The following is a 130,146-nucleotide window of genomic DNA, read 5'->3' on the forward strand; positions in this document are numbered from 1 at the left end:
CCAATTGCGGTAACACGCATAAAGAAGGTGTAAGTTGACACAAATTTCCAGTGGACAAATCAGCCCATTTCCAACAGAGCTTGAGCGCCATCTTGTGCATTTTCTGGGCACTACATTGCAGTAAAGACGGCTCGAATTGATGCAGAAGAACTTCTTTAATCGATTGCAAACATTTATGCTTTCCTCTTCAGAACTATTTGAATCATATTCATAAGTGGATGAGTAACAAGAAAGCCTCTTCTCCAAATCAGAATTCTCTGAAGCCATTGTTTGGATTCTGGAGAAAGGCAGTTTGTGAAATGCTGGCATCACGTCACGAACAAGAGGGCGGGACTTTCTGAATCTACCCAGTTCCGAACTCATTTTGTGGCAGTTTTGGGACACTTTTAAGTCATTATTGGTGTTTTGCATTTGACTAAAAATAGACTGCGTGTTTTGGGTATTTAAGATGCTATAAAACGTTTTTCTGATGTCAGTTAGGCAACAAAACAATGCTGTCGGTTGTCCTTTAACTTGACCCGAATGTGGGGGAGGGGCATGACCTCCTATGGCAGGGGTCGGGAACCTATGGCTCATGAGCCATATATGGCTTTTTTGATGATTGCATATGGCTCGCCGATAAAACTAAATACAGTAAAGTCTCGTTATATCGATATTGAAGGGAGTCCGAAAAAATATCGATATAACCGGGACTATCGATATATCCGATATCGATATAACGAGACTTTACTGTACATATTCTCGTTTTTTCGCCGTTCATTTCCTGTTGGGGCTGCAGTTGGCGGAAAGCGCAATTTTGATTGGATGACACTGATCTCGGCTGGCGGAGAGCGCAATTTTTATTGGATGATACTGGCCGCCATGTTGAAACAGGTAAACGCCCCTTTAAATGAGCCCGACGAGCACACTTCAGCTTGAATGCACCGGAGCATTAGCCTTTGAGGAAATAAAAGTTCTGATTCTAATTTGCAATGAAACAATGGCATCGATGAAACAGTCGAATGTCAGTGGCACTTTGACAAGCCCCATGCTAACGTTAGCATCAATATACTTCTGAGCGAGGCAACATAAAGCAAGTGTGGAAGCTAATGAGCCGTGTGCAGGCTAGCCAGCAGTAACTTTGCCGATGGACCCGATCGTTTGCCTGGATATTTACCAATCACGAGGAAGGGAATACCATTCATCTTAACGCTGAGTACTATCACAAAGTTATTTTAAATAATACATTCTGACATTTTGTGTGTGTGTGTGTGCGCGTGCGCCTGCGCCTGCGTGTGCTCACTGAAAAACATTTCAAAATATTTTACTTTTATGACTCGCTTAGTCAAAAAGGTTCCCGACCCCTGTCCTATGGGCTGCTTGGACCTTGTACTCGACGCACAGTCCCGTCATGTGATTATGTGTGTGATCATGTGATGCGAGACAAAGGCAAACAGGATCACGAGCGCTCTGGGACAACATGCACACACACATTTTACACACAGAGAACACGCACACTTAGCAGCGGCGTGAAAGCTGAATGACGTTGGGGAAATTAACATTAAGATGGAAGGAGGTTGCGGGGAAGTGTGCATGGGTTTGTCAAAAGATCTTCCTCCTTGTCATCCTCCTCGTCTTCTGCGCCTTCCATTTTGTTGACAGTGGCCGGCCACTCCTGGCGTTTGATTGGGCCGACCATCAAACGGCGACCTTCCAGCGGACGCTCGCCGTAGTCTGGCTTTCTCGTTGCAGTGCCCAAGACGCGTCGGGGAGGAGGCGACCCGTCGGAACGCCCCGATGAGACTTTGGCTAATAAATGGTGGCCGCATAATAACATGCCGCCGCATAAATCCTGCACCGACGCCAGACCTGAGCAGGAATAAATTGGCCACGCCGCTGTTGGGCGAAACCCTTTGCGTGCTGGGGCTGTTTTGAACTTTTGAGCTGACGAGGAAGCTGCGGGCGGATCTTGACGACCACCACCAACGTCCACGTTGGACAACGACTAATCGTCAGTGAAGGGCGCAGCCCGGATTCTGACCCGGAATTGTGGAATGGTGACGCAGACTTAGAAACCACCTGCCGAGAATGTTACCGCTGTCCGACCTGTTATCAGTGTCTGAAATAACGTCTGCCCAGACGCCCGAGGCGTGCAACTTTTTCAAGAAAAAAAAAAACGAAAGATTTGTTTTTCAAATCAAACATTTGCTTTATCAGAATCAGAATCAGAATCAGAATCATCTTTATTGCCAAGTATGTAGGACACACAAGGAATTTGTTTCCGGTAGAACACGCTGCACTAGTATCATCAAAAAACTGCTAAGTGGCACTATACAGTTCCATTTTATTCAATAAAGCAAACGTTTGAACGAAGATTCCGGTTTGGAAATTTCGGATATTTCCGTTCGTTTGGCAATATGCATATTCGGCACGGCAGAAAAAGGGCCATGTTGGCTATCTGACTATGTATTAGCTATTTATTAGCTATCCATTAGCTACATGGCTAGCTATTAGCTGTCTAGCGGCCTGGCTGTTGGCTATCTGGCTATCTATTAGCTATTTATGAGCTATCCATTAGGTATCTGGTTTGCTAGTAGCTGGCTGGCTGTAAGCTGTAAGCTGTCTAGGTGTTGGCTATCAGGCTATCTATTAGCTACTTATTAGCTATACATTAGCTAGCTAGCTATCTTTCTATCTATTTGAGTTACTTCGTATTTTGAGTGAACGTCGGCGCATGTGGCTGCCGTTGCTCACCCACAGAAACACATCCTGTGACTGTAAAGTGACATTGAGAGTTTTGAAAGGCGCTTAGAAATAAAATGGATTATTATTATTATTATTTGCTAGCTATTTGCTATGCAAACCAGAGGGTCCATTTTGACTCCTTAGAGCACCCTCAAATATGATTTGACAAACCGATTTGAATGTCACATAGATAAGGAAAAAAAATCTCCATTTATTTCTTGATTTATTTAGCTAGCTGGCTAGCTCGCTAGATATTCGCTGTCTATTTGCTATCTAGCTGGCTAGCTATCTAACTAGCTATCGATGAAGTATATAGCTATCTAGTTGGCTATCTATTTGCTATATAGCTATATATTAGGTATCTATTGGCTAGCTAGCTAGCTATTTACTATCTATTTGCTATCTTACTGGCTGGCTGGCTGGCTGTCTAGCTAGCTATCAATGGACTATATAGCTATCTAGCTGGCTATCTATTCGCTATATAGCTATCTATTAGCTATCTATTGGCTACCTAGCTAGCTTTCTATATATTTGAGTTACTTCCGGGTTGAGTGAACGCTGGCGCGTGTGGCTCCCGCTGCTCACCCACAAAAACAATGTAGCCTGTGACTGTAAAGTGACCTTGAGAGTTTTGAAAAGGCGCTTATTAATGCAATATATTATTATTACAGTGATACCTTGGCTTACGAACTTCCAAGACAGAATGTGTAAGGTGAAAAGTGTGTATCCCAAAAATTAATTTCCCATAGGAAACCATTAAAATGAAAATAATCCGTTCCCAGGTCCCCATGAAACATAATTTTCTACTTACTAATTTTCTAAGCCTTAAAACTACACAAAATATACTAATATTTCATGTTTAATAAATGTGCTATGGTATTATAATTAAAGAAATAAACTGTACTATATAATAAAGTCGCTTTATTTACCTTCGTGATGGTCGTTGATGGCTTGATGGGATGGAGTGGCCGGTTTCATCAGCATTAAACACTTGATGAGGCCTTCTTCTTTCACCAGCTTTCTATCTATTTGAGTTACTTCCGGGTTGAGTGAACGCTGGCGCGTGTGGCTGCCGCTGCTCACCCACAAAGAAAATGTATCATGGGACTGTAAAGTGACCTTGAGACTTTTTAAAGGCGCTTAGAAATGAAAAGGATTATTATTACTGGCGGCATAAGGAGTGCGTTTATCATCATTTGCTGCCATCCCACGAAAGCATGCGATCAACTCATTTTTTACTTGACGCTTTTTTAATCAAACACCCGCTGCGCTGTAATGTGCAAGCGTGCTCTTGGGCTTTGAAAACTGTGCCTCCTACCCTGCAGACCCATTCTCACTCCCGCCCCGCTGCAGGGAAATAACCCTGGCGCCAAAGAAGATGGCATGACTCTCCGAGGCGCGGGGGTGGGGGGGGGATAACCTTCAGGAGTAGAGCACGTGATGGAGGCATCAAGGCAATCACCAGCTCATGCATTTCGAATAAGTAGAAGTAAGTCATGACTTTTTGGGGGGTGGGCGTCGCCAAGACACATGTCAAGACAGCTGTTGACCTAATTTGGACACTTCCCCATAAAGTTTGTCTTATCCAGAGAGTTAAGGATATTCGCGCTGAATATTCAGGAAGTCTTGTTTTCGAGTTGATGACGATGCCCTAAGTGACGTCACGGAGGGAACGCCCCTGACCGAGAAAGTGACACACAATGAATTTTGGGTACTTTTTTTCGTCTAAAAACACAGTGTTGATCGCAAAATTAGAAGGAAAACTACATAAATAACGCAATGGTGAATCGTTGTGTGTTGCAGCCAATTGCGGTAACACGCATAAAGAAGGTGTAAGTTGACACAAATTTCCAGTGGACAAATCAGCCCATTTCCAACAGAGCTTGAGCGCCATCTTGTGCATTTTCTGGGCACTACATTGCAGTAAAGACGGCTCGAATTGATGCAGAAGAACTTCTTTAATCGATTGTGCGCCGCGCCCGCCGCCCGCCATCACTTATTCACGTGTCGAGCGCCACTTTGTGCCGACACGGCTGCCCGAGGTAAAGGAATTTAGTCCAATTAGCAGACGCTGTCAGAGTGCATCAGTGTCCGCCGCCTCAGCTGCTCGCCAGCTGACGGCGACTGTAGTCGGGGCGGTGGGTCCACAAAGCCCGGTCCGCGGTTTTGTGGACGCCCTCCTTTGACTGACACGTGCTACCCTGGCTGCATCGGAAAAACACTCCGGGGTCATTAGCAATGCCAAAATTTTGGCCAGGTAGCCAGCATCTCACTCTCGCACAGCAATTGACTTTATGATGGCACCAGGGGGTGGGGGGCTGTTGCATGTCATTTAGCCACAGAGTCTCTATTCAACATTTTGAATGGATTTCGACTTACGACCGTTTTGACTTACGACCGTTTGGTCGGAACGGAACTCGGTCGTAAGTCGGATGTTACCAGTATGCTCTCAAATTTTGTTGAACTCACGTGCGTGTGTGTGTGAGTGTGTGTGTGTGTGTGTGTGTGTGTGTGTGTGTGTGTGTGTGTGTGTGTGTGTGTGTGTGTGTGTGTGTGTGTGTGTGTGTGTGTGTGTGTGTGTGTGGTCGAAAACTTCAATTTTTATTTTTATGTCTCTCTTAGTGAAAAAGGTTCCCGACGCCTCTCTTATAGGCTTAGAAGCTTGCTAAAAACCCTCAAAGATAGCATAACTTTGCGAGATCTTGCAAAGTATTGCGAGATTGTTATTTTTTTTTGTTTTCGATGTCCCCTTAGGGGCTCCGTACACGAGAAATGTGCTAGCAATGTGCTAGCAACGCATGAAGCATCTCTATGGAAGCAGCAACAAGGACGCAATGGCCACTTGCGTGTCAGGGCTGCCAGCGCCTCAACTCGGCCTCCGCTTCCCGTGCGACCGCGTGCGAATTTTTCATTTCGGAGAAGAAGATCAGAGCACTCATGACGGGGAAACGATGGTGAGAACAAAGGGAAGAAGACCTCTCGTGCTCAGGCCTCGCAGGAAACTTTCCACATGTTCACGTTTTCCCGCAAAATTCTTGCTGCTGTTGTTGTTTTCGCCAAAGAAAAAAGCTCGTGAGGACAACGTTTGCAATGGTCCCAACACCCCTGAGCTTTTTGGCTTTCTGCCATAAAAATAGAACAATGAGTCCACAGCAGTGATGTTTCGTTCGCCAACGAGCCGGTTCTTAGAGCCGGATCGCTGAAGGGAACGAAGAGAGCCGGCTCCTAACAGGGAGCCGGAAATGGGAGGCAACTTTTTTTGTCCTCTACTCCCCGCCCCTAGTCTTCGGTTAAAGTTCAATTCGTTGGGGGGCGGGGGGTTAGAGAAGCAGAAGCACACTGTGAGTAGCACAGGAAACAGGAAAGGGAGACGACAGAGCTTGTGTCAGAGATGTTCGATCGGACACTGTGGACAAAGACTCGAACCCAGAAAGATTGTCTTTACTGCCGGCAGGAGACACAGCCATTCATGACGGACGGCATAATTCTGCAGCCCTCTGCCAAGCTATTTATTGAGAGTGTATGAAAATTACCACACCTCTTGAGTTCTAAGCTCAAACAGCTGTAAGCAATAAAACATTGTCTTTTACATGAATTGATAAATTTGTAACCTGGCTAATGAGCTCTTCCTGTGAAGGATTTTCAAGTCGTAAATTACTCCTGTTGTAAATGAGTATCCCAAGTCCTTATTTCTGTCTAAGGCCAGATCTCCTAGATGAAGATGACACCTTAACAAACTGTGTCTGTTGACCTCAGATTGACCCCAGGTTGTCTGTGCTTCAATTGTGTATTCGAGTCACACATGTTGACTAAGCATATAACAGCATGAAACTTTTAAATATGATAACTTCTTATTTTCCATCAGCTTGATAGCACTACAAAGAAAAAAAAACAAAGTGAGTAAAATGATTGCAAGTGATTTTCGGCCATTTTTAATTTCCAGTGGACAAATCAGCCCATTTCCAACAGAGCTTGAGCGCCATCTTGTGCATTTGCTGGGCACTACATTGAAGTAAAGACGGCTCGAATTGATGCAGAAGAACTTCTTTAATCGATTGCAAACATTTATGCTTTCCTCTTCAGAACTATTTGAATCATATTCATAAGTGGATGAGTAACAAGAAAGCATCTTCTCCAAATCAGAATTCTCTGAAGCCATTGTTTGGATTCTGGAGAAAGGCAGTTTGTGAAATGCTGGCATCATGTCACGAACAAGAGGGCGGGACTTTCTGAATCTACCCAGTTCCGAACTCATTTTGTGGCAGTTTTGGGACACTTTTAAGTCATTATTGGTGTTTTGCATTTGACTAAAAATAGCCTGCGTGTTTTGGGTATTTAAGATGCTATGAAACGTTTTTCTGATGTCAGTTAGGCAACAAAACAATGCTGTCGGTTGTCCTTTAACTTGACCCGAATGTGGGGGAGGGGCATGACCTCCTATGGCAGGGGTCGGGAACCTATGGCTCATGAGCCATATATGGCTCTTTTGATGATTGCATATGGCTCGCCGATAAAACTAAATACAGTAAAGTCTCGTTATATCGATATTGAAGGGAGTCCGAAAAAATATCGATATAACCGGGACTATCGATATATCCGATATCGATATAACGAGACTTTACTGTACATATTCTCGTTTTTTCGCCGTTCATTTCCTGTTGGGGCTGCAGTTGGCGGAAAGCGCAATTTTGATTGGATGACACTGATCTCGGCTGGCGGAGAGCGCAATTTTGATTGGATGATACTGGCCGCCATGTTGAAACAGGTAAACGCCCCTTTAAATGAGCCCGACGAGCACACTTCAGCTTGAATGCACCGGAGCATTAGCCTTTGAGGAAATAAAAGTTCTGATTCTAATTTGCAATGAAACAATGGCATCGATGAAACAGTCGAATGTCAGTGGCACTTTGACAAGCCCCATGCTAACGTTAGCATCAATATACTTCTGCGCGAGGCAACATAAAGCAAGTGTGGAAGCTAATGAGCCGTGTGCAGGCTAGCCAGCAGTAACTTTGCCGATGGACCCGATCGTTTGCCTGGATATTTACCAATCACGAGGAAGGGAATACCATTCATCTTAACGCTGAGTACTATCACAGAGTTATTTTAAATAATACATTCTGACATTTTGTGTGTGTGTGTGCGTGTGCTCACTGAAAAACATTTCAAAATATTTTACTTTTATGACTCGCTTAGTCAAAAAGGTTCCCGACCCCTGTCCTATGGGCTGCTTGGACCTTGTACTCGACGCACAGTCCCGTCATGTGATTATGTGTGTGATCATGTGATGCGAGACAAAGGCAAACAGGATCACGAGCGCTCTGGGACAACACGCACACACACATTTTACACACAGAGAACACGCACACTTAGCAGCGGCGTGAAAGCTGAATGACGTTGGGGAAATTAACATTAAGATGGAAGGAGGTTGCGGGGAAGTGTGCATGGGTTTGTCAAAAGATCTTCCTCCTTGTCATCCTCCTCGTCTTCTGCGCCTTCCATTTTGTTGACAGTGGCCGGCCACTCCTGGCGTTTGATTGGGCCGACCATCAAACGGCGACCTTCCAGGCGGACGCTCGCCGTAGTCTGGCTTTCTCGTTGCAGTGCCCAAGACGCGTCGGGGAGGAGGCGACCCGTCGGAACGCCCCGATGAGACTTTGGCTAATAAATGGTGGCCGCATAATAACATGCCGCCGCATAAATCCTGCACCGACGCCAGACCTGAGCAGGAATAAATTGGCCACGCCGCTGTTGGGCGAAACCCTTTGCGTGCTGGGGCTGTTTTGAACTTTTGAGCTGACGAGGAAGCTGCGGGCGTATCTTGACGACCACCACCAACGTCCACGTTGGACAACGACTAATCGTCAGTGAAGGGCGCAGCCCGGATTCTGACCCGGAATTGTGGAATGGTGACGCAGACTTAGAAACCACCTGCCGAGAATGTTACCGCTGTCCGACCTGTTATCAGTGTCTGAAATAACGTCTGCCCAGACGCCCGAGGCGTGCAACTTTTTCAAGAAAAAAAAAAACGAAAGATTTGTTTTTCAAATCAAACATTTGCTTTATCAGAATCAGAATCAGAATCAGAATCATCTTTATTGCCAAGTATGGGGGGGGGGGAAAAAAAAAAAATTTTATTTTTATGTCTCTCTTAGTGAAAAAGGTTCCCGACGCCTCTCTTATAGGCTTAGAAGCTTGCTAAAAACCCTCAAAGATAGCGTAACTTTGCGAGATCTGCAAAGTATTGCGAGATTGTTATTTTTTTTTGTTTTCGATGTCCCCTTAGGGGCTCCGTACACGAGAAATGTGCTAGCAATGTGCTAGCAACGCATGAAGCATCTCTATGGAAGCAGACAGACGCAATGGCCGCTTGCGTGTCAGGGCTGCCAGCGCCTCAACTCGGCCTCCGCTTCCCGTGCGACCGCGTGCGAATTTTTCATTTCGGAGAAGAAGATCAGAGCACTCATGACGGGGAAACGATGGTGAGAACAAAGGGAAGAAGACCTCTCGTGCTCAGGCCTCGCAGGAAACTTTCCACATGTTCACGTTTCCCCGCAAAATTCTTGCTGCTGTTGTTGTTTTCGCCAAAGAAAAAAGCTCGTGGGGACAACGTTTGCAATGGTCCCAACACCCCTGAGCTTTTTGGCTTTCTGCCATAAAAATAGAACAATGAGTCCACAGCAGTGATGTTTCGTTCGCCAACGAGCCGGTTCTTAGATCCGGATCGCTGAAGGGAACGAAGAGAGCCGGCTCCTAACAGGGAGCCGGAAATGGGAGGCAACTTTTTTTGTCCTCTACTCCCCGCCCCTAGTCTTCGGTTAAAGTTCAATTCGTTGGGGGGCGGGGGGTTAGAGAAGCAGAAGCACACTGTGAGTAGCACAGGAAACAGGAAAGGGAGACGACAGAGCTTGTGTCAGAGATGTTCGATCGGACACTGTGGACAAAGACTCGAACCCAGAAAGATTGTCTTTACTGCCGGCAGGAGACACAGCCATTCATGACGGACGGCATAATTCTGCAGCCCTCTGCCAAGCTATTTATTGAGAGTGTATGAAAATTACCACACCTCTTGAGTTCTAAGCTCAAACAGCTGTAAGCAATAAAACATTGTCTTTTACATGAATTGATAAATTTGTAACCTGGCTAATGAGCTCTTCCTGTGAAGGATTTTCAAGTCGTAAATTACTCCTGTTGTAAATGAGTATCCCAAGTCCTTATTTCTGTCTAAGGCCAGATCTCCTAGATGAAGATGACACCTTAACAAACTGTGTCTGTTGACCTCAGATTGACCCCAGGTTGTCTGTGCTTCAATTGTGTATTCGAGTCACACATGTTGACTAAGCATATAACAGCATGAAACTTTTAAATATGATAACTTCTTATTTTCCATCAGCTTGATAGCACTACAAAGAAAAAAAAACAAAGTGAGTAAAATGATTGCAAGTGATTTTCGGCCATTTTTAATTGTAGATGACAAAGGATTCATATAATATACACATGCTCTCAACCCAATCTATGCAATTCCAAGCAGGAAATATCCCCATTGTTGGGCTATTAAAGACTTCTGATTCTGAAAACACATTCTCAAAGAATCATACCAGATTCATATATGATGTAGAACGTGATGGAGTCCAAGAATGGGTCAAAAAAGTCACCACAGTGAAAGTGAAAGTTAGTGATTGCTTTCTGTGCACATATAAATACAGCCATATAAATAATAATATTTGATATAATGTATTTTTTTTTACACAAGTAATTCGTTTTTCATATAATTTTACATGATTTTTGGTCGTTAAATAATTTAAGCAACCAAAAAAAAAAACTGAGGAGCCATTTGGGAGCCAATTGGGAGCCAAAAGAGCCGGATATTTTTAGTGAGCCGAGGCAAAAGTACCGGCTCTCTGAAAGGAGCCGGAATTCCCATCACTAGTCCACAGGTCTTCAAGAACGGCGCTTGAGTGGCTCAGCTGGAGCGTTTGAGCGCAGGTGTGCCCGCTCGCTGGTTTTGGCCTTTCGTTGGCCGCACTTGCCACCGCTGGCGACGTTTCATTGCGCTTTTTGTTCCCACGGCCCCGTTTGAAGCTCTCGCATTGGACTCCCGACCACTCTCTTCGGGACGGGGCTCTGTCCTAAAGTGATCTATGTGATCCGACGGTTGCCCACAAACGGCCTGGGGTTTTATTTTGGCCGGTTGTGTTTCGGGACGTCCAACGCGCTGCTAAGAGATCATGGAAACACCAAAACGCTGCTCAGGCACGATTTGAAAAGTTGATTTGGACGGTCGCCGATCGTCTCCCCAATGCTTCAGGGCCACTTCCGGTCTCGGGTCGCGACAACACGCTCGACAATCATCCTTGTTTTCCCGTTTTTCAACTTTCCTATCGTGGCCTGCAGGCGCCTCCGCGGCGCGCTCCGAACACGCATCCATGAGCCCCAACGTAAATCATTCATGGCCTTGGAAAAATCCCATGTTTGTTTGAGACAAAACGCGCAATGAATATTTCAATCGGCTGCTGGGATAAACACCGGCGACAAAACAGCCATGAAAGATTTACGCTGATGGACGCGTTTGTCGTCGCCCGGCACCAAACCAGGCGGAAAGCCAAGAGTGCCGCCACTGCCTCCGACGCTCTGCATAAAAAAATCACTCGGCGCGTTTAGGCGGACCTACGCTGCCTATACCGCGAGTGTCACCACGAGTGTTACCGCTAGCGTTCATCAACAGCGCCAGTGAGCGCTTGTGTGCGTGTGCGTGTGAGGGCGCGTGGACGCAGACTAGATTTGTTTCTGGAGGTGGCGGTGATGATTAATAATTGCGGAGTGTGGCCATCCTTTGCCATTCCACGGGCGAGCCGTTTGGCAGGCCGCGTTTTGATGGATAAAAACGGGACGACGTTTGTCAAGCGTCACGCCACATATGAGCGAGGTGACACCCTTGTCTTTGCGCAACAGCGGAGCCACCCGGCTCGCCTTTTGAGTGGGGACGGGATAAGAGGGTGGCCCATGAACAAGTCGTTGAGCGCCACCTTTTGGCCCCAGTAAACCATGTTTGTGGTTTAAATATTAAAGAGACAGGCAGATGACAGAGAGAATGAGAAAATAGAAAACAGTGCAATTTGGACACGTTTCAACTCTGATAGTTCAAAGACAGAGTGTAGACTGCAATGCTCAAATATCCCATCAATCAGGCTCCACAAATAACCCGCACAAGCCATTTGTACACTTGATGCAAAAAGCTATGAACCCAGCTAAACAGAACACAATTGATGAGGAACTAGGTAAAATTATGGCAGAGAAAGCACCTCCAAGAGATCATTCCTCAAGATGGTGAAAGAAGAAGCCTTCGTTCCTCATCAAGTGTTTAATGCTGATGAAACCGGCCACTCCATTCAATCAAGCCATAAACGACCATCACAAAGGTCAGTAAAACGACTATTATCCAGTACAGTTTATTTCTTTAATTATAATACCATAGCACATTTATTATACATAAAATAAGGTATATTTTGTGTAGTTTTAAGGCTTAGAAAATTAGAAAGTAGAAAATTATGTTTTATAGGGACCTGGCAACGGATTACAGTGGGGCCTTGACTTACGAACTTAATTGGTTCCCAGACAGTGTGTAAGGCGCAAAGTGTGTATCCCAAAAATTAATTTCCCATAGGAAACCATTAAAATGAGAATAATCCATTCCCAGGTCTCCAAAAAATATAATTTTCAACTAAATAAGCCTTAAAACTACACACAACTGATCCTGTGATTGTAAAGTGACCTTCAGAGTTTTGAAAGGCGCTTAAAAATGAAATGTATTATTATTATTATTATTACAACATACCTTATTCTATGAATAAATGTGCTATTGTATTGTAATGAAAGAAATACACTGCACTGTATAATAAAGTCACTTTATTTACATGTGTGATGGTCGTTGATGGCTCTTAATTGACACCTGTTGCTTTCTGACTTGTAAGGTCTTACAAAACTGAGGCATCACATTATCATTCATCATATTGATGATTCTCATAGCCACAATCTTTTCTGGATGGAACTGTTCAATAAAAGCCTGGACTTGATGCTGCAGCCATCTCCTCCCCCTCGCCCTCAGATGACAACTCCTGAATGGCCTGCTTCTGCTTGTCCTCTTGAAGGCAAATCAAATCCTCTGTGGTGTGGACCTCATTATGGTCAGCAACAAGCTCCTCGATGTCATCTGCAGTCCCATGTTCTGTCCAATGAACACAACAGAGTCATGAGGATCAAATCCTTCAAAGTCCCTCTCAAGGATGCATGCGGGCCACAAATTCTCCCATGCTGCTTTCAAGGATCGAAAGGTAACATCATGCCAAGCCTTTAGTCACGTGAAAGCATCAAGTAAATAAAGCCTTTGTGTAAAGGTTTTAGGCGAAGGATGGTAGCAATGGTAGCAATTTGCAAGCTATTTGCTATCTATTAGCTATCTGGCTAGCTATTTGCAATCTAGCTAGCTATCTATTCACTATCTAACTGACTGGCTATGAAGCTAGGTATGTGTTGGCTATCTATTAGCTAGCTATCGAGCTTTGTGTCTATTTGAGTTACTTCCGGGTAGCGTGAATGCAGGCGCGTGTGGCTGCCGCTGCTCACCCACAGGAAAACTTATCCTGTGACTGTAAAGTGACTTTGAGAGTTTTGAAAGGCGCTTATAAATGAAATGGATTTGGATTGGATTATTATTATTATTATTATTATTATTATTATTATTATTATTATTATTATTATTATTATTATTATTATTAAAAGCCTGCTTCGTGCTTCCCGAGCATTTAAGGTTGTGCATTTGCATATGCGATTAGTCGTTATTGTGTTTTAAGTTGTGAAAATTGGAGCAGGCAACTTTATGGCCGGGCAGCCAACTTTTCGGTGTTGTCTGCCCGGGTGTCCGCTAACTTTTTGTCATGAGTTATATTTATATTGCTGGTACATTTATATTTTTATGATTTTTTGTTACAATTGTTTAGGTTGGGGCGAAAAGGAAAAGTTGTGCACCATCTCCTCGCAAACTGTTCTCTCTCCAAGTACCCCCCCTGAGGCCTGGCAGCATCCAAAGCACCAGCGCACTCAGTATCTGCTCAGCGGATGAATAAATGAAGCGCTCCCGCACCCGCCCAAGTGACAGCGCGCGGTGTCTTAATTGCGGCTGAAAGCCGCTGCAAAAAGCTCCTTTTTCCCGCCTTTCCTTTCCACTGCCAGTAATTAGCATGTTGTGTCCTTAAATGATTCACAAAGCGTGCGCCGCGCCCGCCGCCCGCCATCACTTATTCACGTGTCGAGCGCCACTTTGTGCCGACACGGCTGCCCGAGGTAAAGGAATTTAGTCCAATTAGCAGACGCTGTCAGAGTGCATCAGTGTCCGCCGCCTCAGCTGCTCGCCAGCTGACGGCGACTGCAGCCGGGGCGGTGGGTCCACAAAGCCCGGTCCGCGGTTTTGTGGACGCCCTCCTTTGACTGACACGTGCTACCCTGGCTGCATCGGAAAAACAGTCCGGGGTCATTAGCAATGCCAAAATTTTGGCCAGGTAGCCAGCATCTCACTCTCGCACAGCAATTGACTTTATGATGGCACCAGGGGGTGGGGGGCTGTTGCATGTCATTTAGCCACAGAGTCTCTATTCAACATTTTGAATGGATTTCGACTTACGACCGTTTTGACTTACGACCGTTTGGTCGGAACGGAACTCGGTCGTAAGTCGGATGTTACCAGTATGCTCTCACATTTTGTTGAACTCACGTGCGTGTGTGTGTGTGTGTGTGTGTGTGTGTGTGTGTGTGTGTGTGTGTGTGTGTGTGTGTGTGTGTGTGTGTGTGTGTGTGTGTGTGTGTGTGTGTGTGTGTGTGTGTCGCCATTTTATTTTTATGTCTCTCTTAGTGAAAAAGGTTCCCGACGCCTCTCTTATAGGCTTAGAAGCTTGCTAAAAACCCTCAAAGATAGCGTAACTTTGCGAGATCTCGCAAAGTATTGCGAGATTGTTATTTTTTTTTGTTTTCGATGTCCCCTTAGGGGCTCCGTACACGAGAAATGTGCTAGCAATGTGCTAGCAACGCATGAAGCATCTCTATGGAAGCAGCAACGCAATGGCCGCTTGCGTGTCAGGGCTGCCAGCGCCTCAACTCGGCCTCCGCTTCCCGTGCGACCGCGTGCGAATTTTTCATTTCGGAGAAGAAGATCAGAGCACTCATGACGGGGAAACGATGGTGAGAACAAAGGGAAGAAGACCTCTCGTGCTCAGGCCTCGCAGGAAACTTTCCACATGTTCACGTTTCCCCGCAAAATTCTTGCTGCTGTTGTTGTTTTCGCCAAAGAAAAAAGCTCGTGGGGACAACGTTTGCAATGGTCCCAACACCCCTGAGCTTTTTGGCTTTCTGCCATAAAAATAGAACAATGAGTCCACAGCAGTGATGTTTCGTTCGCCAACGAGCCGGTTCTTAGATCCGGATGAGGAACTAGGTAAAATTATGGCAGAGAAAGCACCTCCAAGAGATCATTCCTCAAGATGGTGAAAGAAGAAGCCTTCGTTCCTCATCAAGTGTTTAATGCTGATGAAACCGGCCACTCCATTCAATCAAGCCATAAACGACCATCACAAAGGTCAGTAAAACGACTATTATCCAGTACAGTTTATTTCTTTAATTATAATACCATAGCACATTTATTATACATAAAATAAGGTATATTTTGTGTAGTTTTAAGGCTTAGAAAATTAGAAAGTAGAAAATTATGTTTTATAGGGACCTGGCAACGGATTACAGTGGGGCCTTGACTTACGAACTTAATTGGTTCCCAGACAGTGTGTAAGGCGCAAAGTGTGTATCCCAAAAATTAATTTCCCATAGGAAACCATTAAAATGAGAATAATCCATTCCCAGGTCTCCAAAAAATATAATTTTCAACTAAATAAGCCTTAAAACTACACACAACTGATCCTGTGATTGTAAAGTGACCTTCAGAGTTTTGAAAGGCGCTTAAAAATGAAATGTATTATTATTATTATTATTACAACATACCTTATTCTATGAATAAATGTGCTATTGTATTGTAATGAAAGAAATACACTGCACTGTATAATAAAGTCACTTTATTTACATGTGTGATGGTCGTTGATGGCTCTTAATTGACACCTGTTGCTTTCTGACTTGTAAGGTCTTACAAAACTGAGGCATCACATTATCATTCATCATATTGATGATTCTCATAGCCACAATCTTTTCTGGATGGAACTGTTCAATAAAAGCCTGGACTTGATGCTGCAGCCATCTCCTCCCCCTCGCCCTCAGATGACAACTCCTGAATGGCCTGCTTCTGCTTGTCCTCTTGAAGGCAAATCAAATCCTCTGTGGTGTGGACCTCATTATGGTCAGCAACAAGCTCCTCGATGTCATCTGCAGTCCCATGTTCTGTCCAATGAACACAACAGAGTCATGAGGATCAAATCCTTCAAAGTCCCTCTCAAGGATGCATGCGGGCCACAAATTCTCCCATGCTGCTTTCAAGGATCGAAAGGTAACATCATGCCAAGCCTTTAGTCACGTGAAAGCATCAAGTAAATAAAGCCTTTGTGTAAAGGTTTTAGGCGAAGGATGGTAGCAATGGTAGCAATGGATTTAGCATATCCGCTAAACCGCTAAAGCAGACAAACGCACACCTCGTTCGTGTTTCTCAATGATCGCCTTCTTCTCCTCGACTGAAATTTTGTTTTGTGTTTTCTTCGGCTGAACACGAGTCTGTAGTGGGGTCTTTTTCGGTCCCATAACAGCAAAAGTATCTATAAAAAACTCCTTGGAGGCGATTAACGTCTCTCTCTCTCTCTCTCTCTCTCTCTCTCTCTCTCTCTCTCTCTCTCTCTCTCTCTCTCTCTCAATCAACGTGTGCATTCAGAGAAAGGGGGTGTGGAAAGGTAGGCTGGCTGGGGCACTGTTCATGTGCTTTGGTGTTCTTCCGCCGAAGATTACTCCGCCAGCCGTGGTGGGGGGTGTGTATCGCGAAAAGCAGTGCTTAATCCAAGGTTTAATTTTCATAAATTTAACGTTTGTAAACCAAAAATTTGAAAAGGTGTTCGTAAACCGAGGCCCTACTGTATTATCATTTTAATTGTTTCCTATGTGAAACTAATTTTTGGGATACACACTTTTCGCCTTACGCACTCTGGGAACCAATTAAGTTCGTAAGCCAATGTATCTCTGTATATACCTGTGTGTGTGTAGACACCCAGGCTCTTGACCTGAAGGGAGGGGGACACGGTTGAACTGTCATTAGTGAGGAAGGAACTGCTGGCTTTGTGTAAGGTGGATTTGGTACCGAAGAGTAGTTTTTTTTTCGCTGTTGAGTTTGAGGAAGTTGTGGCTAAACCATGATTTAATTTCTGAGTGGCAGAGTGAAAGGGATGAAGGTGGAAGAGAGGTGTCGGGTTTGCTGGAGAGGTAGAGCTGGGCGTCATCTGAAAAGCAATAATTTTGATGTTAGCTAACCATCACCCGGATCCTGTTTCCATCACTGGTGAGTCCGTTCTGCGAAGGTTCTGCGATTGTCTACCATGTGGCTGTGTCGCGAGGAAAACGGTTGTGCTTTGTGGCCACACTGGTTTTTGTCATTCGGCCTCCTGATAAAGACATTCTGAACCCGGTGAGGGACGACTTAAAGGACAACCGACGTCTCCGGACAAGTTGTGTCCATAATTTGTAAAATGGCTTCAAATGACTTCTACTGAGCGTATTTTCCAAAATTCCACCGCATCTAGCGATATTCTACGTTTTAAGACTCGCGCTGAATATTCCGGAAGTCTTGTTTTTGAGTTGGTGATGAGTCCTCACCCTACGTCACTGAAGGAACACCCCTCAGCGAGAAAGGACATACCTTGCATCACCTCAATGCATTTTGCAATACTGTTTGGTCTGAAAACTTCGTGTTCATGCGGGTTGATGGCAAAATTAGAAGGAAAACATAAATAACGCGATGGTGAATCCTTGTGTGTGGCACCAAGCATCTATTTGATATTCACTGACAAAAATTGTAAGGAATTAATCAGCCCGTTTCCACGGAGCTTTGTCGCCCTCTTCTGCCTCTTTTCAGTGCTACATTCCACACCCCCAGATGACACACATTCGGTGCTACATTTCCCCCCTCAAAATGACACGGAATAAATTCTTTAATCGATTGCAAACATGTATGCTTTCTTCTTCAGAACTATTTGAATCATATTCATAACTGGATGAGTAACAAAAAAGCATGTTCTCCGAATCTGAAGCCATTATTTTGATTCTCGTGCAAGGCAAGACGTCTTGCCATGATACCACGAACATGGGGGCGGGACCTTCTGAAACTGGCCACTTCAGGTTTCAAATTGAAGTACTTTTTAGACACTTTAAGTCATTTTTATTGGTGTTTTGCATTTGATTAAAAATGTGTTTTGGGTATTTTAGATGCTATAAAACGTTTTTCTGATGTCAGTTAAGAAACAAAAAAGTGACGTCAGTTGTCCTTAAAAGGACAACTGACAACCCCAGACAAGTTGCGTCCATAATTCGTAAAATCACTTGAAATGCCTTCTCCTGACCGCATTTTACAAAGATTCCACTGCATATAGCTAGATTTTACTTTTTAAAAGTACTTGGTTAACTCCTTCCTTAGACAGAATTTAGGACTTGAAAGTCCCTCACAGGAAGAGCTCATTAGCCAGGTTACAAAGCTATCAGTTCATGGAAAAGACAACCAATTAAAAATATCTGTTTTATTGCTTACAGCTATTGGTGCTTAGAACGTCCAGGGGCGTGGTATTCTAATCAAGAAAACTATGTTTTACTAATGTGTCACTTTAATCTGTATATAGTCTCAATAGCTTTGCGGAGGGCTGCAGAATTTGGGCATCTGTATTGAATGGCTACGTCCCCTGCCGGCAGTAAAAGACAATCTTCCGGTGTTTGAACCTTTGTCCACAGTGTCCGACCGAACATCTCTGACAGTAGTCCACGAGCGGTGTTGAAATGCAGAAAAAAGACGATGATATTGGCTACCTATTTGTCAACCTGTGCTTGACTTTGTACTTTTCCAATAAAGGTGACTCGTGACTGTGTAAAAGTTTATTTCATCAAACATGGAACAACAAGCTAAGCTAAATGGGATGGGAGGAGCCACATGACATCACATGACAACTAGCTAACATCCGAAGCGCAGTGCCCGCGTCTACTCTTTGGGGTCACCGGTCACAAGCTGGCTCGTCTTGTTGGATCTGCTTGCTTCCTTCTCCAGATGTTTCTGAAAGGCCAAACGTCAAGCGGGTGACAACGTTGTGGGGACGTCCGCGTTGGCGCCGCGCAAGGGCTTACCTGCAGCTTATCGTAGTGCATCTGGCTTCTGCAGTGCGTCTTCTTGGCCATGTCCTCGTTGGAGTAAAAGAGGAGGCAGACGCGGCAGTAGTAACCCATCTTGATGTGTTCCACACCTGTAGGAAGCGCAGCAGAAGCTTCAGTGGCCGGCGAACCAGTAGCAATACTGGCGAGGCTTCGCTGCCTCTCGCTAGCTCACCGACGGCACTGTCGGGGTCAAACGGTGGCAAAAGCGCCAAGCCGGGCGGGGCAGCTTCAGGCTCCTCCTCCGGCTCCTCCTCCGGTGGCTGCGTCATCAAAACAAAAGCCGATGAATCAACGGGCGGCGCGGCAACGCTGACTAAACTTCCAACCTGGTCATCAGGAACATCGGGAATCTTCTCTGGGACGTCCACTGTGAGGGGTACGCTCGGACGGCCATCTTCCTCCTGAGCTTCCATTGGCTCCTCCCCATTTTCGGGTTTCCTTTGTTTGTCATCAAGCTTCTCCTCCTCCTCCTGCTCGGGCTTCTTCTCCGCCTCGTCCTCGCTTGCCACCTGATCCTCTTTGACGCAGTTTCCCTCTTGTGGCCTCAGCTGCTCCTCTTCTTCCTCCTCCTTGACCGCCTTTGGCTGCTCTTCTTCTTTTGGCTCCTTCTTTTGCTCTCGGTGCTCCTCATCCTTGTTTTTTTTGGCCGGAGGTTCTTCTGTAGATTTGGAGGCCTTTGGAGACGAGCTGTCGGGCCCTCTCTTGGTGGCGCTGGGACAGTTGTGCCTGCGTGTGGGGGGAACATGCCAAACGTAATAATAACAATAATACATTTAATTTATAAGCGCCTTTCAAAACTCTCAGATACTTTACAGTCAAAGGATAAGTTTTTCTGTGGGTGAGCAGCGGCAGCCACACGCGCCAACCCGGAATAACTCAAATAGATAGAAAGCTAGCTAGCTAGCCAATCGATAGCCAACAGATACCTAGCTACATAGCCATTCAGCTAGATAGTGAATACATAGCTAGCTAAATAGCTAGCTAGCCAGCCAGAGCTAATGGATAGCAAATAGCTAGCAAATGATAATACAGTAAAGTCTCGTTATATCGATATTCAAGGGAGTCCGAAAAAATATCGATATAACCAGGACTATCGATATATCCGACCCTGTTTGCATGTAATTTTCTCCGTGCGTGCATAGAAATAGTATCGATATAACCGGGACTATCGATATATCCGATATCGATATAACGAGACTTTACTGTAATAATACATTTAATTTCACGGCAAGTGGACATTTTCCGACGCCCCAGGCGAAGCTCACCCACCCGTATTTGAGCTGCGTGTACTTCCTGCTGACGTAAATGAGAAGACGTTTGCCGTTTAACTTGGCCTGATTGGTTTTGTACGCTTGAGCCATGTCGTCTGCTGCCCCCGCCTTCGCCATCTCCAGGAAACACTGTGCGGGCGAAATTGCAACGGAAGGTTGTGGTAGTCCCGGACGGAACCCCCCACCACCCCAACCGTACCCACCTCCCGCTTCATGCGGTTCAGGAAGTACTTTTTGACTTTGCCGAAGGGCTCGGCCAATTTCAGGACGTCCTCGTCCTTGAACGTGCTGTTGGGCAGCTGGCCGATGTACACCACCCTGCTGGAGCCGCTCTGACACCGACAGAAAAGGGAGGAGGGTCATCCCAACCCCGGCGCAGACCAGCACCCCCCTCCCCTTCTCCCTCACCTGGATGGTCGGGTAAGTCAGCGAGTGGTTGACCCGGACCGGGCGCCCGCACACCGACGGCATGACGTTGCCACTGTAGAACTTGGCCATGGCGCGCGCTTCCTCTTCTGTAGCAAACTGGAGGAAGGCCTGATGGGAAAGCCAGAGACCAAAAGTCGGCGTCGGCAGGCACCCTGTGACATGGCAGTAGGGGGGGGGGGGGGGGGGGGGCTACCTCGGGCCGCCAGTCCAGGACGAGATGCTTGACCACCTTCCCGAAGGGCGTGGCCAGTGCCAGCAGCTCGTTTAAGAATTTGTAGCCCCGTCTGAAGCCTATGATGTTGACCACTCGCAGCCCCTGACGGGAGGAAACGCTCACACGTAACCCGTCGGACGTTTTGGCGACTGACGCCGAGCTACCTACCCCCTTCCTGGATGTGTCTGCAGAAAAGAAGGCATAGGTGCATGGTTATCACACCATGGTTACCTGAGCGCGAGCATACCGGCTTCTAGCTATCTATTTATTAGATACAGTGATACCTCGGTTTATGAACACCTTGGTTTACGAACGTTACGTTTATGAATATTTTACCTTGGCATACGAACTATTTTTCAGGATACACATGGAGCGCCACAATGAGTGATATGTCGTTGGCAAACGAGACCGTTCTCCGAACTAGGAAATGGCAGCCGACTGTTTTTGTCCTCTATTCCCCACCCCGTCTTCAGTTAAAGCCACGTGATTGGTCAAGAACGCATCAGTGAGGTGTGGGGGGGTTACAGAGAGAGAGTGAGGCCGTTCTCGCAAAAAGAAAATGGCACCCAACTTTTTTTTGTCCTCTATTCCCCACCCCCAGTCTTCAGTTAAAGCCACGTGATTGGATAAGAACGCAGCAGTAAGGGGGGGGGGGGGGTTAACATTAAAGAGACAGGCAGACGACAGTGAAAGAGTGATAAAATGGATAGAAAACAGTGAAATTTGGACTCGTTTCAACTTTGACAGTTCAAAAGCAGTGTAGACTGCAAGGTTAAAATATCCCATCAATCAGGCTCCACAAATAACCCGCACAAGCCATCTGGACACTTGATGCAAAAAGCTATCAACCCAGCTAAACAGAACACAATTGATGAAGAACTAGGTAAAATGATCGCAGAGAAAGCACCTACAAGGGATCATTCCTCAAGATGATGAAAGAAGAAGGCTACGTTCCTCATCAAGTGTTTAATGCCGATGAAACCAGCCACTCCATTCCATCAAGCCATCAACGACCATCACAAAAGTCAATAAAACGACTCTCTTTAATTATAATACCATAGCACATTTATTATACATCAAATAAGGTATATTTTGCGTAGTTTTAAGGCTTAGAAAATTAGAAAGTAGAAAATTATGTTTTATGGGGACCTGGGAATGGATTATTCTCATTTTAATGGTTTCCTATGGGAAACACTTTTCGCCTTACACATTCTGTCTGGGACACAATTAAGTTCGTAAGCCAAGGTATCACTGTATTGGATTTATTCCGGGTTGAGTGAACGCTGGCGCATGTGGCTGTCGCAGCTCACCCACAGAAAAAACTTAACCTGTGACTGGAAAGTGACCTTGAGTTTTGAAAGGCTCTTAAAAATGACATGTATTATTATTATTATAATTATTATTACCGATGCCGTCTGCCGCTTCCTTGTCCGCCGCCTCCATGTCGCCCTCCTCGGGGAGCTCGTCCAGCGTCACAAAATCCTCCATGTTTTCCAGGAAGTCGTCGCCCTGAGCGCACAGAGAGCTCATCAAGGCCACCGCCAACGCTGTAACGCGTCCGTCTGCAGTTACCTCGCCCGTTGCCTGCTTGACCTCTTCGGCGGGCTGCTCCTCCTCCGCCTCCTCCCGCCACACAGCGCCGCCATCTTTCACGTCGTCTTTTTCCTTGGCGCCGCCATCCCCGTGATCATGAGGAGACTGGGAAGACACTCCTTGAGAACAATCCTCCGCAAGCCCCCCCCCCCCCCCCCCCCTCCCTCCGTTTTTCCCGTCACCTGGTTGCAAGCGCTGTCCTCCGCCGTCCCGCTGGGTTCATTGTCCGCCCCGGTGGCGCTCGGGGCCTCCTCCCCCTCCTGCACTCCCGCCACTTCCTCCCCCTCGCCGTCGTCATCTGTTGCCGCCGCCGCCGCTTCCGAGGCCGATTTGGATCCTTTCTCCTCTTCGCAGCTCCCGGAAGGCGAGCGGGACCGCGATGACCTTCGCTTGGTAGCGGGACTCCAACCACTGCTGTCGCGCGCTTCCTTACGTTTGCGGGTGAGGCTGTTGACGAAGAAGAAGCGTGAGGTGGCGCCATTGCCATGACAACGGCCAGGCGGACTCACTTGAGCGTCTTGTACTTGGTGCAGATGTTGAGGTGGATGGTGCGTCCTTTGATGTTGAGCGGGTGGAGCGTGTGGTACTTGACCATCATTTCGGCGTCCTCGGGCCTCCCCAACTGGATGAAGGCCTGTCCAATTGTGATGTGAATTGAGCTCTTTTCAGAGAGCCGGTTCTTTTGGCTCGGCTCCCAAATGGCTCCTCGGTTTTTTTTTTGCTTAAATTAACTAACTCCCAAAAATCATGTAAAATTATGAGAAAAATGAATTACTCTTGTACAAAATACACTATAGCAAATATTATTTATATGGCTTGATTTATTTATATGTGCACAGAGAGCATCTACTGACTTTCACTTTCCCTGTAGTTACTCTGGTCTGATAATCAGCTGTCATTAATTTGCTTTTCATATTAATAATGCTATCATACCAACTAGTAAAAAATATAATAATTGAATAATAATACCAGCATAATGTAATAACATTTGTCCACCTGTCTACCCTAACGTCCCCCCTGCCCCCTTCTCCTCACTGCTGCGTGTGTCTGTAATTCTCCCCTCCCTCCTCTACCACGGATATCGACCAATCACATGCGGCTTTAACCGAAGACTGGGGCCGGGGAATAGAGGACCAAAAAAGTCAGCTCCCATTTCTGGCTCCTTCTTAGGAACCGGCTCTCTTCGTTCACTTCAGAGACCCAGCTCTAAGAACCGGCTCGTTAGCGAACGACACATCACTACTCTCCAAGGTGAAGGGCGGCATTCGCGTCGTCGGACGTCAAGAAAAGTGCAACCGTCCGCCACGATCGACGGCTTTTTGGAGTGAGGCGGAGGGAAAATGCAAAAATTGAGAGCGGCATTGGGCAGCGTGTCACCTGGTCATTCATAAAGAGATGTTTTTCCACCACGCCGAAGCGAGCGGCGACCGTCAGCAGCTCCCCCTTCTTGTCTTCTTCCCTAGGGACGTTGGAGAAGAAGACCACCTGGCTGCCGCAACGGGGGCCGTCCCAGGAGGGCCGGTCCGACGCCCGGTCTTCCTTCTGCGGGGGTCACAAAAGACGCTGCGTCACGTTAAGACTCATGAGCTGAGGCGGGCGCACCCCGGCGGTGACGTCACCTGGATGACAATCAGCCGCCTGGACAGATAGAAGGTGATGAATTTCCCGTAGAGGGTGGCTGGGTTCTGTTGGTAGTAGTTGACCATGTCCATGGCCTCCTCATGTGTCTCCATCTCCAGAAAGGCCTGCGGACACCAACATCACCCCTGGGTGTTTATGACTGACGGCACAACAGACCTGCTGACGACAACCCCCCGGGGGTGGGGGGGGGGGGGCGCAAAAGGCCCCGCTAGTTGGCGTCGCTCGGCTACGGCGCCGTGAGCATCCGCCCATCGATCGCCACGTTTCTTTTTTATTTTCATGCATTTGAAAGGCGCCTCTTGTTGTCACGCTGCTTGAGAGCCCTCTCCGTTGCGATATCCATTAGCTAGCTAACTATTAGCTGTCTAGCTGACTCGCTGTAAGCTGTCTAGCTGGCTCGCTGTTGGCTAGCTGGCTATCTATTAGCTATTCATTAGCTAGCTGGCTCGGCTGTTAGCTGGCTATCTATTAGCTATGTATTAGCTACCCATTAACTCACTGGCTGGCTGTTAGCTGGCTAGCTCTGGGCTGTCTATTAGCTATTTATTTGCTATCCATTAGCTGGATGGTGGCTATCTGGTTATCTATTAGCTATTTATTAGCTATCCATTAACTAGCTGGCTGCTAGATGGTGAGCTGTTGGCTATCTATTAGCTATCCATTAGCTAGCTAGCTATTAGATGTCTAGCTGGCTGGCGGCTATCTATTAGCTATCCATTAACTAGCTGTCTGGTTGTTTATTTATTTGCTATCCATTAGCTAGCTCGCCAGATTTATCTATTTGAGTTACTTACTGCCGCTATTTGAGTAACTTACTTACTGCCGCTGCTCACCCACAGAAAAACTTATCCTGTGACTGTAAAGTGACCTTGAGAGTTTTGAAAGGCGCTTAGAAATGAAATGTATTATTATTAAGGTGAGCAAAAACAAAACAGGGAAACCATACCTTGGTCTTGAGGACCAGGTGCTCTTGCAGACGCCCGAAAGGTTCAGCAAAAGAGAACAAGGTCTTGATGCTGAGGGGCTTCCTGTCATATTTGACCACCACCACCCTGCTCCTCAACTGCGGGGAAAGCTCAGCATTTTCATCCATGTTCTCACATCACTACTAAGGAGCATCAAGGGAGGAGGTACTGACAACATCAGGGTCTGAGTGGTTCTGCCTGGGCATTCCAACACCCAGACCGGGTCCCGATCCTGATACACACAGGCACAAAAAGAAAAAGGACCGTTGGATGCCATCACACGAACATGCCTGAAAGGAAGCACTTCTCACCCCAAGTAGACTGCATCCTGGCGGGCGGGGCATGCCCCGAGGGGGCGGGTCCCAGCAGCCCCGCCGACATGTTGGTGGACTCCATGATGCCGCTGACGTAAAGGGACACATTTTCAATTATACAAATCCAATATTTCATTACAATATGCAGTGACTGAAACTTATGACAAAAAGTTAGCGGACACCAGGGCAGACAACTCATTTTCCACAACTTGAAACACAATAAGGCGACTAATCGCAAAAAAAAACCCATTGTTGCAAAGTATTAAGGATTGTTTTTATTAAGGATGTACCTACCACAAATGCTCCCTTGCTTTATTTATTGTAACTATCCCTTTGCTGATGATTTTGCTCCAGTTGGTCGTTAGTCCATAGACTGTTCGTCATTTTCCACAATGCAATGTTTGCGTTAGGTCGTCTACAAGCCACGTGAATTCTTCTTTCCACAATGCTTTTAATGTGCGTTCAATTTCTAAGCGCCTTTCAAAACTCTCAAGTACTTTACAGTGTACAGGATAACGTATGTTTACGTTTTGTAGCATCAAATGTTTGCTTCCTTTGAATATTTCTTCTGGGGTTGAGGTTCTGTGCATCTACTTTGGAAAATGATATGCAAATACACGACCTTATAACGCTCAGGAAAGACAGAAGCGCGAAGCAGGCTTCTGATTGGCTGCCGTGCCGAGTATGCAAATTGACAAACCGAATGAAGATTTCTAAATCGGAATAATTTATTCTAATGTCGAAATCTCCGTTCAAACGTTTGCTTTATTAAATAAAGCGAACGTTTGATTTGAAAAAATATAACTTTCTTTTTTTTTTCTTGAAGTTGTCGGCCACCCGGTCGGAGACATTTTGTAAGTTGCACGCCCCATGCAAACGCTATTTCAGACACTTCAATATGTCAAGAAGTTAGGGAGGCATCTCCTCAGATTTGCACCCTCCGCCAATCTTCAGCAATCGACATTTTTATTTTCAAATTGTGTCGTGAGTTCCCATGGGCAGGAACTTTTCTTGCATGGGCAAACGGAAAGGTAAATGGATGGTTCCCTGCTACTTTTAAATTGATCGATTCATGCGCATCATATTTGGGGATTGGGAGGAGGTGGTGTTGCCTGACATTTTTGTAAATGCAAAAATGAGCGTCAATCACTGCTCAAGCCCAACTTGATGGCACAAAAAAGGCACATCAGTGACCAATTGATTGGTTCCTGAATGTGTTGGGAATTCAGAGTCACTCCGACACGCAGTCATGCGACGGTTACCTTCTGCCGGGAACCCCACTGATATCCCACTCGGGGTACCTACAAGGAAGGTCACCACAAGGAGAATGTTGGTGTTAAGCCAAAGTCAACCAAATGTGTGTGTGTGTGTCTGTACGGCTAGTCTTGTGAGGACCACTAACAATTTAAGCCATACGTAGTGAGGACATTTTTGACAAGTGAGGACCTTTTGGCCGGTCCCCACAAGTGAGAGGAAAAAGTTCATACCACAAAAAGTAAAATGATATTTTAACCAAATTCACTACAGGGGTGAGGACTTTGAATGTAGCCATCCCGAAACCTTGCTCCTGCTGTTATTTCATTTAAGTCCACTTTTTATTGCTTTTTGTTTTTTCAAGAAGTTGAAGTGGGAAATGGGGTGACATTTAGTGTTCAAATGTAACACTAGTTCTTCTCTAAACTTATCAGCAACGGTGGTCCTCACTCCTTATCTGGAGTTATCCGAACCTCACAAAACCATTGACTTTTGACTTCAAGACGGCACAATGAGAGTGGCGGCCTTTCCAGCAGCTCCTGTATTTTGTTTTTCTACTTTCATTCCTTTGCTGCTGTGAAATGCAAAGTTCTCCACTGCGCGACTAATAAAGGCTAATCCAATCCAAACATGAATGTGTGTGTGTGTGTGTGTGTGTGCGCGCGCGCGGCGTGCGAGACTCACATGTTGACGAGAAGACGCTTATTCTCAGCATGTCGAAGTCCGTTTGTGTGTTGGCTCCACTCCTAGACACGGGCAGGCAAAATCAGCCCACATTCAAGTTGCAGCATACATTGAACCTCACTCACCCAAGACCCCGTTTGTTTGTGTGTCAAATATGTGGTCGAAAGTGTCCTTTATCGTTAGATATGCAAGATCAAAAAGGAAAGAAGACGACCATATGGGGGGGATGGGCTACACAGAGGTCCCGTTGACTAAAAGATGAGGGTGGGAAGGTGGTAAGGAGACGTGGATTTACTCACCGGGTTGGAATGCACATCAAAGTCACAAAGAGAGCACACGTGTGGGAAGCGGGGGGGCGGGGCTCCCAAGAAGTCTTGGACTTTTCCGTGCGATGGGGAGCCCTTCCTGCGCTGCGAGAAGGAGGGACTGGGCAGCAAGGCGGCGCCTTGCGGAGGAGCGCCATAGGAATCGTGGCGCAAAAGATCCGAGTACGACCTCTCGCGCCCCTCTGCGAAATTCAAGCCCGCGGCGCGCCCGACGGAAGCGAAGCCAAAGTCCGACGGGCCCGAACCCTGAGCGAAAGAGGCGCCGCCCATCCTGGCCCCGTCATCCCAGCTGGAGGAGGGCCGCAGGCCCGCCTTGCGGTTCTTGAGCTGCAGGAGGATTTGCGGGAGTGTCTCCACGCTGATGTCCTCCTCTGGAATCTGAGCCAGAACGTCCAGATCGGAGGGTGACAGCCCCAAGCTGGCGAAAAGCTTCATTGTGCTGCCAAGATGGCCGCCGCCGACGCCGCGGGACAGGCGAGAGTCGCTCTCCAGGTCGTTGGCGCCTTCTCCTCGGCCACCGCCCACCCCCAAAAGGCCGCCCCCCAAAGGGCGGCCGGGCCGCTGCTCGCTCATGCCGAAGCCTAAGGACTTGACGGCCGAGGCCGCCATGTGGCCATGCGCGCCCGAGAAGCCTTTGGGAGCGCCCTCCATCGCAGCTCAAAGACGAGAACAATTTCAAGAGGCGTCCGGATCCAAGTCAAATCTGGAGCAAAGAGGCAAGTGGAGTCCTGAAAGACAGTATAGGACAAGAAGCAGACGTTGTGGTCTTCGCCCCCGGGCCCACCCCGACCGCAGCGACACGAGCATGAAGACGACAACGGGCATACACACATCCTCACTGAGGAGGAGAAAATGAGGGTCACGTGGTCAGGGAACAAAGCAAGAGCATCTTGGTCGTCAATAAACAACCGAGACAGATTTTGAGTGAATCGAATGGTCCGACTGTGCTTCTGGGCAACTTCCAGTCGACCGACGCGTTCGAACATGAAAGCAGACTTGCTAGCAATTGATTACCAGACGAGCGAACAGCTTCGGTGCCTTGACGTTAAGCAGGCGAACCCGGCGTGCGTCGCATAAGTCTTCGTTTCTGAGTTCAAATGCACAACGAAGGAAAAAGAGAAGAAATTCAAGGAACCGTCGCAACGTCGCCCGGCTAACGTTAGCATTAGCTAGTGGCCTAGTGGGGGGGAAAAGCTCGTTAGCCAGGGAAGCTAATGCTAGGGGCGTGAACGCTCTTCAATCAATGTAACCGTGGAAACAAAACGTGCAGCGAGATGGACGAATGAGAAAACATGAAACGTTAACGGCTTAAAGCTCAAATCGTTCCTACCCGTCTTTGTGCCGCCTGCCCGTTTAGAGAGCTGCGAAATGAGCCAAAGCCGCCACCCGAACTCTCGCGATATGTCCCGCCTCGTCAGTGCGCGTCATACAATACCTTTACTGCGGTCAAACCAGTATCCACTAGAAAAATCGAAGTGAAGTGAGCCGCCACTTCGATTGGCAATACTGTGCATTACGGTACTCTGCGGCGAGCAAAATAAAAATAAAAGCGACCCAACGTGTGCATGCCCGGCAGTGGTTTTGATGTAAATAAACAAAAAATATGGAAAACAAGCAGTTCTCATCTGGAGATAGAAAAGTAGTTGTAATAATAATAATAAAAGCAAAATAAACACCATCATAGTTGAGTGCATGCTGACGTTATTTTTCAGCAATTTTGCAAAACTTCTAAAGGTTCTAAAATTTCTACAGTTTAGCTGGTGTATATAATGTAAAGTCGCTTTACATTATAAACACTGTACTGCAGTGTTTATTTTATTTAATTTTTATCAAAACTGCATAGGTGAGGCACACAGTCTCCTGACTCATGACAGGGGGCGCTGGTGATTAGAGATTCTTCTTGCGACTCCTCGGCTGCAGAATAATAGAATTAATTAGTGACAACAAGCTACAGTAAACAGTTAGCAAGTTACGTGCAACAATCCAGTCATTTTTTCGTGTTGCTTGGCCTTATTTTCAGAATGGAGGATTACATATCTAAATTGAAAGAACTAGAGAGACTTTTAAACCTGAAGAAAGATAAGGAAGGCTTCTACAGACGTTATCGATGCCTTTCTTCAGAAGGAGCGGCGCATGGACTTCATTTATAAGTAAAGGTAACAAAAAGTATTTTTAAATATTTTTTTCTATGCTACAGTTTATATAAAGAATGCTGACATGACATTTTAAACAAAACATGTTAACTGTTGCCAATCAAATAGTGAATAAGATACTCTGTAGAGTTCATGTTTGTAAATCTGACTGTGATGACCTCAGTGCCTCACCAGCCATGAACCTCACCACACGTCACTAGTCCAGGGATATCAAATATTTTTCCATTTAGCAGTTTTAAAAAATTGGCTAACAATATCAGTATGTTTTCAATTTTCAGAGGCCTTTTATTCCAATATAAAAGTTTTTTTAAATTGATGAAAAATAACATCAGCCTGCACTCAGCCATGATGGTGTTCATTTTACTTTTAATTGTAGTGTCCTTGAGTGCTTTGAAAGGTGCTCATAAATAACATGTATTATTATTATTATTATTATTATTATTATTATTATTATTATTATTATTATTATTATTATTATTATTCGTCTGTGTAAGCTCTTAGTCGTACAGGAGTGGTCCATCGATGAGAAGGTTTCTTCAGCCGTCATCTGTACTTTTTTGAAGGTGTCGGACGTTTCGCCTCCTATCCAAGAGGCTTCGTCAGCGAACTAAAGTCTTACTGGTCGTATCGGCCCTATTAATATATCCCTAATGTCCAGCCTTAGCGGCGCCGGACACAGCTATGATAGGTCCCTACTCTCAGGTTGAGGGGAGCAGAGGACCACTGCCTGTGGCCCAACTGATTGTTCCTACATTCCTTTTTATTTTATTTTATTTTGAAGGTGGCCCACGCCGCTCGCTTGCCGCAGACTACCGTAATGCACAGTGTTGTCAATCGAAGTGGCGTCTCACTTGACTTGGATTTTGCGAGTGGAAGCTGGCTTGCCGCAGTTTTACTTTAATCACGGGCGCATATCCGGAAATGCTGCTCCGAAGAAACAAACATGGAATAAATACAATAGAAAAAGAAAACGCACGAGAAAAAAAAAACAATGGCAAATTCAAAACAAAGAAAAACCCATATGCATTTAATAAATGAACACCGGAAAGCAAGAAGGGATGACACAAAAAAAAAGCCCAAAAGGAAAAGGGACCACACAGGCAACGGTGGCGCATCGGAAGGGGGGGACACAAATAAACACATAAGGAAAAAGAGTGGTAAGCAACAAAGGGAAAGGAATAGCAAACAAAAAACGAGCACAGAAGTAAACAGAATTGCAAAAAAAACAAATAAAAAGTGATTTCATTGTCAATGCTTTGCCTTTGTTGGAACCCACCCAACATGGCCGACACGTAGGTTCCCTCCTTGGCGTCCCAGACTTGGTTTCGCCCGGCTCGGTATAACCCGGTACCGCTCCTTGTTTTCCCGAAGCTCTTCTGCAGTCCTTTCTTAGGCCGGCGCCACATCGAGATTTAAGCCAATCGCAAGCGAGCAGCACATGACGTAATCTAGTAAACAAACTGGAGCCTGGCGGCCATTCCAGTCCTGAGCGAGACACCAAGAACGGTCCGAGATCCGTGGTAAGGACGCACTAAAGACTAACCGATTCGTTTTTGGGGAATAACGGAGGTCATCTGATCACACTGTTGGGACGTCACACGACGACGTTTGTCGCGCTGTCATCAACTGCAATGTTCGCTGCTGTTCTGACGTACATTTCTTTTCAGCGAATTCAACTCTGAACTGATTGGTTTGATGACTTATTTTTTGTCCTATTCCTTATATTCATCGGGATCTCGCCGCGTCTTTATTCCATTTGCAAATATTTACGAGGTTTATTATATGGAGCTTTATTGAAATAGCGCATTTCATCAAAGTACAACATTCAAAAGCATGTACAAAGAAAACGAGGAAATATACTACTTTATTTGAAAACAAAACCAATAAGTATACTGTCGGGATGTGACAAAATTCATCATACATTTTCTAATACCATATTAAAGTGCATTTAAATAGCTTTCAAATGTTGTATAGATTATTGTTCTATGACAAATAAGGAAATAATGTAATTTTTAATTTTGGAAATATGAGGGGATTTTCTGCCTGTAATTAAACAGTTAAAACAATGACAATCTGTGAGAGTTCTTTATTACAGTTTAAACTATCATAACTTTCTTCATTTTTGGCAGATCTTAACGAGTAAGGTACCATTGGAAAGCTCTTGAAATTCTAATCCAGAACAGAAAACACAAGAAAATATTCAAAATATAAATGAGCAAATATCAACGATCGAATGCAGGCAGATAACGTCAGAAATCTAAAATGGCTGTCACTGAATACTAGGAGAGAAAATTGCGAGCTCTAGAAATATATATGCTAATGCTTCTTTTTGCTTGAAACTTGGGAGTTATGGAGAAAAATATACACTCTACTTCTATGAGTTATACAAATATAACTTACTCACTTTTATAAACTGTAGTGTTAGTAAAAAGTGGTTGAACGGCAGCTGAAATCTGGGCGGCTTGTATTTAGGTGCTCTCCCCCACAGCTGGCGTGGGATTTCTGACTTGAGTTTTTGTCGTGCCCCACAGAGCAACATCCCAATCGTCCTGAACCCCAATGCCAAGGAGTTCACACCGGGCATCCAGAAGCACGTCATGTGACCAACCGTCGTCACGTCATGTGCAAGATGTTGCGGCGTCCCTGCCGATGGGAGTGTGGACACTCGCAGCAACGTAAACGTACGCTGGGCTCAATTGGCTGGTGTGTTCCGTCGCATTGATATCGTGCCGTCTGCTTGCTTGCGGCTGCAGAGGGGGTGCCGCACGACCCACAATGCTTTGCTGCCGCACAAAAGGTACCGAACTCATGTGGAGGTAGCCAAAAGACAAAATTTTGTAAAAATATTTTTTCTTAAACTGTTTGAAAATAAAATCTTTAGTCAAGATAAATCATGCTGTTGAACATGACAATGTTTTTTGTCTATTACAGTAAAGTCGCGTTATATCGATATTCTCGGGAGTCCGAAAAAATATCGATATAACCGGGACTATGGATATATCCGACCCTGCGTGCATGTAATTTTCTCCTTGCGTTCATAGAAATAGTATCGTAATAAGCGGTACTATCGATATAACCGATATTGATATAACGACTTTACTGTATTTACTATTATTACAACTGTATTTACTATTTCATTGTTATCTCGTCAAAACTCATCAGTCGGGGCCCATGTCTTGCACTTTACATTCCACTTGTGTGATGTTCTGTTGTTGCTGCCAAATATCGGAATTTGGATCAGCGTAAATAAAATCCAGGGGTTCCGAGACCCCTTAGTGTGAAGAACACTCCGTTTAGTGGTACATTAAAGGACAACCGACACCATTTTTTTTGTTTCCTGACATCAGAAAAACATTTTATCGCATCTAAAATACCCAAAACATGCGGGCTGATATTTTTAGGCAAATGCAAAACACCAATAAAAATAACTTAGTGTCCCAAAACTGCCACAAAATTAGCTCGGAACTGGGCAGAATCAAAGTCCCGCCCCCTTGTTCGTGATGTTACTATTGGTCACACAATGCCTTGCTCCAGAATCAAAACAATGGCTTCAGAGAAGATGCTTTCTTGTGACTCATCCAGTTATGAATATGATTCAAATAGTTCTGAAGAGGCAAGAAAGCATAAATGTTTGCAATCGATTAAAGAAGTCCTTCCGTATCAATTTAGGCCGTCTGGACTCCTCAGAAAATGCACAAGATGGCGCACAAGCTCCGTTGGAAATGGTCTGAGTTGTCCGCTGGGAATTTGTGTGAACTTACACCTTCTTTATGCGTCTTACCGCAATTGGCTGCGACACACAACGACTCACTATCGCGTTATTTATGTAGTTTTCCTTCTAATTTTGCGATCAGCACGGTGTTTTCAAATGAAAAAAAGTACCCAAAATGCATTGCGTGTCGCTTTCTCGGTCAGGGGCGTTCCTTCCGTGACGTCACTTAGGGCATCGTCATCAACTCAAAAACAAGACTTCCGGAATATTCAGCACGAGTCTTAAAACGTAAAATAGAGCTACATGCCGTGAAATCTTTGTCAAATGTGCTCAGTAGAAGTCATTTTACAAATTATGGGCGCAACTTGTCGGGAAGTGTCGGTTGTCCTTTAAAGAACGACAACCTCCTACGCTGCGCTCAACTCGATCAAACATTAGTTGTCACTTTTTATCGCAACTTTCAAATGCCAATTAGTTCCAGCCCCCTAAATAAATGTAATGCTTTTTTTCATATAATTTATATTACGAACTATAGCGCTTTTGTGATGTTGGACTTAATAAAAAGACATGACATGTAATCAAAGATTAAAAAAAACATTTTAACAACACCTTTGCAGCCATCAGGTATCAGTCAAGACACATCTTTCAATCATATAGCAAGATGCCAGTCTGTAGTCCTCCCCACCCCACTCTACAAACGAACCCCTGGGGCTCGCTTGCGTGATGGGTGCCCCACCCATTTGATTTGCTGTCTCTAGAGCGCCCCCTGGGCTACCTTGGCTAACAGCTGGCGCCTCTGCCCGGGCGTCATGTTCTCGCAACTTTCAAGCAGGTTGGCCAAGACCAGTGTCCGCTGGGTCCCGGTTGATTTGACCCACAGCCGACCGTTCATCCCCACCACCATCTCGCACGGGAACAGCTGCTCCACATCCGTCCGTAGGTCACCCTGGGGGGCCAACAACCTGGGAGAGGGGGAGGCAGTAATGGTAAATGGAAAAAAGTAGTGATTGGCCAATGAGTGCAAACTAATTCCCCATTTTAAATCTTGAGATACAGTGATACCTCGGTTTACGAACCCCTTGGCTTACAAACCTCTCGGTTTACGAACGTTAAATTTATGAAAATTTTACCTTGGCATACTAACTTTTTCAGCATACACACGGAGCTGCTACAATGAGTAATGTGTTGTTCGGCCGTTCTACTAACAAGAAAATGGCAGCCGGCTTGTTTTGGTTCGCTATTCTGCGCCCCAGTCGTCGGTTAAAGTCATGTGATTGGTCAAGAACGCAGCGGTGAAGGGAGGTGGTTTAAACATTAAAGAGACAGGCAGACGACAGAGAGAAAGTGACAAAATGGATAGTGTAACTGGCGGGTATCTTGTCATTGGTTGCCAAGACAACAAAAATATAATTTATTTAGACTTGTTGTTCTGTAAAAGTGTTTAATGTTTCTATGCGAAACTTTATGTGTGTGTTTTTCTAAAAATCGTCTTCGATACTATATAATGTTTGTCATTGTCACTTCCGCGTCAGGTGTTTTAGATAAAAGCGAGTACGGCGAGACAGACGGAACGAAAGTCTCGAGAGAGAGACAAGCAGAGCAACGAAAGTTTCAAGTCTACGTTGTTTATCTACTTTCGGTTAATAAGGTGCACACGGTACATTATTAATTTCCTTATTGACTGAATGTTTTGTCGAACTTATTGTAATGATGTTGTTTTAATGTCCTTTATAGTTTTCACGGTGTTCAAGTGTTTCACAATAAACGTTGTGACATCAGTACGAAGCGTCAACCTTGACCAGGGTAGATACAGATAGAAAACAGTGAAATTTGGACTTGTTTAAACTTTGATAGTTCAAAGGCGGAGTGTAGACTGCAAGGTTAAAATTCCCATTAATCAGACCATCAACCATCCACAAATAACCCGCACAAGCCATCTGTACACTTGATGCAAAGAGCTATCAACCCAGCTAAACAGAACAAGGTAAAATTATCACAGAGAAAGCACCTACAAGGGATCATTCCTCAAGATGGTGAAAGAAGAAGGCTACGTTCCTCATCAAGTGTTTAATGAAACCGGCCACTCCATTCCATCAAGCCATCAACGACCATCATAAAGGTAAATAAAACAACTTTATTATAAAGTACAGTTTATTTCTTTAATTATAATACCATAGCATATTTATTATACATAAAATAAGGTATATTTTGTGTAGTTTTAAGGCTTAGAAAATTAGGAAGTAGAAAATTATGTTTTATGGGGACCTGGGAATGGATTATTCTCATTTTTATGGTTTCCTATGGGAAATTAATTTTTGGGATACATACTTTTCGCCTTACACACTCTGGGAACCAATTAGGTTCGTAAGCCAAGGTATCACTGTACTGCCTTATAAAATAGCTCACTCATTCATGTCTCCTTCTCAGTGGACTTCTTTGGAACCATCTTGGTCCACAAAACACAGTGAGTGAAAAGTAACTCCCCATTTCAAATCTTGAGATACTTTCAATTAGTCCGGAAGGAACAGTGGGCACATACCGCCTGGCGAGACCCAGGGAGACTCTGAAAAGGAGGCCGCCTGCTCCAAACACTCCCATCCCGTTGGCTCGGCCCGAGCTGTCAACACACACCAGCTCTGCCTCCATGTCCTTATTAGCTACGACCAGTTGTGCAAACAGCAGGTCGCCCACCTAAAGCGGTCAGAGTCGGGGGCGTGGTTGGTTCACATAAATGTCCAGCCCATAGGCAATGTTCGCAGCACCTCTTCCACATGGCACAAACCCACCTGGACATTTGGTCGGTTCCTCTTGGTGGCACCTTCGAAGGCCAAATATGATAAAGATGCCTGTTCGCTACCGCCGATGTCCACCTTGAACACGTCACCTGATTTGGACGTCACGATGCCGATTACCGTCTCTCCTTTGGCGGGAACGTACTGAACAAGCAAACACACCAAGACGGAAGAACACTTACACCAACTTCGTAACATGCTTCACAAAGCTTTGTTACTTTAAAGGGCAACCGACACCTCTAAACAAGTTGCGTCCATAATTTGTAAAATCACTTCAAATGACTTCTTCTGAGCGCATTTTACAAAGCTTCCACCGCAAATATTTATATTTTTATGCTATATTTTACCTTTTAAGACTTGTGTTGAATATTCAGAAAGTCTTGTTTTCGAGTTGATGACGGAGGGAACGCCCGTGACCCAGAAAGCGACACACAATGCATTTTGGGTACTTTGTTTGGTCTGACAACATCGTGTTGATCTGTATTGATGGCGAAATTAGAAGGAAAACTACATAAATAATGCAATGGTGAATCATGTGTCGCAGCCAATTGCGGTAACACGCATAAAGAAGGTGTAAGTTTACAAAAATTCCCAGCGGACAAATCAGCCATTTCCAACAGAGGTTGTGCGCCATCTTGTGCATTTTCTGGACGCTACATTGCAGTCCAGACGCCTCAAATTGATACGGAAGGACTTCTTTAATAGATTGCCAACATTTATGCTTTCCTCTTCAGAACTATTTGAATCATATTCATAACTGGATGAGTAACAAGAAAGCATCTTCTCCGAATCTGAACTCTCTGAAGCCATTGTTTTGATTCTGGAGCAAGGCAGTTTGTGAAGGAGTATCTTGGCTTGACGTCGTGAACAAGGGGGCGGGACTTTCTGAATCTCCCCAGTTCCGAGCTCATTTTGTGGCAGTTTTGGGACACTTTAAGTCATTTTTATTTGTGTTTTGCATTTGACTAAAAATATTAGCCTGCGTGTTTTAGGTATTTTAGATGCTATAAAACGTTTTTCTGTTGTCAGTTAGGAAACAAAAAAATGGCGTCGGTAACATGAGCATGCCTGTTGGTATAAATCATTTTTAATATCAGCGGTTCTGTAATTCTGTTCTTTCTTGGGGGTGACGCGGTATTGGAATCAACCTTTGTGGTGATTTTAAACATGGCGTTGCTACAAACTCTTTTGGACTAACCCAAAACGACCAATTAACCGTTTGATTGAAAGGTCTCCTTAATTCGTGTTCGCCCACCGGGTTGTCGCCTTTCGATGACGTCGGCAACACGCCTGACTCTCCTGACTAAAATTCGAATGAGGAAGAGAGGCAATGGGAGACACTAGTCAGTGGCACGTGTTGTGTATTGCTCGTCACCCTTTTGTGCTGCGCGTCCATCCAGAACATGTTGGGCTCCTTGTGGCGAAGAATCCCGCTTTTGTACACCAGCAGGCGGTCGCCGGAGCAGCGCAGCCCGGGCCCGCAAATCACTTTATTCGCCTTGGAGGGACCCGCCAGCGAGATCGTGTCGGCGCCGGTCGTGTCCAAGCAGAACTCGTCTCCCGGCAACAGTACCGAGTTAACTTTGGCTTTTAAGCGAGCCAACATTGTAGCGTTCCGCTCGCGCGTATCCCGGCTGCCGGTCTGTGTTGATGCACCGATTCAGCTTGCAGTCGCAGCGGCACCTCTCGGACTGGAGGAGCAACCCCACCAAAGTCGTCACGTGCTACTGACGCCCAGCGTCACCAAAGCCGCCATGTTGGGATGGTATTCGCAACTTCGTGTCTTGTTGATAGTGATGAGAATTCCGGCTCTATTCAGATAGCCGGATCTTTTGGCGCGGCTCACTAAGAAGTTCCGACTCGTTGCTCCCAAATGACTCCTCAGTTTGTTGTTGTTTTTGTTGCTTACGTTAATTAACTTTCAAATATCATGTAAAATTAAGTGAAACGAATTATTCATGTAAAAAAATACACTCTATCAAATATTTTTATTTATAAGGCTTGATTTATATGTGCACAGAGAGCATTCACTAAATTTGACTTTCACTGTGGTTACTCTGGTCTGATGATCAGCTGGCATGAAATTGCTTTTCATATTAATAATGATATCATACTAACTGCTGGCGGATGTTTCTCTGCATGAAAGAACCAAATTTAAACCGGATCACATCTGCCAATTATTGGAAATCTGCCTTAATACTATGTATTTTCAATTTCGGGAGAAATTTTATAAACACATTCATGGTTGTGCTATGGGCTCACCAGTTTCACCCATAGTGGCTAATCTTCACATGGAAGAGATGGAGAAACAGGCCCTCACATCCTTCCCGAGGACAAAACCTAGATTGGATTGGATTGGATTTGCCTTTATTAGTCTCACAGTGGAGAAATTTACATTTCACAGCAGCAAAGTGATGAAAGGAATGAAAGTAGAAAAACAAAATACACGAGCTGCTGGAAAGGCTACTGGTTTAGATATGTGGACGATACTTTTGTCGTAATTAAAAAACAAGAAATTCAATCCTTCACAGATCACCTCAAATCTGTAGACATCAACATTAAATTTACTCGTGAGGACATTAAAGAGAACCAACTAGCCTTCTTGGATTGTAAAGTAATTATAAAAGAGGACGGAGCGCTAAAAACAGAAGTCTTTAGGAAGGCTACGCACACCGACCAATACTTACTTTTTGACTCTAACCACCCTTTACAACACAAACTAGGAGTTATCAGAACCTTCCAGCATAGGGCTAAACTAATACCAACTAGCATTGAAGGTAGAGAAAAGGAGTCAAAACATATCAGGAGAGCACTCACTAACTGTGGGTACCCTCAGTGGTCATTCAACAAATGTCAGAAAGAAAGAATAGGGAATGAAACCAATAATTCTCAAGATACAAAAAGGAGAGAAGTAGCAGTACCTTACATTGCAGGAGTTTCTGAAAAATTACAGAGAGTCCTTTGGCAACATAAAATTCCTATACTTATTTCAAACCGATAAACACGTTGAGGCAAAAATTAGTGCACCGAAAAGATAGGCTACCAAATGAAAAACAAAGTAATGTAGTTTATTCCATACATTGTAAGAATGAAAATTGTAAAGAGCAGTACATTGGGGAGCCTCAACAAATTCTCAAAAAAAGACTTTATCAACATCGCAGGGATAATACAAGTGGGCCTCAATCGGCAGTACATTTGCACCTAAAAGCTAGCAACCACTCATTTGACGACAATGAGGTTAAAAACTTAGCGAAAGAACATAGATGGTTTGAAAGCGGGGTAAAAGAAGCGATTCTTATAAAACAACTAAATCCTTCATTAAACCGGTCCGGTGGGGTGAGGTTCAATTTGGATCGTTCATACAATAGCCTGCTTAGGCAACATTCGTAATGCTGATGAGGTGATACCAGTGGGAGTGGGGGAAATGGGCCAGTCGTTAGTCAGGAATGTAGGAACAATCAGTGGGGCCACAGGGAGGGGTCCTCTGCTCCCCCCAACCTGAGAGTAGGGACCTATCATAGCTGTGTCCGGCGCCGCCATGTCTGGACATTAAGGATATATAAATAGGGCCGATACGACCAGTCAGACTTTAGTTCGCTGACGAAGCCTCTTGGATAGGAGGCGAAACGTCCAAAACCTTCAAATTTGTACAGATGACGGCTAAAGAAACCTTCTCATTGATCATACCAACTAGTAAAAAATATAATAATTGAATAATAATTACAGCATAACGTAAGACATGTGGACATTTGTCCACATGTCTACCCTACTCCCCCCCTGTGTGTGTCTGTCAATCTCCCCTTCCTCCTCAGCCACGGATATCGACCAATCATGTGCGGCTTTAAACGAAGACCGGGGGCGGGGAATAGAGGACAAAAAAAGTCGGCTCCCATTTCCGGCTCTTTGTTAGGAACCGGCTGATTCGTTCGCGAACGACACATCACTACCTCTCACCTAGGGACAATTTGGAGTGTTCAATCAGCCTGCCATTGCTTTTTTGGAATGTGGGATTAAACCGGAGTACCCAGAGAAAACCGTCTGGCAAAATTGTCATTTAATCGTCGGATGTTTTTCCGCTTCTGTCTGCCCTCGGATTCACTGTGTCCACCCACGCACCGCCCCTCACGCAACACGGAGCAGCGGTACCCGAGAACCGCGAAACCCTGGCTTTAATACTCGATCTCTGCACAAAGAATTGAAATTAAATGGCCGAATGTTCTTGCGATGCTTGGTGAACATTTCTACACTTCTACACCGCCACATACACACGCGCGATGTGTTGTTCGCGAACGAGCCGTTTCTTAGAGTCGGATCTCTGAAGTGAACAAAGAGAGCCGGTTCCTAACAAGGAGCCGGAAATGGCAGCCGGTTTTTTGTCTTCTATTCCTCGCCCCCGGTCTTCGGTTAAAGCCGCACGTGATTGGTCGATATCCGTGGTAGAGGAGGGAGGGGAAAATTCCAGACACACGTAGCAGTGAGGAGACAGGGACTGACCGAGGAGGGGGGGGGGGGGGATAGGGTAGACAGGTGGACAAATGTTATCACATTATGCTGTTATTATTATTCAAGTATTATAGTTTTTTACTAGTTGGTATGATAGCATTATTAATATGAAAAGCAAATTAGTGACAGCTGATCTTTAGAACACAGTAACTACACTGAAAGTGAAAGTTAGCATCCACTAACTCTGTGCACATATAAATCAAGCCATATAAATAAAAATGTCACATAATTTTACATGATTTTTTGTAGTTAAGTGATTCAAGCAAGCAAAAAACAAACAAACTGAGGAGCCATTAGGGAGCCGGACCTTTATAGTGAGCCGAGCTAAAAGAACCGGGTCTCTGAAAAGAGGCGCAATTCCCATCACTAATACACACACATACTCGAGGTACCCAGCCAGGCGCCCCGCGTAAATATTTGCGCATGCGTAATGCGTCATTGTCTGGTTGGAGCTTCCGCAGCGATAGGTCGCTAGCGGAACCGAAACAAGGCTCGACGAGGCCCTCACGGCGAAGAAGACAAGAGAGGGAGCGAACGAACTAGGATTTTAGGACCCCCTGGCCCCCCGCACACACACCCCACCGAGAGGAGACGCATCTCTGGAGACAGAAGGAAGGAAGGCCGCCTGCCTGTGCGTCCACTACGACAAAGATGTAAGTCGGGACGGGCGTATTTTGAGCTCTTCCACAGGCAGAGCTACATGGGAAACGCGCGCGCGCACAATGTCAGCAGGCTCGAAGGTGAGCATGATGAGGACGATGACGAGGGCGTCTGTCCAGCCGCACCGGAGGTCCGTCGAAGGACGCCGGACAAGTCCGGTGTCAATTAGACGCCGCCGTCGGACGTCAGGACGTTCAAGAGGTGCAACGTTGGAGGACGTAGAAAGTCACCTGTCAGAAAAACTACAAAAAGCGTTAGGACATGTTTAAAAAAAGAGGAAACAAGGAATTTCTAGGTGACGTCCGAAATCTTACTATTTGTTCTTTTCCTTTCGGGTTTTCCCTTTTCCGTTCAAGGGGTCGCCACAGCAAATCAGTGTCTTCCATCTTTATAGGTTTGATTAGCATGTTTGTTTTGGCCAACCTTTTATAATAACAATAACAACAATAACAATAATATATTTGTAAGCGCCTTTCAAAACTCAAGGTCCCAGACGTAACTCAAATAGATAGAACGCGAGTTAGCTAGCTAATAGATAGCTTATAGATAGCTTTTTGCATCAAGTGTACAGATAATAATAATGATAATAATAATAATAATAATAATAATAATAATAATAATAATAATAATACATTTCATTTATAAGCACCTTTCAAAACTCTTCAAGGTCAATTTACAGGATACGGTAGCGAGAACCAAGACACCCACTTTGCTCCTTAGTTGTAACGCTCTGTACACAACCCTCCGTGAATGATATAATGGTGAAAAAAACACGGGAAAATGTTTAATTTAACTGATTTCAAAATAAAATTCCACTTGACCGGGACTTGTCTTCTCTGAACTTTTGTTTCTTCTCAAGGCTTTCGCACGGACTTTCTCGGTGGTCGACTTTGCTTTTTTACGAGTAGCGATATTTGTTATAATCAACATTACTGCTAATATTTAATGACAAAAACGGAATCGAAAATATCTCAAAATTATATTTACCAGTTTTTGCCTTTCCATGTAAATCCGCTTCAATTCCAGGCCGCGACAATCTATTCCTTGATGAATTTTGTGGCCAAAACTGCTTTAGCAAGCATCATAGCACTTGACATGCTTGATTTGATTTCATGGGCCGAATAAAATAATGTGGCGGGCCAGATTTGGCCCCTGAGCCTTGACTTTGACACCAATAATAATAATAATAATAATAATAATAATCCATTTCATTTATAAGGGCCTTTCAAAACTCTCAAGGTCACTTTACAGTCACAGGATCAGTTTTTCTGTGGGTGAGCAGCGGCAGCCACACACGGCAGCTTTCACTCAACCCGGAATAACTCAAATAGGTAGAAAGCTAGCTAGCTAATAGCTAGCAACAACTGAAGCTGTAACAAAGCGCTATCATGGACACAAGGCAAATGCTGCCCCCTCGTGGAAGGGGGGAAAAATTGCCAGAGGTCTGACCAATGCTCTATCGGCACCCAAACAATCACGAAGAAAAAAAAAAAAAAAAGAACATATTCGGGAATGGCGCATCTATGTGTCCAAAACAATTTTCCGGTTCAAATTGTTCTTCACTACTGTTTATGTTTGGGCCATTGTAATGGAGACACTTTCACATTTCAATGTAAAATGATCTTACTGTTTGTTGAGAGGGTGAAATTCCAAAAGGGTTTGAACGGGTTGAAATGAACCGAGGTTTGAATTGTGCTCCAAAAATTACTCAATGACAAAAACTGACGTGGCTGGAACGTTTAAATTGTGTTCAAGGTTTTTGTGTTTTTTACCTGGCAACAGTTTTTGAATGAGGGCAGCATGACGTCCTTCGGCTGGACCGGGCTCCGTGTCCCCTCTGTGCCGGTGCTGCTGCTGTTGCTGCTGATCCTGGTCCGGGCGAGGACGGGTCGCCCGGACCGCGGCAGTGTCGTCTTAACATCGGAGGAGTACGTGAGCGCCACGGTCAATGCCACAGCGATGGACGCGCGAGAACACGCCGTCCATGTCATGAGCAGCGAAGATGGAACCTACGGACAGAACTCGCCCAAAGTCGACACCCGCCCATTACTGGTGGTCACGCCCGCCCCACGCTACGGAGGTGAGCTCGCATGCCGAGCGTCGCTTGTCTCATGCACGCAGCAACCGCCGTCTTTGCTCGCCCGCCCGTGTGTCCAGTGGTGGATCGTCAGGGCTGTGACCCCCACACCCGCTTTGTGGCTCCTCCTCGTGGCGTCCAGTGGGTGGCGCTAATGCAGAGGGGAAACTGCACCTTCAAGGAGAAAATCCTCAAGGCTGCCGCCTTCAACGCCTCCGCTGTGCTCATCTACAACAACTCCACCAACAAGACGGTCAAGATGGGCCACGAAGGTCAGCGCTGACACGCGCGGGTCTGCATTTCTTGTCAGGTTCTGGGGAAAAGGGCCAAAATCTGTTTTTGGGCAAATTTCATTTCTAGCACCCCCCTGCATCCACGGGCCATAGGGGAGGTAGTCCGAGTGAGGGGCGCGCACCGCCCGTGGAAGCTTTGGCTGCATTCCAAATGTTAGAACTAGTTTATATCTTCTTTTCCTTTCGGCTTTTCCCTTGACGGGGTCGCCACAGCAAATCAGTGTCCTCCATCTTTAGAGGTTTGATCCGCATGTTTGTTTTGGCCAAGCTTTTACGTCGGATGCCCTTCCTGACACAACCCTCTGTATTTATCCGGGCTTAGGAGCGGCATAAGAACTAGTTTATATACACATCCTAAAAACATCCAATGTTATTTCATTTCTACTTATTTTTATCAGTAAGTTAGTCTATATATGTACAGTGATACCTTGGCTTACAAACTTAATTGGTTCTCAGACAGTGTGTAAGGCAAAAAGTGTGTATCCCAAAATTTAATTTCCCATGGAAAACCATTACAATGAGAATAATGTGTTCCCAGGTACCCATAAAACATAATTTTCTACTTTCTAATTTTCTAAGCCTTAAAGGACAACCGACGTCTCCGGACAAGTGGTGTCCATAATTTGTAAAATGGCTTCAAATCAAACTTTTCTGCTGTGAAATGTAAATTTCTCCACTGCGAGACTAATAAAAGCAAATCCAATCCAATCGAAATGACTTCTACTGAGCGTATTTTACAAAGATTCCACCGCATATAGCTATATTTTACGTTTTAAGACTCGCGCTGAATATTCAGGAAGTCTTGTTTTTGAGTTGGTGACGAGTTTTCACGTTACGTCACTGAAGGAACGCCCCTGACCGAAAAAAGGACACATTGTAGCAGGGCTTCCATCACGTCAATGCATTTTGCACTTCGTGTAGGACCAAAAAGAGGCAGAAGAGGGCGACAAAGGTCCATGTAAGGAATTTATCAGCTTGTGGAAACGGGCTGATTAATTCCTTCCATGGCTTTGTTGCCATTTTCTGCCTTTTTTGGGTGCGACATTTCCCACCCCTAATGCCTCAAAATGACAGGGAATAAAGTCTTTAATCGATTGCAAACATGTATGCTTTCCTCTTCAGAACTATTTGAATCATATTCATAACTGGATGAGTAACAAGAAAGCATATTCTCTGAATCTGAAGCCATTGTTTTGATTCTTGAGCAAGGCAACCGTCTTGCCGTGACACCACAAGCATGGGGGCGGGACCTTCTGAAACTGACCACTTCCGGTTTCAAATTGAAGTACTTTTTAGACACTTTAAGTCATTTTTATTGGTGTTATGATTTGACTAAAAATATCATACTGCTTGTTTTGGGTATTTTAGATGCTATCAAATATTTTTCTGATGTCAGTTAGGAAACAAAAAAGTGATTGTCCTTTAAAACTACACAAAATATACCTTATTTTATGTATAATAAATGTGCTACGGTGTTATAATTAAAGAAATAAACTGTACTGTATAATTAAGTCGTTTTATTGACCATTGTGATGGCTTGATGGAATGGAGTGGCCGCTTTCATCAGCATTAAACACTTGATAAGGAACGTAGCCTTCTTTCACCATCTTGAGGAATGATCCCCTGTAGGTGCTTTCTCTGCGATAATTTTTCTTTGTTCCTCATCAATTGTGTTCTGTTTAGCTGGGTTTATAGCTTTTTGCATCAAGTGTACAGATAATAATAATAATAATAATAATAATAATAATAATAATATACAATACATTACAAGCGCCTTTCAAAGCTCTCAAGGTCACTTTACAGTCACAGACGAGCATAGGTACTATAATCAATAAAATACAATCACAAATAGAATGCAATAAATAAAATACAATTATAAATAGAAACACGTGAGAGCTACACAGAAAATGCCATTTTAAATAGGTGGGTTTTGAGGTGGCACTTGAAGGTGGGAAGAGAATCCATGTTACGAATGTTGGCAGATGGCTTCTGCGGGTTGTTTGTGGAGCCTGATTGATGAGATATTTTAACCTTCCAGTCTACACTCTGCCTTTGAACTATCAAAGTTGAAACTCTCACTGTCGTTTGCCTGTTTCTTTGATGTTTAAACCACCTCCTCTCACTGCTGCGTTCTTGACCAATCACGTGGCTTTAACCGAAGACTGGGGGCGGGGAATAGAGGACAAACACATTCGGCTCCCATTTTGTTGTTAGAAGAACGGGCTTGTTCGCGAAAGACGCATCACTCATTGTGGCATCTCTGTGTATGAAAAAAGTTCGGATGCCAAAGTAAAATTTTCATAAATGTAACGTTCGTAAACCAAAAAGTTTGTAAGCCAAGGGGTTCGTAAACCGAGGTATCACTGTATGTAGTTTAGTTATTTGTATATCTTAGTTTAGTATACATGTACGTAGCTCAGTTAAAACCTTAAGCTATCTTGTTTCAGTCTAATTTCATATTCATGATGGTATCTCGTAGATGATAGGTTCTTTTCAAAATGACGACAACTTGCACTCTCTCTTTCTCTTTCTCTCTTTCTCTCTCTCTCTCTCTCTCTCTCTCTCTCTCTCTCTCTCTCTCTCTCTCTCTCTCTTTCTTCTCTCTCTTTCTCTCTCTCTCGCTCTCTCTCTCTCTCTCTCTCTTTCTTCTCTCTCTCTCTCTCTCTCTCTCTCTCTCTCTCTCTCTCTCTCTCTCTCTCTCTCTCTCTCTCTCTCTCCTACCGATTGAATATTTCCACCAACACAAGCGAAGAACAGAACCAGGAGAAGAACATTATTTTTCATCTTACACCAAAACGTTGCGTTGAACTTCACTATGTTCAGGTACGGGCGACACGGTGGCGGTGATGATCACGGAAAAGTATGGCAAAGACATCCTGGCCCACCTGGAGAGGAACCTGACCGTGGTGGTGACGGTCACGGTGGGGCAGCGCATTCCAACCAAGGCCGTCAACCGGGGCTCGCTGGTCTTTGTGTCCATTTCCTTCATCGTCCTCATGATCATCTCCTCTGCTTGGCTCATCTTCTACTTCATACAGAAGATACGATATGGTGCCGCGCCGCACCGTGGCCATGTACGTGTGTGCCTGCCCGTGTCCGCTCGCGTGTCGTTTTGGCTAACGTTGCGTCTTTTCTTGGTCTGACGTCAGCGTCATCTGGGCGATGCGGCCAAGAGGGCCATCGGGAAGTTGAGCACCAGGACGGTGAAGAAAGGAGACAAGGTCAAAATCCTGCGTCACTGCATGTGTGTTTCATTTATATGTGCTTTTAATTTGTGTGTGTGTGTGTGTGTGTTTCTTTTACACAGGCTTCTAATTTGAAATGTGTGTGTGTGTTTCTTTTACACAGGCTTTTAATTTGAAATGTATGCGCGTGTTTCTTTTAATAATAATACATTTAATTTATAAGCGCCTTTCAAAACTCTCAAGGACACTTTACAGTCACAGGATATTTTTTTCTTTTACACAGGCTTTTACTTTGAAATGTGTGTCGTTGTGTGTTTCTTTTACACAGGCTTTTAATTTGAAATGTGTGTCGCTGTGTGTTTCTTTTACACCTGCTTTTAATTCATCCACTGCCATTCACAAATTTCTTCTTTTTTTTTTTACATGCATGGGTGCCGATAAAGCACTGGACATGGCCTCTGGCAATGTTTTTTCTTTTCCACAAGGGGGCAGCATTTCATTTTTTCCTTGTTAGTGCTTTGTTCCAGCTTCAGTTGTTGTTAAAGCGCTATATAAACCAATACGTATGTATTGCATTGTATTTTGGACAGGCACCCTCATTTTAAGATCATATAACTCCATACGCATGTAATTTAGGTATTAACTCTTCTGATGAAAGAAGTGAGTCTAAGGTTTCTCACGAAGTATTGAATTTTTATGAAGTCCTAAAATTCAATATTCTGGGGGTCCTGGAATTCAAGTGACAATGACAAAAAGTGTTGACGCATTTTTGCATGTCTGGCAGTGAATGAGTTAATTGTGTGTGTGTGTGTGTGCGTGTGTTTATTTTACATGTGCTTTTAATTTGAAATGCATGTGTTTCTTTTACACATCCTTTTAATTTGAAATGTGTAGGAGACAGATCCAGACTTCAACCACTGTGCCGTTTGCATTGAAGCTTACCAGCTGAACGAAGTGGTCCGCATCCTCCCTTGCAAGTGAGTCACGTGACCTCTGCCTCGCTTCCCAAAAAAATGCTCCTGCCAGTGAGTTCTCAATAACCCCCTTGCCCCGTGTCCCTCCCCTGACACCGAGGGTTTGGTGGCCCGCTCTCAAATCCCATGAAATGAGAAAAAAAAACGGGGGGGGGGGGGGGGTGCACACGCACATATACTGTGTTTATATATATATATATATATATATATATATCCTGAGCGAAGCAGCAACTGACCTGAGAGATAAGATCATGGCAAGAATGAAAACTGGGCAACTAAGAAACTGATTACAACGGCTATGTGAAGTACCACCTGAAAGTCTCATGGAAACTGTGAATGCAGCACTGAGAACGATCCCGACTGGAACGATCATGGAAACCAATGAGCTGATATACGCTTCAGCATCAGTGATCCTAGAGATGCTTGGCTACAAGAGCAACCATGACAGCCACGAGATTCATTACTCACCATGGAAAAGACGGTTGGAGGCTAAGATCAAGGCGGCTCGGAAAGATGTGAGTCAATTGACGGAGACCCAGAGAGGTGTGAATGAAAGGCCAATACCCAAGAGGTACATGCAGATAACCATACCTGAAGCGCTCGAAACTACCAAACAAAGGCTCCAGGCCTTGTCCAGTCGCCTAAAGAGGTACACGAAAGAGAATGAGGCCAGAAGAATAAACAGACTGTTCGCAACACAACCTGCGAAAGTGTACGCTCAGTGGCAGGGTTCGAACAGCAGAGCAGACCCTCCAAGGCTGGAAACTGAAAGATACTGGAAAGGCATATGGGAGAAGGAGGTCGCACATAACAACAGTGCACAATGGCTGGTGACTCAGAAAGAGGAGCACAGCAACCTCCCTGAACAGAACCCAGTTACCAGCACAGCGACAGACATACAAGAAAGAGTCTCAGGTATGAAAAACTGGACGGCACCAGGCCCAGATATGGTCCACACATCCTGGCTAAAGAAACTCACAGCTCTCCACAAGCGCCTAGCAGCACAAATGAACCAGTTGCTGATGGATGGGACTCACCCAGGATGGCTAACCGAAGGGCGAACAATCCTGATCATGAAGGATTCCTCAAAGGGTGCAGTTCCTTCCAACTATCGGCCAATAACCTGTCTCTCCACAACATGGAAGCTCATGTCAGGCATCATTGCGGCTAAGATAAGTGGACACATGGATCAATACATGAGCAAAGCACAGAAAGGCATTGGTAGAGATACTAGAGGTGCCAAACATCAGCTGCTGGTTGACAGAACAGTCGCATAAGACTGCAGTTCCCGACATACCAACCTGTGCACAGCCTGGATTGATTACAAGAAAGCATATGACACGATGCCACACACATGGATCACTGAATGCTTGGAGTTGTATAAGGTCAACGGCACCCTGAGAGCCTTCGTTGCAAACTCGATGAGGATGTGGAAAACCACACTTGAAGCCAATGGCAAGCCACTAACGCAAGTGTCCATCAAATGTGGCATATACCAAGGTGATGCACTCTCCTCACTGCTGTTCTGCATAGGACTGAACCCCCTCAGCCAGATAATCGCCAAGACAGGCTATGCATACCGCCTCAGAAATGGAGCTACGATCAGTCACCTCCTCTACATGGATGACATAAAGCTGTATGCTAAGAGCGAAAGGGACATAGACTGCCTGATCCACACAACCAGGATCTACAGCAGTGATATCGGGGATGTCATTCGGGCTGGAGAAATGTAGTCGGATGGTGACCAAGAGGGGCAAGGTAGTCCACACTGAAGGGGTCTCACCCCCTGAAGGAACAATAGCAGACATTGAAAACAGCTACACGTACCTTGGTGTACCACAGGGCAATGGCAACCTCGAACTAGCAACAAGGAAAGCGGCTATGACCAAATACCTCCAGCGGGTGAGGCAAGTCCTTAGAAACCAGTTCAGACCACGGATGTTAAGACCCGAAAACTCCTCACCATGCATGGAGGGTTCCATCCCAAGTCCAGTACCCTGAGACTGCACACAAGCCGCAAGGAAGGAGGCCGGGGACTAGTGAGTGTGAGAGCCACTGTCCAGGATGAAACATCCAAACTCCATGAATACATTAAAGAGAAGGCTCCAACGGATGATGTACTCAGAGAATGTCTCAGACAATGGGGAACAGAGGATGAGGTGCTGGAAGAGGGACAATCATGGGAGGAAAAGCCCCTACACGGGATGTACCACCGAACCATAACAGAAGTGGCTGATGTCAAGAAGTCCTATCAGTGGCTAGAGAGGGCTGGCCTAAAGGACAGCACAGAGGCACTCATCTTGGCTGCTCAAGAGCAGGCCCTGAACACCAGAGCCATAGAGGCAGGGATATACCACACCAGACAAGACCCAAGGTGTAGGTTGTGCACCTGAGACACCAAAGATGCACCTGAGACAATCCAACACATAACTGCAGGGTGTAAGATGCTGGCAGGGAAAGCCTACATGGAGCGCCATAACCAGGTGGCTGGCATAGCCTACCGAAACATCTGTGCGGAGTATGTACTGGAAACCCCACGGTCAAAATGGGAAACACCTCCCAAGGTGGTGGAGAATGACAGAGCAAAGATCCTGTGGGACTTCCAGATACAGACTGACAAGAAGGTAATGGCCAACCAACCAGATATCGTGGTCATAGATAAAGGGGAAAGGAAAGCCGTTGTCGTGGATGTAGCGGTCCCGAGTGATGGAAACATCAGAAAGAAGAAACATGAGAAAATGGAGAAATACCAAGGGCTCAGAGAGGAGCTGGAGAGAGCCTGGAAGGTAAAGGTGACAGTCGTGCCTGTGGTGGTCGGAGCACTCGGGGCAGTGACCCTCAAACTCGACGAGTGGTTGCAACAGATCCCAGGAACAACATCGGATATCTCGGTCCAGAAAAGCGCAGTGCTGGGAACAGCACGAATACTGCGCAGAAACCTCGAGCTTCCTGGCCTCTGGTAGAGGACCCGAGCTAAAGATGGGGGACAGACACCACCCATGAGGGGTGAGACGAGGATGATATCTATATATATATATATATATATATATATATATATATATATATATACACACACACACACGTCTCCTATACGACAGGATAGTATACGACGCCAATGTATTGTTTTTAAGCAACTTTTTCTATTGAATACTATTATGTACCAAAATGTTGACAGTTCATTTTTAAATATTAACTTTAAGTGTCATTTTAATCATTTTATATTTCATATTATCGATCTTTATTACTGTGTCGGTGCACACACTTTCTGCCGACCTAAATCCGCACGGCTTCCCACGCATGCAAGCTTTCCAAAAATGGCTCTCCCTGCTAACGGAGAAGCCAGAAGATATGTGTGTGTGTGTGCGTGTGCGTGTGCGTGTGTGTGTGTGTGTGTGTGTGTGTGTGTGTGTGTGTGTGTGGGTGTGTGTGTGTGCGTGTATATCTCTGATTTCAACAAAATGTCAGAATGTATTTAAAATAACTTTGTGATGATACTCGCTATTAATATGAATGGTAAAAATCCAGCCAAACTATCGGAATAAATAGTCAACTTGCCGGGTCCATACGCAAGGTTACTGCTCGCTAGCCTGTACACTGATCATTAGCTTGCAGGCTTGCTTTCTGCTGCCTCTCACAGAAGTATATTGATGCTAACATTAGCATCGGGCTTATCATAGTGCCAATGACATTCGACTGTTTCATCAATGGTATTGTTTCATTGCAAATTACAATCTATCAAATTAGAACCAAAGGAGAATCATTTGGTCCATTCAACCTGATTTGTTTTTACTCATCCGCTTATTCAAAAGGGGGCGTTTACCTGTTCGACATCAACGGCACCTAAGTCAACATCATCCAATCAAAATTGCGCTTTCCGCCAACCGCCGTCAGTATCATCCAATTAAAATTGCGCTTTCCGCCAACACAAGCCGAAACAGGAAATGAACAGTGAAAAAGCGATAATACATATTTAGTTTGATCTGGCCATTTGGTCTGAAAAAGTTGGAAATCCGCCGATGGTGAAAATTCTCATCCCTGCACTTGGGTCACGGCAAAGTTAACGATGTGGCACGCTTGCTTATGTGTCCAGGCATGTGTTTCACAAGGCCTGTGTTGACCCGTGGCTGAACGAGCACTGCACGTGTCCCATGTGCAAACTCAACATCCTCAAGGCCCTCGGCATTGCGGTGAGTGCGCCCCCTCCTTGGCCGCGCCCCCCACGCCCGATCCCCGCGTTGGCGATGCGCCGTGCGTTTGCCTCGCAGAGCGGCGGCGGCGTCCCGTGCGCGGACGGCGAGGTCGCTGAGCGTTCCGGCGGGAGTCTGGCCACCCCCACTCGGCGCAGCGGCAGGCCTGCCATCAGCCTGGAGCCTCTCAGTCCCCCCCGCCCCGAGGCCCTGCCCCGCTCCCCCACTGACATCGCCATCGCCGTCACCGGTAAGGGGGTAGGGGGTGTCGTTCATTTACAGATGTTTTTTTTCAAAAATTTCAGCCTCGTTTGGAATTTTCAAAGAAAAACATTTTGTTTGCGTGAGTGCAGGTGGCCCCTTCTTCACGTCAACGCCTCCGCCTCGCACAGAGTTGCCGGACCTGCAAGCCCCTCTTGACCTCTACGATGACAAGTCCTGAAGGCCAGCGCCATGGCAACTCCCTCACACGCGCGCACACACACACACACACACACACACACACACACACACACACACACATGTAAACACAAAGGTTTTGACTCGGGTAATGACTGCAGACTTGAGAATCATTCTGGATCTGGTCACACTGGGTGTGGTAGTAGAAGAAGCCAGCAGGAAGCCAACCCCCGAATTTTCCCTGAAAAACTGAATGCCTTGGTAGGTTCTATATTCATCAAAGTGCTGAGAAAACAAACAGGACACTTTCAGGTGCTGGTTTTTCATTTCTTATGTACCCAAATGGCTCGATGGATCTTTTTCCGGGGGGCGGTGCAGATCTCGGGGAATCCCGGAGAAGTTCCGCAGATCCGTCACTTGTTCTTCCAGCGTTTTGTTCCTTGTCGGAAAAGCCAACTGGCCCAATTCCAGAGTGCCTGAATGATGGTCAGCGGATGCGACTGCAGCTGGATCACGACCAAAGAATCAAAACCACATGTGGAGGACACCCTCAAGCAGAACTTGCGTCACCGGGAAGAGTCCCGACGGCCTTCCCCGTCCAGACGGTCATTATCTTTCCTCCTCACCCCCAACGTGAGTCATGCTCAGCACAAATCCCGCCATCTGAGATTCGCACAAAAGACACAAGGAAAAGTTCAACTTGAGTTTGGGAAGGGAACGCGGGTGGCTTCAAAATATTCAACCCGCGTCCTTCTTTTCGCATTAGATGAGCTGGCGACATCCATTAGTTTCCCTCATAGAAACGCCCAACGCTAACTTGGCCGTCCGAACGTGATACCTCGGTTTACGAACCCCTTGGCTTACAAACTTCGGTTTACGAACGTTAAATTTATGAAAATTTTACCTTTCGGGATGCACACGGAGCCCTGCAATGAGTGATGTGTCGTTCGCGAACGAGCCCGTTCTCCTCACAAGAAAATGGCAGCTGACTCATTTTTTGTCCTCTATTCCCCGCCCCCAGTCTTCGGTTAAAGCCACGTGATTGGTCAAGAATGCAGCAGTGAGGGGGTGGGGTATACAGACTGAGAGAGAGTGAGGCCGTTCTCCAAAAAGAACATGGCAGCCGACTTTTTTTTGTCCTCTATTCCCCGCCCCAAGTCTTCGGTTAAAGCCACGTGATTGGTCAAGAACGCAGCAGTGAGAGGAGGTGGTTTAAACATTAAAGAAACAGGCAGACGACAGAGAAAGAGTGAGAAAATGGAGAGAAAACTTGAATTTGGCCACGTTTCAACTTTGATAGTTGATAGTTGCAGAGTGTAGACTGCAAGGTTAAAATTCCCATGAATCAGGCGCCACAAATAACCCGCACAAGCCATCTGTACACATGATGCACAGCTCAAGGCCAATGGGAGACGTGCGATTGGGACAAAAATCGGGACTTGTTGAAATGCGATTCAACTGCCGTCATGTGGACAATGCCTAGTTGTATGTACGCGGCAAGGGGAAATGGAGCAAAATCTTGGGTCGTTTCCACAATAACTTCAATTTTTTGATGACGTAACGTTTGTTGTAAAATACTGTATGAGGACAAACTTAGCTAAAAATGATGTGACGTGTCTGTGTGTATGTAACACGGGAGTGATGTACTTACAGTAGTTTCTTGCTAGTCTGTTGCTATTAAAATGCTGCTCAGCGGCCCCGGCCTCAATTCTAAATATCATACGACGCAATAATCACGCAAATTGAGCAAACAACTCGCCTCATCCTTAATTTAGCCGATTTCTGTACCATCGTTTCAGATCCCATTTGTTCTTCAGTCATATACATACTGCCATGTTAACCTGCAGAGATAAATTGTGAGAAGAAATACTTGAAATGTTTGCTTAATGATAACTTAACAAATTTAACATCAATGATGGTACACTGCAATCATCATTGTCCATATTCAATATTTACATGTGTCAGAATTATGACAGTCAGACACTGTGGACAGACTCGGAACCAGAAGGATTGTCCCTACTGCCGGCAGGAAACGCAGTAGGGACATCCGTCTGAATTCTGCGCCCCTCTGCCAAGCTATTTATTAAGAATACATGCAAATTAAAGGGATACATTAGTAAAACATAGTTTTCTTGATTATAATACCACACCTCTGGACGTTTTGAGCACCAACAGCTGTGAGCAATAAAACATTGTGTTTCCCATGAATTTGTAACCTGGCTAATGACCTCTTCCTGTAATAAGGAGTTTGAAGTCCTAAATTACTCATGTGATGAGTTCCTGAAGTCCTAAATGACTCCTGTGCAGCTGACTGTTTAACTTGCTGTGTCCGTTGAACCGATTGACCCCAGGTTGTCCGTGCTTCAATTGTGTATTGAGTCACAAGTGTTGACTAAGCATACATCAGCATGAAACTTTTAAATATGTTAACTTCTTATTCTCTAATCTCACAGTGGAGAAATTTATCAACATGACAATAAATCAGGGAATGGCAGCACATTTACTAACTGTAACATCGCTTTTAAATTGTCTTAGTAGCGTTATTGTTAAAAGAACATGAACAGTACAAGTAGAGTCGATAGAAATGCTAGCTTCACTTTCACTTATTTGACCTACGACGACTACTCTGACGACAACTAATAATTTCCTTTTTTTATTACGTCAGTGTGTGGCTGTACATCTACCTTGTCGCTTTCATGTGCGTAATGTCCACGCGAGGGACATTTCTTGACCGCAAGAAGCAAGTCCTCCATGATGCTCTCCTTCGCCGAGTTTGAGTCTTCACTCAAACAGAAGCGCTCCAGCGTCTGCATTAGCCAAGCTGACCCGGAAGTACATGAACGCGCATTAAAAAAAAGATTGCGAGATCTCACATTCTTTGCGAGGGAATGCAAAGCTTTGAGAGATCTCACTGTTTTTTTTTCTTCTTCTGTTAGGTTTGAATACTATGAGCTAACATTAAAGGACAACCAACGCCTTGTGTCCATAATTTGTAAAAACGCTTCAAATGACTTCTACTGAGCGTATTTTACAAAGATTCCACCGCATATAGCTATATTTTACATTTTAAGACTCACGCTGAATATTCCAGAAGTCTTGTTTTTGAGTTGGTGACGAGTCCTGACGTCACGTCACGGAAGGAACGCCCCTGACCGAGAAAGCGACACACTAGCAGTCCTTATCGGGTACTACATGCATATTCAAATTTGGCTCAAAGAAATCAGCAGTTGATTGGATCCCTCCCTCCTCTAGGCTCCGGTCATTCGCTTGGCTGGATGATGTGGAGATATCTCAAGTTGGGGGCTTGTCAAGCCGTGCTAGTTTTATGTTGTAACCTTTCACCTCCTCCCTGCAGCATTGGTCAGGTCATACCTTTTCATCTCCTTTGGGTGATGATAATCAGCTGATCCCTCAAGCCCCCTAGTGCCTGCAAAAGTACAACTCCGACACACATTCCACATCTGCTCCCTCATCCATCCACTGAAAACAAAGCACCAGTGATACTGATTAACTCACTATTTTGTTCATCCTACAATGTTTAAAATGGCTAACTAAATCTATTTATTTCCTTCACGTCGATGTCCCCTTAGGGCAGGGGTGGGCAAACTTTTTGACTCGCGGGCCGCATTGGGTTCTAAAATTTGACAGAGGGGCCGGGCCAGGAGCATTTGGAGGGAGTGTTTGGGCTGGAAATACTCGGAACAAGTTATGTCCATAATTTATAAAATCACTTCAAATGATTTCGACTGAGCGTATTTTACAAAGATTCCACAGCATATAGCCATAGTTTACGTTTTAAGACTTGCGCTGAATATTCATGAAGTCTTGTTTTCGAGTTGATGACGATCCCCATGTGACGTCACGTTTGGACCGCCCCTGACCGAGAAAGCGTCACACAATGCATTTTGGGTACTTTGTTTGGTCTAAAAACTTCGTGTTGATCCGTGTTGATGGTGAAATTAGAAGGAAAACACATAAATAACGCCATGGTGAATCGTTGTGTGTTGCACCAAGACAACTATTTGATATTCGCTGACACAAATTCCCAGCGGACAAATCAGCCCATTTCCAACGGAGCTTGGGCGCAATCTTCTGCATTTTCTGGGTGCTACATTTCTGTCATTGACGGCTCGAATTGATATGGGAGTACTCCTTGAATCAATTGCAAACATTTATGCTTTCCTCTTCAGAACTATTTGAATCATATTCATAACTGGATGAGTAACAAGAAAACACCTTCTCCGAATCTGAAGCCATTGTTTTGATTCTTGAGCAAGGCAAGACGTCTTGGCGTGACGTCACGCACAGGGGGGTGGGACCTTCTGAAACTGACCATTTCCGGATTCATTTTGAAGTCATTTTTATTGGTGTTTTTCATTTAACTAAAAATATCAGCCTGCCTGATTTGGGTATTTTAGATGCTATAAAACGTTTTTCTGATGTCAGTGGGAAACGAAAACAAAAAATGGTGCCGGTTGTCCTTTAAATGTAGTATGTACAAACCTCATAGCACAGTAAGAACACTACAACCCAATTTATTAACTGTCTTTCAAATGTGAAAAATATCCCTGATCAGTTAATAAATTTGTCTCAAGGAATATGGCGTTTACATACTATTTCGCAGATACTTGGAGGAGGAAATGGAAATAGATGAAAATAACATATGCACTGTGATTTATCAAGATTGCGTCTGTTTTTAATAAGTTTCCATCGAAGGGGCAAAGTTAAAGAAATCAACATTTATTGAAAAATGGAATCACTTAAAACATTCAAAACATTATTACACAACGAAATATTCAAGCTCAATAATACCTACTTGTGTTAAATTCCGCCAAATGATAGATGGTTTGTCCTGACCGCGCGCTCAACAAACTCCTCACTGACGCCCTCGCCTTCACGCACAAACAAAACACGTGTACCGTCGCCGAGCACACAAACATCTACGACCTGCAGTTGAAATTTGCATACTCGGCACGGCAGCCAATCAGAAGCCGGCTTCTTTCTTCCGGACTTTCGCAAGCGTTATAAAGTCGTGCAATTGCATGTCATTTTCCAAAATAGATGCACAGAACCTCAGCCAGGAAAGAAAGATTCAAGAAGCTAACAACATATGTGACGTTACAAAACGTAAATTTACATTAAACCGTGACTGTAACGTCTACGTGAGATTTATGAAAGGGGCTTAGTGGCTCGTAGGAAGCAATGCAAACGTTGCATTGTGCACCACAATGACAATCGACTACTGCAGCAAAATCTACAGCCATGCACATGACCGTAAATTAAGCAAGGTAGCATTTGTAGTAGGTGCATTCTTGATTAAAAAAAACTTTCTTTAATGTGATTAGTTGTCTCGGTGTGCTTCCACTTGTGAAAAATGGGGCAGGCAACTTTTCAGTTATCTGCCCTGTTGTTCGCTAACTATTTGTCGTGAGTTTTAGATACTGTTTGTACTATAATTTGGGCAAATTCGGCGGGCCGGATTAAAAAGCCTAACGGGCCGTATGTGGCCCGCGGGCCGTAGTTTGCCAATGTCTGCCTTAGGGGCTCTGTAGTGTACAAAACCGCAAGAGGATGCAATTTTTTTCTTCGGTGTCCCCATAGGCTCCGTATTTATTAGAATGATGGTTGAACAATAGGTCAATGGTTGAAAAATATCAAAAGCTGGTGGTTCATCAGTGTTCATATTCACATGGACAATACAGTGCTTTACGTTTATTTGTCAAATTTCAATCGCTTTGTGATTAAAACATCAATTAAAAGACTCTCCTCTGCAAATCAAGAACAAATTTGCATGTTGGGAGATTGCGGCAAATCGAATCTCAACATTTTACAAGTTTGTTCTTCTACTCCAAAGCACAATTTGTAAACAAGAAACATTTTGATCAGTCAGGGGAAAACGGTAAAAAATAACTCAGACAGAACCACATTGCTGCCACACTAGAAAACAAAAGTTCACTCACAGGTGAAACATCTCACACGTTCTTTTGGGAAAAAAAAGAACTTTTGAAATTGGTATAAAATGACAATACTGAATTTCCTGTTCTATGCAAATAACTTTCAATTTTGCAGATTAAAACACGGCATTTATCAAATTAAAATGCATCTCGATCGCACTTTATTATATAAAAAATTGTCAATAAGAAAGCTAGAATGTGAGAGCGATGTGACATTTGATAGTTGATAGTTGCAGAGTGTAGACTGCAAGGTTAAAATTCCCATGAATCAGGCGCCACAAATAACCCGCACAAGCCATCTGTACACATGATGCACAGCTCAAGGCCAATGGGAGACGTGCGATTGGGACAAAAATCGGGACTTGTTGAAATGCGATTCAACTGCCGTCATGTGGACAATGCCTAGTTGTATGTACGCGGCAAGGGGAAATGGAGCAAAATCTTGGGTCGTTTCCACAATAACTTTTTGATGACGTAACGTTTGTTGTAAAATACTGTATGAGGACAAACTTAGCTAAAAATGATGTGACGTGTCTGTGTGTATGTAACACGGGAGTGATGTACTTACAGTAGTTTCTTGCTAGTCTGTTGCTATTAAAATGCTGCTCAGCGGCCCCGGCCTCTATTCTAAATATCATACGACGCAATAATCACGCAAATTGAGCAAACAACTCGCCTCATCCTTAATTTAGCCGATTTCTGTACCATCGTTTCAGATCCCATTTGTTCTTCAGTCATATACATACTGCCATGTTGACCTGCAGAGATAAATTGTGAGAAGAAATACTTGAAATGTTTGCTTAATGATAACTTAACAAATTTAACATCAATGATGGTACACTGCAATCATCATTGTCCATATTCAATATTTACATGTGTCAGAATTATGACAGTCAGACACTGTGGACAGACTCGGAACCAGAAGGATTGTCCCTACTGCCGGCAGGAAACGCAGTTGGGACATCCGTCTGAATTCTGCGCCCCTCTGCCAAGCTATTTATTAAGAATACATGCAAATTAAAGGGATACATTAGTAAAACATAGTTTTCTTGATTATAATACCACACCTCTGGACGTTTTGAGCACCAACAGCTGTGAGCAATAAAACATTGTGTTTCCCATGAATTTGTAACCTGGCTAATGACCTCTTCCTGTAATAAGGAGTTTGAAGTCCTAAATTACTCATGTGATGAGTTCCTGAAGTCCTAAATTACTCCTGTGCAGCTGACTGTTTAACTTGCTGTGTCCGTTGAACCGATTGACCCCAGGTTGTCCGTGCTTCAATTGTGTATTGAGTCACAAGTGTTGACTAAGCATACATCAGCATGAAACTTTTAAATATGTTAACTTCTTATTCTCTAATCTCTATCAACATGACAATAAATCAGGGAATGGCAGCACATTTACTAACTGTAATATCGCTTTTAAATTGTCTTAGTAGCATTATTGTTAAAAGAACATGAACAGTACAAGTAGAGTCGATAGAAATGCTAGCTTCACTTTCACTTATTTGACCTACGACGACTACTCTGACGACAACTAATAATTTCCTTTTTTTATTACGTCAGTGTGTGGCTGTACATCTACCTTGTCGCTTTCATGTGCGTAATGTCCACGCTAGGGACATTTCTTGACCGCAAGAAGCAAGTCCTCCATGATGCTCTCCTTCGCCGAGTTTGAGTCTTCACTCAAACAGAAGCGCTCCAGCGTCTGCATTAGCCAAGCTGACCCGGAAGTACATGAACGCGCATTAAAAAAAAGATTGCGAGATCTCACATTCTTTGCGAGGGAATGCAAAACTTTGAGAGATCTCACTTTTTTTTCTTCTTCTTTTCTTCTGTTAGGTTAGAATACTATGAGCTAACATTAAAGGACAACCAACGCCTTGTGTCCATAATTTGTAAAAACGCTTCAAATGACTTCTACTGAGCGTATTTTACAAAGATTCCACCGCATATAGCTATATTTTACATTTTAAGACTCACGCTGAATATTCCAGAAGTCTTGTTTTTGAGTTGGTGACGAGTCCTGACGTCACGTCACGGAAGGAACGCCCCTGACCGAGAAAGCGACACACTAGCAGTCCTTATCGGGTACTACATGCATATTCAAATTTGGCTCAAAGAAATCAGCAGTTGATTGGATCCCTCCCTCCTCTGGGCTCCGGTCATTCGCTTGGCTGGATGATGTGGAGATATCTCAAGTTGGGGGCTTGTCAAGCCGTGCTAGTTTTATGTTGTAACCTTTCACCTCCTCCCTGCAGCATTGGTCAGGTCGTACCTTTTCATCTCCTTTGGGTGATGATAATCAGCTGATCCCTCAAGCCCCCTAGTGCCTGCAAAAGTACAACTCCGACACACATTCCACATCTGCTCCCTCATCCATCCACTGAAAACAAAGCACCAGTGATACTGATTAACTCACTATTTTGTTCATCCTACAATGTTTAAAATGGCTAACTAAATCTATTTATTTCCTTCACGTCGATGTCCCCTTAGGGGCTCTGTAGTGTACAAAACTGCAAGGGGATGCAATTTTTTTCTTCGGTGTCCCCATAGGCTCCGTATTTATTAGAATGATGGTTGGAAAATATCAAAAGCTGGTGGTTCATCAGTGTTCATATTCACATGGACAATACAGTGCTTTACGTTTATTTGTCAAATTTCAATCGCTTTGTGATTAAAACATCAATTAAAAGACTCTCCTCTGCAAATCAAGAACAAATTTGCATGTTGGGAGATTGCGGCAAATCGAATCTCAACATTTTACAAGTTTGTTCTTCTACTCCAAAGCACAATTTGTAAACAAGAAACATTTTGATCAGTCAGGGGAAAACGGTAAAAAATAACTCAGACAGAACCACATTGCTGCCACACTAGAAAACAAAAGTTCACTCACAGGTGAAACATCTCACACGTTCTTTTGGGAAAAAAAAAGAACTTTTGAAATAATTGGTATAAAATGACAATACTGAATTTCCTGTTCTATGCAAATGACTTTCAATTTTGCAGATTAAAACACGGCATTTATCAAATTAAAATGCATCTCGATCGCATTGAAACTTTATTATATAAAAAATTGTCAATAAGAAAGCTAGAATGTGAGAGCGATATGACATTTATCAGGGAAAGGGAAAGTCAGCACGAGAATATGTGAAATGATTACGGGTATTGCACCCCCCTTACATGTATAGCAGCAGTATCGCTTAAAGGACAACCGACACCATTTTTTTGTTTCCTAACTGACATCAGAAAAACGTTTTATAGCATCTAAAATAGCCAAAACATGCAGTATGATATTTTTAGTCAAATGCAAAACAAATAAAAATGACTTAAAGTGTCCCAAAACTGCCAAAAAATGAATTCGGAACTGGGGAAATTCAGAAAGTCCCGCCCCCTTGTTCGTGACATCACGCCAGGAAACTCCTTCACAAACTGCCTTGCTCCAGAATCAAAACAATGGCTTCAGAATGTTCAGATTCAGAGAAGATGCTCTCTTGTTACTCATCCAGTTATGAATATGATTCAAATAGTTCTGAAGAGGAACGCATAAATGTTTGCAATCGATTAAAGAAGTCCTTACGGATCAATTTAAGCCGTCTGGACTCCAATGTGGCACTCAGAAAATGTACAAGATGGCGCACAAGCTCCGTTGGAAATTGACTGATTTGTCTGCTGGGAATTTGTGTCAACTTACATCTTCTTTATGCGTGTTACCGCAATTGGCTGCTCCACACCATCGCGCTATTTATGCAGTTCTCCTTCTAATTTCGCGATATACACTGTGTTTTCAGATAAAAAAAAGTACTCAAAATGCATTGTGTGTCACTTTCTCGGTCAGGGGCGTTCCCTTCGTGACGTCACTTGGGGCATCGTCATCAACTCGAAAACAAGACTTCCTGAATATTCAGCGCGAGTTTTAAAACGTACAATATAGCTATATGGGGCGGAATCTTTGTCAAATGCGCTCAGTAGAAGTCATTTGAAGTGATTTGACAAATTATGGACGCAACTTGTCAGGTGTGTCGGTTGTCCTTTAAATGTTTCTTGATTTATTTTTACCCAACACCCTCACCCCTCAATTTAGGATTTTCTCCCTGCAAAAGAGGGAACATGACGATGGCCACGCAGCTGCCAGTGACGTGAAAGATGGGAAGTGTGTGAAGTCCGGGTTCAGAGGTCAAGGGTCACCACGCTCGCGATCTGAGGAGGTAGAGCTGTTCTGACGCTCCAGCGATGTCCGCGTCCGGTGCGCGGCCATCCGGTCCCGAATGTCCCTTTTCCTCTCAAAGTAGTCCACCAGCGCCGGCTCCGTCAACAAGGACGCCAGGAGCTGCTCGAAGGTGACGGACCAATCCACGTCGTCGCTCATCGCCGAGGATGACGACACGGATGCCTCTTCTCCACTCTCGTCCTCGCGGGCGGACGGAAGATCTGCGCGTAGGGGTGAGACCCCCCGCCGTCCGGCGTTGAATTTCTTGCCGACTTCGCCAATGCGCAGCAGCAGACTGGCGACAGTGGCGATGGCGTGGTACAGCTGCTGCTCGTCACTCTCCTCGCTGAACATGTTGTACAGCGTCTTACACAGCTCGATGAACTGCTCCTATGGGGCGCGAGGGATGAGGCGCCATCATCGGCAAGATTTAGATCGTGTGGAAACAAAAAAAAAAAGGCTGACCTGGTTCATTCGAGGAAGATCTTTGATGGATTCCTGCTTAGGCTCCTTCTCCTTGGCCCACATCCGCAGGTAGTACCTGTAGTCTTCTATTGGGCCAAGGGAAAGGTCAGAAAACCTTTTCTCAGTCAAACAGAGGCGGCACAAGCGCTTACCTTTCTTCTCCTCGCTGCCGCCGACGTCGCCAGACTCCGCGTTGTCCTCTTCACCTGCACACCGTCGTCATAGTCAACTTCTTCGTTATACATTTAAAGGACAACCGACGCCTACCAGCAAGTTGTTTCCATAATTTGTCAAATCGCTTCAAATGACTTCTACGCAGCGAATTTAACAAAGATTCCACAGCATATAGCTAGATTTTACGACTCGCGCTGAATATTCCGGAAGTCTTGTTTTCCAGTTGATGACGATGCCCTACGTGACGTCACGGAGAGAACGCCCCTGACCGAGAAGGTGACACACAATGCATTTTGGGTACTTTGTTTGGTCTGAAAACTTCGTGTTGATCCATGTTGATGGCGCAATTGGAAGGAAAACACATAAATGAATGAATCGTTTTGTGTTGCACCAAGACAACTATTTGATACTAGTTGACACACATTCCCAGAAGACAAATCAGCCCATTTCCAACGGAGCTTGGGCGCCATCTTTTGCATTTTCTGGGACACTACATTGCTGTCATTGACGGCTCGAATTGATATGGGAGGACTTCTTCAATCGATTGCAAACATGTATGCTTTCCTCTTCAGAACTATTTGAATCCTATTCATAACTGGATCAGTAACAAGAAAGCATCTTCTCCCAATCTGAAGCCATTGTTTTGATTCTCCAGCAATGCAAGACGACTTAGCGTGTGGTCACGAACTGGGGGCGGGCCTTTCTGAAAATGCCCAATTCGCAGCTCAATTTTTTGTAGATTTTGGACACTTTAAGTCATTTTTATTGGTGTTTTGCATTTGACAAAAAATATCAGCCTGCGTGTTTTGGATATTTTAGATGTTATAAGACGTTTTTCTGATGTCATTTAGGAAACAAAAAAATGGTGTCGGTTGTCCTTGAAAGCTATCCATAACCTTGCCCCTCCATACGTATCTGACCTTCTTCAAATTTCCCTCTCGTTCCCTTAGATCCTCTTCGACCCTCCGCCTCTGTGTCTCCCCCCCCCCCCCCTGCCCGTCTCAGCACGATTGGGGACATAGCTTTCAGCTGGTCCGCCCCCAAACTCGAGAACTCATTTCCTCCCCACATTCGTAACATCGATTCGCTTCCCACCTTCAAATCCCATCTTAAAACCCACCTATTTAAAATTGCGTTTTCTGTGTAGCTCTTTCTCTTGTTTCTATTTATAATTGTATTTTATTTATTGTATTCTATTTATAATTGTATTTTATTTATTATTGTATTGTATGCATGCTTGTCTGGGACTGTAAAGTGTCCTTGAGAGCTTTCAAAGGCGCTTCAAACATAATGTATTATTATTCGGTACAGCACTTTGTATCTGCCCTCCCCAAATACAGCTGAGTTGAAGGATCGCCGTTGTCATGCCAAGCAAGCCCGCCACCACTTGCTGTCGCGCCAACATGTCTCAAGAGACGAGACGTTTGCTGTTGTTTTTGTGTTTTCTTTTGTCACTTTGTGTTGTTGGGCGTCGTGTGGAACGGATACGGATTGTTTTTCAGTATTTTTGACCACGACATTCATCAAGGAGGAGACTGTGCTGAGCGGTTGCGCCTTTTCGGCAGCATGAATATGCCAGTACTGTTTTTGAATGGGAGGAATGTCGGTGCCATTCGACTGTCCTCGCTGGACAGCTCTGGGGCCATTGCGCTTTTTTGAGCCTGTAATAATAATAATACATTTTATTTATAAGTACCTTTCAAAACTCTCAAGGTCCATTTACAGTCACAGGATGAGTTTTTCCTGTGGGTGAGCAGCGGCAGCCACACGCACCACCATTCACTGAACTCTGAATAACTCAAATAGATAGAAAGCTAGTTAGCTAGCGAATAGATAACTAATAGCTAGCTAGCGAATATATAGCTAATCGCTAGCTACAGTAGCTAGATAGCTAATAGCTAGCTATTTAGCTGCTATCTATCTGGCTATCCAGGCGGCTGGAATGATGGGCAGCATCTTCACAGCCCCGCTTTGTTCAGCAGAAAGGTCGGTGCTGTTGCACATTCTGCGGCTGGATGGATGCATGGCTTGAGGAGCCCGCGATAAGAGCGTCGATGCATATGTGGAAATGTTGCTGCTTGGAATTGAAGCGGATTTATGGAAGACAGGATATGTGAGACAATCTCTTTTCGTCAATGGATGCTACAGCTGCGTGTTTGCTTTCAACATTTAGCTTGTAGCAGACGTGCACATTCCACCGTGACGTCCCTGATCCACTGCTGAAAAGGATGCTTTGATCCTCTCCACTTTCGAGAACTGCTTCATATCACAAAAAGGGTACAGCAGGTGCTGAAGAATGAATGACTGTGTATTTGTGTTGTTATATTATTTGTTATGTTTTTTTTCCCAAGATGACGGCGCATGAACACACAGCGGTTCCTCTCTCCTAGCAAATTGTACACGTTTTACAGATTATTTCTTTAATTATAAGACAATAGCACATTTATTATGCATATAATAAGGTATATTTTGTGTAGTTTTAGGGCTTATTTCGTAGAAAATTATGTTTTATGAGGACCTGGGAACAGATTACTCTCATTTTAATGGTTTCTTATGGGAAATAAATGTTTGGAAAATTAACTTTTCGCCTTACACACACTTTCTGGGAACCAACCAGACGTATTTATTTACATTTGTTTGTGCTTATTTTTGTATGTAAGTACTTATGTATGTATGACTTTGTTTATGTGCTTATATATTTAGGTATTTATTGATGTATTCATTTATGTATTTATATATGTATTTATAATAATACATTTCATTTATAAGTGCCTTTCAAAACTCAGGGTCACTTTACAGTAACAGGATGTATTTATGTATGTATTTATATGTGTTTGGGAGCCTTTTACTGAGTGAGTTGCTTGTTCTGTAGCCACAAAGGGACACAAGTCTTCTTGTGCCGGTCCCAAGCCCGGATAAATACAGAGGGTTGTGTCAGGAAGGGCATCCGACGTAAAAGCTTGGCCAAAACAAACATGCCAATCAAACCTCTGAAGATGGAGGACACTGATTCGCTGTGGCGACCCCTTGAAAGGAAAAGCCGAAAGGAAAAGAAGAAGATATATGTATTTATGGATGTACGTATTTAAGGGTTTATGTATTTATTTGTTTGTTTATATACAGTGGGGCCTTGGCTTACGAACTTAATTGGTTCCCAGACAGAGTGTAAGGCAAAAAGTGTGTATCCCAAAAATTAATTTCCCATAGGAAAAATGAGAATAATCCGTTCCCAGGTCTCCATAAAATATAATTTTCAACTAAATAAGCCTTAAAACTACACACAATATACCTTATTCTATGTATAATAAATGTGCTATTGTATTGTAATGAAAGATATACACTGCACTGTATAATAAAATCACTTTATTTACATTTGTGATGTTGTTGATGGCTCTTAATTGACACCTGTTGCTTTCTGACTTGTAAGGTCTTACGAAACTGAGGCATCACATTATCATTCATCATGTTGATGATTCTCAGTCTTTTCTGGATGGAACTGTTCAATAAAAGCCTGCACATCATTCCACTTAGCCAACATTGTCTTGATGCTCTCACTTGATGCTGCAGCCATCTCCTCCTCACCCTCAGATGACAACTCCTGAATGGCTTTCTTCTGCTTGTCCTCTTGAAGGCAAATCAAATCCTCTGTGTTGAGGACCTCATTATGGTCAGCAATAAGCTCCTCGATGTCATCTGCATCCACTTTGAGTCCCGCAGGTACTGGCAGAGATTTTATTACAACAAAAGGCGCAGGTCCGATGATTCCACGGACCCGGAATAACGCGACAAAAGAAACCAAAAAGGGGTGCAGTGAGTAGGCGGGTGGCGGCCTATCAGCCCATCAAGCTAGGCAAAATAAAATGGCACACAAAGCTCGCAATCCCGGAAAGCAACAAACTTATGCGATCGCGGCTAACAATCACCTCGGGCGAAGCAAACTCTTGTGCTGGCAGGTCCAAGACACTGGCGAGGCGTCGTAATCATCCGGCGCTGGCGACAGCGACTCGTTTAAATGTCCCAGTGTCGGGGATTAGGGGATTGACAGTAGCTGGCAGAGGTCTGGAGCGGCGGCTATGCCCCAGCTGTAAACTCGCACGTGACAAGTTCGGTGACATTAGTCACGTGATAGCATCGAGTAAATAAAGCCTTTGTGTAAAGCTTTGTTGCGAAGGATTGTAGCAATGGTGGACTTAGCATATCGGTACCGGGCCGCTAAATCAGACAAACGCACACCTCGTTCATGTTTCTCAATGATCTCCTTCTCCTCGACTGTAATTTTGTTTTGTGTCTTCTTCGGCTGAACATGAGCCTGGGGTGGGGTCTCTTTCGGTCCCATAACAGCAAAAGTATCGTTGAAGACGATCGACGTGTGCACTCATAGAAAGGAGGTGTGGAAAGGTAGGCCTGCTGGGGCGCTGTTCGGTCATGTGCTTTGGGGTTCTTCCGCCCAAGATTACTCCGCCAGCCGTGGTGGGGCGGCGCACCGTGTGTATCCCGAAAAATAGTGCTTAATCCAAGGTTTAATTTTCCTAAATTTAAAACGAAAATTTCGTAAGGCAAGGTATTCGTAAACCGAGGCCCAACTGTATATTTATGTATTTGTTTGTTTATATATATTTATTTATTCATTCTACTAATTAATGAAAGAACTTGCAGGTTGAGTGAACGCTGGCGCATGCGGCTGCCGCTGCTCACCCACAGAAAAAAAATCTTGACTGTAAAGTGTCCTTGAGAGTTTTGAAAGGCGCTTAGAAATGAAATGTATTATTATTATTATTATTATTATTATTATTATTTTCGTGTTTATTATGTTTGTCCAAGTCATTATAAGTGCCTTGCACGCTGGGTCCGAGAGGACAATAATTTCCTCTGTGCTGTATGTCATGAATATTAGCATATTTGACAATAAAGCTGACTTTGAGAAGGCAACTTTCAGAGAAAGAAAGAGAAGGGGGGAGGAAGAAGACAAAGAGTAAGAACCTTTTGCCATATCAGCGGTGAAGAAGTTTTCGGCCTCCAGAGCTGACTCTGCCTCTTCGGGACACAGCGCTGACACACAAACAAATCACTGAGTCAACACGCTTGCTTTTGCCCACGGGTGCCCCCGGGCGGCCTTACCGGGCGGCAGGTGGAGTTTGTAGAGCAGCTTCAGCTTGTCGGTCATGTCGCCGTGGTACATGCCACCTACAACAAAAGTCACAAAGAGTGACGGGGAGTGGAGAGTAGGAGGTCGCCCGAGCGGAGGCCCTGGCCGACTCACTGAGCGCCGTGACCAACTCCTTGAAGTTGACTAGGCCGTCACCATCGCGGTCCAGCGTCCGGAAGAGTCGGGCGGCCAGGACGGGGGCGTGGCTCGCGCAGCGCCAGGCAGCCAAGGCGCAGAAGAGCTGCGAGAACTGGGCGGCATCGATGCGGTACTGCTCCAGGTAGGGTAGGCTGGGGTCGTGGCGCGCCGCAGAGCCGCCGGAGCCCCAGTAGCGGCTGCTCATGTGCTGGGCCTGAAAGTAGGGGTAGAGGGGTGGGGGGCTGCAAGGCCTGCCGGCACCAGGCCCAGAGGCCCGTCGGCACCTCCAACCTTAAAGAGGCAGTAGAGCTCATCCAGTTCCTCGATAGCGAAGGCTGACTCGGTCATCATGGCTCGCACCTGCAGCGCAGGAGGAAGGCGAGTTTTTCAAGCCGTTAGTCCGTTAGCTCGCTAGCCCGCTAGCTGGAGACCCGGCTCACCACGCTCCGTTTGGCTGTGTCTTCCAGTGACTGGATGACCTTTAACCTCTGCTTGAACCTCATCTGCTCGATGACGTCGGAGCGAAGGCCGCCGAACTTCTGCGCGTCAGTCAAAATGGTACGGGTTAGCCGCTGCTCTGCGGGGCCTGGGCATGGTTAGCGCTTTGCTTTCTTGTGCTGACAGTGCAGGGGGGGGGGGGGGCAGCGCTTGGGTGCTAGACATTAGTAAGAAATGGATAGAAATCTAGCTTTCTATCCATTTGTATTACTATTCTATCTAAGTTACTTCCGCTACCGCTGCTCACCCACGGAAAAACTTATCCTGTGACTGTAAAGTGACCTTGAGTTTTGAAAGGCTCTTAAAAATGAAATGTATTATTATTATTATTATTATGAGCTAGCTGGCTAGCCATTAGCTGTCTAGCTGTTGGCTATTAAATATGTATTTGCAATCCATTAGCTAGCTAGCTAGCTTTCTATCTATTTGAGTTACTTCAGGGTTGAGTGAACTCTGGTGTGTGTGGCTGCTGCTGCTCACCCACAGGAAAAACTTATCCTGTGAATGTAAAGTTACCTTGAGAGTTTTGAAAGGTGGTTAGAAATCAAATGTACAGTGATAACTTGGCTTACAAACTTAATTGGTTCTCAGACAGTGTGTATCTCAAAAATTAATGTCCCATAAGAAACCATTAAAATGAGAATAATCCGTTCCCAGGTCCCCATAAATCATAATTTTCTAATTTTCTAAGCCTTAAAACTACACTAAATATACTTTTTATGTATAATAAATGTGCTATTGTATTATAATTAAAGAAATAAACTGTACTTTATAATAAAGTCATTTTATTTACCGTTGTGATGATCGTTGATGGCTTGATGGAATGGAGTGGCCGGTTTCATCAGCATTAAACACTTGATGATGAACGTAGCCTTCTTCTTTCATCATCTTGAGGAATGATCCCCTGTAGGTGCTTTCTCTGCGATAATTTTACCTAGTTCCTCATCAATTGTGTTCGGTTTAGCTGGGTTGATAGCTTTTTGCATCAAGTGTACAGGTGGCTTGTGCAGGTTATTTGTGGAGCCTGATTGATGGGATATTTTAACCTTGCACTCTACACTCTGCTTTTGAACTATCAAAGTTGAAACTCTCACTGTCGTTTGCCTGTTTCTTTGATGTCCAAATGTCACTGTGTTCTATCCATTTTCTCACTCTTTAACGTTTAAACCACCTCCCGTCACTGCTGCATTCTTGAGCAATCACGTGGCTTTAACCGACGACTGGGGGCGGGGAATAGAGGAGCAAAACAAGCCGGCTGCCATTTTTTTGTTAGTACAGGCTCGTTCGCGCACAACAACAACAAATTAATGTCCCATAGGAAACCATTAAAATGAGAATAATCCGTTCCCAGGTCCCCATAAAAAATAATTTTGTATTATTATTTTTATTATTATCATCACTATTATTGTTATTATGAGGGGACCACCGGAGGAGGTCTCTTCGGACTAACTTACCTCGTAGGACGACCCGATGAGGTCCAAGATGTCGATCTCGGGCGGCGGCTCGTCTCCATCCGTGAGGAGGGCGTGCAAGTGGGGCACGGGCGGCGTGGCGATCTGCTTGTTCACCACGTGGTCCAGATACCTTTGACGTTAGGGGGGCATGAGAACTGGGGGCCGGTGCCAAGCGCTCGCCGTCGCGCGGCGGCTACCTTCCCAGGACCGTCATGGCTTCGCCCTCGTCGCTGCAGGCCAACAAAGCGTCCATGTTGTCGTGGAGCACTGCCAGCGCCACCTGCGGGCGGCCCGGGAGCGTGAGCCCCGACGGTGGGCGAGCAAGGCCGGCGGAGAGCCCACCTGGAAGATGACTTTTACGCCCTCGTAGAAGAAGCAGTCAACCAGCAGCACAGCGCTGTCAAAGGGCATGACGGACAGGAAGAGGGTCAGGAACCACGACAGGCTGATGGTGGAGATGACGCCCAGGTCCCGCATGTGCTCGTACAAGAGGGGCAGGAAGGCCTGGGTCAGGTCTTCAAACACCCCCTGGTCTACCAGAGCGCCTACGGGGCGGTTGGGGAAGGAAGGGCGAGCGCAGTCATTTGGAGGATGAAGGCGATTGGTCGCCAGAGGGGGACCGGCGACCACTTTTGTGGCGGCGCACCCACCCACGACCCTGGTGTTGTAGTAGTCCGGCAGCATGCGTTCGCACAGCGCCACCAGCAGCCAGAAGGCCTCCTCCTCGGGGCAGTAGAGCAACAGCACCGACGTCACAATGTTCATCGCCTGCGGGGGAGAGGGGAGGGCAGCGCTGTGGTCAGTGGAATAGCCTCCCCTGGGCCGTGCGGAGGCTCCACCCACCTGGCAGTAACCGATGCTTGGGTTCCTGTGCGCGTAGGCGGTGAGGACACGGCGCAGGGCAGAAATGCCCATCTCGTTCTGGAATGCTCGGTGCTCGGGCATGGAGCGGTGGAGGTCCCGCTCGATCTCCTCCGTGGCCAAAGAGCTCAGGCCCGCTGCCCGCTCCACAAGGTCGCCGTAGTAGCCGGCATGCGTCAACATCTGATTCTGCGCTCCTGCGAGGGGGACGGGTAGTCCGGGAACAGGCACAGGGAGAATCAAAAGCCGAAAAGAGCCAGACGGTGAAGGAGGAGGAGCAATAATAATAATAATAATAATAATAATAATAATAGTTGTACTAAATTCATCCGATCCACTTGATATCTAATTTAAACCAGATTCTTTTCTTACAGACAGTGTATTGTAGGTGTTCAAATACTTGACATGTTTCCGCGTATACTTCCGCCTTCGTCAGAGTGCCATGTGCCATGTGTTGCTTTGTGTAAGCGGGTTCGGTAAATGATACAACTTCTGGATAGAGTTGAGGTTCTTTATTAGGACGGCTGTGTTGGTTGGAGGGAGAAGGCAATTAAAATGTGTGTCTCTCGTAGGCTCTCATCAGACTGACTTGCAGCAGCGCCCATGCCCCTTTGGTCTATAGCCAGGCATCACTAGTAGAACATGCAAATACGATTTGCTCATATCATTACATCTCCCTTTCTTCATTGAATTCTTTACTCTTAACAAATGTAAGTAATTTAATTATGTCAGTAATTAGCAAATTTAAACTTGAATAAAGTCTTTCCAAATAATTTCCAAATAATAATAATAATACATTTGATTTCTAAGCGCCTTTCAAAACTCTTAAGGTCACTTTACAGTTACAGGATCAGTTTTTCTGTGGGTGAGGAGCGTCAGCCACACGCGCCAGCATTCACTCAACCCGGAAGTAAAGATAGAAAGCTAGCTAGCTAGTAGATAGCCAATAGATAGCCAGCTAGACAGCTAGATAACTAGCTATATAACTAATAGATAGTCAGCCAGAAAGCCAGCTAGCCGGCCAGTTAGCTAATAGGTCGTAAATAGATAGCTCAAATAGATCGAAAGCTAGCTAGATAGCCAATAGATAGCTCAAATAGATCAAAAGCTAGCTAGATAGCTAATAGATAACGAGATAGGTAATGTTTCCTGACTCAAATAGTTAGCTAGCTAGCCAGCTAATAGATAGTTGGCTATCTAGATAGCAAATAGGAGAAGAAGAAGGAATCTTCTTCTTTTCCTTTCGGCTTTTCCCTTCAAGGGGTCGCCACAGCGAATCAGTAACCTCCATCTTCAGAGGTATGATACGCATGTTTGTTTTGGCCCAGCTTTTACGTCGGATGCCCTTCCTGACACAACCCTCTGTATTTATCCGGGCTTGGGACCGGCACAAGAAGACTTATGTCCCTTTGTGGCTACAGAACAAGCAACTCTATTTTAGGAGATGAAAACAAAGAAGCAAAGAAAGAGGACCTACCCGAGAACAGCAACCAGAGTTCCCCTCGAAGGCTCTCGGGAATGCCGGCGAGGACCAGTTCTCGGGTTCTGGACGTCCTGTACATGCAGACCCCGCGGCCAAACTCTGAGAAATGGATGTTCCACGCCTCCTCCTTCATCTTCTCCTTCAGCTGACGCAGCCATCGGCGGCACAAGGAAAAAGCGCTGTTTCAGTTGGGAGGCCCCAAAACAATCCGAACTCCACGATTGGTTCTTGCCGTTTTCTTGTTTGTTTCTGGATGCATGGTTTTTGCTAAGGGTAAATTGGCTAATTTTATTTATTTTATTTTGTGTTGTGTAGAAATCTGCCAAGATGAAAATAACCTGCCAGGGTGAAGCAGACATACAATGACCCGACACCAAATGGTTGTGCCGGGAGTCCTTTTACCTGCCACTGATTGGAACGACCAACACCTGTGCAGCTGCAGGCAGGGCCAACAGCGCCACCCGTTGGTCACCAACCAGATCGTGACAGTCTGCCACTGATTGGACCGACCAACACCAGTGCAGGTGTAGGCGGGGCCGACAGCGCCACCCGTTGGTCGCCAACCAGAACGTGACGAACTTATGGACAACTTAGTGTTCAAACAGCCTGCCATGTCTGTTTTTGGGATGTGGGAGGAACCGGATGACCCAGAGATAGCCCACATAGGCCCGGGAAGAACATGTAAACTCCACACAGGAAGGCCGAAACTGGAATTGAACCCACAACCTCTGCACTGTGAAGTCAACGTGCCAACGGTTACCAACCACTACCCTGCGGTTGTTTCTTTTAGAAGAATTAACTGTTTATGTTAGTTCCGGGTTGAGTAAACGCTGGCGCATGTGGCTGCCGCGTGTGGCTGCCGCTGCTCACCCGCAGAAAAAAAATATCCTGTGACTGTAAAGTGTCCTTGAGAGTTTTGAAAGGCGCTTATAAATTAAATGTATTATTATTGTTGTTATTATTATAAAGGGACTCACGGCTTTGGGTTCAGGGTACTCGGTGGCATCTTGACGGTAAAGCTGCAGGAGCCCTCGCGTGGCCGTGGGCACGTCAAGGTGGTAATGGCGCTCCCTGGGGACGCCGGACTCTGCCTGCCGGTGGCACAAAAGGACAGCATCACGACACAAGACGTGTTCTAGATGAAAGAGGAGAGGATCAAAGCATCCTTTTCAGCAGTGGATCACGAACGTCATGGTGGAATGTGCATGTCTACTACAAGCTAAATTTACTTTCCACGCTTCTTTACTTCAGTTTCATTTTACTGAGAAGACGGCAAGAATGGACATGCTGTATTGCTTTACAAGGAAACGATAAAAAGGACGAAGATCAAATCTTCCATTTCGGAGCGGAAAGCGGGCAAAGTGGTTTGTACGATTTTATTGCATACATTTTCATTCATTAATGTAAAGTCCAAGCGTGACTGTAAAGTGTCCTTGAGAGTTTTGAAAGGTGCTTAGAAATTAAATGTATTATTATTATTATTATGTGTAAATAATAGCTATACTTTTATACTTGTTTGTAGTTCTATGGTGGTGTCGTTGGTGATTCATGATGCAAGTGAAATCACATGAAAGAATTAACCATCAGTACAAAGAACCCAGAGTCCTTGCATGTTTCGAATGGAAGCACATTTTCTGCCACTGGAAATGGCCAAAGTGGATATTTTTTTCAAAAACATTTAATTACCAACTCAATCTGTCTGAAGCCAGGTAATCAATCCGTACTATGAGATGATTTCTCCCTTTTTTCCTCAATTCAATGTATAATACCCACCGTCTGTTATGAGTTGTACATATGAAAGACCCAACAGACAGCTGGCCTTCTGGAAAGGAAGGGGGGTTTGGGGAGTGGGGGTCTTACCCCAGCCACAAAAGGAGTGACATCCCCCCGCGAGACATCCGGTGTCCTCTGTAGGAAGTCGGAGATGCGCTGGACCAGGAAGTCTCGATCTTTCAGGTTGGCAAACAGAAAGTTCATTTTGGCTTTGGTGCTGATGGACACGGGACATGGCAGGACGCTGCTGCTCTCCGCCTTCTCCACAATGGACACCTTGGGGGTGAGTGGGGGGGGGGGGGTCACGGCGGTCAAGCACATTTGCCACCTTGCACATTTTTTCACGTGTTCAGTGTCTACAGTGATACCTTGGCTTACGAACTTAATTGGTTTCCAGACAGTGTGTAAGGTGAAAAGTTTGTACCTCAAAAATTAATTTCCCATAGGAAATCTATTCAGGGGTTCTAGAGGGGCGGGTCCGTCGGGAAGTCGAGCCTCAGATTGAAGAGGAGCAGTGTGGTTTTCGTTCCGGCCGTTGAACAGTGGACCAGCTTTACACGGTTAGCAGGGTCTTCGAGGGTGCATGGGAATTCGCCCAACCAGTCTACATGTGCTTTATGGACTTGGAGAAAGCGTTTGACCGTGTCCCTCGTGGAGTTCCGTGGAGGGTGCTTCGGCAACATGGGGTACAGGAGCGTTCGGTCCCTATAGTCTAGTATAGACTGCCGGCAGGAAGTCAGAATCGTTTCCAGTGAGCGTTGGGCTCCGCCAAGTCTGCCCTTTGTCACCGATTCTGTTCATAACCTTTATGGATAGAATTTCTGGGCGTTTTGGTGGCCTCAGTATAGCATCTCTGCTTTTTGCAGATGATGTGGTACTGTTGGGGCCTTCAAGCGGAGCTCTCCAACTCTCTCTGGAGTGTTTCGTAGCCGAATGTGAAGCGGTTGGGATGAGAAGCAGCACCTCCAAATCTGAGACAATGGTTCTTAGTCGGAAAAGGGTGGAGTGCCCTCTCCAGGTCGGGGAGGAGATTTTGCCTCAAGTGGAGGAGTCTTGTTCACGAATGAGGGTGTGAGGGAGCGAGAGGTCGACAGGCGGATCGGTGCGGCGTCTGCTGTGATGCGGACTGTGTACCTATCTGTCGTGGTGAAGAAGGAGCTGAGCCAAAAAGCAAAGCTCTCAATTTACCGGTCGATCTACGTCCAGACCCTCATCTATGGTCACGAGCTATGGGTTGTGTCCGACAGAACGAGATCCCGGATACAAGCGGACGGAATGAGCTTTCTCCGTAGGGTGTCCAGGCTCTCCCTTTGAGATAAGGTGAGAAGCTCGGTCATCCGGCAGGGGCTCAGAGTCGAGCCGCTTCTCCTCCACATAGAGAGGAGGTAGATGAGGTGGCTCGGGCATCTGATTAGGATGCCCACTGGACGCCTCCCTGGTGAGGTGTTCTGAGCATGCCGCACTGGCAGGAGACCCCGCGGACGACCCAGGACATGCTGGAGAGACTATGTCTCCCAGCTGGCCTGGGAACGCCTCGGGATCCACCAGGACGAGCTAGAAGTGGCTGGGGAGAGGGAAGTCTGCTCCTGCGACCTGACCCCAGATAAGCGGCAGAAAATGGATGGATGGATTATCCGTTCCCAGGTACCCATAAAACATAATTTTCTACTTTCTAATTTTCTAAGCCTTAAAACTACACAAAATATAATTTATTTTATGTATAATAAATGTGTTATGGTATTATAATTAAAGAAATAAACTGTACAGTATAATAAAGTTGTTTTATTTACCTTTGTGATGGTCGTTGATGGCTTGACGGAATAGAGTGGCCGGTTTCATCAGCATTAAACACTGGATGAGAGGTCGACAGGCGGATCGGTGCGGCGTCTGCTGTGATGCGGACTTGCAGCCTACACTGTGCTTTTGAACTATCAAAGTTGAAACTAGTCCAAATGTCACTGTTTTCTATCCATTTTCTCATTCTCTCTGTCTGCTTGTCTCTTTAATGTTTAACCCCCCCTCACTGCTGCGTTCTTGACCAATCACGTGGCTTTAACCGAAGACTGGGGACAGGGAATAAAGGACAAAAAATTTCTTGTTAGGAGAACGGGCTCGTCTTGCGAACGACACACCACTATTGTGGTGCTCCGTGTGTATCCCAAAAAATAGTTCGTATGCCAAGGTAAAATTTTCAGAAATTTAACGTTCATAAACCGAAACGTTCGTAGGCCAAGGGGTTCGTAAACCGAGGTATCACTGTATTTGGACTGTAGCGCGAGTGCGTGCGACCTCTCTGAGCGGGATGATGAGCTGGCACAGGTCTTCTTCTCGGCTGGCGAAGCAGACGTAGTTGTCGGAGATGAAAAGCTGACCCGCCACGTGCACCTTGGCGAAGGGCGCCCACAGCGTGCAGTCCGTGTGTCCGTCCAGGTGCTCGTCCGGCGTCAGGCGAAAGGCACTCCGATAACGCTCATTCTTGGCCCGGGCGTCCAGATCCCTGTCGGAAAAACAGCGACATATTTCCGCCGTGTCATGAGGGAACACCGACCGGAATTAGCAGCATGATATTATGATTATTGTTCTGGTGTTTGTTTTGTTTACTAGATCTTTAGGGGTGTTCATTGTTTGGTCTGCCATTTTGTTTCACGTCTCAAGTACTAATAGCTATCTGTTCGCGAGCTAATGGCTGTCCGTTTGCTGGCTGATGGCTGTCCGTTCGCTGGCTAAAGGCTATCTATTCGCTAGCTATTAGCTATCTATTAGCTGGCTAATAGTTATCTATTTGCTAGCTATTCGCTAACTGGCTAGCTTGCTATCTATTTGAGTTACTTTGGGGTTGACTGAACACTGGCGCGTGTGGCTGCCGCTGCTCACCCACAGAAAAAACTTATCCTGTGACTGTAAAGTGACCTTGGGTGTTTTGAAAGGCGCTTAGAAATCAAATGTATTATTATTATCATCATGATTATTATTATTATTATTAAGCCAAGCCTCCATAAGAGGGGGGTCTTGGGGGGTTCAGACCCTCAGCTGCCGCGCTATGAACAAGACGCGCAAACGGAAAGCGCACTGACGACGGTAAAAGGCCGAATCGGGAAAGGGAGACTCGTCGGACCTCTTGAGGACAGAGACGTTCTTGAGGGCCTTGCGGGTTTTGGGCAGTGAGCGGTCGGCGGCGAAGGCCTCGTTGTCCAGCAGCTGCCGCATGGCCAGGTTGGCCAGCTGCTCCATCAGCTTAAAGGTGTCGCCGATGTTGAGGAACATGGAGAACAGGTGCTCCCCAGTTCGAGTGCTCACGCGTACGCTCTCCGGGAACAACAGGGAACCATTCCTCTCCAGCTGGGTCACTTCCGTCCACTGAACCACCACCGTCACTGCGAGAAACTCAACGTGAGAAGGTCTCGGCGATGGTAGACTATCTAGACCACAGGTGTCCAAGTCAAGGCCAAATCTGACCCGCTGCATCATTTTGTTGTCTAGTGCCATGATGCTTGCTAAATACCCAAAATGTAGAACTGTCCCGTGTAAACCACAATCAACAGTCTTGACTTCAGATTTGAAAACTAGTTATTCATTCATTTGTTTCTGTGTAAGCTCTCAGTCGTACAGGAGTGGTCCATCGATGAGAAGGTTTCTTCAGCCGTCATCTGTACTTCTTTGAAGGTGTCGGACGTTTCGCTTCTTATCCAAGAGGTTTCGTCAACGAACTAAACTTTTTTATGCTATCTCTGCTATGATTGGTCCCTGCTCGCAGGTTGGGGGGAGCGGAGGACTACTCCCTGCGGCTATACTGATTACTTCTATTGTCCTGCCTGAATATGGGGTCTACGACTGGCCTGATTGCCCGATTTGCTCTGGGATCACCTCATCAGCACAACTAAGCCTATGTTGCCTAAGAAGTCAGTTGTAGGAACGATCCAAATTGAACCTCGCCCCACCATGGCAATTTAGTGAAGGGTTTTGCTGTTTTATGAAAAATAGCTTCTTTCACTCCCCTTTCGTACCATCTATTTTCTTTCGCGAAGATTTTAACCCCATTGTCGTCAAATGAGTGGTTGCTAGCTTTTAGGTGCATATGTACTGAAGATTGAGGCCCGCTAGTATTATCCCTGCCATGAGCTTGGTGCAAGGGATGCCGTGGCCGTGTACAACAGGGGTGTCAAAGTCATTTTGTCCCCATCAGGCAGGACAATAGAAGTAATTAGTCAGGACAATAGAAGTAATCAGTGTAGCCTCAGGGAGTAGTCCTCTGCTCCCCCCAACCTGAGAACAGGGAACTATCATAGCAGAGGTCTGGCACCGCCACCTCTTGACAGTAAGGATATAGATTTTTAGTTCGCTGACGAAGCCTCTTCGATAAGAAGCGAAACGGCTGAAGAAACCTTTTCATCGATCTCATCGGAGCTGTTAGCAGAAAGGGTCACGGAAAATGTCCGAGTCCCATCATAAGATGGGAAGACGACACGAGCTAGAGAAGAATCTCTTGCTAGCGCTGAGACGCAGGCAGAACGGGCAGCTCTCTGAAACCTACCTTCCTTGCCCAGCAGGAAGGAGTAGAAGCAGAGGTGATTGACGGACAGGTAGAGCCAGCCCTGCCGCGGCACACGACCTTTCCAGTAGCTGCAAGAGTAATAGTTGACCAATTTCTCCTCTTGGGGCATCCCAAACAGTTTGCGCATCTTCAGCTGGGCTTCCTGGAACTTGCCGGAGTCCTCCTCCTGCCCGTCGCTCAGTGTGGCCCGCTTCTCCTCAGCAATCAAACCCTGCACCCGGGCACAAATGGACCCATAGTAACATTTTCAGGGATGAGAATGACAGATGAGAAAAAAAGTCTGAAAAAAGGCGGAGAAGGGGGGGTTGCGCAAACACACATATACTGTTTTATATACACAGGTAACATCCGACTTACGACCGAGTTCCGTCAAAATGGACTTAAGTCGAAATCCATTCAAAATGTTGAATAGAGCCTCAGAGGCTCAAATGCAGTGTTTGAAATAACGTCTGCCCGGAGGCCCGGGGCGTAAAATTTTTACGTCGGGCGTACAACTTTCAAAATGTCTCGGCCCAGGTGGCCGACAACTTCTTCAAAGGAAAAAAAAAAGATTCAATCAAACGTTTGTTTTCTTCAATAAAGCAAAAGCTACAAGCAAATTGTTACAAGCCACGTGTACTCCTCTTTCTTTCTGAAACTTGCAAAACGTTTGGCAATTTGCATACTCGGCACGGCAGCCAATCAGAAGCCTATTTCGTGCTTCGGACTATACCGTGACTGGAAAGTGTACTTGAAAGTTTTGAAAGGCGCTTAGAAAGAGGAGTCCAGACAACGCAACGCAAACATTGCATTGTGCAACATTCCGAACAGTGCATGGACAAACGACAACTGGAGTAAAATCTTCAGCAAGGGATATTTACCATAAATTAAGCAAGGGAGCATTTGTGGTAGGTACTTCCTTAATTTAAAAAAATATCCTTTCCACTTCGCAACAATGCTTTTTTTTACCCATTTCACATCTAAGTCAAGACCATCCAATTAAAATGGTGCTTTCCGCCAACTGGTGTCAGTATCATCCAATCAAAATTGCGCTTTCCGCCAACACAAGCCGAAACATGAAATGAACAGCGAAAAAGCGAGAATAGATATTTAGTTTTATCTCGTCATTTGGTCTGAAAAAGTCGGAAATCCGCCGATCGGCTGCGGTTGGACTAAGGTCAGATAAAGAGTGGCAGCGACGTACGGAAATCTTGCCCCTGACAAAGGTCGTTACGTCAGAGTCGTTGTCGAAGGTGGCGACGATCTGCAGCAGGTTGGACTCCAGCCAATCCCAGTGCTCCGTGATCTCCTTGCGTGAGGAACCTATGAAACAAGGCTCTTGGTCAAATGCTAGCTGACTTAGCGGTGGGCGGCCGAGGGACTTACCGCAAGCCAGATTCCAGAAGATCTGCGAGTCGGCCGTCTGGAGAAGGATTCGGTATGGGGCCACCCTGGCACTGGAGTCCAGAACCACATCCAGGGTCCCCACCAGCAGACCTGCACCCAACAATCACCTCTTCATCATACAGCAATGAAGGCTTTTCTTCTGTGGTTCTTGAAACTAACACCAGAACCTCTTCGCGCTAGAACATGGTCCTCTTTGTACCAACTTCAAGTCCTATTTGTACAATGATACCTCGGTTTACGAACCCCTTGGCTTACGAATTTTTCAGTTTACAAACGTTACATGTATGAAAATTTTACCTTGGCATACGAACTTTACCTTGGCATACAAACTTTTTTCATACACAGAGATGCCACAATGAGTGATGTGTCGTTCGCGAATGAGCCCGTTCTTCTAACAACAAAATGGCAGCCGACTGTTTTTGTCTTCTATTCCCCACCCCAAGTCTTCGGTTAAAGCCACGTGATTGGTCAAGAACGCAGCAGTGAGGGGGTTGGTTTAAACATTAAAGACAGGCAGACGACAGTGACAGTTTCAACTTTGATAGTTCAAAGGCAGAGTGTAGACTGCAAGGTTAACCCGCACAAGCCATCTGTACACTTGATGCAAAAAGCTATCAACCCAGGTAAACAGAAAACAATTGATGAGGAACCAGATAAAATGATCACAGAGAAAGCACCGACAAGGGATCATTCCTCAAGATGGTGAAAGAAGAAGGCTACGTTCCTCATCACGTGTTTAATGCTGATGAAACCGGCCACTCCATTCCATCAAGCCATCAACGACCATCACAAAGGTAAATAAAACGACTATTATACAGTACATTTTATCTCTTTAATTATAATACCATAGCACATTTAATTACATAAAATAAGGAATATTTATGCAGTTTTAAGGCTTCGAAAATTAGAAAGTAGAAAATTATGTTTTATGGGGACCTGGGAATGGACCATTCTCATTTTAATGGTTTCTTATGGGAATTTTTTTTGGATACACACTTTTCGCATTACACATTCTGTCTGGGAACCAATTATAATTTCGTAAGCAGTTTATCTGGTCTCCAATAACGCTTTGGGGCTCATCTTGGGGTCCATCAGCAGACGGCAACGTACCCGCCAACGTCACGACGTTTTCGCTCACGACCGATCATTTCTTCCATTCACCAAGCGCTTAGGACGGAAACGGAACACAAATAGTCAGGACGGTGTTCCTTCCGCTCGACGACACTCGAACAAAAGCGGATACTAATTTGCTGACTAAGAAAAGCATATAGAAGACGAAGAAGAAAAGGAACAGGTGACAAATATGAAGAAGTAGGGATGTGACAACATTTTTCAATAATACTTCATCACAAATTTTCTCATACCATATTCAAGTGCTGAGGGGATTTTCTGCCTGCTATTACACAGTTGAAAAATGAAAATCTGTGACTGAGTTCTTTATTGCCGTTTAAACTATCATAACTTTCTGAATTTTTGGCAGAGCTTAACGAGTAAGGTACCATTGGAAAGCTTTTGAAACTCTAAACAAGAACAGAAAACACAAGAAAAGATTCAAAATATAAATGAGCAAATGTCAACGATCAGATTTTGCCTGTTGACGATGTCAACAGGCAGATTTTCGTCAGAAATCAAAAATGGCTGTCAATGAATACTAGGAAAGAAAATTGCGAGCTCTAGAAATACATATGCTAATGTTTCCTTTTACTTGAAACTTGGCAGGTATGGAGAAAAATATATATTCTACCACTTCTATAAGTTATAAAAATACTTACTCACCTTTATAAACTGTAGTGTTAGCAAAAAGAGCGGAAACTTCAATCTATTTTTTCCCCCGTTTCTCGTTGTCGTATTGGGAAATTTCAAGAACCAGCATGGTGGGAAACGTGTAATACGTCATCACAAACCGCATATCTTGGAAAATCCCACCAAAAACCATTATTTTACCATGACGTACTTCACAAAAATGCAATGATATGCGACTGCGAGTACAGAGTGCGCTCGCTTCACTGGACAGAAACAATCGTGGTGGAATATAGCTCACTGGAGCGTACCTGTAAGAAGGCAAGGAGGACAAAGAATAAACGCAGAAGAGGAAAAGCAGTGAGACCGAGAGGAACTGTCATGACGAGGACTGACCGGAGAGCCCCCCACCGCGACCGTGTCCCCGCCGCCGCTGAAGAATGAAGAACGGGTTGGCTCGCTCGGAAACCCACAGCGGGCCGGCCAGCAGAACCTCTTCAGGGTGGATCCACATGCTTTTCCTCTGCGGTCCGCTTCGTTCGTCTCTCAAATTGCGCTCGTCGGGAAGCGCGGAGGACCGCCGACGACGTTGTTGTGTTTGCCCCGCTCCCTCGCCCTTACAGTCTGCTGACCGCGCATCACTTCCGGTTTGCCGCCTCGACACGCCCAGGCGGCCATACGTCACCAATAGTTAACCCGTTCACCGCCAGCACGTTTGGTGAAAAGTCCAGTCTGACTTGGTGGCCGTTCAGCTTTTCGACGTTCACATCGCCGAGCACATAACTTTTGGTGACGAATGGTCGCCTTTTTTTATCATGACATGACGCGTTTTGGACATATTCTATGGAGCCCCAAAGGTACCGAGCCCCTAAGGCACAGGTGTCAAAGTCAAGGCCCGCGGGCCAAATCCGGCCCGCCACATCATTTTTTTTCGGCTCGCGAAAGCAAATCAAACTTGGAAAATTCCATGATGATTGCTAAAATCTGAGCCAAAATTTTATATTTTTGGATGTCACCCACAATAAAAGTCATTATTCTTGACTTCAGATTTGAAAACGAGTTATTCATTAATTTGCTGTGTGCTCTATATGTAATATTTGAAAGAATTTAAACATTCTAATGGTTTCCCCAAATTCATAACGGCCCTCGAAAGGAAACCATAACTTCAATGTGGCCCGCGGCAAAAAAATGACTTTGCATTCCCTCGCAAAACTTTTCATTCCCTCGCGAATGCAGGCTCTTTTCAGAGAGCCGGTTCTTTTGGCTCTGCTCACAAAAAAAGATCCGGCACATATGGCTCCCAAATGGCTCCTCAGTTTGTTTTTTTTTTTTTTTGTTGCTTAAATTAACTAAATGCCAAAAATCATGTACAATTATATGAAAAACGAATTACTCATGTAAAAAATATCAAATAATTTTATGTATATGTGCAGAGAGAGCATCCACTAACTTTCACTTTCCCTGTGGTTACTCTGGTCTGATGATCAGCTGTCACTGATTTGCTTTTCATATTAATAATGCTATCATACCAACTAGTAAAAAGTAAACTAATTGAATAATAATAACAGCATAATGTAAGAACATTTGTCCTCCTGTCTACCCTAAACCCCCACCCCCCTTCCCCTCACTGCTGCGTGACTGTAATTCTCCCCTTTTTCCTCTACAACGGATATCGACCAATCACGTGCGGCTCAACCGAAGACCGGGGGTGGAGAATAGATGACATAAAAAGTGGCTCCCATTTCCGCTCCTTGTTAGGAACCGGCTTCTTCGTTCACTTCAGAGTTCCAGCTCTAACAACCGGCTCGTTCGCGAACGACATATCACTAATGTAGACGGCAAGTGCCCAGCATTGACGGAGCACGGAGGCTTCCGCGCCGACAGGTAGCGCTCTGCGCAGATGCCCGGATGTTTGACGAGACTTTTCGAACACGGCGCGGCAAACTTGAACGTCGTTGCTCTTTTTCAGCGTCTGACTTTGACATGTCCCAAACGTTTCACGTCGTCCAATGTTTCCTCTGCGACTGCTTCCAAGTGCAACAAGTAAGAAGAACGCAAACGCATCGCACACACGGAAAGCTAACTGCTAAAGCCGCTAGCATTCACTCTATCCAGCCGCATACTGCATCACAGCCGCCATTAAAAATGTTAACGGTTTTGTCTGTCTGTTTGTTTTGTTCGGGGGCACCCCTAAAAACTGTGTGACAGGTGAAGAAGGTGAAAAAATGGACATGTAAACTCTGCGGAGAGAAACAATCTTTGCTCAAGGTAGGCAGATGGGTTCGCGTGACGCCGTCATCCCAATTTGCGTTCAATGGTTGCGTGACGTCCCCTTTGCGTTCAATCTCGTTTGTTTGTTTGTTTTCGTGTCGGGGCGATCCGGTCACACGACGAAGGAGTTCGGTGCAGGCAGCGCCGCCGATTGCAGGCGTCACGTTCAGAAGCTAAACGCCACCAGGGGTGCCATGTTGGAAGAGCGAGACGCCCACTTGTTTTGGTATCCGCCAACTTTGTCTCATTCTCGCCGATTTGCACTTGTATTCCTCCCCTGTTTGTGTTGTATCGGGAGTACGTGAATGTTCTTTGTGCGTGTGTGTGTTGATTTCTTTGGAAATAACCAAAATACAGTGATACCTTGGCTTACGAACTTACTTAGTTCCCGGACAGCGTGTCAGGCGAAAAGTGTGTATCCCAAAAAATATTTTCCCATAGGAACAATTAAAATGGGAATAATCCATTCCCAGGTCCCCATAAAACATAATGTTCTGCTTTCTTATTTGCTAAGCCTTAAAAATACACAAAATATACCTTATTTTAATAATAATAATACATTTTAAGTGCCTTTCAAAGCTCCCAAGGACACTTTACAGTCACAGGAAAGCATAGGTACTATTATAAATAAGATACAATCACAAATAGAATGCAATAAATAAAATACAATTATAAATATGAAAATGCAATTTTAAATAGGTGGGTTTTGGATTGGATTTGCCTTTATTACGGTTTTGAGATGGGATTGAAGGTGGGAGGAGCATCAATGTTACGAATGGTATAATAATTAAAGAAATAAACTGTACTGTATAATAAAGTGGTTTTATTTAGCTTTGTGATGGTCGTTGATGGCTTGATGGAATGGAGTGGCATTCATCAGCATTAAACACTTGATGAGGAACGTAGCCTTCTTCTTTCACCATCTTGAGGAATGATCCCTTGGAGGTGCTTTCTCTGCGATAATTTTACCTTGTCCCTCAATTGTGTTCTGTTTAGCTGGGTTGATAGCTTTTTGCATCAAGTGTACAGATGGATTGTCTGTATATTTGTGGAGCCTGATCGATGGGAATTTTAACCTTGCAGTCTACACTCTGCCTTTGAACTATCAAAGTTGAAACAAATCCAAATGTCACTGTTTTCTATCCATTTTCTCTCTCTGTCGTCTGCCTGTCTTTTTAATGTTTAACCCCCCCACTACTGCGTTCTTGATCAATCACGTGGCCTTAACTAACACAAGACTGGGGGCGGGGAATATAGGACCAAAAAAAGTCAGCTGCCATTTCCTTGAGGATTACGGGCTCGTTCGCGAACGACATCACTCATTTGTGGCACTGCCTGTGTATAACGAAAAATAGTTTGTATGCCAAGGTTAAATTTTCATAAATTTAACGTTCATAAACCGAAAAGTTCATAAGCCAAGGTGTTCGTAAACTGAGGTATCACTGTACCTCTAGCCTCTGACCCGCAACAACACATTCAAGAACTTAGAAATGAAATGTATTATGATTATTATTATGCAGAAATGAAAATGCACAATAGTAAGTGTTAAGAAATTTAAACAAAAACGCGTGCAAAGGAAGACATCTCGAGTGACATGTTGGAAGTGCTTTCACAGTGGCTGGTGAGCAAGAGCAGGAGAAAGTGGCCAAAATATTTGAGGATGGGGAAAAAAACAGTGAACATTGCAAAGACATTTGTGTCGGAAATTTGAAGACAAATCCATTGCATCACTGTGTCTTTGTGTTGTCATATTATTTGTCATTTTGTGTTTTTTTTTTGTTCATTTGACTTCAAGATGGCGCCGTGAGAATGGCTGCCGTTCCAGCAGCTCCTGTATTGTTTTTCTACTTTCATTCTTTAATCTTTCTTTCATCATTTTGCTGCTGTGAAATGTAAATTTCCCCACTAGACTTATAAAGGTAAATCGAATGCAATCATCAACCGTCCAATGCTTGACTTTGACGTCATAGGAATGTGATCGTAGGCAACGGGCGGAAGAGGAAACGGAAAGCGAAGGCCAGGCAGACGTAAATGGACAACGGCGTCCTCCACCCGCAAGGGAGTGCGCACAGGTTAGCCGCTGGCGCAGATACATGGCCTCACCTGAGGAGGAGGAGCAAGAGGTTGTTTCCAAGGACACGGCGCTGTGTTCCCCAGGCAACAGGTGAGGGGCTTTTTGGGCCGCGGTGAAACCAAATCGGCTTGGAAGACTCATTTTTGTGTGCATGTCTCAGGACGAGGCAACGTGAGAACGGAGTACAGGTGATGCCGGCCGGCTCAGACTCGACACACGCTAAGCTTGTGGCGAACGCACTCAGCACGGAGCCACTTTGGTCTGAACGGCGGAAGACTGAGGCAAGAGCGCCGTCGCATCCCAAAGACTGTGTCCCTGGCGTGTGGCCACACCCCTTTTGCTCCATTTTTGACAGCGGACAAGACTTTGACGCCAGCCTCTGAGGAATAAGTCGACCTCCGCCCGCGTAAAATGGTCACGTTCGCAATAGTGATGTGTCGTTCGCGAACGAGCCGGTTCTTAGAGCTGGATCTCTGAAGTGAACGAAGAGAGCCGGTTCCTGACAAGGAGCCGGAAATGGGGGCTGACTTTTTTTGTCCTCTATTCCCCGCCCCCAGTCTTCGGTTAAAGGCGCATGTGATTGGTCAATGAGGGAGGGGAGAATTACACACGTAGCAGTGAGGAGAAGGTGGTGGTGGGGGGGTGGGGTTAGGGTAGACGGGTGGAGAAATGTTATCACGTTATGTTGTTCAATTATTATATTTTTTACTAGTTGATATGATAGCATTATTAATATGAAAAGCAAATTAGTGACAGCTGATCATCAAACCAATGTAACCACAGGAAAAGTGAAAGTTAATGGATGCTCTCTGTCAACATATAAATCAAGCCATATAAATAAAAATATTTGATAGTGTATTTTTTACATGAGTAATCCATTTTTCACATAATTTCACATGATTTTTGGTAGTTAATTTAAGTAACAAAAAACAAACAAACTGGGGAGCAATTCGGGAGCCATAAAAGCCAGATCTTTTTAGTGAGCCGAGCCAAAAAAGAGCCGGAATTCCCATCAGTCTAAAAAGAGTCTAAAAAGAGCCGGAATTCCCATCACTAATTTGCAACTGTTGTGTTAACTCGTTCAAAGAAAACCAAAATGATTCAAGCTGAGCAAAGCCTTTTTATTGAGTATCGGCGTCGTGGCGGACTGATCGCGCCATTGCCGATGAGCCAAGCACCGGCCGGCATCAGCGCGGGCGAGGGTGGGGCTTCTTGGCGTACTGGATGGCGTCCAGGGCGGCGCCGATGTCAAAATCTTTGGCTTGCAAGAGGCGGGTCAACCAGCCGCCCTCGTCGGTGAAGCCCATGGACAACATGTGACTCAGAGACTCGACCAAGCGGGGGTCCGCCTCTGGGGGAGGGAGGTGCAGCGTGTTAGCTCAGCCGGCGTACATTTAATAATAATAATCCATTTCATTTATAAGCGCCTTTCAAAACTCTCAAGGTCACTTTACAGTCACAGGATAAGTTTCTCTGTGGGTGAGCAGCGGCAGCCACACGCGCCAGCTTTCACTCAACCAGGAATAACTCAAGATAGAAAGCTAACTAGCTAATAAACAGCTAATAGCTAGCTATGTTAGCACTTTTTTACAGCTTCAGCTGTTGCTAGCTCGCTATTATCTGTCTATTAGCTAGCCAGCTTTCTACCTATTTGAGTTATTCAGGGTTGAGCAAAAGCCGACGCATGTGGCTGCCGCTGCTCACCCACAGAAAAACTTATGCTGTGACTAAAGTGACCTTAAGAGTTTTGAAAGGTGCTTATAAATGAAATTGATTATGATTATTAAAATGGACAAAAGACAAATGATTGTGAAAGAGAAAAAAAAATGCCAGAGGTCTGACAAGCGCTTTATCGGCACCCAAGCATGAAAAAAAACCTAGCAAATTCGGGAATGCGTGCCTTTCAAAACTCTCAAGGTCACTTTACAGGCACAGGATAAGTTTTTCTGTGGGTGAGCAGCGGCAGCCGCACGCGCCAGCTTTCACTCAACCCGGAATAACTCAGATAGAAAGCTAGCTAGCTAATAGACAGCTAATAGCTAGCTACCAACAGCTGAAGCTGTAACAAAGCGCTAACATGGACAAAAGGCAAATGCTGCCCCGTCGTGGAAGAGGGAAAAAAATTGCCAGAGGTCTGACCAGCGCTTTATTGGCACCCAGGCAAGGAAAAAAAACAAATTCGGGAATGGCGCTCTACGTCATATTTTTATAATAATAATAAAACATTTAATTTCTAAGCGCCTTTCAAAACTCTCCAGGACACTTTTGTGAGCAGCGGCAGCCATTCGAGCCAGCGTTCACTCTATCCAGAAGCAACCATCTGAGTTGCATTTCACCAATGGAAATCAATTCAGGCACTATATGCATACATCTTGAACATTTGTACAAATAATAAAACAATATGCATATACAAAATAAACACAAACATAAATCCAATTCAGAATTTTTGAATAAAAAAAGCTGCAGGATATTCACTTAGCGGGGCGATTAGGCGAGACGTTACCCGGAGGAAGGTGGGGGTACAGAGCTGCTGTCATCAAGCCAGAAGGAGACTTTGGCAACTCGGCGGGAGTGTCGAAGTTCTGGCCTCCCTTCACCTTCTGGTCCCCGTCCAGACCCGGGGACCCATCCTGCAGCGACGATTGCCGTTCGCCACTGGACGGGTCCACCTCCTTGCAGGTGACGTGGGTCCAATCTTCCTCCAAGTCGGCGGCGGAAGCCTGGCATCGACAAAATCATAATAATACATTTGATTTCTAAGCTCCTTTCAAAACTCTCAAGGTCACTACAGCCACAGGATGAGTTTTTCTGCAGGTGAGCAGCGGCAGTCACACACGTCAGAGTTAACTCAATCCGGAAGCTAGTTAGCTAATAGCTCGTTAATAGCGAACTATCTAGATAGCTAGCTAGACAGATAGCGAATAGATAGCTAGTGAATAATAATAATACATTTGATTTCTAAGCACCTTTCAAAACTCACAAGGTCACTTTACAGTCACAGGATGAGTTTTTCTGCAGGTGAGCAGCGGCAGCCACACCCGCCAGCATTCACTCAACCCAGAAGTAACTCAAATAGATAGAAGCGAGCTAGCTAGCAAATAGATAGCTAATACAAAAGAGTGATGGTATCGTCATGCCACTTTTGGGCTGCACAGTTTAATGAAAACCAAATCCCAATATAGTGGTTGGGAAGTCGGGAATGATGAATGACCATCAAGCCACATGCAAAATCATGATTGATGCCCCTGGGGGATTAGCATGAAGCAAGCAGGCCATGTTATCCTTCTTTCAACATCACGACTGCCGCAGTCTCGACCCCCGTAAAAAAAAAAAAAAAAAACATTCAAACCCTCCCCAAAGCGAAAACATTCATCATCAGTATGGTCCATTATGTTGCCATGACGATTAGCTGTGTATCAATAACAATAACAAAGAGGCAATAGAGCTGAAACCGCAATGGGGCTTTCATCTTGATATTCACTTCAAAATACAGGCAACATCCGACTTACGACCGGGTTCTGTTCCGTCAAAAGGGTCGTAAGTCGAAATACATTCAAAATGGCCAATGCGAGGTTTACACGACAGGATAGAATACGATGTCAATCTGTTATTGTTGTTTATATAAAGAACGTTTTCTATTGAATATTATTATATACCAAATTGCTTACATTTCAATTATAAATCTTATAACTTTTAATGTCATTTTTAGCATTTTATATTTCGTATTATCGATTTTTATTACTGTGTCGTTCTGGTGACCCAAATACGCATGGCTTCCCATGCATGCGCACTGTTGAAAAATCGCTCGCCCTGCTAACTAGCTATTAGCTAGCTAGCTAGCTTTCTACCTATTTGAGTTACTTCCGGGTTGAGTGAACGCTGGCGCATGTGGCTGCCGCTACTCACTCCCAGGAAAACTGATCCTGTGACTGTAAAGTGACCGTGAGAGTTTTGAAAGGCACTTATAAGTGAAATTTATTACAGTGATATACCTTGGCTTACAAACTTAATTGGTTCCCAGACAGAGTGTGTAAGGCAAAAAGTGTGTATCCCAAAAATTAATTTCCCATAGGAAACCATTAAAATGAGAATAATCCGTCCACCACAAAAAAGGTGAGCCTGACTGACCTTTGTGGGCTTAGCGTCGCCCTCAGCTCCGCTAACCTCCACCTCTCCTTGATCCTGGCTGGTCACCTTGGTCTTTTGGCCCTGGTGCTCCACGTCGATGTCAACGTCGATGCCTGTGTGTGACGCCGAAGGGAAAAAAAACGTCACTCCCGTCACGACGGCTGTCCTGCAACAAGTCGCTCACCTAGCGGGCTCAGCATGGCCGCCACGCCCTCACCGATGTCCTTCAGGAAAGTGAGGCCTGCTTTGAGGTCAGAAAGTCACTGGTCAGCTCAGGCGACACACCGGAAGGATGAACGCATGAACAACGGAGGCACTTTTTTTTTTTTTTTTTTTCCATTACTACACTACCTCACTTTACATATGACACTACCTCATTTTACATACGTCACTACCTCATTTTACATACGACACTACCTCACTTTACATACGACACTACCTCACTTTACATACGACACTACCTCACTTTACATACGTCACCACCTCACTTTACATACGACACTAACTCACGTTACATACGGGACTACCTCACTTTACATACGTCACAACCTCACTTTACACACGTCACTCACTACCTCACTTTACATACGTCACTAACTCACTTTACATACGTCACTAACTCACTTTACATACGACACTACCTCATTTTACATTCAGAAATTAAATGTATTGTCTGTTGTCAATTGTCTGTCTTTTTTTAGCCACATTATAAGTGCCTTGCACGCTGGGTCCGAGAGGACATTAATTTCACCTGTGCTGTATGTCCTGCATATTAGCATATTTGACAATAAAGCTGACTCTGACTTTGACACTGACCAGCGGGGGGGGCACCTCTGGGACACTTCTGGCTCCTGCTGCACTGGCGCATCTTCTTCATCAGTTTTGCCCGCGGGAACAGTGCCTGAAAAAAAAAACAGTGTGCAGGGCATAGGAGCTGAAGCACCAGCACGAGACGTCTACAATGTCGTGCATTGTCGTGCAATGACCTGCAGGGGGTGCCAGATTGGTAGCAGGGGGTGCTCTGTGTGCTTCCCTTGGACCTGGCAAGCGGAGCAAAGGTCGTAGTCGGGACAAACGCTGCATTTGAAGCGTACGCCGGCAACCGGACCCTCGCAACCGTCGCACGTCACGTTGGGGTGCACGCCGCCACCGTGGGGTGGAGGAGGGGCGCCCGCCGTAGCAAACACATTCGGGGGGAAGGCCTGAATCGGGAAGTCGCGACGGTGCTCTTTCTTCTCTGGAAACACAAACATGCAGGGAAACATTTACAGAAGGGGCATCAAAGTTACTTCCAGGTAGAGACAACGCTGACGCAAATGGCTGCCGCTCCTCACGTGCACACAAAAAATTACGCGACTGTAAAGTGTCATTGAAAAATAAAATGTATTATTATTAAAGTCATTTTTTTCCATGGGCCACATGGTTTCCACTCGGGGCCGTTATGAATTTGGGGAAGCCATTTGAATCTCCTTCACATATTACATACAGAACGCAAACAAACAAATGAACTACTTTTCAAATCAGAAGTCAAGAATAATGACTTATTGTCATAATAATCTCTCATCTCATCTCATTTTCCGTACTGCTTATTCCTCATTAGGGTCGCGGGGGTTGCTGGAGCCTATCTCAGCTGTCTTCGGGCACGAGGCGGGGGACACCCTGAATTGGTTGCCAGCCAATCGCAGGGCACACAAAGACATACAACAGTCACTCTCACACTCACACCTAGGGACAATTTGGAGTGGTCAATCTGCCTGCCATGCATGTTTTTGGAGTGTGGGAGGAAACCGGAGGACCCGGAGAAAACCCACGCGGGTCCGGGGAGAACATGCAAACTCCACACAGGGAGGCCGGACCGGGATGCGAACCGGCGACCTCTGCACTGTGAAGCCGGTGTGCTAACCACTCGACTACCGGGCCGCCCTGTCATAATAATAATAATAATAATAATAATAATACATTGAATTTCTAAGCGCCTTTCAAAACTCTCAAGGTCACTTTACCATCACAGGATAAGTTTTTCTTTGTGGATGAGCAGCGGCAGCCACACGCGCCAGCTTTCACTCAACCCGGAAGTAACTAAAATAGACAGAAAGCTAGCTATTTAGCAAATAGATAGCCAGCTATCGAGCTAATACCTAAAAGATAGATAGCTAGATAGCCAACAGATAGCCAGCTAGATAGCTGAAGCCGGCGTGCGGTGGCTGCCCCTCCTCAAACTCCAAATGACAAATATGACCCAGCAATTAAAGGACAACCGACACCTTCGGACAAGTTGCGTCCATAATTTGTAAAATCACTTCAAATGACTTCTACTGAGCGCATTTTACAAAGATTCCAACCGCATGTAGCTACATTTTACGTTTTAAAACTTGCGCTGAATATTAAGGAAGTCTTGTTTTCGAGTTGATGACGATCCCCTACGTGACGTAACGGAGGGAACGGCTGTGACTGAGAAAGCGACACACAATGCATTTTGGGTACTTTGTTTGATCTGAAAACATCGTGTTGATCCGTGTTGGTGGCGAAATTAGAAGGAAAACTACATAAATAACGCGATGGTGAATCATTGTGTGTCGCAGCCAATTGCGGTAACATAAAAAGGAGTAAGTTAACACAAATTCCCAGCGGACAAATCAGCCCATTTCCAACGGAGCTTGTGCGCCATCTTGTGCATTTTCTGGCCGCTACATTAGAGTCCAGACGGCTCGAATTGATACGGAAGGACTTCTTTAATCGATTGTAAACATTTATGCTTTCCTCTTCAGAACTATTTGAATCATATTCATAACTGGACGAGTAACAAGAAAGCATCTTCTCCGAATCTGAACTCTCTAAAGCCATTGTTTTGATTCTGGAGCAAGGCAATGTGTGACCGATAGTGACATCACAAACAAGGGGGCGGGACTTCTGAATCTGCCCAGATCCGAGCTCATTTTTGTGGCAGTTTTGGGACACTAAGTCATTTTTATTGGTGTTTTGCATTTGACAAAATATCAGCCTGTGTGTTTTAGATGCTATAAAACGTTTGTCTGATGTCAGTTAGAAAACAAAAAAATGTGTTGGTTGTTCTTTAAGAAAGTACAGAAAGATTTGTATATTTCGATATTTTGCATTACAAAAACATCCATATTCCGACTCTGGGTTTTTTTTTTTAACCGGTCTAAGGTCAATGCGGTTGACGGTTAGGCGCTTTGGAACGGTCATGTGACCAGTTTTTTTATTGGTTACCTTTGATGAAAACGCGGAAGACGTCATCTTTCATGCATGCCACGCCCAAGGCCATCTCGTCATCCGAGGAGAAGGCCACCAGGTCTCCTTCGCAGTCTGGTAAAAAAGCAAAACAGTGGCCAACAATCAAAGTTTAAGGGGCGAGGCCCGAAGTAACGAATAAAAACGACATTAACAAATCAAGCGCGTGCTGTCCGACCTTTGTAGTACATGTTGAAAGCGGTCTTCTTGAGCCCGGAGAATATCTGACAAGTTTTGTCGCATAGATGTTCGAAGCTTCCTATCGCGTCTTGCTCCACCAGGAAGCGGCGAATCTCTCGAACAGACTCCTCTTTACCCAGCAGGTAAGCCTTCACCGTCACCGACATTTTCGCCGCTGCTTGAATTCTTTATTGAAGTTCTGTCAAAGCTTGCGCGTCTTGCGTTCGTCGTCGAAGGATTGACTCGGGCACTTTGTGACGCAGCTTTTAAATACAGTCGCTCCACTTGTCTTGGCCACTTCCGGGAGAAGCTTCTAGTCAATGTTTACGTGGTGGCGGATAGGCTTAGCTCTCAAGAACCGCCCACACGAACCAATCAAATAGGCGGAAGATGACGAAGCCATTTCCAATCCGGGGATTCCCCGCGCCTCATGTGACCCACGCCCAAAAGCACTTGTCATGCCGACGTCAACAACGCTGTTTAGTACCTTTATTTACTGACTCATCCTACTTACTGCAACCATTTAAAAAAAAATATAAACATGTACAGTACGTACTTCAATCTTTACGAAGTTTTATTCAAAAATCTTTCTTTCATGATACGTCCGTGTAAGCTCTCAGTCGTACAGGAGTGCTCCATCGATGAGAAGGTTTCTTCAGCCGTCAGATGCAGATGTATTTCTCTTAAGGCGTCGGGGGGTTTCGCTTCTCATCCACGATGCTCTGTTCTGAACATGGGCAGGCCATTGAATGTTTAATCTCCTTCACATATTACATACAGAACGCACAACAAACAAATGAATAACTAGTTTTCAAATCTGAAGTCAAGAATAATGACTTGTAATAACAATACATTTAATTTATAAGCGATTTTCAAAACTCTCAAGGTCACTTTACAGTCACAGGATAAGTTTTTCTTTGTGGATGAGCAGCGGCAGTCACACGCGCCAGCGTTCAATCAACCCGGAAATAACTCAAATAGACAGAAAGCTAGCTATTTAGCTAATAGATAGCCAGCGAATAGCTATGGGATAGCTAGCTAGATAGCCAATAAATAGCCAGCTAAATAGCTAATAGACAGCTAATAGATAGCCAGCCGGATAGCTAGAAAGCTAGCCAGCCAGCGAGATAGAAAAACAAAATACATCAGCTGCTGGAAAGGCACTCTTGCGGCACAGTCTTGAATTCAAAAGAACAAAAAAAACTCAATAACAAATACGTAATATGACAAAACAAAGATTCTCTTTGTTACATGAAGCAGTTCCAGATGAAAGAGATAATCAAAGCGTCTTTCCATCAGTGGATAAGGGACATCAAGGTGGAATGTGCACATCGACTACATATATATATATATATATATATATATATATATATATATATATATATATATATATATATATATATATATATATATATATATATATATATATATATATATATATATATATATATATATATATATATAGATAAATATAAATATAAATATAAATATAAATATAAATATAAATATAAATATAAATAAAAGATAGCTGATAGATAGCTAGCGAGGCAGCTTGAGGGCTAATATATAGGTAGATAGATCGCTAGCCAGCCAGCTAGATAGCTAATAGATAGCCAGATAGGCAGCTAATAGAGAGCTAATAGCGAGTCAGCTACCCAGCTTGTGGTTGGTATGGGACAATTTGAAATTTTGGATCGGACTTTAGCAAGCATCATAGCACTTGACATGCTTGACTTGCAGTTGTATTAAATTCATCCTGTCTACTTGATATCAAATTTTCAACAGATTCTTTTCTTAGTGTTTTTTAGGTGTTCAATTACCTGACATGTTTCGGCCACAGGACACTCTGACGAAGGCGGAAGTATACGCTGAAACATGTCAGGTAATTGAACACCTAAAAAACACTAAGAAAAGAATCTGTTGAAAATTATGCTTGATTTGTGTTCACAGCCTGAATAAAATGAGGTGGTGGGCCAGATTTGGCCCCTGGGCCTTGACTTTGACACCTGTGATTTATAGAAATAGCGTTTAATATTTCAATGTGTCGAGCAAAACATAACTTTTCAAAGTCAATTTAACCATTTACCAGAACGCTTTATCCTCATTAGGATCGCGGGGGGTGCTGGAGCCTATCCCAGCCATCTTTGGGCACTGGCGGGGGACACCCTGAATTGATTGCCAGCCAATCGCAGGGCACACAAAGACAAACAACCATACGCTCTCACACTCAAACAGCCTGCCAGGGTTTTTTTTTTTTAATATAGGAGGAAACCGGAGGACCTGGAGAAAATCCATGCGGGCCTGGGTAGAACATGCAAACTCCACACAGTCTTGAACTCACGCGTTCTGCACTCTGAAGCCAGCGTGCAGTGGCTGCCCCTCCTCAAAGTCCAAATGACAAATATGACCCAGCACTTAAAAGGACAACCGACACCTCTGAACAAGTTGTGTCCATAATGTGTAAAATCACTTCAAATGACTTCGACTGAGCGTATTTTACAAAGATTCCACGGCATATAGCTAGATTTTACCTTTTAAGACTTGCGCTGAATATTCAGGAAGTCGTGTTTTCGAGTTGATGATGATGCCCTAAGTGACGTCACGGAGGCAACGCCCCTGACCGAGAAAGGGACACACAATGCATTTTGGGTACTTTGTTTGGTCTGAAAACATCGTGTTGATCCGTTTTGATGGCGAAATTAGAAGGAAAACTACATAAACAACGCGATGGTGATTCGTTGTGTCCCAGCCAATTGCGGTAACACGCATTAAGAAGGTATAAGTTGACACAAATTTCCAGCAGACAGAATACGGTCCTTCCGTCTACAGAAGGATTACAGAAGGACTCTGTAATCGATTGCAAACATTTATGCTTTCCTCTTCAGAACTATTTGAATCATATTCATAACTGGATGAGTAACAAGAAAGCATCTTCTCAGAATCTGAATTCTCTGAAGCCATTGTGTTGATTATGGAGCAAGGCAGTGTGTGACCAATAGTGACGTCACGAACAAGGGGGCGGGACTTTCTGAATCTGCTCAGTTCCGAGCTCATTTTGTGGCAGTTTTGGGACACTTTAAGTCATTTTTATTGGTGTTATGCCTTTGACAAAAAATATCAGCCTGCATGTTTTGGGTATTTTAGATGCTATTAAACATTTTTATGATGTCAGTAAGGAAACAAAAAAAATGGTGTCGGTTGTCCTTTAAGAAAGTAAAGTATTTCCATATTTTGCGTTACAAAAACATCCATATTCCGACTTTTTTTCTAACCGGTCTAAGTCCAATGCGGTTGACGGCTTGGTGCTTTGGAACGGTCATGTGACCACTTTTTTTATTTTATTTTTATTGACTACCTTTGATGAAAAGGTGGAAGACATCATCTTTCATGCAGGCCACGCCCATGGTGAACTCTTCAGTCGAGGAGAAGGCCACCAGGTCTCCTTCATAGTCTGGTCAAAAAGCAAAACAGTGGCCAACAAACAAAATATGAGAGGCGAGGCCCGAAGTAACAAATAAAAACGATCTCAACAAATCAAGCGTGTGCTGTCCGACCTTTGTAGTACATGTTGAAAGCGGTCTTCTTGAGCCCGGGGAATATCTCACGAGTTTTGTAAAATAGATGTTTGTAGTGGTTGAACCCGGTGTGGTCCACCAGGAAGCGGCGAATCTCTCGAACCGACTCCTTTTCACCCACCAGGTAAGCCTTCACCGTCAACCACATTTTGGCCGCTGCTAGAATTCTTTATTGAAGTTCCGTCAAAGCTTGCGCGTCTTGCGTTCGTCGTCGAAGGATTGACTCGGGTACTTTGTGACGCAGCTTCTAAATTCAGTCGCTCCACTTGTCTCGGCCACTCAACCAATCAAATAGGCGGAAGACGATGACACAACAACAATTTGGATTTTTTTTCATTTGAGTCCACTGCACTTTTCATGTTCGCTGTCCAGTACCTTTATTTACTGAGTCATCCTACTCACGCAATCATTTTTTAAAAATATGTAAACATGTACAGTACGTACGAAGTTTTGTTCAAAAATCTTTCTTTCATGATACGTCCGTGTAAGCTCTCAGTCGTACATGTGTGCTGCACTCATGTACGACCGAGTGCTGAGAGACGTATCATGAAAGAAAGATTGATTCTCATCGATGGAGCACCGATGAGAAGGTTACTTCAACCGTCACCTGTCAAAGTCAAAATCAGCTTTATTGTCAAATATGCTAATATGCATGACATACAGCATAGATGAAATTACTGTCCTCTCGGACCCAGCGTGCCCACTTATAATGCACTTATAAAGCACTTATAATGACTTTAACAAACATAATAAACATGTACATGAGAGACTGATCTTTACAGGCTGGCGAGACAGAGAGACAAAGATGGTAAGGATCTGCAGCAGGTTCGGGTGATTAAGGATAGAGATGGCAATATATGCCAGGTGCCAGCAGTGTGATGGCAAGATGGAAAGAGTACTTTGAAGAATTGATGAATGAGGAAAATGAGAAGGAGCAAAGAGTAGAAGACGTGACTGTTGTGGACCAAGACGTAGCAAACATTAGCAAGGATGAAGTGAGGAGGGCGCTGAAGAGGATGAAGGGGGGAAAGGCACTCGGGCCTGATGATTTACCAATCGAGGTATGTAAATGTCTTGGAGAGGTGGCGGTGGTGTTCCTGACTGGGTTATTCAACAAGATCTTAGATGGTGAACAGATGCCTGAAGAATGGAGACAAAGTGTACTCGTGCCCATTTTTAAGAACAAAGATGTGCAGAGTTGTATTAACTACAGAGGAATAAAGTTGATGAGCCGTACAATGAAACTCTGGGAAAGAGTAGTTGAAGCTAGACTAAGAGCAGAAGTGAACATTTGTGAGCAGCAGTATGGCTTCATGCCAAAAAGAGAGTACGACAGATGCAGTGTTTGCTTTAAGAATGCTGATAGAGAAGTACAGAGAAGGTCAGAAGGAATTGCATTGTGTCTTTGTAGATCTGGAGAAAGCGTATGACAGGGTGCCCAGAGAAGAGCTGTGGCATTGCATGAGGAAGTCTGGAGTGACAGAAAAGTATATCAGAGCGGTGCAAGACATGTATCATGACTGTAAGACAGTTGTGAGGTGTGCTGTCGGTGTGACTGAGGAATTCAAGGTTGAGGTGGGACTCCACCAGGGGTCAGCTCTGAGCCCCTTCTTGTTTGCTATGGTGATGGACAGGCTGACAGACGATGTTAGACAAGAATCTCCTTGTATGATGACATTGTGATCTGTAGCGAAACGGGGAATGGGTGGCGGAGAAAATAGAGATGTGGAGATATGCCCTGGAAAGGAGAGGAATGAAGATCAGTCGCAGCAAGACTGAATATATGTGTGTGAATGAGAGGGATCCAAGTGCAAGAGTGATGATACAGGGAGAAGAGATAAAGAAGGTGGAGGATTTTAAGTACTTGGGGTCAACTGTCCAGAGCAATGGAGAGTGTGGAAAAGATGTGAAGAAGCGTGTCCAGGCAGGCTGGAGCGGCTGGAGAAAAATGTCAGGTGTGATGTGTGATAGAAGGGTTTCAGCTAGGATGAAGGGAAAAGTGTATAAAACAGTGGTGAGACCAGCCATGATGTTTGGACTGGAGACAGTGCCACTGACCAAAATATAGGAAGCAGAGCTGGAGGTAGCAGAGCTGAAGATGTTGAGGTTTTCTTTGGGAGTGACCAGGTTGGATAGGATCAGGAATGAGTACATTAGAGGCACAACTCATATTAGCGGTTTTGGAGAGAAAGTCAGAGAGGCCAGACTGAGATGGTTTGGACATGTCCAGAGGAGAGAGAGTGACTATATCGGGAGAAGGATGCTGAGCCTTGAACTGCCAGGCAGGAGACCGAAGAGGAGGTTTATGGATGTGGTCAAAGAGGACATGAAGGTAGCTGGTGTGAGAGAAGAGGATGCACGAAACCGGGATAGATGGAGGACATTGATTCGCTGTGGCGACCCCTGAAGGGAAAAGCTGAAAGGAAAAGAAGAAGAAGAATAAACATGAAAACGCCAAATTGCCGGGAGAGGGGAGCTGCTGCGTGTTCACGCGCCACCATCTTGGGGAAGAAAAAAAAACAAATATGACAACACAAAGACAGAGTCATTCATTCTTCAGGACTTGCTGTACTCTCTTTGTGATGACATGTAGCAGTTCTAGATGAAAGAGGAGAGGATCAAAGCATCCATGTCAGCAGTGGATCAGGGACGTCATGGTGGAATTTGTAAGTCTACTACAAGCTAAATGTTGAAAGCAAACACGAAGCTGTAGCATCCATTGACGAAAAGACATTGTCTCACATCTCCTGTTCCACATAAATCCGCACTGTACTTCTTTGAAGGTGTCGGACGTTTCGCTGCTTATCCAAGGGGCTTCGTCAGCGAACTAAAATCTTTTGCTGGTAGTTTTGGCCTTACATATATCCCTACTGTCCAGACGTGGTGGTGCCAGACTCTGCTATGATTGGTCCCTGCTCTCAGGTTGGGGGGAGCCGAGGACTATTCCCTGCGGCTACACTCATTATTTCTATTGTCCTGAATGATTACTTCTATTGTCCTGCCTGAGTATGGGGTCTACGACTGGCCTGAAACTATGAGCAACACTTTCACTCCGATTTTCACATTATGACACATGTTCATTCTCTATTGCTCACTGCAACGAAATTTTAAAACTGGATTAAGATCAGAAACATACAATAGAAGTCCAAGATGGCGCCCGAGTAGGCAGCCGTCAGCAAGTGCTCTGATGAGCCTTGCTTTTTTGTTGCTTTTGTCTTGTTTTGTGTTTTCTTTTGTCGCTTTGTGTTGTTGGGCGTCGTGTGGAATGGATACGGATTGTTTTTCAGCATTTTTGACCATGACATTCATCAAGGAGGAGACTGTGCTAAGCGGTTGCGCCTTTTCGGCAGCATGAATATGCCAGTACTGTTTTTGAATGGGAGGAATGTCAATGCCATTCGACTGCCATTGCTGGACACCAAAGGGGCCATTGTGTTTTTTTTTGCGCCTGTAATGGGCAGCATCTTCACAGCCCCGCTTTGTTCAGCGGAAAGGTCGGTGCTGTTGGACAGTCTGCGGCTGGATGGATGCATGGTTTGAGGAGCCCGCGATAAGAAGAAAGGAGCGTCAGCGCAGAGCGCCGATGCGTACGTGGAAATGTTGCGGCTTGGAATTGAAGCAGATTTATGTGGGACAGGAGATGTGAACAATGTCTTTTCGTCAATGGATGCTACAGCTGCGTGTTTGCTTTCAACATTTAGCTTGTAGTCGACGTGCACGTTCCACCATGATGTCCCTGATCCACTGGTGGAAAGACGCTTTGAACCTCTCCTCTTTCATCTCGAACTGCTTCATGTCACAAAGAGGGTACAGAAAGTGCTGAAGAATGAATGACTCTCTGTGTCTTTGTGTTGTCATGTAGTTTCATATGTTGTGTTGTCATATTATTTGTTACTTAGTTTTTTTGTTGTTCTTTTGACTTCAAGACGGCGTCGCGAGAGTGGCTGCCTTTCCAGCAGCTCATGTATTTCTTTTTTCTACTTTCATTCCTTTCATCACTTTGCTGCTGTGAAATGTAAATTTCTCCACTGTGAGACTAATAAAGGCAAATCCAATCCAATCCAATACAAACATATCTAAGTTTTGTAATGTACGTATAGATAGAGTCTGCAACGCAATAATGTGTAAAATCCAGTAGGTGCCCGTCCGGGAAGCAACAGCAACGCAACACTGTGCCGTGTCCAGTAATAAATCTTTATTTGTAGAATGGTAGTCGAAATCAGGTTCGTTGTTAAATCTCCCAGGGGAGATTGCAACGCAGATGTCTCGCAGAGCTTGATAGTGGCGTGGAGTCGAGCAAGTCGTACTGTGAAACTCCGTCCGATGCTGAGCAGGTCTCTGGGAGTTGCGTGTGTGTCTGAGTCTGAGATGATTCTCATCTGCTGTCCCGCGACGGCTGCACTTTTGTACCGTCCAAGCGTGGGAAATGTGACAGGCTGAGATTGACATCAAAGCCGCGGTGCGCGCCTGTGCCGCCACAAAGTCCACCCAAACGGGTCCTCTTCACATTCTTCATTTTAGGATCTTGGAGCGAAATTCGCCATCAGAGCAGCAAGCTAGTTGTGTTTAACAGAGGTTTTGCTCACCGTCTCTTGCTGGGCAGGCTACTTTCATCACCCCTAAAAGGACAACCGACGTCTCAGTGTCCATAATTTGTAAAATGGCTTCAAATGACTTCTACTGGGCGTATTGTACAAAGATTCCACCGCATATAGCTATATTTTACGTTTTAAGACTCGCGCTGAACATTCAGGAAGTCTTGTTTTTGAGTTGGTGACAAGTCCGTACGTGACGTCAGAAAAGGACCGCCTCCTCACTGTAAAAAAGACGCATTGTAGCGACTTTGCATCACGTTTATGTATTTTGCTGTACTGTTTTTTCTTTAAACCATGTCTTACACCCAAAAGCCGCCAGCAGTGGGAGGCAAACTCCATGGAAAGAATGTATCAGCCTGTGGAAACGAGCTGATTCATTCCTCACCGGAGCTGGTCGCCATTTTTGCTGCCTCTTATTGGGTGAGACATTACCCCCCCCCCCCCCCCCCCCCCCGTTTGCCTCAAAATTGCCCAAATAAATTCTTTAATCGATTGCAAACATGTATGTTTTGCTCATCAGGACGATTTGAATCATATTCATAACTGGATGTGTTACAAGAAAGCATATTCTCTGAATCTGAAGCCATTGTTTTGATTCACAAGCAATGCAAGACGTCTTGGCGTGACGTCACGAAAGGGGGGGCGGGACTTTCTGAAATTGCCCAATTCGCAGCTCAATTTTTTTGCAGATTTTGGACACTTGAAGTCATTTTTATTGGTGTTTTGCATTTGACTAAAAATATCATACTGCGTGTTTTGGGTATTTTAGATGCTATAAAACGTTTCTCTGGTGTCAGTTAAAAAACAAGAAAGTGACGTCGGTTGTCCTTTAAAATGGGCTGCTCGATGGACGGGTCATGCAGGTCGGCCTCCAGCTCCTCACCATCTACGCCGTGGCAAGGCCGACGCTTTGTCGGTACATGAACCGGCTTCAGTTACTCCCGACACTTGGTCCTCACGGAGTCGTCCATTCGATTATCCAAGCCGGACTGTGTTATTGAACATAAAATATAGGCAGGAAGCGAAAGACACACCCACCAGGCGTATACTTTCACTTCCTGGTCTCTGGCAGTGGAGAGCACAGAAATAGCCTCTAGTGATGTGTCGTTCGCGATCGAGACGGTTCTTAGAGCTGGATCTCTGAAGTGAACGAAGAGAGCCGGTTCCTCACAAGGAGCCGGAAATGGGAGCCGATTTTTTTGTCCTCTATTCCCTGCCCCCAGTCTTCGGTTAAAGCCCCACGTGATTGGTCGGTATCCGTGGTAGAGGAGGGAGGGGAGAATTACAGACACACGCAGCAGTGAGGAGAAGGGGGAGGACAAAGAGGTTGGGGTGGTTAGGATAGACAGGTGGACAAATGTTATCACATTATGCGGTTACTATTATTCAATTGTTATATTTTTACTAATTGATATGATAGCATTATTAATATGAAAACCAAATTAGTGACATCTGATCATCAGACCAGATTAACCATAAGTGAAAGTTAGTGGATGCTCTCTGTGCACATATTATCAGAATCAGAAAACCTCAGAATCAGAAAACCTTTATTCGTCCCATAATGGGGAAATTTGCTAGTATTTGCAATTGCAAATCAAGCCATATTTTTTTAAAAATGATATACTGTAGTGTATTTTGACATGAGTAATTCGTTTTTCACATTATTTTACATGGTTTTTGGAAGTTAATTAATTTAAGCAAAAAACAAACAAACAAACAAACAAACTGATGAGCCATTCGTAAGCCAAAACCGCCGGATCTGTTTAGTGAGCCAAGCCAAAAGAACCGGCTCTCTAAAAAAAGAGCCGGAATTCCCATCACTAGTCGCCTCCGCTCCTGCTGGCGCTCGTGCTCGTTTTGTCGTTCTAGCGCTGGCTTGTAGTGACGTGCCGTTCGCAAACGTATCAGCTTTTATAGCCCTCTCTTTGAAGTGAACGACCTTCGGTTAAAGTCGCACGTGATTGGTCAAAACCTGTGGTAGGAGACACACTCACACGCACGCGCAGACACACAGGACTATAAATAAAGTCACATACATTTTAAGAATGATATACTGTATTGTATCTTTTTGGTAGTAATGTAGCCGTTGAGGAAGGAATACACACGACTGAATGTAGGTGTTTATTCCAACGGCTAACAAGTAGATCTGATCTCAATGTAGAAAATGCAGTGAAATATACTTAACATAAACACGCCCCCTGCTGTGCACCTGCTGGGTGAAATGCCTGGTCCTAGTGCTCGCCACAGTAAATTAATTTAAGCCACAACAAAAAAAAGAAAAACTGAAGAGCGATATGGGAGCCGAAAGTGACAGATCTTTTAGGTGAGCCGAGCCAAAAGAAACATCTCTCTAAAAGGAGCCGTAATGCCCATCACTGATTGTCTGATATTGCAATACGGACACAAAACACGCGCATCGTATAGGGTGCTTCCTTTTCTGTGAAGTCACAAAACCCCGTGGTTTATCTTCCGCCAATTAAATCACTCCTCAGACACCGGAAAAGGAACACCACCAGGAAGTACAAAGAGCGCGCGAAATGTTTGTACTTAATCTCTCGTTTTCAGTCGACGCCGGGGCAATCCGGTGTTCGTCGATGTTGTGCACGTCAGCGGTTGACTTTGGTGCATTCTGTTGCACAGTTGCGTTGGCACTTGTTTTGTCTTGTCTCTTGCCGCACCTCGATTGTGCGTCGGCCTCTTTTATCGCAGATTCGTTTGTCGGAGCTTGTTCTCACGCCGTTGATTCTAAGCCTTTTGTTTTCGACATTGTCGCTATTGCTGCTTGCCTCTGCCGCCTCCTGAGCCCCTGCAGTTGTGGGAAATTGTCATTTTGTGTTTGGATGTTGCATTTTGGGTCTCCTTCGTTGCATTGTTCGTAATGCACACAATGTGGACACTGCGCGCAGTGTTTGCTTTTGACTCGCAATGTTTGCTTTTGACTCGCAATATTTGCTTTTGACTTGCAAAGTATGCTTTTGACTCGCTGTTTGTTTTTGACTCGCAATGTTTGTTTTTGACTCGCAATGTTTGCTTTTGACTTGCAAAGTTTGCTTTTGACTCGCTATGTTGGCTTTTGACTCGCTATGTTGGCTTTTGACTCGCTATGTTTGCTTTTGACTCGCTATGTTTGCTTTTGACTCGCTATGTTTGCTTTTGACTCGCTATGTTGGCTTTTGACTCGCTATCTTGGCTTTTGACTCGCTATCTTGGCTTTTGACTCGCTATCTTGGCTTTTGACTCGAAATGTGTTTGCCCCGCCGCCCCCACCCACACCATGCGCGGACGCACGCACACACACAATGCTTTGGCGCGCGCGCCCACACACACACACACACACACGTTCACTGTTGTGTAAATAGGCAATCACATGTTAGACTTGGCTTTACAAGCAGACTTGAAAGTTGTTAATCCGATCAGCCGGTGAGTGGGTGTGGAGATAAATGCTGTCTGAACCAGGTGGGTCTTGTTAGCCAAGGGAGACACACCGCCGGTGAGTTTCATTCCACATTCTACCTTTCTGTTGATTATAACTAAAATAATGTCAAAGTAGTGATAGAAATTATTGTGAATGAGTTGCATTCATGTTCTGTGTTTCCATTTGTAGGTTTATGACCTACTTCACTGCTCGTCTACCAAACAAAGAAGAACCAATGTATTCACAACTCAATCAACAATCAACGAGAGTGAGTTGAGTTGTATCAGTGTGGTCTCTCTGGGATCCCTTTCGGTGGGAAAACGTGGAAACGTAAATTGACCGAACAGTCATAAACCGCCGCTCAGTGCACCGGAGTGGTGCAGCAGCAGCTTGCTCACCTGAAAGGCACAGCCAACCCAGCCCTGGCTGACCTAACACTCCAGTGACTGACTGGAGCCGACCTGGAACTGCTGGTTACGCTTAACCCCAAGCATCCAACTGTGCCACGTGGTACAATAGTCTGTAACTGGGTTTCAGACCCCAAAGCCAAATTCAATCAATTCATCTTTTGAAATTCCTGTTGATCTGGGGCAAATGAGCCAATTGCACCAATAAAGTGGAACAAAGCCCCTCAACAAGGACCCCACTGGTCAAACAGTCGACTCTCCAGTCAACAGAAACGTAATTGAGATGGATGATGAAAAAACTCAAGCGTGCACGGTCAAAAGCACAGGCCTCATTCACCAGAAAAGGAAATGCTCTGACTACTTATGTGGCGGCTGGACTCCTGGATCCAAGTGATGTTCCAAATGAATGGAGGAGCTTCAAGATGGACTTCTCTAAAGTTGCTTGAGTATGCCAACGCCCTAAGAGAATCAGACGATGAAACGGTCAAAGTGTCTGCAGTTGAAGTGGACAGGCTGACCGCTGAGTGCGAGGCAAAGTTCCTTGAGGTGAAAGGAGCCACCCAAGAAGCCTTTTGGAATGGCTATGGCAATGACATGTTCTCTGCCCAGTCTAAAATCACTGAGTCTGCAGTTACTCAGGCTGAGGAGGACTAAGTCAGCCCTCAGCAACCAATCAAGGACCGCAGGCTGAGGAATAAAGGCCTCGACAGAGATGTCACCGAACTCAGTGACATGCTGGTTGAATGGAAGGAGTTGATTCCTGCCTCTAAGGTAGTGGATCTAAGAATATGCTACCGAACACTGAGTAAGTGCCTCCTGGCTTTGTCAGACAAGCTGGAAGAAGAGGAAAAGGAGGATCCAAGTGGTGCAACACTGGTCTCCAACATCGGAGCGGGAATGTCCAGCACAGACACCCATTCTCTCCCAGATAAGCCTGTGGAACCAAAGCCTGAACCTAACACCAAGAAAGCGCTAACAACGAACCTAGGAATGGGAATTTCCAACACAACCACCCAGCCTTTCTCACCACAAATCAGCCCCAGAACTGTGCAACAAGGAGCATTTGATTTCAAGCCTCAAATCAGCCTGGAAAGGGCGCGGCTACCCACTTTCTCCGGCGATATGAGGGTCTCCTACAGGTGGAAGGCCGAATGGACGGAACTGCAGCTACTGGGCAACCCACAGGGAGCAGAAGCTGTGCGAAAGTTTCACCTAAGCAGCCTGTATGAGAAGGTCAAAAAGGAAATTGTTCTCTCCAGCTGTGGTTCCGCAGATGACGTGTTCAGACTTCTGGATAACAAGTATGGGAACAAGCAGAAGATCGTCTGGCTAATCACCAATGAAGTCCAGGCTCTTCCCTCTCTTAAAGGCAACAACCCCAGGAAAACCATTGAACTGATTCAGGCTGTGGAAAGAGCACTTTGCACCCTTCATTTCCTTGGAGCAGAGGATGCAGTCAAGAATCGGGTGGTCTGCCAGTCTTTGGAGAGCAAGCTTCCCAGCACACTGAAAAAGGAGTGGATTGTGCACAGAAGTAACCCTGCTAGCGGATTCTCTCCATCAAACCACTTTGACTGCCTACTGGACTTCCTAAAGAAACAGGAAGCGATCCTGGAAGAATTGGACCAATTAGAGCCCACCTCCATAGAACAAGATACAGTGGAGAAAAGTTCACCAGTCGTGAAAATGAAGAAAGCCTCCGCTAAATCTGCTGCAGGCCAAAAGGACGATCCGACTAGTTGCACTAGTGTGTGGAGACCATGCGCATGCGGCAGGCTCTTTGTGTGCAAAACCTTCAAGGAACAAGACCTTGCTGGTAGAAAGGCTCATCTGAGGAAGATTGGGTCATGCCTCAAATGCTTGCGGCCTCACACCAAGGATGGCAAAGGTTGTACCTCCAAATTCCTCAGCCCAAAACCAGTCTGTCGTGGAGCAGGGGTTTTGTACCACAACTACCTCCTCTGTCCCAAGCCACCATCACCAAAAGGGGACGAGTGTGAGAATCAAAGCAGCGAACAAGCTGGAGGAAAGTGTCTTGGATTGGATTGGATATGCCTTTATTAGTCTCACAGTGGAGAAATTTACATTATTATTATTTACATTATTTATTGGATTGACTAAGAGGCAGGAGGAGTTTCTGGCGGAGCTCACACCAGAACAAAGAGAAAAATGCAAGGTATTCTCGAACAAAGTCTCATCAACTGTATGCACCAATGCTGGAGATGGACTGAAGGAATACCCAGGAGTGATGATGCTGCTGAAATCAACAACAAACTCAGGCTGTCTAATTGGCACCCTCATCGACTTCGCTTCTGATACGAACTACATTATTTATGAAGCAGCCAACCGCCTTGATCTGTCAGGTGAGGACATTAAGCTGATCATCCATGGGGCTGGGGGCATGAGTAAGACAGTTGTGACCAAGAGATATTCCCTCCGCTTGAGGGTGAAAACCCCAGAGGGAAAAGTGGATGAACATAAGATTCTCTGCTATGGCCTACATAACATTGCTGAGGTTAATCAGCCTGTCTCACCCAGGCAATTGCAAAAATTCTTCCCTGACGTTGCCACTGATGAACTAGTACGGCCAAAGAAAATAGACCTCCTGATCAGTCACCGCGAGGGTCGACTTGTTCCCCAGCCAACCAAGATTGTGGGGGACCTCGTGCTCGGGGATGGCCCACTGGGCAAGACTGTTGGAGGAACCCACCCCAACCTGATTGAGGGTATCGACTTGGCTGTGTACCACTCGGACACTCACTTTGCAAGGACTATGAGGTCTGCCTCGATGGCATGTAAAGAGACAGTCTTTGTCCAAACGGCGGCGGAAAGAGCACTTGCCCGAAGCCTCACAGCTACAAACAAGGAGGTCCTCGAATGGTTCAAGTGGGACAACATTGGAGCAGCCCGTATTCCCCTATGTGGTGGCTGCAAGTACAGCAAGTGTTCCCCAGGAGGGAAGGAAATGACTCCCAGGGAAGAAAAGGACCTGGAGAAGATAAAGGACTGCCTCACTTGCGTGTTGGCTGACAAACACAGTGATTCCGCCCACTGGGACGCAGCGTATCCTTGGAAGGGTGGCCCAGCAACACTACCAGACAACCGTCAAGCAGTTGATGCGACCGTCAGGAACACTGACAGACATTTGGAGAAGGAACCTGTATGGAAAGCCGCACACAAAAAACAAATTGAAGAAATGGTTGCCAGAGGAGCTGCTGTCAAACTCTTTCAGGGGGAAATCAATAGCTGGACCGGACCAACATGGTATATAAGTCATCTGGTCGTCACTCCACTTCAACCCCTGTGAGAATAGTCTGGAACAACAGCCAAGAATTCCGAGGGATGAGAACCAACACTCTCCTGTACAAGGGTCCCGATGTTCTCAACCCAATACGGGAAGTGCTTCTGAGGTTCAAGATTGGACAACACGCTTCACTGGGAGATGTCAAAAAAATGTTTAACTCAGTGGGGCTGAAGGAAAAGGAAGTCCACCTACACCGCTTTATCTGGAGAGACCACCCGGGAGATGAAATGGAGGTCTTCGCAGTTGTCAGGGTAAACATCAGTGATAAACCAGCTGGTTGTATCGCTCAAGTCGCCATGAGGAAAACCGCCAACCTTCCCCAGTTCGCTGACATGGTTGAAGAATGCCACGTTCTAACTGTCACATGATGACCTTGAAACCCTGCAAAAAATCACCAAAGGGGTGGAGGACATTCTGAAAGTTGGGGGTTTCTTCCTCAAGCCGTTGGTCCTGTCACACGAAAGTGGGAGGAGTAGTGCACCTGCTGACATCAGGGCCAAAACGACAATTCCCAGAACCTTCGTGCTGCCAAGCCAAATGCAGGATGAGGAGAACAAAGCGCTGGGTGTTGGCTACGAACCCGAGACAGACAAGCTTTGGGTGATAACCTCCATCAACTTCTCCAAGAAAAGAGGCAAAGTGAGAATGTGCCAGCAGATTGAGCGATTTGCCACCAGAGTGCTCACAGACTGCCAATCCATTCAAATACACCACGCTTGACCTTTTAGGTTCTTTCGAAATCAGGGATGTCGTCAAGAAAAGAACCTTAAAGAAGGTCTGGGGCAAAGTGTTCTGCTGGATGGCATCAAGAGCTGTTCATGCAGACCTTGTTGACGACCAATCATCTGAAAGCTTTCTCCAAGCTTACTCTCGTTTCGTAGCCCTGAGAGGCCACCCAAAAAGACTCTGGTCTGACCGAGGAACAAATTTCCTTGGAGCTAAACCTGCCTTGAACGAACTGTACAAGCACCTGGCCAGCCTGCAGGAAGCTTCCATCCAGAACAAAGCTGCCAAGAATGGAACAGAGTGGTCATGGGAGTTCCACCCGGCTGACCCACCTCATCGCAACAGAGCTCCTGAAGCCGCAGTAAAGTTCTTAAAGAGAGCCCTCATGAGCCTTGGTGGGACAGTAGGCTCATTCACCTGGAGCGAACTCCAAACCCTCTTTTATCAGGCAGCTAACCTAACAAATGAAAGGCCAATTGATGCGAGGGCACAATTGCAAGAGGACTCAGTTGAGTACATCACACCCAACAGTCTACTCCTCGGACGGACCGGACAAGGAGGTGATACAGGAAAAATCGAATTGTGTATCCATCCCCGGCGCCTGCTTAGAGCCATTCAGATCAGCATGGACATGTTCTGGTCAAAATGGCGTGAACTTGCCGGACCAAATCTTTTTGTGCGGCCAAAATGGCACCACACAAAGAGGAACATTGAAGTCGGTGACATCGTGTGGATCGCTGACCAGAACGCTCTACTAGGGCAATTCCGGCTTGTACGGATCCAGGTCGTCTACCCAGACAAGAAAGGGATTGTTCGAACCACAGATGTGAGGTTATGTGCCGGCCTGCCTGCCCCACTGGCAGTCGGGCAACGCAGGAAGGACTTGCCGCTGCAAACGACCGTATTCGGAGAGACGTCAGGAGGCTGGTGGTCCTCCGCCCCATTGAAGACCAGCATGGCCCAGCCAGGCCTGACATTGGTTTCGTTGACTGATGTCACTCTGGTTCTGTAGGCACCGCCCCCCGATGTCATTGCCCCCACCCCTTCAGGGCTGGTAGGTGCAAGCCTAGCGCTGCCACCAGGTCCCACACTTGCACATACACGAAGTAAGAAGATGAAAACACGCACCTAACCATACCCTGACAGTACACCTGCTCTGTCAAGGTAGGTGCCCGAACATTCACATTGGCATCATCTTCTTTGTGTGCAGTAAGTAAGAATGGACTTTTACCTGATGTGGAGGAAAAAAAAACTATTGTAATATGATTTAATGTTGGGTGACCTCTCTGATTCATCAGTCGGTCAAGTGGGAGGTGTTGTGTAAATAGGCAATCACATGTTAGACTTGGTTTTGCAAGCAGACTTGAAAGATGTTAATCCAATCAGCCGGTGAGTGGGTGTGGAGATAAATGCTGTCTGAACCAGGTGGGTCTTGTTAGCCAAGGGAGACACACCGCCGGTGAGTTTCATTCCACATTCTACCTTTCTGTTGATTATAACTAAAATAATGTCAAAGTAGTGATAGAAATGATTGTGAATGGGTTGCATTCATGTTCTGTGTTTCCATTTGTAGGTTTATGACCTACTTAACTGCTCGTCTACCAAACAATAAAGAACCAATGTATTCAAAACTCAATCAACAATCAACGAGAGTGAGTTGAGTTGTATCAGTGTGGTCTCTCTAGGATCCCTTTCGGTGGGAAAACGTGGAAACGTAAATTGACCGAACATTCACACATCAGCAAAGGTGAGTTAAACCGAGCCTCTTCATCCCTTAATAATCTGAGAGCGTTAATGTGTTTGTTTATTTCATTGTGTATTCTTTTTTCATTTAACTAATTGCTTTTTAACTTAACTGATTGCTTATCCCAAGTAGGATGCTTTTTCCACACTCCTGGTAATTCATCAGCAAAGGTAAATTAAACCGAGCTGCTGGACCGTCAGGACATGATTACCTGTCTCTTGAGGCAATGCCCCCTAGACAGACTGGGAACAGGTACAATTTAGTTTACTGCTCGTTTTTTTTTTCACTTAAAACCTCTGAAATGTTGACGTCACTCCATGGTTGTAGGTGAGGCTTCAGAGGTCAAACAGCACATACAAGCATGATACAAGCTACTTTGACAGTACACCACATTTCAGATTGTATGAAGCCACTTTTGAAATGCAAAAATAAGATGTGTTTGCGATGTGTGTATCTTGACTGTTTTTTTCCGGGTGTGCAGCAGCACAGAACATTTGGCTACACTATCCAATTTGAGCTTCTCATCTGATCGCAGTCACAGCGAGGACTAAGAGCTTCGTCCCTCGATAGGTCGAGCAGACGCCGTTCTGGAGCCCAGACTCCCGGGATGCATTGCCAGGTACTCAACGCAGTCTTAACATGTCAGTTCTACTTTTTGCATTGCAGGTTTATTTGTTTATTAATTTTGATGGTGTATTTTTATTTTATTGTTTTTATTTTATTTTGGGTGACTCAACTGGCCAATATATTGGTACTTGGTTGTTGCATCTTTGGTTTGCTGTTTGTATTGAGGGTTTGTTTTTTTATTGATTGTTTTTGTTTTAGATTTATTTGTATTTAATTTTGAATTTATTTGTATTGCATTTTTCTTTTATTTCTTTGTGTATCAACTGGTCAATATATTGGTACTTGGTTGTTGCATCTTCCAGGTTTGCTGTTTGTATTGAGGGTTTGTTTTTTTATTCATGGTTTTTGTATTTTATTTAGAATTTATTTGTATTGTATTATTTTTTTTCTTTGTGTGTATCAAGTTGTCAATGTATTTGTACTTGTATTTGCATCATTGCTGTTTTCATGTTCTGAATGTTTTTGTTGGTTTCATGATTTGTTAGAACTGACGCGTCGTTCATTTTTTTTTTTTTTTTTTTTTTTTTTTTTTGCATTGAGCGTTTATTTGTTTGTTTATTTTTTGTTTGCTGATGCGGTTCATGATTTGAGCCAATTTCATTCTTCTCCACTCTCTGTACTCTAAACCTTTCCCTCAAACCTCTCTTGACCACAACTGTGTGGAAACCCTGGCCTTCATGCTTGGCCAACATGAAGGCCTAACAAGCTGGGTTGCTTGTGCACATTTTTCCCCCCCCGTGAGCCGTCACCTTACCGTGGTGGAGGGGTTTGCGTGTCCCAATGATCCCAGGAGCGAGGTTGTCTGGGGCTTGATGCCCCTGGCAAACAGGTCCGAGGTGAGGGACCAGACTAAGAACGGCTCAACACACTTCTTATAAAGATAAATTGATCTGAGTTTCTCTTGCCCGGATGCGGGTCATCTTCCCCCACACGGTGGACAATAAAAGTGACCTGGTGCAGCAGTCCAGACAAGTCTCAGTTGATGGTAAGTCACAATAACCTGAAAGCAATTTTAATAAGATGCATCTTTAATTTAATGAGATGCACTTGGAGACTCAAAGTTTTCTGGTGTGCTCAACTGTTTAGAATTTCTCTCTTTCTCTGTTTTTTCTTTATTTTTTTCTGCTTTTTCTCTTCTTTCTTTTATCTATTTGATTGGATTGGATTTGCCTTTATTAGTCTCGCAGTGGAGAAATTTACATTTCACAGCAGCAAAGTTATGAAAGGAATGAAAGTAGAAAAACAAAGTACAGGAGCTGCTGGAAAGGCAGCCACTCTTGCAGCGCCGTCTTGAAGTCAAAAAAATAAAAAAATAAAAAAATAACAAATAACATTTTCTCTGTCTTCTCTCTTTTCTCCATTTTCGCGCTGCGGCTAGAAACAATCGTGAGCACAAAAGGAAAAATACAAAAGTGAGAAGACGTCTGTGTAAGCTCTCAGTCGTACAGGAGTGGTCCATCGATGAGAAGGTTTCTTCAGCCGTCATCTGTACAAATGTGAAGGTTTCGGACGTTTCGCCTCCTATCCAAGAGGCTTCGTCAGCGAACTAAAGTCTGACTGGTCGTATCGGCCCTATTTATATATCCATGGTGGTGGTTGGGGGGAGCAGAGGACCACTCCCTGTGGCCCCACTGATTGTTCATACATTCCTGACTAACGACTGGCCCATTTCCCCCACTCCCACCGTATCACCTCATCAGCATTACGAATGTTGCCTAACCTGTTTTGCCTAAGCACGCTGTTGTATGAACGATCCAAATTGAACAAGATGGAAAGAGTACTTTGAAGAATTGATGAATGAGGAAAATGAGAAGGAGCAAAGAGTAGAAGACGTGACTGTTGTGGACCAAGACGTAGCAAACATTAGCAAGGATGAAGTGAGGAGGGCGCTGAAGAGGATGAAGGGGGGAAAGGCACTCGGGCCTGATGATTTACCAATCGAGGTATGTAAATGTCTTGGAGAGGTGGCGGTGGTGTTCCTGACTGGGTTATTCAACAAGATCTTAGATGGTGAACAGATGCCTGAAGAATGGAGACAAAGTGTACTCGTGCCCATTTTTAAGAACAAAGATGTGCAGAGTTGTACTAACTACAGAGGAATAAAGTTGATGAGCCGTACAATGAAACTCTGGGAAAGAGTAGTTGAAGCTAGACTAAGAGCAGAAGTGAACATTTGTGAGCAGCAGTATGGCTTCATGCCAAAAAGAGAGTACGACAGATGCAGTGTTTGCTTTAAGAATGCTGATAGAGAAGTACAGAGAAGGTCAGAAGGAATTGCATTGTGTCTTTGTAGATCTGGAGAAAGCGTATGACAGGGTGCCCAGAGAAGAGCTGTGGCATTGCATGAGGAAGTCTGGAGTGACAGAAAAGTATATCAGAGCGGTGCAAGACATGTATCATGACTGTAAGACAGTTGTGAGGTGTGCTGTCGGTGTGACTGAGGAATTCAAGGTTGAGGTGGGACTCCACCAGGGGTCAGCTCTGAGCCCCTTCTTGTTTGCTATGGTGATGGACAGGCTGACAGACGATGTTAGACAAGAATCTCCTTGGACCGTGAAGTTTGCAGATGACATTGTGATCTGTAGCGAGAACAGGGAACAGGTGGCGGAGAAAATAGAGATGTGGAGATATGCCCTGGAAAGGAGAGGAATGAAGATCAGTCGCAGCAAGACTGAATATATGTGTGTGAATGAGAGGGATCCAAGTGCAAGAGTGATGATACAGGGAGAAGAGATAAAGAAGGTGGAGGATTTTAAGTACTTGGGGTCAACTGTCCAGAACAATGGAGAGTGTGGAAAAGATGTGAAGAAGCGTGTCCAGGCAGGCTGGAGCGGCTGGAGAAAAATGTCAGGTGTGATGAGATCAGTCATGATGTTTGGACTGGAGACAGTGCCACCGAAGAAAAGACAGGTAGCAGAGCTGAAAATGTTGAGGTTTTCTTTGGGAGTGACCGGGTTGGATAGGATCAGGAATGAGTACATTAGAGGGTCAGCTTATGTTAGAGGCCTTGGAGACAAAGTCACAGAGGTCACACTGAGATGGTTTGGATATGTCCAGAGGAGACAGAGTGACTATATCAGGAGAAGGATAACCGACACCAAGCAGAAGACTGAAGGGGAGCTTTATGGATGTTGTCTAAGAGGACATAAAGGTAGCTGGTGTGAGAGAAGAGAATGCACAAAACCGGGTTAGGTGGAGGACACTGATTCACTGTGGTGGCCCCTGAAGGGAAAAGCCTAAAGGAAAAGAAGATGAAGAAGAAGTGGCAGTTTTGGGCGACTCTAAGTCATTTTATTGGTGTTTTGCGTTTGACTAAAAATATCAGCCCACGTGTTTTGGGTATTTTAGATGGTCCAAAACGTTTTTCTGATGTCAGTGAGGAAACAAAAAAATGGTGTCGGTTGTCGTTTTAGGCTGTGTTTGAAAACAATGCTGGCAGCCAGTATAAAATATTGAGTGTTTGGCAAAAAATGTGGACATGGGAGCAAAGTGTCATTTCTTTGGCATCATCCAATAAAATGAAAAATACACTAATATGAATGTGAGACATGTGTGTGTGTGCGTCTGTATGTGTGTGCGTTAACTGAAAGGCTTGTGGTTCAAGCCCACCCAGGGACGATCTCCATCATGTCTGATTCTTTGGCCAGGACGGTCCTGGAAGTCAAAACTTAATTTAGCATTTTTTTTAACCCTAGCAAGAGTCTCTGTGGCACAGTTGCTTAGTGCGTTCGGCTGTAAACTGAAAGGTTGACGGTTGTGACCTCCTACTCCCATATGCCTTTCCAGTATCCTTCAGTTTCCAACCTTGGAGGGTCTGCTCTACTGTTAGAGCCCTGCCACTGGGCTTTCGCAGGTTGTGTTGCGAACAGCCTGTTTATTCTTCTGGCCTCATTCTCTTTCGTGTACCGCCTCCAACCATCTTCTCACAGTTGCTCTTGTAGCCAAGCATCTCAAGGATCACTGATGCTGAAGCGCATATGAGCTCATTGGTTTCTGTGATCGTTCCGGTCGGGATCGCCCTCAGTGCTGCAGTCACAGTTTCCATGAGACTTACTTCACATATCCGTTGTAATCTTTTTTTTTTTAGTTGTCCAGTCCTCATTCTTGCCATGATCTTATCTCAGCATCTCATCATTCATTGGGGCTTGCCTCCCAATCTCTGGTCTAACCTCTTCCTCTGATCAGGCAGCCTGGGGTCAGTGTGTTGCACCTCATCAAACTCAAGTTATGATAGCAAGTATTTGTACCCTTTTCACCCTGTTGAGCCACTGTCCAAGAATGAATGATGAGATTGGGAAGCCAGCCCCAATGAGTGAAATGCTGAGCGAGGCAGCAACTGACCTGAGAGATACACCTAGCAAGCGTCTCTGTGGCAATTGCTTAGCTCATTCGCCTGTTAACTGAAAGGTTGGTGGTTCAAGCCCACCCAGGGATGATCTTCATCATGTCTGATTCTTTGGCCAGGACGGTCCTGGAAGTCAAAACTTAATTTATCGATGAGAAGGTTTCTTCAGCCGTCGTCTGTACAAAAGTGAAGGTTTCGGACGTTTCGCCTCCTATCCAAGAGGCTTCGTCAGCGAACTAAAGTCTGACTGGTCGTATCGGCCCTATTTATATATCCCTAATGTCCAGACATGGTGGCGCCGGACACAGCTATGATAGGTCCCTACTCTCAGGTTGAGAGTATTTGACAGTTGCTTAGAAGTATTTGACAGTTGCTTAGAAGAAACCTTCTCATCGATGGACCACTCCTGTACGACTGAGAGCTTACACAGACGTAAAACTTAATTTAGCATTTTTTTAAACCCAGGAAGAGTCTAGGTCAGACATCGGCAACCCGTGGCTCCGGAGCCGCATGTGGCTCTTTCACCCCCCTCTGCTGCGGCTCCCTGTGGCTGTGATTATGGTGATTATAAATAATACAAAATAAAACGAATTCAAATTTTTTCTCGCACATAATATACCTCACAACCATTGACAGTGGACGTATATCCGGTCACAACCACCAAATTGCGCACGATTTCTTGAATTTTTTGACCCTAGGTAGGCCAACTATGGATAAATCTAAGAAAAGAAAAGTGTCTGAAGAAAACAGAGCGTTTAATGATACGTGGACAGATTCGTTCGCCTTCACTGCTGACGAGACGGGTTTACCGGTATGCTTAATATGTAGTGAGAAGTTAGCAAACAACAAAAAGTCAAATGTCGCAAGACATTTCCAGAACAAACACACAGCCTTTGCTCAAAAATATCCGGATGGAGATGAGAGAAAAAGAGCCGTTTCGGAACTGATGCGGAAGGCTGATCAGAGCAAAAATCATTTTATGAAGTGGATGAAATCTCCAAATTCAGCTACACATGCTAGTTTTGTGGCTGCTCAGGAAATAGTCAGGCACGGGAAGCCGTTCACGGACGGAGAATATATAAAAGAATCATTCATTAAGATGTCAGAACATCTATTCACAGACTTTAAAAACAAGAGTGAAATTGTGCAGAAAATCAGGGACAGACATCGCTCACGCACAGACGACAGCTTACAGTCCTGTGTAAAGATGAAGGTAACGTCATACAGCCCTGATGTGCAGAGGCTGTGCGCTGAGGTGCAGGAGCAGAAATCACATTAACCAGGTGATAAATACAGTAAAGTCTCGTTATATCGAAATCGGATATATCGATAGTCCCGGTTATATCGATACTATTTCTATGCACGCACGGAGAAAATTACATGCAAACAGGGTCGGATATATCGATAATCCCGGTTATATCGATATTTTTTCGGACTCCCTTGAATATCGATATAACGAGACTTTACTGTATTGTATTTGCCATTTAGTAAATATTCTTTTTTTTCAAATAGACATTGAGTATTATATTTGAAAGTAATCTTCAACCCAACGTCTTTTTTTTTTGTTTAAAATGTTTTTGTTGCGTGCAGAAATGTAATTTCGCTTCTCTGTAACAGTTCATTGATTCATAAATGCAACACACTCTAGTTTGTTTATGCATATATAAAGGTAAAAAACGATGATGAAAAGATGCAGTGTTGTCTTCATTTTAAATGTCAAAAGGATTTTGTGGCTCCCACTGTTTTCTTTTCTGTGGGAAATGGGTCCAAATGTCTCTTTGAGTCATAAAGGTTGCCAACCCCTGGTCTAGGTGGTATAGTCGGTTAGTGCGTTCGGCTGTTACCTGAAAGGTGGACGGTTCAAGCCCACCCAGGGATGCTCTTGATTAGCTCTGATTCTTTGGCCACAACACTCCTGGAAGTCGAAAATGAATTGAATATTTTTTTACCAATAACAAGTGTCTCTGTGGCGCAATCGGTTAGCGCGTTCAGCTGTTAACTGAAAGGTTGGTGGTTCAAGGCCACCCAGGGACGATGTTGATTAGCTCTTATTCTTTGGCCACAACACTCCTGGAAGTCGAAAATGAATTTAATTTTTTTTTATGCATAGCACGTGTCTCTGTGGCGCAATCGGTTAGCGCGTTCGGCTGTTAACTGAAAGGTTGGTGGTTCAAGCCCACCCATGGACGATGTTGAGTCGCTCTTATTCTTTGGCCACAATACTCCTGGAAGTCGAAAATGAATTTAATTTTTTTTTTTACCCATAGCACGTGTCTCTGTGGCGCAATCGATTAGCGCGTTCGGTTGTTAACTGAAAGGTTGGTGGTTCAAGCCCACCCAGGGACGATGTTGATTAGCTCTTATTCTTTGGCCACAACACTCCTGGAAGTCGAAAATAATTTTAATTTTTTTTTTACCCATAGCACGTTTCTCTGTGGCGCAATCGGTTAGCGCGTTCGGCTGTTAACTGAAAGGTTGGTGGTTCAAGCCCACCCAGGGACAATGTTGATTGCCTCTTATCCTTTGGCCACAACACTCCTGGAAGTCGAAAATGAATTTAACATTTTTTTTACCAATAACAAGTGTCTCTGTGGCGCAATCGGTTAGCGCATTCGGCTGTTAAATGAAAGGTTGGTGGTTCAAGCCCACCCAGGGACAATGTTGATTACCTCTTATCCTTTGGCCACAACACTCCTGGAAGTCGAAAATGAATTTAACATTTTTTTACCAATAACAAGTGTCTCTGTGGCGCAATCGGTTAGCGCATTCGGCTGTTAACTGAAAGGTTGGTGGTTCAAGCCCACCCAGGGACGATGTTGAGTAGCTCTTATCCTTTGGCCACAATACTCCTGGAAGTCGAAAATGAATTTAATATTTTTTACCAGTCACAAGTGTCTCTGTGGTTCAATTGGTTAGTGTGTTTGGCTGTTAACTGTAAGGTTGTTGGTTCAAGCCCACCCAGGGACGTTGTTGATTAGCTCTTATCCTTTGGCCACAACACTCCTGGAAGTCGAAAATGAATTTAATATTTTTTACCAGTCACACGTGTCTCTGTGGCGCAATCGGTTAGTGCGTTCGGCTGTTAACTGGAAGGTTGTTGGTTCAAGCCCACCCAGGGACGATGTTGGTTAGCTCTTATCCTTTGGCCACAACACTCCTGGAAGTCGAAAATGAATTTAATATTTTTTACCAGTCACAAGTGTCTCTGTGGCGCAATCAGTTAGCGCGTTCGGCTGTTAACTGGAAGGTTGTTGGTTCAAGCCCACCCAGGGACGATGTTGATTAGCTCTTATCCTTTGGCCACAACACTCCTGGAAGTCGAAAATGAATTTAACAGTTTTTTTACCAATAACAAGTGTCTCTGTGGCGCAATCGGTTAGCGCATTCGGATGTTAACTGAAAGGTTGGTGGCTCAAGCACCCAGGGACGATGTTGAGTAGCTCTTATCCTTTGGCCACAACACTCCTGGAAGTCGAAAATGAATTTAACATTTTTTTACCAATAACAAGTGTCTCTGTGGCCCAATTGGTTAGCCCGTTCTGCTGTTAACTGAAAGGTTGGTGGTTCAAGCCCACCCAGGGATGATGTTGAGTAGCTATTAATCTTTGGCCAGAACGCCCCTTGAAATCGAAAGTTAATTGTACACTTTTTTACACCTACGTCTGTGTAAGCTCTCAGTCGTACAGGAGTGGTCCATCGATGAGAAGGTTTCTTCAGCCGTCATCTGTACAAAAGTGAAGGTTTCGGACGTTTCGCCTCCTATCCAAGAGGCTTCGTCAGCGAACTAAAGTCTGACTGGTCGTATCCGCCCTATTTATATATCCCTAATGTCCAGACATGGTGGCGCCGGACACAGCTATGATAGGTCCCTACTCTCAGGTTGGGGGGAGCAGAGGACCACTCCCTGTGGCCCCACTGATTGTTTTTTTACACCTAGTTTTTTTACACCTAGTAAGTGTCACTGTGGCTCAATTGGTTAGTGTGTTTGACTGATAACCTTTAGGTTGGGGATCAAGCCCAACTAGGGACGATCTACCTTATCTCAAAATTTTTTGCCAGAACGGTCTCCGAAGTAAAAAATTAATACCCCGGGATGATTTTCATTATATCCGATTCTTTGGCCAGAACGGTCTCGGAAGTCGAAAATTAATAATGCATTTTTTACACCTAGTGACAGTCTCTGTGGCACAAATAGTTAGCTCGTTCGGCTGGTAACCTGAAGTTTGGTAGTTCAAGCCCCCCCAGGGATGATCTTGATTATATCTGATTCTTTGGCCAGAGCAGTCCCGTAAGTTGAAAATTCATTTTGCATTTTTTTCACCAAGCAACCGTCTCTGTGGCGCAAATGGTTAGAGTGTTAGGCTCTATCTCGCGTTAGGCGTATATCAGCTCATTGGTTTCCATGATCGTTTCGGTCGGGATCGCCCTCAGTGCTGCATTTACAGTTTCCATGAGACTTTCAGGTGGTACTTCACTTAATTGGTTTCTTGGTTGTCCAGTTTTCATTCTGTTCACCACAAATAAAGTCATAAAAGAACCCAACTTCATTGATGTTTTTTTGTGACAAATAAGTATCTGTTCCAATCACTCTAAATTGTCCTCAGCTATGAGTGAGTGCGGATGGTTATTCATGTCTATGTGCTCTGTATTGCTTTGCAAAAGTGGGTTCGGTAAATGATACAACTTCTGGATAGAGTTGAGGTTCTTTATTAGAACGGCTGTGTTGGTTGGAGGGAGGCAATTGGCAATTGACATGTGTGGCTCTCGTAGGCTCTCATCAGACTGACTTGCAGCAGCGCGAATGCACCTTTGGTTTATAGCCAGGCATCACTAGTAGAACATGCAAATATGATTTGCTCATATCATTACATGCTCTACGATTGGCTGACAACCGATTTGGGGTGTTCCCGCCTGCTAGCAAAAGACATCTGGGATCGCTTTTTTGTTCGCCTGGCGAACGATTGTAAGGATCAGTGAATTGGAAAATGGATGGATTGTCTCTGGTACTATTTTGTCAGACTCCAGTTATTTCTGCGACCATTGTGGCTTTTTCTTTTAGGGGGTTACAAGCACATTTTATCACTGTAGCTAAGTGAAAAATGAAAATTGTCAGATGGTGTCAATGCGTATGGTTGTTATGTGTTGGCTTTCTTACTACCCTAGTTGAAACTCAGCTGAGATTGGCTTCAGATCCCTGGCTCCATGACATGAAAAATGTAACAGAAACAGGATTAAGAACAGACATGATAAAATCTTAAAATGATAATTGTGTCTTAAAGAGGTTGACAGTGAGGCCTGGACACCCCTGCACGTTGCTGCATCCTGCGGCTACCGTGATATTGCAGAGTATGTCGCTATTATTGGCGCTCTTCAACACTGTTTAGAGCAGCCAAACGAACATTCGTTTGGCAATTTGCATACTCGCCACACGGCAGCCAATCAGAAGCCTGTTTCGTGCTTCGGACTATACCGTGACTGAAAAGTGTACTTGAACGTTTTGAAAGCTCAGAAAGAGGAGTCCACGTGGCTTGTAGCAGTTTGCTTGTAGCTTTTGCGTTATTGAATGAAACCAATGTTTGATTTGAAAATCATATTTTTTTTTCTTTTTTTTCCTTGAAGATGTCGGCCACCCGGGCCGAGACGTTTTGAAAGTTGTACGCCCCGGGCCTCCGGGCAGACGTTATTTAAAACACTGGTGAAAAGGCTTGCATATGAAACACACCTGGAAGCAGCACAAGGGAAAAGTATTGAAAGGAAGCTGAAAGACAATTTAAAATTATTGAATAAAAATTCATGGACAAAATATAATTAACATTGGTCTGTAATTTGGCTATTTTTAGGCCGGCAGAGAAGGCCTTGCAGGCCCACCACTGATGCACACACACACACTCGGTGCTCGGTGAAAAAAATGCAAAATTAATTTTCAACTTACAGGACTGCTCTGGCCAAAGAATCAGATATAATGAAGTTGGTCCCTGGGCGGGCTTGAACCACAAACGTTTAAGTTAACAGCCAAATGAGCTAACCAATTGCCACAGAGACGCTTCCTAGGTGTGCCAAGCAAGTGTCCATCAAATATGGCATCTGCCAAGGTGATGCACTCTCCCCACTGCTGTTCTGCAGAGGACTGAACCCCCTCAGCCAAATAATCGCCAAGACAGGCTATGGACACCGCCTCAGAAATGGAGCTACGATCAGTCACCTCCTCTCCATGGATGACATAAAGCTGTATGCTAAGAACGAACGGGACTCCCTGATCCACACAACCAGGATCTACAGCAGTGACATCAGGATGTCATTCGGCCTGGAGAAATATAATCGGATGGTGACCAAGAGGGGCAAGGTAGTCCATACTGAAGGGGTCTCACTCCCTGAAGGAACAATAGCAGACATTGAAAACAGCTACAAGTACCTTGGTACACCACAAGCCAATGGCAACCTCGAATTAGCCATAAAGAAAGCGGCTACGACCAAATACCTCGAAGGTATTCTTCGGCAAGTCCTAAGAAGCCAGCTCAATGGAAAGAACAAGACCCGGGCAATAAATAGCTATGCCCTGCCATTGATCATATACCCTGCAGGAATATTTAGGTGGCCAAAGAAAGAGATTCAGAGGTACAACACAAATTCCGAGGTGAAGGGCCCCAGGCTGCCAGATCAGAGGAAGAGGTTAGACCAGAGATTGGGAGGCAAGCCCCAATGAATGATGAGATTGGGAAGCCAGCCCCAATGAATGAAATGCTGAGCGAGGCAGCAACTGATCTGAGAGATAAAATCATGGCAAGAATGAAAACTGGGCAACCAAGAGACCAATTACAAAGGGTATGTCAAGTACCACCTGAAAGTCTCATGGAAACTCTGAATGTGGAGCACTGAGGGCTATCCCGACCGAAACGATCATGGAAACCAATGAGCTGATATACGCCTAACGCTAGATAGAGCCTAACGCTCTAACCATTTGCGCCACAGACGGTTGCTCGGTGTGAAAAAATGCTAAATAAATTTTCAACTTACGGGACCGCTCTGACCAAAGAATCAGAGATAATCAAGATCATCCCTGTGTGGGCTTGAACTGTCAACCTTTCAGTTAACAGCCGAACGCACTAACCGACTATGCCACCGAGACTCTTGCTAGGTTTAAAAAAAAATGCTAAATTAAGTTTTGACTTCGAGGACCAGCGTGGCCAAAGAATCAGACATGAAGAAGATCATCCCTGGGGGGGCTTGAACCACCAACCTTTCAGTTAACAGGCGAATGAGCTAACCAATTGCCACAGAGACGCTTGCTACGTGTAGCTCTCAGGTCAGTTGCTGCCTCGCTCAGCATTTCACTCATTGGGGCTGGCTTCCCAATCTCATCATTCATTCTGGGACAGTGGTGAAAAGAGGTCAAATACTTGTAGATGTAGAAGCAGCTGGATAGCTCAGTTGTTAAGGCATCGGTTTCGCAAGGGGATATGATGGATGAAGAAAATAAAACCTTGATGAAAAATGGGCTCCTTGAACAAAGCAGAGATGGACGAGATGTGATAACATGCATGGCTCTGTTGGAATGCTACTACTCAAGCAACCCTAGTCAGAGGGGTAACATGCAGATAATGGGGGCTGAATGGTTACTTCGAAACCAATATCCACAAACATTTGCTATCATAACTTGAGTTTGATGAGGTGCAACACACTGACCCCAGGCTGCCTGATCAGAGGAAGAGGTTAGACCAGAGATTGGGAGGCAAGCCCCAATGAATGATGAGATGCTGAGATAAGAGATAAAATCATGGCAAGATTGAGGACTGGATAACCCGTGTGGGTTTTCTCCGAGTACTCCGGTTTCCTCCCACATTCCAACAATATGCAGGACAGGCAGATTGAACACTTGAAATTATTCCTTGACGTGTGTGTGAGCGTGGATGGTTGTTCATTCTTTGTGTACCGTGAAATTGGCTGGGAATCAGAATCAGAACCAGAATCATCTTTATTGCCAAGTATGAAGAACACAAGGAATTTGTCTCCGGTAGAACACGCTGCACTAGCTCAGGGGGTCCCCCACCTACTGCCCAAAGAGGGCTGGGATAGGCTCCAGCAACCCCCTGCGACCCTGGTGAGGATAAATGGCTTGGGGAATGGATGGATGAATGAATTAAATACTGTCTATGTACTTAAATGTACATCTTCCTTGCAAACCTGAATGTTTGGCAAAACGTAAGGGCTCATGAAATTCAGAATGTTCTGATATTCAAAACTGTGATAAGTTAATTAAAACACATTAATTTAGGAATTCATTATTTTTAAAATGGCCACAAGAAATTTGGAAAATATCTGCACAGCAGTGTTCATTCTTGATCACAGGTGTCAAAATCAAGGTCCTGGCACCACATCCGGTCTGACAAATAATTTTGTCATGAAAAAAACAAATCGAGCCTGTCAACTTCCACAATGCTTGCTAAAAACGAATTTACCAAAAATTCTAACTGTCATATGTAATAAATAATAAGATTTTCAATTATTTGAAACTTGAAGTTATCCTTTACATTTTTTGTGTACTGTTTATTTCACAGTTATGAAACATTTACATGGTTACAGTCGCGGTTCCAACGGCCCTCTAAAGGAAAATGTAAAAATTGAAAAGGGAAACGATTCTTTTGGCAGAGGCGCAACCCGTTGACAGATGTGCCTCTTTTAAAAGTTTGACACCTCTGTGACGGGTACCAATGAGTAAAACAGGAGGTGATTCGGTGAAGTGATTTATTTTGTTGTGTTATTCCTTTTAAGTCAATGCAAGGCTTGACTTACACATGCGCTGATGCATCAACACTGCAAATCCATCACTTAACCGACTATCTAATACAGTGAGACCTCAACTTACGAATTTAATCGGTTCCCATACAGAGTGTGTAAGGCGAAAAGTGTGTATCTAAAAAAAAATTCCCATAGGAAACCATTAAAATGGGAATAATCCGTTCCCGGGTTTCCATAAAATATACTTTTCAACTAAATAAGCCTTAAAACTACACACAACATACCTTATTCTATGTATAATAAATGTGCTATTGTATTGTAATGAAAGAAATACACTGCATTGTATCATAAAGTCACTTTGTGATGGTCATTGATGGATTGATGGAATGGCGTTGGAGGTCGAAGGTCAAAGGGAATTGCTGTTTGCAAAGAGAGGCACATTACATGAGGACTGTAATTAAAGAAATAAACTGTGCTGTAAAATAAAGTTTTATTTACCTTTTTGATGGTCGTTGATGGCTTATGGAAGGAGAGTCACCTAAGGACTGTTGGTAACTTAACCCCTGGTGCTGTTTGGTCGTGTGCTTCCGCCGAAGATCACTCTGCCAGCCGTGGTGGGTGTGTATTATGAAAATAGTGCTTATTATAAGGTTTAATTTTCATAAATTTGACATTTGTAAGACAAAGTTTGTAAGATAAGGTGTTTGCAAGTTGAGGTCTCACTGTACTTTTCTCTGAGTTTACTTGTGACAACTGCAATTACACTGCATAATACTGCCCCATTCCCACATAATATGCAACCCACTTCTGTTTTGGAGCAGTCTCAAGCAAGACAGGCATGCCCAATACAAATATAAAAGTAAGAAATACACCAGACCATACATGCTGTTTCAGTCTAGGGGATTCAATAAAGTGCCTATTCTCCAACACATGCAAAAAAGAAATGTTTAACCCCCCCTTCCCGCTTGCTTATAACAAAGTATTATTCATTGCAGGTTCTGTTTATTCCTATCCTATGGCTTATTATTACAATTATTAATGATTATTAGGTTGGCAAAAGTGGTAGCCTGGTGGTCCAATGGTGAGCACGTCGACCTCACAATGCAGAGGTCGTGGGTTCATTGCTTGTTCCGGCCTCAGTATGTGGAGTTTGCATGATCTCCTTGGGCCCACATTGGTTTTCTCCCACTGCCCAAAAACACACATGGCAGGCTGTTTTAACACTCCAAATTATCCCAAGCACAGATGGTTGTACATCTGCGATTGGCTGGAAACCGGTTCAATGTTCTTTGTCTACTACCCGATGACGACTGGGGTCCGGCACCCATCGCGACCCTCGAGAGGATTCAGCGGATCAGAAAATTAATGAAAAAAAAGTTTGCAAAAATAGGATGTCAAAACACACGGTTTGCAGTTTACGGAATGTAAACACAACACGAACGTCTAGTTTCATTCGTCATTAAGAAACCCAGACCAATTAGATCATGTTACAGTTTAGCAACATTTGTCTGAGACCAATCAAAAATGTGATTTTGAACATTTCAAATATAGTACAGGATGGCCCGGTGGTTGACTGGTTCGCACATCTGCCTCACAGCGCAGAGATACAGGGTTTGGTCAGCTCCCGTCTTCCTGCGTGGAGTTTGCATGTTCTCGCCGTCCCTGGGTGGGTTTTCTCCAGGTACTCCGGTTTGCTCCCACATTCCACAGACCTGCATGGTAGGCTGATTGAACACTCTAAATTGTCCTCAGCTATGAGTGAGTCCGGATGGTTGTTCATGTCTGTGTGCTCTGTATTGCTTTGTGTAAGCGGGTTAGGTAAATGATACAACTTCTGGATAGAGGTTCTTTATTAGGACGGCTGTGTTGGTTGGAGGGAGAAGGCAATTGACATGTGTGGCTCCCGTAGGATCTCATCAGACTGACTTGCAGCAGCGCAATATGTATAGGTTGTGCTCACAAGCGATTTAGTATTTTTAAAATAATATTGTGAATGACTTTAACTACTGCCAGTTAATTTGTTTCATATATTTGGCGGATTTTTTTAAATGATATTTAGTTGTATATTATATTTGGGTGATTTTCTTACGATATTGCTCGAGATATGACAGTCAGACACTGTGGACAGAGACTCGGAACCAGAAAGATTGTCCCTACTGCCGGCAGGAAACGCAGTCATCAATGACATACGTCTGAATTCTGCGCCCCTCTGCCAAGCCAATTATTGAGAATACAGTAAAGTCTCGTTATATCGATATTCAAGGGAGTCCGAAAAAATATCGATATAACCGGGACTATCGATATATCCGATCCTGCGCCGAACTGCATTAAACAAAAGCCGCCAAAAGAGGGCAGCCAAGCGCCATATAAGAAACGGAGCTGGCCATTAGCTCCCTTTTTTTTGGGGTGAGAGATGTTCCCCCAATGTTGCCTCAAAATGGCACATATAATTCTTTAATGATTGTAAACATGTATGCTTTAATCTTCAGAACTACAGTGTATTTGAAACATATTCATAACTGGATGTGTAACAAGAAAGCATATTATCCGAATCTGAAGCCATTGTTTGGATTCACAAGCAATGCAAGACGTCTTGGCGTGAAGTCATTTTTATTTGCATTTGAATAAAAAGTGACATCGGCTGTCCTTTAATGCACAGTATGGAAAGTTAATACTTTTCAAAATCATCGCGCTTCAGCAAACAAAACAAGAAACATTGTTGCAAAAAACGATTGCATTCATATACAGTACAGTGGGCATGTACATAACACAACAGGGAAACTGCAACGCTTGCATCTTACTGTATTATGTATACAATTTAAAAAAGTCATCAATCTTCTTCTGCTTCCCATTTTTATCTTTTAACACAAACACTTCAATCTCGTCTGCTACACACGAGCGAGCGTCTGAAAATGAAAATGGCTCTGCTACACGGGTGCTGGGCACGTAACCAAGTCACCTGACCAAGTCGACCAATGGCGCGACTGATGGCGTGACACGTAACCAAGACACGTGACCAAGTTGACCAATGGCGCGACCGATGGCGAGTCACGTGACAAAGTCACACGGCCAAGTCGACCAATAGCGCGACCGATGGCGGCTCACGTAACAAGACACGTGACCAAGTTGACCAATGGCGCGACGGATATATCGATATAAACAACAAAAATGGCCGGCGGGGATGAAACGGAGCACCGTAATAACAGGATTATCGTAATAACCGGGTATCGTACTAAACGGTACTAATTATACATAAAAAGACTAGAAATGCGCAAGGGAAATGAAAATAGTATCGTAATAAGCGGTAATATCGATATAACCGATATCGATATAACGAGACTTTACTGTATATGCAAATTAAAGGGATACATTAGCAAAACATAGTTTCCTTGATTATAATGCCACGCCTCTTTCTGAGCACCAACAGCTGTAAGCAATAAAACATAGATATTTTAATTAGTTGTCTTTCCCATGAACTGATAAGTTTGTAACCTGGAGCGCGTTTGTAATTGGAGCGCTTGTGCAGGATGTTCAAGCCGTAAATAACCTTGGTGATAAAGGAGTATCCCAAGTCAAGGCCGGATCTCCTGGATGAAGCTGACAGTTTATCTTGCTGTGTCTGTTTCACTCAGATTTACTGTGGCCATCTGCGCCTTGACTGTGGGCCTATTGTTTGGTTGGCCAGCGAAGCACTTTTAAACATGATAACTTCTTATTCTCAATCAGATACTGTATTTAATTTTTTTTTTTTTATCATCCCAATTATTTCTTTCGGGAGCTTCAAATCGATCTTTTCTAGCCAGGTTTTGTAGGAAATAAAATTCTCCGGAACTGTGACTGGAAGATAAAGCATCTTAAAGGAAGTGGAAGTTCTGTTTGTGATGTAATTGTAGCAAAAGCAAACAATTGTAAGCTCAAACTCAGTTAGTCTGTGTAAGCTCTCAGTCGTACAGGAGAGGTCCATCGATGAAAAGGTTTCTTCAGCCGTCATCTGCACAAATTTCAAGGTGTCGGACGTTTCTCTTCTCATCCGAAGAGGTTCGTCAACGAACTGAAGTTCAGCCGGTAGCTCTGGCCCTACACATGACAATACATAGCTAGCTAGCTGGATAGATAGCTAACAGAAAGCCAGCTAGCCAATAGATAGCCAATCGATACCCAGCTAACCAGCCAGCTAGCTAGCTGGATAAATAGCCAA

The 130,146-nt window shown here is 44.9% G+C and overlaps 7 protein-coding genes, 2 long non-coding RNA genes and 1 other non-coding gene across 19 annotated transcripts; 5 read left to right on the forward strand and 5 right to left on the reverse strand.

Moving 5' to 3' along the window:
• Window positions 1-18,819: 18,819 nt before the first annotated feature.
• Window positions 18,820-28,803, reverse strand: matr3l1.2 (matrin 3-like 1.2). The gene is made up of 20 exons (XM_088990969.1): window positions 27,772-28,803; window positions 27,473-27,534; window positions 26,797-26,835; window positions 25,532-25,623; window positions 25,394-25,452; window positions 25,202-25,318; window positions 24,234-24,359; window positions 23,992-24,156; window positions 23,124-23,248; window positions 22,797-23,061; window positions 22,428-22,719; window positions 21,190-21,206; window positions 21,001-21,123; window positions 20,787-20,915; window positions 20,582-20,710; window positions 20,377-20,507; window positions 19,434-19,833; window positions 19,280-19,367; window positions 19,081-19,196; window positions 18,820-19,009 (listed from the first exon to the last, which is right to left on the reverse strand). The coding sequence occupies exons 1-20, from the start codon at window positions 28,447-28,449 to the stop codon at window positions 18,938-18,940; spliced, it is 3,225 nt and encodes a 1,074-aa protein (XP_088847095.1). The 5' UTR covers window positions 28,450-28,803; the 3' UTR covers window positions 18,820-18,937.
• A 1,157-nt stretch (window positions 28,804-29,960) lies between these two features.
• LOC148902436 (uncharacterized) lies at window positions 29,961-32,842 on the forward strand. Its single transcript, XR_016114298.1, has 2 exons — window positions 29,961-31,471; window positions 32,483-32,842. It is a non-coding gene; the product is annotated as an uncharacterized LOC148902436 (long non-coding RNA).
• Window positions 32,843-34,241: 1,399 nt separating this feature from the next.
• Window positions 34,242-38,141, reverse strand: exosc3 (exosome component 3). Its single transcript, XM_088990970.1, has 4 exons — window positions 37,831-38,141; window positions 36,450-36,599; window positions 36,203-36,354; window positions 34,242-34,625 (listed from the first exon to the last, which is right to left on the reverse strand). The coding sequence occupies exons 1-4, from the start codon at window positions 38,059-38,061 to the stop codon at window positions 34,418-34,420; spliced, it is 741 nt and encodes a 246-aa protein (XP_088847096.1). The 5' UTR covers window positions 38,062-38,141; the 3' UTR covers window positions 34,242-34,417.
• Window positions 38,142-41,386: 3,245 nt separating this feature from the next.
• On the forward strand, window positions 41,387-54,387 carry rnf130 (ring finger protein 130). Of its 4 annotated transcripts, none has more exons than XR_016114301.1 (9): window positions 41,387-41,611; window positions 43,401-43,698; window positions 43,776-43,967; window positions 46,812-47,062; window positions 47,138-47,209; window positions 48,068-48,150; window positions 52,238-52,584; window positions 52,688-52,994; window positions 53,112-54,379. XR_016114301.1 is itself a non-coding variant. In XM_088990981.1 (9 exons), exons 2-9 carry the CDS (start codon window positions 43,419-43,421, stop codon window positions 52,774-52,776), a joined length of 1,236 nt encoding a protein of 411 aa, XP_088847107.1. In that variant the 5' UTR covers window positions 41,390-41,611; window positions 43,401-43,418; the 3' UTR covers window positions 52,777-54,370. The 4 variants fall into 4 exon arrangements, 3 of the variants coding, with proteins under 3 accessions (XP_088847106.1, XP_088847107.1, XP_088847108.1); XM_088990981.1 differs by having other exon boundaries at window positions 41,390-41,611; window positions 52,238-52,334; window positions 52,413-52,584; window positions 52,688-54,370; XM_088990980.1 differs by having other exon boundaries at window positions 52,688-54,379.
• A 6,384-nt stretch (window positions 54,388-60,771) lies between these two features.
• On the reverse strand, window positions 60,772-83,217 carry LOC148902439 (TBC1 domain family member 9B-like). Of its 2 annotated transcripts, XM_088990978.1 has the most exons (22): window positions 82,966-83,214; window positions 80,809-80,919; window positions 80,627-80,745; window positions 79,423-79,654; window positions 78,007-78,265; window positions 77,181-77,388; window positions 74,979-75,167; window positions 74,096-74,209; window positions 73,113-73,263; window positions 71,618-71,832; window positions 71,425-71,542; window positions 71,117-71,319; window positions 70,972-71,054; window positions 70,775-70,904; window positions 69,263-69,361; window positions 69,114-69,182; window positions 68,799-69,036; window positions 68,657-68,722; window positions 68,519-68,587; window positions 63,517-63,570; window positions 63,365-63,450; window positions 60,775-63,289 (listed from the first exon to the last, which is right to left on the reverse strand). In XM_088990978.1, the coding sequence occupies exons 1-22, from the start codon at window positions 83,081-83,083 to the stop codon at window positions 62,867-62,869; spliced, it is 3,354 nt and encodes a 1,117-aa protein (XP_088847104.1). In that variant the 5' UTR covers window positions 83,084-83,214; the 3' UTR covers window positions 60,775-62,866. The 2 variants fall into 2 exon arrangements, with proteins under 2 accessions (XP_088847105.1, XP_088847104.1); XM_088990979.1 differs by having other exon boundaries at window positions 60,772-63,289; window positions 80,627-80,919; window positions 82,966-83,217.
• Window positions 83,218-84,279: 1,062 nt separating this feature from the next.
• Window positions 84,280-87,864, forward strand: mrnip (MRN complex interacting protein). Of its 2 annotated transcripts, XM_088990992.1 has the most exons (6): window positions 84,280-84,453; window positions 84,539-84,612; window positions 84,778-84,837; window positions 84,966-85,066; window positions 86,825-87,004; window positions 87,075-87,864. In XM_088990992.1, the coding sequence occupies exons 2-6, from the start codon at window positions 84,553-84,555 to the stop codon at window positions 87,295-87,297; spliced, it is 624 nt and encodes a 207-aa protein (XP_088847118.1). In that variant the 5' UTR covers window positions 84,280-84,453; window positions 84,539-84,552; the 3' UTR covers window positions 87,298-87,864. The 2 variants fall into 2 exon arrangements, with proteins under 2 accessions (XP_088847118.1, XP_088847117.1); XM_088990991.1 differs by lacking the exon at window positions 84,280-84,453 and having other exon boundaries at window positions 84,461-84,612.
• Window positions 87,865-88,014: 150 nt separating this feature from the next.
• On the reverse strand, window positions 88,015-94,778 carry sqstm1 (sequestosome 1). 3 transcript variants are annotated; one of them, XM_088990984.1, is made up of 8 exons: window positions 94,473-94,778; window positions 94,274-94,369; window positions 92,029-92,279; window positions 91,859-91,943; window positions 91,227-91,283; window positions 91,043-91,155; window positions 89,418-89,634; window positions 88,015-88,265 (listed from the first exon to the last, which is right to left on the reverse strand). In XM_088990984.1, exons 1-8 carry the CDS (start codon window positions 94,639-94,641, stop codon window positions 88,102-88,104), a joined length of 1,152 nt encoding a protein of 383 aa, XP_088847110.1. In that variant the 5' UTR covers window positions 94,642-94,778; the 3' UTR covers window positions 88,015-88,101. The 3 variants fall into 3 exon arrangements, with proteins under 3 accessions (XP_088847110.1, XP_088847109.1, XP_088847111.1); XM_088990983.1 differs by having other exon boundaries at window positions 91,227-91,286; window positions 94,473-94,777; XM_088990985.1 differs by lacking the exon at window positions 91,227-91,283.
• A 139-nt stretch (window positions 94,779-94,917) lies between these two features.
• LOC148902442 (sequestosome-1-like) lies at window positions 94,918-98,320 on the reverse strand. The gene is made up of 3 exons (XM_088990993.1): window positions 98,029-98,320; window positions 97,830-97,925; window positions 94,918-95,235 (listed from the first exon to the last, which is right to left on the reverse strand). The coding sequence occupies exons 1-3, from the start codon at window positions 98,195-98,197 to the stop codon at window positions 95,228-95,230; spliced, it is 273 nt and encodes a 90-aa protein (XP_088847119.1). The 5' UTR covers window positions 98,198-98,320; the 3' UTR covers window positions 94,918-95,227.
• A 12,552-nt stretch (window positions 98,321-110,872) lies between these two features.
• On the forward strand, window positions 110,873-114,196 carry LOC148902443 (uncharacterized). 3 transcript variants are annotated; one of them, XR_016118026.1, is made up of 4 exons: window positions 110,873-112,492; window positions 112,722-112,859; window positions 113,564-113,852; window positions 114,047-114,196. It is a non-coding gene; the product is annotated as an uncharacterized LOC148902443 (long non-coding RNA). The 3 variants fall into 3 exon arrangements; XR_016118027.1 differs by having other exon boundaries at window positions 112,725-112,859; XR_016118029.1 differs by having other exon boundaries at window positions 112,776-112,859.
• Window positions 114,197-119,951: 5,755 nt separating this feature from the next.
• Window positions 119,952-120,025, forward strand: trnan-guu (transfer RNA asparagine (anticodon GUU)). The gene has a single exon. It is a non-coding gene; the product is annotated as a tRNA-Asn (tRNA).
• The last annotated feature ends 10,121 nt before the right edge of the window (window positions 120,026-130,146 follow it).

The sequence above is a fragment of the Hippocampus bargibanti genome, linkage group LG02 (assembly GCF_051943395.1).
Source record: "Hippocampus bargibanti isolate YZ-2025 linkage group LG02, ASM5194339v1, whole genome shotgun sequence".
Lineage (NCBI taxonomy): Eukaryota > Metazoa > Chordata > Actinopteri > Syngnathiformes > Syngnathidae > Hippocampus > Hippocampus bargibanti.

Excerpts from the sequence above, each read along its gene's own strand:
- mrnip (XM_088990991.1), top strand. The coding sequence starts at position 84,478 with ATGTTTGACGAGACTTTTCGAACACGGCGCGGCAAACTTGAACGTCGT. Across the intron at positions 84,838-84,965 it reads AGAAACAATCTTTGCTCAAG|GAGTTCGGTGCAGGCAGCGC; the intron begins GTAGGCAGATGG and ends CACACGACGAAG. Across the intron at positions 87,005-87,074 it reads CTGTGTTCCCCAGGCAACAG|GACGAGGCAACGTGAGAACG; the intron begins GTGAGGGGCTTT and ends TGCATGTCTCAG.
- matr3l1.2 (XM_088990969.1), bottom strand. The coding sequence starts at position 28,449 with ATGGAGGGCGCTCCCAAAGGCTTCTCGGGCGCGCATGGCCACATGGCG. Across the intron at positions 27,535-27,771 it reads TTGATGTGCATTCCAACCCG|GAGTGGAGCCAACACACAAA; the intron begins GTGAGTAAATCC and ends GCCCGTGTCTAG. Across the intron at positions 19,368-19,433 it reads CCGATGTTCCTGATGACCAG|CCACCGGAGGAGGAGCCGGA; the intron begins GTTGGAAGTTTA and ends TTGATGACGCAG.
- sqstm1 (XM_088990983.1), bottom strand. The coding sequence starts at position 94,641 with ATGTCGGTGACGGTGAAGGCTTACCTGCTGGGTAAAGAGGAGTCTGTT. Across the intron at positions 92,280-94,273 it reads CTTCCGCGTTTTCATCAAAG|AGAAGAAAGAGCACCGTCGC; the intron begins GTAACCAATAAA and ends TTGTGTTTCCAG. Across the intron at positions 91,287-91,858 it reads CAGAGGTGCCCCCCCCGCTG|CAGGCCTCACTTTCCTGAAG; the intron begins GTCAGTGTCAAA and ends CTGACCTCAAAG.
- exosc3 (XM_088990970.1), bottom strand. The coding sequence starts at position 38,061 with ATGTTGGCTCGCTTAAAAGCCAAAGTTAACTCGGTACTGTTGCCGGGA. Across the intron at positions 36,600-37,830 it reads TGGACGCGCAGCACAAAAGG|TACGTTCCCGCCAAAGGAGA; the intron begins GTGACGAGCAAT and ends TTGCTTGTTCAG. Across the intron at positions 34,626-36,202 it reads TCCCTGGGTCTCGCCAGGCG|GTTGTTGGCCCCCCAGGGTG; the intron begins GTATGTGCCCAC and ends CCCCTCTCCCAG.
- LOC148902439 (XM_088990979.1), bottom strand. The coding sequence starts at position 83,083 with ATGTGGATCCACCCTGAAGAGGTTCTGCTGGCCGGCCCGCTGTGGGTT. Across the intron at positions 75,168-77,180 it reads TCATCATCCCGCTCAGAGAG|GTGTCCATTGTGGAGAAGGC; the intron begins GTCGCACGCACT and ends CTCACCCCCAAG. Across the intron at positions 71,320-71,424 it reads CTACAACACCAGGGTCGTGG|GCGCTCTGGTAGACCAGGGG; the intron begins GTGGGTGCGCCG and ends ACCGCCCCGTAG.
- LOC148902442 (XM_088990993.1), bottom strand. The coding sequence starts at position 98,197 with ATGTGGTTGACGGTGAAGGCTTACCTGGTGGGTGAAAAGGAGTCGGTT. Across the intron at positions 97,926-98,028 it reads TTTCAACATGTACTACAAAG|ACTATGAAGGAGACCTGGTG; the intron begins GTCGGACAGCAC and ends CTTTTTGACCAG.
- rnf130 (XM_088990980.1), top strand. The coding sequence starts at position 43,419 with ATGACGTCCTTCGGCTGGACCGGGCTCCGTGTCCCCTCTGTGCCGGTG. Across the intron at positions 43,968-46,811 it reads GGTCAAGATGGGCCACGAAG|GTACGGGCGACACGGTGGCG; the intron begins GTCAGCGCTGAC and ends CACTATGTTCAG. Across the intron at positions 48,151-52,237 it reads GTCCGCATCCTCCCTTGCAA|GCATGTGTTTCACAAGGCCT; the intron begins GTGAGTCACGTG and ends TTATGTGTCCAG.